This window comes from Chrysemys picta, chromosome 25 (genome assembly GCF_011386835.1).
Source record: "Chrysemys picta bellii isolate R12L10 chromosome 25, ASM1138683v2, whole genome shotgun sequence".
NCBI classification, from domain to species: Eukaryota; Metazoa; Chordata; order Testudines; family Emydidae; genus Chrysemys; species Chrysemys picta.
Genome location: NC_088815.1, coordinates 8,413,906 through 8,540,705, shown reverse-complemented (window position 1 = coordinate 8,540,705; position 126,800 = coordinate 8,413,906). Strand labels below are relative to the sequence as shown.

The following is a 126,800-nucleotide window of genomic DNA, read 5'->3' as shown; positions in this document are numbered from 1 at the left end:
AGCAAATGTGAAAAATCGGGATGGGGGTGGGGGGGGTAATAGGTAATAGGAGCCTATATAAGAAAAAGACCCCAAAAATCGGGAATGTCCCTATAAAATCGGGACATCTGGTCACCCCAGCCAGGACTCCTGGGTTCTGTTCCAGCTCTGGGGCAGAGGGTGGTCTGGTGCTCAACATGCAGCAGAAATGGAGGTGGGATCGCTCAGTGGTTTGAGCATTGGCCTGCTAAACTGAGGGTTGTGAGTTCAATCCTTGAGGGGGGCCATTCTCGGGATTGGGGGCAAAAATTAGTACTTGGTCCTGCTAGTGAAGGCAGGGGGCTGGACTTGAGGACGTCCCTTCCAGGTCTATGACATAGGTATATCTCCATATATTATTATAAATTAAAAAAGCTAACAGAATATTAGAAAACCATTAGGAAAGGGGTAGATATCATAGTGCCACTATATGAATCCATGGTACGCCCACACCTTGAATACTGCCTGCAGTTCTGGTGCCTCATCTCAAAGAAGATAAATTGGGGGGGAAAGTACAGAGATATGAGGATCAAAAATGATTAGGGGTATGGAACAGCTTTCATAGGAGAGATTAAAAAGCGTGGGAAGGGGGGAGGATATGATTGAGGTCTATGAAGGGTGTGGAATAAGGCAGTGTTATTTATCCCTTCACATAACACGGGAACCAGGGGTCATCCAATGAATGGGCAGCAGGTTTACAATGAACAGAAGGAAGAACTTCTTCACCCACCGCACAGTCAACCTGTGGAACTCATTGCCAGGGGATGTTGTGAAGGCCAAAACTGTAACTGAGTTCAAAAATGAATAACGGAAGAGGAGAAGGACCTAACGGAAGAAGAGAAGGACCTAGGGGTCCTTGTAGACCGCAGGATGACTATGAGTCGACAATGTGACGTGGCGGTGAAAAAAGCCAATGTGGTCTTGGGATGCATTAGGCGGGGTATATCTAGTAGGGATAAGGAGGTGCTGCTTCCATTATATAAGGCGCTGGTGAGACCTCATTTGGAATACTGTGTGCAGTTCTGGTCTCCCATGTTTAAAAAAGATGAACTCAAATTGGAACGGGTGCAGAGAAGGGCCACTAGGATGATCAGAGGAATGGAAAACCTGTCGTATGAAAGGAGATTAGAGGAGCTCGGGTTGTTTAGTCTGACAAAACGAAGGCTGAGGGGGGATATGATTGCTCTCTTTAAATATATCAGAGTGATAAATACCAGGGAGGGAGAGGAATTATTCCAGCTTAGTACTAATGTGGACACGAGAACGAATGGATATAAACTGGCCATGGGGAAGTTCAGGCTTGAAATTAGACGAAGGTTTCTGACCGTCAGAGGGGTGAAATATTGGAACGGCCTTCCGAGGGAAACGGTGGGGGCGAGGGACCTGTCTGGTTTTAAGATTAAGTTAGATAAGTTTATGGAGGGAATGGTTTAACGGTAAAACATATTAGCCAGGGAATACCAAGCAATGGCAGGTAAATAGTATAATGGCTAACGGGTCAGGATGGAGACTCTTACCTACATGCTCGGGGTCTTACTGATCGCCATATTTGGGGTCGGGAAGGAATTTTCCTCCAGGGTAGATTGGCAGAGGCCCTGGAGGTTTTTCGCCTTCCTCCTCAGCATGGGGCAGGGATCACTAGCAGGAGGGTTCTCTGCCAATTGAAGTCACTAAAACACAGGATTTGGGGACTTCAACAGCAGAGTCAAGGGAAGGGGTAGGGACGGTTTTGTGGCCTGCAGCATGCAGGGGGTTAGACCAGATGATCATAATGGTCCCTTCTGACCTTAAAGTCTATGAGTCTATGGATAAGTTCACGGAGGACAGGTCCATCAATGGCTATGAGCCGAGATGGTCAGTAATGCAACTCCATGCTCTGGGTGTCCCTAAACCTCTGGCTGACAGAAGATGGATCACTTGATAAATTGCCCTGTTCTATTCATTGCCTCTGAAGCACCTGGCATTGGCCATTGTCAGAAGACAGGATGGACCATTGGTCTGACCCAGTCTGGCTGTTCTTGGTCAGAGCACTGGGCTGGGAGTCAAGTCACTGGGTGACCTTGAGTTGGTTGCTTCTCTGTGCCTCGGTTTCCCTAGCTGTAAAAAGGGGATTCTAGCCACCTGAACCCATTAAAGTGCCCTGAGCTCCAGGCTGTCATTACTAGAGATCAGGGGGCTGGCTGGAGACGCTCTGACTCTTCGCTCCCCTGCTGAGTAGGTCATGCTGGTGCTGTGGCAGGAAGCTCAGTCTCTGCACAGCGCAGAGAGGTGGGGACAGAGGTTAGAAGATGCACTGTCTAAATCTCGGCCGGAGGGTCAGTCAGAGACTTAGCAACCGGTGCTGGAGACCCCCGGAGAGCCGGCTGAGTGGAGCCAGCCTCCCCCAAGCTGCAATGCGGAGGCTGGGGGAGCGTCTCCGCCTGTTGCTCTTAGCAGGTGAGTGCACGGCGCGATCAAAGCCCCTGGCATTCAGGGCTAAGCGTTGCATGATTTTGGGGAGCATGCAGGGCCCGTTTTTCAGAGATTTCCAACCCACCCAGCCAGCTGGATCCCAAATCCCCATGTGCTCTGGGGGCCAGGCCAGCTCCAGGCCCTGCCTGTCAGGTGAGGTTCGGGGATGCTCCAGCCTCATTGGCCAAGCTTGGCTTGGTACCCGTCGGGCAGTGGTACCATCTAGGCGCTCTCTAACCAGGTCTGGGTACTCTCTAGCCTCATACAACCGGGGCCCTATCATACCGGACACTGGTAACGCCCCAATCCTCTCTCCGCACCTCCTGTAGGGCTGCAGAGCGAAGGGAAGGCTGGGAGATAGGCAAGGGAGAGAGGCGTGTACTCCCCCTCCTCCCCACACTCCATCAGAGGATGCAGGGGGCCGGCGGGGGGGTGGGGGGGGCTCTGCTGCTGCAGCCTCCCCCCTTTCCGTCCCCAGCAGCAGCCGTTTTGTCTCGGCTTCTCCCTGGGGATAATTTACTGCACCCCTATCTCCCGCCCCTCCCCCGGCCTGCATAGCAACCTTTGTCCCACCGCCTCCTGTTGTGGCCCCTTTGTTCCGGCTACAATCCATCGCCCCCACGATTCTCCAGCTGGCGGAGTGAACCCCCCCCTCCCGGAAGAGGGAGGGGGTCTTGTCCCTTCCCTCCCTCTGTTAATTGAAGCTGGGTACTTTGGAGGTGTCCTAAAAGACACCCCCCTCCCATTTGTTCTAGGACTCGTGCAAAACCGATAGGGCTAAACTTCCATCGGGCTGGTGAAATCTCGGGGCCGTCCAATACTCCAATCTCCCCTGCTTGTTCCATGCCTTCGGTGCAGCCAGCATGTTATTATTCATTATGTCTATTACGGCGGGGCCTAGGGGCCAGCCGAGCTCGGGGCCCACTGTGCTGGGGTGAACAAACCCAGGGGATTAGACAGGTCCTGTCCCAAAGAGCTCACGAGTTAGGCAGGATGGACCCAAGGTGGGGGAGCATTCACCTTCCTTGGGTTTCCACATGAAACTGCTGGGGAATTTCCAACATTTTGGTACCTTCTGAAAATTAGAGGGAGTTTCTGACACTTTTTTGGGGGGCAATTTGGGAACATTTCTGCCCTTTTGCCCTCGATTCAGGGGGGGAAAAGCGTTTCCAATATTTTTCCCATCCGCTTCTTTGCCCCCTCCCAACCTATGAGATCGAAAATGTGCCGTGAAAATTGTACTCGTGACCGACCGACCTACCTGCTCGCCCCATGCGGGGAGGGCTAGCTCAGTGGTTTGAGCATTGGCCTGCTAAACCCAGGGTTGTGAGTTCAATCCTTGAGGGGGCCAGTTAGGAAACTGGGGTAAAAAAATCTGTCTGGGGATTGGTCCTACTTTGAGCAGGGGGTTGGACTCGATGAGGTCCCTTCTAACCCCTATATTTGACGATCCTGTGAATGATGTGGTGCTGGAGCGGCACCTGGCTGGACTCAATGCCCAAGCGTTGTCAACCTCGGGATTGGGGCCATGCGCTGGGCATGCTGTGGCCCTGATCAGTCATCCAGGGACTATGCATTCTAATAGTCCCAGGGGGGCTGCTCTCATGCAGAGAGTTAATTAGAATCGTTATGATGTGTATCCTCGGAGCCATAGACTAGGACCCTGTTGTGCCTGGCGCAGCAAAAACACCGAATGAAAAGTAGGGTGTGAACACCGTCTTTGCAGGATCGGGGCCTTTCTCAGCCTCCCCCGCAAGGGCAGGAGCACCCAGGGTTTTTTTCCAGAACCTCTGGTCCCCATTTTGGGTTTAATATAATTTAACCCTCCCCTCTCAACAAATTCATTTCTAACTAACCCAAACTCTGGGCTAAGCAGCCAATCCAGAGCTGGATTCAGCCCTCAGCGATGCCTGCCGAGGGCTAGCGTAACGCACCCAGCCGAGCCCGAAAGTCGTCCCCGCTCTGCTTCTGGGCGAGAGAAACGCAGGCGCTGGTTTGAGCTGCGGAGACAGGATCGAGCTTTCAAACCACTGGTGCCTGGGCAGACGCACCGGCAGGGCCTGTTCTTCAGGGGAAGGATGTTCTGACAAGGAAGGGGACCTGGGATCTGTGACCCAGGATGGCTGGTCTGGAGGTCAGTCAGGCTCAAAGCTGTTCTGACGGGGTCCCCAAGGCTGTACGTGGGATCTCAGATCTGGTGCCTTTGAGAGAAGGAGTTTGGTCCAAAGGCCGTGTCATCTGGTGGTTAGAGCAGGAGGCGAAGGGTCAGGACTACCCCTGGTTCTGGGAGTGAGTGTGGTTGGGGGGGCCTGGGAGTCAGAACTCCTGGGTTCGATACCAACTGTGTCTGCTTACGTAAGTCACTGCCTGTCTCTGTACCTGGGCTTCCCTATCTGTGAAATGAGGGCAGTAAAAGCCATCTTTGGGAGGTGCTTTGAGATCCACGGTGGGAGTGTCTCTATGCGGCTGCCCTTGGTGGAGTTTCTATCTCCTGTCTCTTCTTCCCCTCAGCCTTTCTTCTTGCCGCCAGCAAGGAAGCAGAGACCCTGCAAGTGAGGCAAGATCCTGCCCGGATCCTGGCCCCGCTGGGGGGCTTGGTGGAGCTGTCCTGCCAGATCGACGTTGCCCAGCACTGGGAGCGGCTCCGTGTGGAGTGGCAGAGGGACAGTGCCCCGAGGGCTTTCTGCCAGGTCTTGCTGAACAACACCAGCATCTCCAACTGCTGCAGGAGCATGGGGGCCTGTGATGACGCCCGCCTCAGCTTCACCGGGCACCCCCCTAACTTCACCCTGAGGATGGACAACATCCGTGAAGATGATGTGGGGTGGTACGTGTGCAAAGCCACTGTGGAGATCCCGGTGTATCTGGATGCCACGGGCAATGGGACGATGCTGAATACCTCAGGTAGGGGGCAGGGGTGCTGCCAGGGCGGGGCGGGGGACCTGTAACTCACTCCCAGTGGGGCCAGTGGGCCTGCTCCAGGGATCAGCACCAGAAAGGATCTGCCCCTAGGTAAGGGGGATGATCTGGCTCCAGATGGATGGGGCAGCATCTGAGAGCACTGCCTGCTCCCTAGGAGAAGAGGGGGGCCTGTTCTCTACAGCTCCACTTACTGGGAGAGCCCCTCCCCTCCCCCCGGCTGCACCCCGCAGCAGGTGCTGGGTGGGGGTCTCTCCATCCCCCTCCCCGGTCGGATGTTGGGTTTCTCACTTCCCATCAGGGCTGCGCTTCCGTTCTCATGTGCCACCCACGGCGCGAGCTGCCGAAACCACAGCGCAACCTGCCCGGGGCCCTGCATCCTGCAGCCCCCTCGGCTGCCTCTCTCCTCCCCACGGCAGGCTGCATGCCCACCTTATGGGCCCTGGGCCCCGCCTGCCCCCTGCGGACCCCTCTCCCCCGTGGGCTCGGCACCCTGTCTTCTTCCAGCCTCCTCCCCGGGAGCACCCTCTTCTCTGCCTTGTGGCTTTATGCACACTGCAGACTGTGTCTGCCTGCGTGTCTCCTGCAGATCCCATATGGCCACCCCCCGAGCGCCCCCCACTGCACCCAATTGGGACCTTGCTGGGAGCGGCTCCCAGTTCAGGGCTGGCTGGAACCCTGCAGACAGAATTCCCCAGCCGGGCACCCTCTGGCCAGTGAGCGAGGAACACAGATGGCCTGTGTGCTAATTGCTGGGTGGTCCCCAATGAGCTCCCTGCAGCTGGCTCGCTCGGTCCCCAGCTGCCCAGCCCTCTCAGCATCCCCTGGGGGCGGGCGGGGAAGCCAGGCCATAGAGTCTGTGTGGGCAGTGCCCCACGCTGAGCCTCGACCCTGCCCAGGCTGGGCTCTCGCAGTGCGCGGCATTGGAAAATGCTGTTGGCATGGCATTCACCACGGTAAAGGAGGTAACCTCACGGGTTGTGATGAATTTCTCTCTCGCATCACTTTGTGGCCACGGAAATATCTGATGTCGTGGCGCGTTCCCCTCCGAAGCCAGCCTGGCTAATCTAACTCACGTGCCCATCACCGTGGCGTCTAGGAGGCCTGGGCGTGGGTCGGGAGTAAGGTGGGAGGGTCTTCAAATTATTGAGGCCGAGTTGCGGACAAGACATGGAAAATCACGGAAAAGCAATCATGGGCTGTTATCAATAGCGGCCATTTGGAGAAGCCGGAGTAGACCTATTTGTTTAAGAAAAATTTGCTGGAGCGATATAAACACTCAAGTATTATGGGATGCCTGCGAATGTCTTTGCCAACCAGCCCTCACGATGCAAAAGCCAGGCGACTGAAAGTCGTAACACAACTGCTGTAGACGTGGAGTCCGGCCGCCACGGCCTTTCACACTTCACAGATGTCGCGTGTTTGTGGCGTGCGAATGGCACACCCGACAGGTGTGCAGAACCGTGCGCCGGGCAGAGAAAGCAAATTCAGATCCAAAGGGCGGGGCGGGGTGGGGGGAGGGGAGCCTCGTGTGGCGGGATCCGTGATTGCCAGGGATCGCGAATGAAATAGGGCCGTCTTCAGGAGTGCAGTGAACCCTGGCCCAGGACGCAGAGCAAGGGGGCTGGGGAAGTCGCCCAGTGACCGGTGTTTATTTCTCTCGACAGCAGCAGCAGAAGGAGGAGGGTGGCTGAGGAATCATAGCAGAGGTGAGAGGCATTAAACCCACAGGATTACACCCGCGTGGTTCCCAGGGGTCATGCCCATCCAGACTTCCCCCCACTTTGCCCCTCCGGGAGACCCGGGTCGCACCCACCCAAACCTCTCCTGCGGCCTCCAGATCTCTCCTTGCTACACTTGGACCCAGGGTCAGAGCACCTGGGCCAGGCCCTGACTGTGGCTAATAAGCCCTTGAAATTGATTCTGGAACATCACTTTTGGCCTCCAAAGCCACGAGGCCCCCGCCTAGCCCCCACTGCCCAGGCCTGGCCCAGCCCCGGGCATTCCCCATGGCAGCGAGCCATGGCATCGTCACAGGACATGGTGCCCCAGCAAGGAACCTGGAGCAGGGACTCCGGGGTGAGTCGCAGCACCAGGCCAGCGCTTCCCCTCGGACGGGGCTGCCTGTCTCCAGGTGGAGGGTGCTGCGGACGGGACAGGGTGGGGCACCCGGAGAGACTGACGGCTCTGTCCCGCTGTTTCAGATCTAGTGTTGTGGCTGGGTCTGGCTGGGGCGCTGGCCGTTACCGCGCTGCTGCTGCTGCCTGCCATGATCTGCTGCTACAAACGCAGGCGCAGAGATGCAGGTAAGAGAGCGCCCAGGGACTCCCACTGCAGCCCACGTCCCCAGGGATGGAGCAGGGACCCTGCCCTTCGCAGTGGCTAGCTGGCTGAGAGACCGCCAGCCGGGGGTGGCAAGGATCCCCCTGGGATCTGTGACCCCATGGGCCACCTCAATGAGCGACCCCCTGCCTGTGGGAGTCACCTGGGCAGAGATCCCAGCTGTTCTTCCTATACCAAGGGGGGCTGGCTGAGCAGTGCTGCCCTCCAGCGGCTGCAGACGGCGGGGACTTTGATAGAAGCCGTGTCTACATACAAGAGGGCGTGTGGTTAAAATCGCCCCTTACCCATGGCACGGCAGGGGAGTTTAAGACCCACCAGCTGGGAAGCTGCTGCGCTGGCCCCTAGCACTTGCTAGCTACAAGCTCCCTGCATCCCCACTTCTCTGAGTTGCTCCACTGGTGCAAACCAAGCAGGGGTGAGCTGGGGTCTGCACTGGGACGGCAGATTTCCAAGGGGGTACTGATGGCTGAGGGGATGCAGCTCTCCCACAAGGCAGTATCCCAGTGTGACGCCAGGGGGCGCAGCGCTGCTAGAGGTGACGTCCCGCCTGACCCCTCCTGGTTATTAAAGGCCGCAGCGGGTATTTACCAACAGGGGAAGCCGTTAGCCCTGGGTATCTTGTACGGATTCCATTCTGCTTCTTGAACCCCCTCCCCCCCCGACACACACACGCTGTCTCATCCAGACACAGGGCCCTTTTTCATTTCCTGTACCCCATGGAGCTCTCTCTCACCCTCTCAGCGCCATGCTCACAATGACTTCTCTTGATATCTGCTGGTTTTCTGCCTTGCTCACATCCACAGCTTGCCAAGCAATCCCCTCGCTCATGCGTTTGCAACCAGTCCAAGGGAAACCCCTCAGGCCACACGGCTTAGCTCCACACAGGTGTTGCCATGTGGTCGATTGCCTTGGGCGGTGGCTTCTGTTGTCTCCCACTATCTCCAGCTATCTCACGCCACAAAAGGGCTTACTTGCTCCTTTCTCTTAGGCTGAAAGAAGTATGCTTAGCACACTCAGCGGCTTTGACCAGGTCTGTGACCGTCCGTGCTTGACGGCAGCCATTAACGCTTTCCGGCATAACCTCTGTTTGAAATCCAGGGCAGGCAATCTACGTGAACGTTCTGTTCCGCAAAAAGCAAGAGGGAAAGAAAGACGATGGCCAAGCCAGGAGCGAGACGAAGCCGGGCAGCCTCTACATCCAGGAGTTCCAGAGACGGGGGCACAACTGGAAGCCTCCAGTTGCAGAACAGAGCCTTGGCCCCACGAAAGCTTCCAAAAAGGCCTCCTCCTTCAAGCAGAGGGCAACGGAAAGGCCATGAAGATCCACGCAGTGCTCGGATGCCCCCGATCAGAGCCCTGCTCACTCTGCTTCTACGGTTCTAACCCTGCCCCTCTCCACATGGACCCCGGGGCTGCCTCTCACTGGGGTTAAGTGCCGCCCATGTGCTCGGGGCTGCGCACGGCGCAGCATGAAGAGGGTCCCTGCCCTGCTCCGCTTATGATCAGAGAGACCGAAGTGGGGGGATTGGGAGGCGCTGGGGTGCCGAGAGGGAGGAATCGCAAAGAGGAGAGTGTTTGGTTTGTTTGCTATGGCCGGGGGGAAGAGGCAAGTGCATAGGGTTACCATATTTCAACAAGCAAAAAAGAGGACGGGAGGAGCCCCGCCCTAGCCCCCGCCCCTGCCCCTCCCACTTCCCGCCCCCCCAGAACCCCCAACCCTCCCCCCGTTCCTTGTCCCCTGACTGCCCCCTCCTGGGGACCCCTGCCCCTAACTGCCCCCCAGGACTCCACTCCCTATCTAAGCCTCCTTGCCTCTTGTCCCCTGACTGCCCCAACCCTTACCCACCCCCCCACCCCCCCATCCAACCACTCCCCACCCCCTGACAGCCCCCCCCAGAACTCCCAACCCATCTAAACCCCTCTGCTCCCTGTCCCCTGACTGCTCCGATCCCTCTCCCCACTCCTGCCCCCTGACAGCTCCCCCCAGAACTCCCAACCCATCTAAACCCCTCTGCTCCCTGTCCCCTGACTGCTCCGATCCCTCTCCCCACTCCTGCCCCCTGACAGCTCCCCCCCAGAACTCCCAGCCCCCTACCCCCCCCCCGGCTCCTTGTCCCCTGACTGCCCCCTCCTGGGACCCCTGCTCCTAACTGCCCTCCAGAACCCCACCCCCTACCTAAGACTCCCTGTTCCTTGTCCCCTAACTGCCCCCTCCTAAGACCCCCCCCAACTGCCCCCCAGGACCCTACCCCCTACCTGTACCCTGACTGCCCAAAACTTTCTCCACTCCCCCCAAAAAGCCCCCCCCCCGTTTCTTGACTGCCCCCTCCAGAACCTCCCTGGCACCCTTACCCTGCTGCTCAGAACAGGGTGTTGGGCTCTGTGCCAGCCGGACACATGGCTGAGCTCCCCTGCACAACACAAAACCCGGTCCTGGCCCTGCACAGTGCTGCCGGACCGGGCTGCAGGAGGAGGAGCTGCCGGCTCAGAATGCAGGGAGGAGGAAGCTGCTCCGGAGTCCAGCCCGGGACTTTCCTGCAGCCCTCCCAGCCGCCCGCTCTGCTCTGCAGGGGAGGGGGGAAATCCTGGACATTGTGAGTTATTTACAAATTCCCCCCCGGACGCTATTTTTAGCACGAAAAGGAGGACATGTCCGGGTAAATCCGGACGAATGGTAACCCTACAAGTGCAGAGTGGGGAGAGAGGCCAGGATGGGGACAGTGTCGAATCTGAATCCTCTTCTCAACGACATTCAGGTGCTTAACCTCCCCCTCACTTGGTTTCAATGGGATTTAAGGCCTTGGAGCCTAAAAATCCTACCACTCCTCCATTAAGGGAGCCCAGGGCCTTTTCCCCCATGACCTCCGGGCTATTCCATGGGAGTCACCCTGAAATGGAGGAAAAACCCTACTGGCCAGGAGGAAATCTGGGCCCCGGGGTGCAATCCTGCCTCTATGGAAGTCAATGGCAACGTGAACAGGGCCAGGACCGTGTCTGTCTGTGCCCTTTCGCGAGTGAGGTGCCAGACGCCAGGGGAAGGTCTCCGCAGCGGTGCCCGGTGGCTCTCAGCACCGGCCCTGCATCCTGCTGACATTTAAGCCAGGTGCCCCAGAAGGAATGAACAGAACAGGTAATCATCCAGTGATTCATCCCCTGTCGCCCATTCCCAGCTTCTGGCAAACAGAGGCTAGGGACGCCATCCCTGCCCACTCTGGCTAAAATCCATTGATGGACCTATCCTCCATGAATGTATCTAGTTCTTTTTTGAACACCTGTTACAGTCTTGGCCTTCACAACATCCTCTGGCAAGGAGTTCCCCAGGTCGACTGTGCGTTGGGTGAAGAAATACTTCCGTTCGTTTGTGTTAAGCCTGCTGCCTATTCATTTCATTTGGTGGCCCCTAGTTCTTGTGTTAGGAGAGGGAGTAAATAACACGTCCTTCTTTACTTTCTCTGCACCAGTCATGATTCAACAGCCACCTGCTGGCGTTGCCCAGCTGGGCTGCCGGAGGGCCCGTGTGCTGCTTCTCATTCAGCCCTGTGGCTTGGTAGGGGAGCCCTCTCGAGACGGGGACTAGCCGGGATGCCCACTGGACTGGCTGGGATTACAATATCTAGGCGGACGGGCTGCCAGATGACTTGTCCATGGCGACCGATTAAGAAAATGTAGCAAACTCTTCTCCGGACTGTTCACGTGTAAACGGCGTCGCAGTTTCAGGGTAACTGCACCTTTATTCCCTCTCGGTGCTCCCTGGAGGGCCCCCATTTAAGGTTTCTGGCTTCTAGCGATTGCCTCTTTTGGGCGTCTCTCCCCCGCCTGATGGGGATTTTCAGTCTGCACCGCTCCCTGCTGTACACTGCGATATCCCAGCGAGCCGGTCTGCCTGCAGGCCAGCGCTTGGGGTTTGCTTTCTCCCCGAGGGCTATAAACAGGGTGGCCAGCAGTTATAAGTTACCAGCCAGCTCTGAACAAGCACCTTCATTCTTAGGGCAACACCATTACAGAGTAAACCTGGAAAGACAAGTTGCTAGGCACACGCTAAGCCGTCACCCCTCAGTCTTATGGGGCCCTGGTAGGCCAAGGTCTTTCTGGAAGGGTTGGGGCCAGACGCTCCCATCCGCTGGCTGGCTCAGAAAGACGCCCTGAGGCAGTTTAAACCCAGCCTCGTTATGCCAAAGGCCCTTTCTTTGTTTGCTGATGTCTGAAAAAAACAGTTTGAATCAGTCTGTTCCAGCCTGGGGTTGGGGGCGTGTTAAGTAGACTCCGGAGGTGTTTATAATCTAAGTGATTCACCTTAATCATTCTTGTGACACAATCTGGTCTCCAAAGACCGTGCATGCAGTTGCAATATCCGTCACACACTGTATGTAATAAGCATGTAGCAAGGCAACCGTGTCTAGTGGTTAGAGCAGAGGACTTGGCTTGGAATCCTGGCTCTGCCACTAACTCACTGTGAAATCAGAGACATCACCATCCCTGTTTGTGCCTCAGTTTCCCTCTCTGTGATGTGGGCATAATTCCTACCCACTTTTCTAAAGCACTTTGAGATCTTTGGATGAAAGATGCTTTTGTAAATGCAATGGTTTTTTATTACTATTATAATTATTGTCTATATTATTTATATTTTTTTCATCTCAGTGGATTCTGTAAAATGGACTCTAAAGAAAAGCTGTCCGAATGCAACACTGTCCTTTGGCATCTGTCATGTCTTGAACTCTCTGCACACTTGCTCAGATGCAGCCGGCTTTGATGGCCTTTTCGAGTGTGCGTCTGACCTTTGTATTGTTAAAATAAAAGCAGGTGTGTTGATCAAACAAGCAAAGCTGTGTATGGTTTTAGAAGGTGGGGATTGGGTTTAAGGCTCTTTTCTGCCTCCTCTGAGATATTTAAGAGCACGTTAGATAAATGTCTATCAGGGATGGTCTAGACAGTATTTGGTCCTGCCATGAGGGCAGGGGACTGGACTCGATGACCTCTCGAGGTCCCTTCCAGCCCTACAATCTATGAATAAAGAGGACCTGAGAGTTGAGCTGGGTGACTAACGGATTTTTCAGTTCACCGGTAATTTTGGGGGGGAAAAATCTGATCAAAATGATGACAACATTTTTCATAATTTTTCAGCAAATCAAAAAGTTGAAGAAAATTTCAGGTGGTAGTGAACTGTTGTGGTAAATAAACGATTTGTTTAAAAAATTTTGCCCAACTCTTCCTGACAGGTTTATTTAAAGAGCTATTTTTTCCCCTGTTTCTTGCTTATTGAATTTTGTCCTTCCTTGTTTCCTGGGAGTCTCTCTGTAGAAAAAGGAGGCGGAGAGAAGCATAGATACCAGGGAAGTGAAATTTGACTCAATGAGGGAAGAAGTGATTTCCCCCCCCCCCCCCGCCCAGCCTGATCAAAAGTCTTTGGGTTTTGTTTGATTTTTGTTAACGTATTTTACTCAACTGCCTAACGAATAGGTGGGTGGAAAGCTCTCCGGGTTCGAGTAAATGTCCCATCTGTTCAATGACAGGCAGAGAAAGCCTTGAATACGCATCTCCAGCTCTTCCCAGGAGTCCTCCAACAAGACAAGGGAAGACCAGACTTAACATTTGTAAGGCACAAACAAGCTCAAACCCACAAAACCACATTCAAATAAAACACGTGCAGGCTTTATAAAGGGGCACGGCCCCATTTGCCCTCCGGATGCAGGAGTTGTGGGATGAGATTTAAAGGCCGTGTTACATAGGAGGTCCGACTAGATGGGCACCATGGTTCCTTCTGATCTTAAAATCGATGAGGACAGCTAAGCTTGGAGACAGAGGGGCCGGGGGGAGTAGAGTCTCTCTCTACAGTGGCTGGCTGCAAGACTGGGATTTATTCTCCGAGGGATTCTTACCTCGAACAGAGCCTTGGACCATCAGTCCAGCAACGGCTGAGTCTTAACCTGCCTGGTTTTCATCTGGCCAGCGGGGCCTAAACCCCGCGCCGGGGCAGGATCCTGGGGCACGTGGCTGCAATCGAGGCGTAACAGCATGCAAGGCGGAAGCCAACGATGGCACAAGAGCCTCAGCCCTTGAGCTCTGAACTGTCGCGATCCATTTCTTTCACGCTGCCCCCGCGCTGTCAATGTGCCGTAGGTCCCCGACGGCCCAGGGGCGCCTTGGGGGGCAGGCTGCATCCGGGCCGTGGAAGTCACGTCTGTATGGGGGATTTGCACTCCTGGCTACACGCCCAGTGCAGACGAGGCTGGGGCGGGCCACGTATTCCAGCTCATGACTGCGTGGTGCCGGGGCCTGGCGATCCCTGCTCCCCCGTCTTGTCATCTCCAGGCTCCATCCCACGCCATCCTCAGCCCAGGTGGCCGGGTGGCCAGCAGCGTCCCCAGGGCCTCAGCCCAGGCGGCTGGGTGGCCAGCAGCGTCCCCAGGGCCCTAGCCCAGGTGGCCGGGTGTCTAGCAGAGTCCCCAGGGCCTCGGCCCAGGTGGCCGGGTGTCTAGCAGCGTCCCCAGGGCCTCGGCCCAGGCGGCTGGGTGGCCAACAGCGTCCCCAGGGCCCTAGCCCAGGTGGCCGGGTGGCTAGCAGCATCCCCCAGGGCTTCAGCCCAGGCGGCTGGGTGGCCAACAGCGTCCCCAGGGCCCTAGCCCAGGTGGCCGGGTGTCTAGCAGCGTGCCCCAGGGCTTCAGCCCAGGCAGCTGGGTGGCCAACAGCGTCCCCAGGGCCGTAGCCCAGGTGGCCAGGTGTCTAGCAGCGTCCCCAGGGCCTCGGCCCAGGTGGCTGGGTGGCTAGCAGCGTCCCCAGGGCCTCGGCCCAGGTGGCTGGGTGGCTAGCAGCGTCCCCAGGGCCTCGGCCCAGGTGGCCGGGTGGCTAGCAGCGTCCCCAAGGCCTTAGCCCAGGTGGTCGGCTGTCTAGCAGCGTCCCCAAGGCCTTAGCCCAGGTGGCTGGGTGGCTAGCAGCGCCCCCGGGCCTTGCCCCAGGCGGCTGGGTGGCTAGCAGCGTCCCCAGGGCCTCGGCCCAGGCGACCGGGTGGCTAGCTGTGCCCCCAGGGTGTAAGCTGGACCTGATTCTCTCCTGAATCACTCCGGTTGCTCTCCATAGCCCGTCCCTTGGGGATCCCCTGCCCCGCCTGGCTCTGGCACAGACGCCAATAGCTAAGACAAGCAGTCCAGGGACAGGCTCTGGGCTGGAGTGCGGTGCCCTTTGCCCCGGCCCTGATGGGTCTCTGGCCACAGACCCTGGCAGCTCCATCACATGGGTGCTGATGGTGCAGTGCCTGGCTTTGCCCGGGGAGGGCGCTCTGAGCCCACAGACCACCGCCAGCACCGCATCTCGCCTGGGTGGCAGCTGTGGTGTGAGATTCCCTGCTGGGCAGGGCTGCGCTCAGCCCCTGGCTCTCTCTCTTTCTCCTTCGCTTCTCCTCCCTCCTCTCTGATCTTCCTTTCTTCCTCTTCTCCAGGGGACGAGGGTGTGATCCCCGGGACGCTGTCAGCCCAGCCGGGTCAGTCCTAGCTTCTTGGCCTGGCCCAGTCCCCCCTGCACCCCTCGGTGCCTCGCAAGCCCCCCAGCTCCATGCACTGCTGGTAGAAGAGGGAGCTGGGGGACTGCAGGGCTCCGTTTCCCTTCCACAGCCTGGGCCCCAGCCCCAGAGCGGGTGGACTCTGTGCAGAGGGGATCGGGGATGAGCTAGGCTGTTCTGGGGTGATTGCCCCCCCGTGTCTGGGTCGGCAGCTGAACAATGGGGCGTGGGGGGGGGGAGCTACAGAGGGTCAAAGACTTGGAGCGCCTTGAGACCTGCTGATGACAAGTGCAGTGTAAGACACGGGAAATCTTAGCCAGGGAGCGTGCTGTGATGAGGCACGTCTGGAGAGACATCGAGACTCCAGTCTTGGAGCGTGTGTATGTGTGAGTCTCTTTGGATGTGCACAGGGGGGTGGAGGGGGGAGCATCCCAGACTCACGTATTCGGGGAGTGGGTGCTGTTAGCGCTTAGAGCAGGGGACTGCGATTCAGGACTGCTGGGTTCTAGGTCCGTCTCTGTACAGTGTGGCCGTGGGCAAGCCAATACCCCTCTCTGTGCCTCAGTTTCCCCATTTTACTGCAGGGCCTACTTTGAGCGGTCAGGAGGCTGGCGAGCCCTTGGTGAAAGCGGCTCCAGAAAGCAGCGTGTCACTAACCACACTGAGCCCCCAGCAGCCTCCCAGTCTGCCCCACGAGCGCCACCACCAGCCCTGTGGGCCGCGGGCACAGCATTCTGGGTAATGCCATGCTAAGCCTGCCTCTGAATCCCACCCCCACCCCCAGTGCCGGCCTTGCTGAGTGCAGGGAGGGGCTGAGCTGCTGGCCACGGCGGTCGGCTGTGGCCGTCTGTGCCCCCGGCCTTGCCCATTAGAGCCTGAGCAGTGTCGTCACCAACGTGTCCAACTGAGCCCAGCAGCAGCCATGGCGCACTGGGGCACCGGCTGCAGCGCGGCAGGGCTGGGGCCAGCCTCCCTGTGGTTTGGCTGAGTTACTCATTGACCCCCCCCAAGACACAGCCCCCCGCAGGCCCTATAGTGCACGTGTGATCGCACATGCACCCCCGTATGCCACACGCACACCCCTGTATGTCACCCCTATATAGTGCACACATGCACCCCCGTATGCCACATGCACACCCCTGTATGTTACCTCCTATATAGTGCACACATGCACCCCCGTATGCCACACGCACACCCCTGTATGTTACCCCCTATATAGTGCACACATGCACCCCCGTATGCCACACGCACACCCCTGTATGTTACCCCCTATATAGTGCACACATGCACCCTTGTATGTGTCCCCCTCTCCCCCCCCCACTAACAAAGGAACTTGTGCTGGGTTCTCTTTTTCACTTCTCCCTCCTGCCCCCCCCCCCCGGCTTCTGCTCCTCCGCTCACCAGTACAGGAGTGTGTGTGTATGTGTGTGCACGCACAAAAGTGTGTCTACGCCTACGTTCAGGGTAGGCACCTGTGCATGTGTGGGGAGAGCTGAGCTTCTGTGTTTATGCAAAAGTGTGTGTGTGTGTGTGTGTGTGTAAAGGTGTGTGCCTGGGTAGGTGCGTGTGTGCAGGAGTTTGTGTGTGTGTGTATATACACCTCAGGTTGACTGTGGGCAGGTGCTCAGGAGTGGGTGCGCTGTGTGTGTCCCTAGGTAGGAATGTGCTTGTGTGTGCATGACGCAGTGTGTTTGTGAGTGTGTGTGTGTATACATCTCAGGTTGACTGTGGGCAGGTGCTCAGGGGTAGGTGCGCTGTGTGTGTCCCTAGGTAGGAATGTCCCTGTGTGTGCATGATGCAGAGTGTGTGTGTGTGTGTGTGTGTGTGTGTGAGAGAGAGAGAGAGAGAGAGATGACTGACAGAGGCACTGGGCTACCTTGTGCAATCAGTCACTCACCCCTGATCTGGCAGGGACGGCCCAGTCCACGCGAGGGCAGGCTCTGGCCCTGCCAGGTCCCCACGGGGCCCAGATGATGCTGAATTTCCAAGGAAAGCCTGTAACACTAACTCGCGGCCCAGGCCCGCCGGTGTGTGAGGTGGGTGGGGAGCTCCCTGGAGCTCCCAGGGTGCTGGTCCCCGCCACGTGCTGCATTCCCAGCCCTGGGCCAGGCAGCGGGAGCCCACAGGCCTGATTTATCTTGATTAGCAGAGCGCTTTGCGGCTCATTTTTCAAACCGGGCTGATCAATGGGGGCTGGGCGCAGCGCCTGCTAATGGCGCAGGGAGGGAGCGGGGACACAGAGCAGCTGCCGCCGTGGCTGGAGAGGAGTTTTGGGGTACGGGGGGGGTTGTTGGGTGGATGCATGTGGGGGCCCGGAGGGCTTGGCTAGTGTATGTACAGGCAGGTGCGATTTTGGCTGCGAATGAATGTCGCTTGCATACATGGGCGTGAGTCCAGGTGTGAACGGCTGTTACGTGTGCACACGGGATGTGATTCTAGGTGCGACTGAATCTTGGGTGCACACACGGCTGTAATTTAGCTGCGACTGAGTGCAGCGTATGCACGTGGGGGCGCCCAGACTTGTGGGTGCGAGCCTGGAGAAGGGGGGGTGCCTTTGTCTGGCTGTCAGGTGTGATCGTAGGCTGCATGGATCTGCTGAGAGGGGGCTGGGCGAGGCCCTGATTGCAGATGCTGCGTGCCAGGTGCGCACAGGGCATGTGGCCGCAGCCTCGCTCAGACAGACAGGCCTGTGCCGTGTGATCTGCCCCACATGAGCCACCCAGATAAGTTCTCCCCCGCCCCCCTTCTCCTCTAGGTGCTGCCTAGATTGCAGGTGCCGTGCCGGGGTGCAGGCAGGGGACGAGCACCGGCAAGAATTTCATACCGGTTTTCTGCATTGTGCCAAGCTCCCCCTCCTCTGAATCCCCCTGCCTGCCAGCGGTTCGGAGACACTAATTGGATTCCTAATGGCAGTAATTAATTGGGAAACTTCATTACAGGTTTGTGCGACAGGGAGCTGGGGGGAAGCGGCGGCGGAATGAGTGGCCCAGATGAAGCTAGGCGAGACAGTGCAGCCGGCGGGTCTGGGCCGCTATCGGACGCCACACCGCTCTCCCAGGCTCCTCAGCCAGTCGCCGCTGATAACCGGCCTTCGTCACACACCGGGTCGCTCCCTGCACTGCCAGGCCTGTCGCCGGGTTGTCTCTTTCAGAGCAGCGCTGATGGGGGAGGCCCAGCGCAGGGCTGGTCCAGCCGGCGTATTTCCCAGGGCAGCGCCCAGGTCAGGGTTCCAGCTGCGCGGAACGGCTGTCGCAAAGAGCCACATGTGGATCTCGGGGCGATCTGCTGGGCCCGACGACGGCGTGGAGCCTGGGGGGAGTTCGGCACCTCTGGAGACCAGAGCCCCAGGCATCCACGGGCCGGGCAGCCACACACAAGCACCCCAAATCAGTGGCCACTTTAGGCCAGAGTGATTTGGTTGAAGCCACGGAGCTGCAAATGGAACCCAGGAGTCCTGACTTCCACCCCTCTTGCTCGGGGTTTGCAACCTTTCGGGGCTCAGGACTCATTTTTAAACACAGATGGTCTCGGGGGGCAACCCAGAGACCCCCCCCAAGACACCCCCAGACCCGATGCCTCCCCCACAGGGGTCCAGAGGGAGCTGCTCGGAGCTAAGGTTCCAGATACTTGGGCCAGATATGAGCAACTGGGGAACCCACCCCACAAAACACAGCCCCCTCACATGGCCTATGGGGGCAGAGGGTAAAGGGTCAGGGGATTTGGGGGCTTGGAGGTGAAGTGGGGAGATCGGGGGCTTGGGGGTGTAGCGAGGAAGGATTTAGGAGTTTGGGGGGATTAGGGAAAGAATTGGGGGGCAGATGGGTGTGCATAAGCAGTGCAGGGGCTAGGGGAAGGATATGGGGGCGGAGGGGTCAATGGGAGGGGCAGCAAGATAGTTCCCCCAAAACACACAGCTGAGAGGGGAGAAAGTAAAGGGGTGGGGGCATTTGGGGTCCTGGGGATGCAATGGAAGAAAAGTTGGGGTCCAGGATGAGGGGGTGTTGCCCAGCTCTGGGTGAGGGGCACTTCGGGGGCAGGACAGGGTGGAACCTGGCTGGAGGGTACGTTACCTACAGAAAGTGACACCACCAGCACCCTCCTGGCGTCAGTCCCGGCCGGACCCCTCTCAGATGGAGGGGAACTGGGCCAAACCTGAGCAGCGCTGCATCCCAGGGCACAACCCCCAGAGCAGGGAGCCGAGCCCAGTGGCCTTTGGACGGATTCTGGGCCCTAGACCATAAACCAGCGCAGAGGCTGGAGCTGCCTCTTTGCTCCCGTGGGGCCAGTCCCAGGCTGCCCGCTGCTCCCTGAGCGCAGATCCTGGAGGATGGCAGGGCTCACTCCACGGGGCCCCGTCATGCCCGTGGGGGGAGCAGGAACTCCACTGGCGCAGATGGAGTCAACTCGCCCCCCCCCAGCAAGATCAAGCATCTTAGCCAGGCAGGCCCCCCCAGCCCAGCAACCAGCACTGGGGAGATGGGGCCGGCGGCGTGCACAGAGCCTGGCAGCTGGGGAGGGGGAAGTCCAGCGTTGGGGGCGGGGGACAGAACAGGACCCAGCTATCCAACAGCTGCCCCAGATACAATGGTCCCAGAATCCCCTCCACTCCCCACAACCCCCTGCCCCAGAAGCCTTGCAGGAGCAGACTCGACACTAGTCCCAAGTGGGGGGAAGGGCCTCCCCCTCACATCGAACCCCTCCAAGAGTCAGTGTCCTGCTGCCCGGCGGCCCCTGCCCCAGCACCTCGGAACGGCGATCAATAGCAGGAGCTGGGTAGTTTTTCATTCTGCTGCTCCGGCTCCTTCCCTGACAACTTTGATTAGACCAGCTGCTCGTTAGCGGCTTTAATCCCCGGGGGGGGGGGGGGGGGGGAGACGGGGAGAATCCTTTTGTGCAACGGAAAAAGCTCCTGTAATTTCTCCTCTGCGAAGGGGCTGCGTCTCTTTGTTACCGATCAGGGCCCAGCTGGCATCCCCGGGCACAGCCCCTCATGGCAGCTGGCGCGTGGGATGGCACCGGGGACAGGGTGTGTGTGTTGGGTGGGGGGGTGGAGAAGGGAGACTCTTCCCCCACCCCACCCCCAAGCAGGTTACACATGAGATTGCCACCCCCATGTGCATCCAGCTAATGAACTGCTGTGAATTGGGGCCGATGGGGAACCGCCTCAGGGTGCTGCATTCCAGGCCTCGCCCCCCCAAACCCCCCCGTACCCCTGTGCCAGCTGTCAGCCTCCAGCTAATTATCCTGGGCCCGGCTTGGCAGAGCCCAGCGGCTGCTCTTCCAACTCCTTTCTGCCCATGCGAGCTTTGGGCAAATATTTATTTCACCCCTCGTGGCAGCACAGACCACAGCAAGGATAAGGGCCCTACTACTACTGCTAGGCACCAAGGGAGCGTCTCCTTGCGCGCAAAGCGGGAGGCCTGGGTTTCCAGCTGGGAAGGTGGCAAGTTCTAGTCCCAGCGCCGCGGGCTGGTGCGAGCATGAGCTCCAGCCGTGAGCGCCTCTCCTGCACTGTGCTTGGCCTTCACAGCTCAGGGACGGTCTCTAGCTCATTGCGTCAAGCCAGACACCGCTGACCCCGGATCCCACTGGGAGGTGAGGTTCTGTCCCCACCCTCGAGGGGGTGCATGGGAATCAGGACTCCTGGGTTCTGTTCCCTGCTCAGCCACGCGACCTTGGGCAAATCAGTTGACCTCGGCGTGCCTCACTTTCCCCTTCTCTAAACCAAGGCGGGACACACCAAAGCAACTCGTGTGCAAAGCCAGAATCCTCCTAGCTCTGGGCGCTTTGAGATCCTGGGGGGAGACGTACTCAGGGAGAGGGGATGACGGAGCAAGGGGGTGCAGGAAAGGAAGGCCGGGGAAGCAGAGGCCAGAGCCGTGTCCCCTAGCCGGGGACCGCTAATGGTTACAGACAGCTGAGGCCCTGAGCGCCATCAATAATTCAGCCCCGGGAAGTGCCAGAGCATGTCGGCTTAATAATGAATCAGCCGGCAGGGCTCCCGCAGCCCCACAAGTGGGGCACTTACTAAAAATACCCAGCGCTCACGCTGATGCCTGCTGACTGCCTTTCAGCTCCAATTAGCCGACAAACAGCTCCCCCAGCGGGGTCCAGGGGCTGGGCGAGGGGCATTGCGGGGCTCGGTGGAGGTAATAAAGGGGAACAGGGTCTGGTGGGGCGGGGGTGTCTGGCTGCATTGCAATCGCAGGGGGGGGGCAGCTGAGAACAGGGAGGCTGATCTGATTCCATTTGTTGCCCCCAAACTGGCCTTAACTGACCCCTCTGACCTGTCACTCCACGGGCAAGGGGATGGGCCCTCTGGGGCCTGCTGCTGAAAGCCGGGACCCCCCATCTGCAAGGGCAGCAACTTGCCCTCCCTGGGGAATGTGGGGGGCTGCAGGCGGTGCCAGCTCAAACCAAACTGGGGTGAGATCACTTCAGAGTCTCCCCTCTGTGGGGTACGGTGCGCTGGACCCCGAGATACGGAGCCAGACCCGTGGCCCTGTGGCCTGGGTCCTGGACGCATGATGCCGCTGTGCGGACCCCAGAACTGCGACGCCACAGCCCAGATCGCAGCGCCACAGGCCTGGCACCCACCCACAGCCCTGATCCCAGAGTCACAGAACCACGGCGCAGTCTGGATCCCAGAGTCTTGGACCCAGACTCCCGTGTGCCCAGCCTTGCAGGCTGCCAGCTCTGGAGCGCCAGGACACCACTGCCCCATCGCGGGCTGCAGGGACACCCAGTCTCGTGTAAGGAGAGGTGCTCTGGTGAGGGGCAGCCAAGATTGGCACGATCAATTCCAAACCCTTGCAGAAGCCCGGCTGAGATCAAACCACAGCGCCCAGGCGGTCTGCCCGCCCCCTGCCACACACACCTGGGACAGCCTCCGCTGAGCCCCCCGGACACACCCCGCAGGGCATCCTGCAGATAGGATGGCAGGCAGGGGAGACAGCTGCAGTGTGAGTATCGACCCCCCCTCCCCCTTTGCCTTCTTCCTCTTCTATCTCCCGACCCTGAATGCACCAGGATCCTACCCCCACTCCCTCCATGCCGCTTGCACTGCACCCCAAGACCCCGCCAGCCCGCTGGCTTTCACCCCCCCACCCACCCACCACTTACTCCTCTTGGCCTCCCCGCCAGCTGGCCGAGGTCTCCTCTCCGCCCCCTGGCTGGACCCCGGTGCACCTCTGGCTCTGGGCAGTCTCCGCTTCCCACCACCCGTGGGGCTCTGCCTGTCTCCTTAGAGCTGAACTTCCTGGGACTGCTACAGAAGCCTGGCCAGTCTCAGCCGGGGACGGGGCGGGGGGCTTGACTGGGCCCCTCCAGGCAAATACCGTCTTGAGGGATCCTGGCTGGGCAGGCCCTGGCCTGGCTGGTCGTGCCAGTCCTGAGGGGCTGGAGTGGCTCAGCCCGGCAGACACAGTCGCCTCCCAGCAGGCGTGGGGAAGTGGGTCTCTGGGGGGGCGGGGCGGGGTGTTGGGCTGGGAGGAGGCGGGGAAGATCTGTGTGTTGGCGCACTAGGGAATGGGGGTTCCGTGTTGGGTGCTGTGCAGTTGTGGTGGGGCTGTGGACAGGGGTGGTTTTGGGCAGGGTGCTATGCATTTGTGGGGGCGGTCTGGGGGAGCACTGGGCATAGTGGGTCTGGCGGGGCTCTGGCCTGGGGGAGTTGTTGGTTGGGGCTGCGGGGGGTGTGGCGTGGCATGGGCCCGCCCCCGAGGGGAAGGGGCACGCTGGCAGCACAGGGCTGGGTGGGCCATGCCATGACCCATTGACTCTGGCTGGCCCCTTGCTCTGAGGACTGACCTCTCTGCACCACGCTCCATTGCCTCCATGGGGGCCCACAAATATGTTTGGCGCCAGGCCCACAAAAGGTTAATCCGGCCCTGCCCCCCAGTGTGTCTCGGCCTCTCCGCCACCTTCCCGGCCTGCTTTAGTTCTGTAAACGCTCAGGGCAGGAACCGCTGAGTCGGCAATCCGTGGGGATGGGAAACACTCTACACTGCAGGGAATCAAGCGCCGCACCCCTCCACCCCCAGCCCTGGTGCGGTGGGCTCCTGCGCTGACCCCCCCTCGCCCTGTGTGGATGCTTGTCTCTGGCGCACTGACAGCAGCTCTCTACGCTGCTCTGGGCCCTCTCCGTTGCAAGCATTCAAAAGAAACCCCCGTTTTCTCAGGGGGCGGGGGGGTGGGTTCAAAAGATATTTTTCTCCCAGAAATGTTCCTTTTTTGTGTGTGAAAAGGAAACAAATGGCCCTTAGAAGCTGTTATCTCGGGATGCCTGGGTAGCTGTGGTAGATACGTCTCCAGCTACCAGCACTAGAGTATCTGAGGCCCGGCGCTTCCAAGTATTTAGAGTCCTAACGTCCATTGATTTCAAGCCCTTTGGGCTCTGGGCCTGAGCGTCTCACAACCTCGGCCCCTGTCAGGCAGGGAAGATTCCCGTTTTACAGCTGGGGGACCACGGCCCAGACTGGCTAAGGGATTTGCCCAAGGAAGCCTGCCGCAGAACAAGGCCGAGAACCCACGCCCTAGCCCAGAGCCCACCGACGGGACCGTGCTGGTTTGGGCGAGACAGGGAGGGACATGAACCAAAACTATGACAATATGACGTTTGTAGCCAGCTAGAAATAAACGTTTTTTTTTGTTTTGCTGGCCAGGCCATTTTCATAACGACAACGGTTTTTAAACGGTGTCGATTTCTGGTTCAGAATGTCAGGGTTGGGCCCAAAGCCATTTTTTCTTCATGAAATAAACATCAACCCGCTCCAGCTTCGAGTGCTTTCTACCCTTAGCTCTGACTCGTCGGCAGCCCATGCTACCAGCAGGGAAACTGAGGCAGAGACAGGCCGCCGTGGCCCACAGGGTGATTCAACGGGGGCGAGATGGGAATAGAGCCCAGGTGTCTTGCCTCCCAGGGCTACGTCTCATCCTTCAGCGCAGCCACCCTCCCACCCATAATGCTCTGATGCCCCCCACCCCTTCTCTCTCGCCCCCCCTAGCCCAGGCTTCTTAAATTAGACGCTTTTTGATCCAGGACAACGTTACTAAGATGAGCCAAAGCTCTCAGCAGGGCACCTGGGCGGGGGTCTGCCTATCCCTGCCCCGCTGTTGGCTCGGGAAGAGGGTTTTGTGTGCCTGGCACGGGTTGACCGAGGCTGCTGGTGCCTCCGCTGGGGGCACGGCCCCCTGTGCCCGGCTGTGTGCCAAGCCGGGCTGGAGGCTGGCTGGCTGGGCAGCGCGGGCGCTGGGGCCTGGTTCAGTTTGGGGGACATGAGAGCTGTCCAGGAGCAGCTCCGGTACCGGAACGCGCCAGTATTCTGCGCTCCCCAGTGGTGCCCTTTGGGGAGGTGGGGGGGGCGTAAGCACGGACAGAAACCAGACGCTTTCGGCTCACAGCCGCCGGGTGACATTGTTCTGCGCCAGGCATCTTTCACCTTGAAGTGACAGGAGCTGCGATTGGCGGGCTGCCCCCGTTTCTATGGAGACAGGGGTCCTCCAGGAGCCGGGGCTGGGATGGAGCCGGGCTGAGGGGCCGGGACTGACGAGGATGGGAAATGAGAAACAGGCAGAGGCAGGCGGATGGACAGGGAGACAGACAGACAGTCAGACGCTAAGAAAAGGGGAGGCAAGAGCTTGTCGTCCCCCCCACTGCTGATGGGAGGGGCGCTGGTCGCACCCCCTCTTTGGATGCCAAAAGGGTCTATGAATTAATCAGAAATCCCCCCCCCTCGCCATGTGCAGCGCTGGATTCAAAGCAGAACATGACCCCCGCCGGGCACACGGCTGCAGGGCAGGGCAGGGGCCAGTCCCCTGGGGTATGAGCTGGCGGGCGGGGTTCACCCCAGAGCTGGGCGGAGGGACTTACATGCATCCCATGTTAGCCAGTGTTAGGGCGACCAGACAGCCAGGATGAAAAATCAGAGCCCAGTGGCACCGCCGTGCCCACGCTGATGCGTCCGTAGCCGTGTGTGTGCGTGTCCTGGAGTCAGCCTGTCACCCGCTCATACAGCGCCGTGCACTGGCCCGACAGTGGGTGGGTGCCTGTGTCCAGGTGGGGGAGAAGGGGGCTTCCCAGACCCAGCGATTGGTGAGGGTCTGCAAGGTGCAGTCACCCCAACTGGCGCGGTGGGAAGGGCCGGGGAGGACCCGCTGGCAGAGCAGAGCCCTCGGCGTCTCTCTCTGTCTGTGTCCCGGAGGCTTCCCCCAGCCCTGCTCCATCAGGCATGGCTGCCGCAGAGCCCTCAGTGCGGGGGTCTCTCCACCAGCTAAGACCTCACATCCCCCTGAGCCATGTATCGCCTCGGCCCTGACACCGCCTGCTCTGAGGGGGCTGGGCCCATTTCTGCCCACCCGCCCCCACCTGAGATCATGGCCCCTCCGCCCAGCTAATGAGGTGCCGGGCCCGGCCTGTTGCCCAGGCCCAGCGAGGGCTCTAACCCCTCCAGTGGCTGAGGGGAGTGGGCCGGGGGGCTGGGAGTGGGGTAAGGCTAAAACAGGCAGCAGCCATCTTCCCCACTAGCCCCCAGCCCCACTCCAGCTGAGGTTGGCCATTCCCCATGGAGGGCTGCTTGGAGAGCTGGGGGGACCAGCCCAGATCAGAAGTGGGCATTAACTGGCGCTTGCGGGCAGAGGGCCAGGGCTGAATGGGCCAAGAGCAGGAAGGAGACAGGTGCTGAAGGAGCTGAGAAGGGGGAGAGCTGCCCCCCTCCCATCCTGCGTGGGGGTGGCCATGTCCCAGGAGGTGGCCTTGCGGCTGCAGGTGCTAATTTAGCTCGTGTGAGGCCAGGAAACTCTCCCAGCTACCGGACCCGGGCCGGAGGGAGGAGACGCAGCAGCCCAGCAGGGGAGCCGTCTTTGGAGGAAATGAGGCTGGGAGGCCCCCTCGGGCTGACCCCCTGCTCTCTAGGAAGAGCTGTGTCCACTGGATCGAGGGGGTGGGGTGATCCAACAATGGGGTCTGGGTAGGGGAAGCTCCCTCCCTCCAAACTGAGCCCAGCTCCCCAGGGCACCTAAGGCAGTTAGGTGCAAATGGGGCTTTCGCTCTCCAGGCTCGGATCTCGGAGGCAGCCCCTCGCCTACAGGTGGCCAGGAGACCCTCTAGCCCTGGGACCAGATCTGCTCTCGCCCCTCGTCCCCTGGTGGGTAATGCAGAGCCCTGGGGCCCCGGGGGACCCCTGAGACAGACGGACGGGTGAGGGCCGAGTCTGGACTACGGCGTTTAATGGACCCCTATCTGCCAAGGCAGCACGAACAGAGCAACACAGAGCACACACGGCGCGACGGCCCCGCGCACACACGCCAGGGGAATGGCGGGGGAGGGGGCCCACCCGGCTCAGGGGGTCGGGGAGGTTGTGTGTGGGGGGAGCTGGCTCAGGCGAGATGACACCGGGGGTAGGACACCGGAGGGCAGTTACATGAACCTACCGTGTCTACATGTTATTGTGCTCAGAGCCTTCCCGGGGGTGGCGGGCGTGGCCCTCCCAGGGCAGGACGGTGGGGGACATGCTAGAAACCTCCCTCCCACAGTGGCAGCCCCCAGGGCTGCACAAAGGAAGGGGGAACCCTGGGATCAAACCTGCCTGGAGGTGGGGGGGGAGTAACTTGGGAGTGTCTCTCAGAGCCCCCCAGAGCAGGGCAGAGGAGATTTTATGGGGCAGGACACAGCAGGCCCTTGGGGCCAGCAGCATCCCAGAGTAGGAGAGACCAAGGTGGGGGCAGAGGGGAAAGGGAATCTCCCTGACAATCTCCCCGACAAACAACCCCGAAGCAGGAGCTCTCAGATGGGGCTAGAAGGGATGACCCCAGGCTAACCCCGTCCCTGTGTGGGACCTTCCAGGACAAAGGCCACCCCCCAGAGCAGGACGCAGGGGTCGGAGGGCGTCGGATGCAGCATTGCGGCCAGAGCGACTTGCCATTGCTGCTCCGGAGCAGGAGTCCCCTGTGTTGAAACGGCCGGGCACGCAGCATGCAGCCCCATTCGCCCCTGGGGGCTGGGCTGGGGCCGGACCAGCCCTTCCTCGTGGTCAGCAAGCACCCAGCGCCCCCCGGGTCAGAGGGTCTGCACGGCGACGGGGTACAGCAGCGAGAGTTGCTCGGCCCCTTTGACGGGCAGCTCCCGCACCGTGTAGTAGTGGATGACCTCGGGGATGCTCTCGAAGGGGGCGCTGTTCTGGCCCAGCACGTACTTGTTCTCCCTGGTCCTGGTGAACTTCATGTGCATGAAGCCCTGGGTGCTCCTGGGGATGGAAGCAAAGGGGAAAGAGCGTTAGCATCCCCTCGCATAGGAGCAACCCCATTGGCCCTGAGCGCTTGTCTTTGCTGCGGCCAGCCACTAGAGGGAGATATGGTCATGCAAAGCGGAGCTGCTCGGCCGTGTGTCATAGGGCCTATACTGCTAGCGGTTGCTGGGGATTCTCCCTTATCTGAAGCAGCAACAGCCGGTGGTTTTTGGAGCAGGAGGCTCTGAGTTCTAGCCCAGCTATGGTACTCAGCATGGCGACAGCCGTGCCATCACTGCTGGCCATGGGATCTGCCACACTAGCTTCCTCCTCACTGCTCAGTGGTGGAATCTGAGGCCCCAGAGAAGGGGAAGCCACTCGCTCACCATCCCAGCAAACCAGCCCCAGCAACAGACCCTGGGAGTGACGCCTGGCCTCGCTGTCTGGGGATCGGAGCAGGGTACCGCGTATCTCCAGGCCAGCGGATCCCAGTGCAGGAGTGTTGCTGGCTGTGGAATCCCTGAGCACCCTGGCAGGTTGCGTGATCCAAGCCAGCCAGGAGAGCGGCTGCTCTGCTATCTGGAGCCAGGCCCAGCCCCACCCCAGCCCCAGCCCTGTGCGGGGAGAAATATTTCAAAGCGCGCGGCGGGGGGAGCGGGGCCCTGGGCTCCTGCCGGGGATCAGAGCACGCTGCTGCGATTAACCTGATGAAATATTCATGCCGGCTGCTCCCCAGGCCGCGCGGCTCACTCTGTGCACAGACAGCCGACAAAGCGCCCGCCAGCCCGGCCCTTTGATGTGCCTGCCGGCCGCTAATAAGCAGCAGATGTTCCAGGCCGAGAGTTCACGGGGAGCTACTTGTCGGGGGGATTGCGCCCGTGTGCCGGGGAAAGGGCCTGGAGAATCCTGGGGAGAGGAGACCGGGCCTCTTGCCCCTCCCCCATCCAAGGCTCTCCAGGGATGACTTAAAAACTTACCCGCCTCAGGAGGAAAGCGTAAGGGCCTAAGCATACAGGATGCTGATTCCTAGTCCCTTGCTCTGACCACTGGGCCCCACTCCCCTCCCGGAGCTAGGAACAGGAGCCTTGTCCCAGGACAAGGGGGGACTCTGGGGTCCAGCCCTCCCCTACGCTAACCCAGCAGACCACACATTCACCCAGGAGCTGGGAACGAGAGTCTGGACTCTGGTCCTCCTGCACAAACCCACTCGCCCATCCTTAAGCAGCTCCTCTCATGGATCGGTAACTGGTTTAAAGGCAGGAAACAAAGGGTAGGAACAAATGGTCAGTTTTCAGAAGGGAAAGCGATAAACAGTGGCGTCCCCCGGGGGTCTGTACTGGGCCCAGGGCTGTTCCACTTATCCATCAATGATCTGGAAACAGGGGTGAACAGCGAGCTGGCAAAATTTGCAGATGATACAAAATGACTCAAGGTAGTTAAGGCCAAAGCAGACTGCGAAGAGCTACAAAGGGATCTCACAAAACGGGGTGACGGAGCAACAAAATGGCAGATGAAATGCAATGGTGATAACTGCAAAGTAATGCACTTTGGCAAACGTCATCCCAACTAGTCATACAAAACGACAGGGTCTAAATTAGCGGTTGCCCAGCAAGAACGCGACCTTGGAGTCACTGTGGATAGTTCTCTGAAAACATCTGCTCAACGTGCAGGTGCAGTCAAAAAAGCAAACAGAATCTTTGGACCATTAGGAAAGGGATCAATAATAAATTTATGGTACATCCACTCGTCGAATACTGCGTGCAGATGTGGTCGCCCCATCTCAAAAAAGCGATATTGGAATGGGAAAAGGTCCAGAGATGGGCAACAGAAACGATGAGGGGGGATGGAACAGCTCCTGTAGGAGGAGAGATGAAAAAGACTGGCAGTGTTCAGCTTGGAAAAGAGACCACGAAGCGGGGATATGATAGAGCAGCGGTTCTCAGCTGGGGGTCCGCGAGCCCTTTCCGTGGCTGAACCCTGGTGCCCCGAGCCCCAGCACTGAAGCCAGGAGCAGCGCGGGGCTGAAGGCAGCAGCCCGCCCCCCGCCCCAAAGCCGGGAACAGTGCGGCGCTGAAGGTGGCGCCCCCCCCAAACCTCCAAAGCCGGGAGCGAGGGGGGGCTGAAGCCGGGAGCCCCAGCGCCCCCCCTGCTGAACCTGGAAGCCGCACTGGGAGCCCCCCGTCCCGTACTCAGCCCCTAGCTACTCCCTGCCTGTGCCCTGAGCTACCCCCTACCTGCACACAGCACCTAGCTACCCAGTGCCTGCACCCTGAGCTACCCCCTGTCCACACACAGCCCCTAGCTACACCTCTCCCTGCAGCCTTAGCGGTTTTCAAACTTTTGAACTGAGTCCCCCCTTTGAGTTATATGTTTTGGTTGTGTTCCCCACAACCCAGACAGGCTGGTTGGCCTCCTGAGTGAGTCAGGGGGTGGAGGTGACATTCCCTCCCTGGACCCCACTGTGCGGAGCTGGCTCGAGCCCCGCCAGCCCTTGCCCCCCCAAATAGACATAAAAGTATGTCTATGCCCAAGGGTCCCCCCTGGCCCGGAGCCCCGAGTTCGCCCCTATGCCCGCTGGGCCCTGGTGTTTTTAGAGCATGTCGAGGGGGGCTGCAGCAAGACAAAGGTTGAGACCCCCTGTGATAGAGGTCTGTAAGATCACGAATGGTGTGGAGAAAATGACTAGGTGTGAATAAGTGTTATAGGTGTGAATAAGTGTGAATATTTGCTGCTTCACATAACACAAGAACCAGGGGTCACCCAACGAAATCAACAGGCAGCAGGTTTAAAACAAACCAAAGCCTCCAGGAGAAGGTAGCGTCCATAGGGCACCACTAGGGCTGGTTCTATAGGGCCGGAGAGCAGAAATGTGCCACTCTTAGGTGGGCTCTGGCCCTCGGGACAGTGACTGACGATGCCATGTTTTCACCCCTCAATGCCCCCGTCCTTCACCCACATCAACCCCTTGGTTCCAAGAGTCGAGATGCCCCAACACAAGGCACCATGTGTCCCAGGAGCTCTGGCTCCCGGTGCCAGGGAGTGAGGCAGGAATGTAGCGATCACAGCGCCCGCCCACCCCCACCAGCCCCCCGCGGCCTGCGATGCACCAGCGCCTGGAAGAAGTGAAGTGCTCTCCTCTGAGGTCAGTTTCTGCAGCCCCCACCTCCATCTCCTCCCAGGCCTGCAGGGCGAGAGGCAACCAGCTTCTCCCACTTCCCACCCCCCACGCTCCCCTCCCCACCACAACGCCAACAGGGCGCAGGCCATGGCACACCCGCTCCCTGCACTACCCAGGGATTCGGTGAGCTGCTTTCTCTCCCACGCATGTACCGTGGGCATGAGCTCTCACTCCAACCTCCAGAGAGAGGTGTCATGGGAGCCCTGGGAAGTGAGAGGGAGAGAAAGGGGGAGTCTAGTGGTTAGAGCAGGGGAGTGGGAATCAGGACTCCTGGGTTCTACGCTTGGACCTTGTATTATGGTCTAGCCTGGGACTTTCAAAGGAGTTTATGGGAGTTAGCTACCGACTTGCACCTAACTCTCCTGGGAGTCAGACCTCCTGGGTTCTCTACCCAACTCTGCCAATATCTCACCACTGGGGACCAGACCTTCCCCGCTCTGTGCCTCGGTTTCCCCATCTGTGCAACAGGGCTAACAGCTCCCCCTGGTGGGGGTGCCAGTTTAATTAATGACCGCCCACCTGGGAAGCTCCAGGTGGCTGGGTCATAGAGCTGCATTGCGCGAGTACCCCCCCTGCAGACAATCCCCCGGCCAGCACAGCAGCTCTCCGCAGAGGCTGGGGGGTAGAGAGAAAGCGGGCGTCTCACCTGAGCGACAGGGAGTAGTCATGGTGGCTGGTTTCGCTGTTCCGCACCAGGTAGCTGCCTTCTTTGCACAGAGTCAGCAGGGTCTCGGCGTCCGCTCTGCTGATGGAGCCGTGGTACCACCTGGGGCGGGGGGAAAGGGAGAGGGTCACACAGCAGCAGACACAGAGCTGCCAGTGCTCACAATTTCACCATCAGCCTCGCGATACCTGCTGCTTTTAGGAACGTAGAACACAGGGCTAGACGTCTTGGGGCCAGTCCCCTGCTATCCCAGGCAGCCCCATCGTATCATCCCGGCCATAAACCTAGCAAGCTCCATCTTCAAACTAGCTAGGTTGGTTTCCCCTTCTCCTATTGGGAGGCTGCTCCAGAACCTCCCTCCTCACAAACCTTCGTTTAATTGCCTGCCTTTTCTCAAATCCCCAGCTACCAGAGTCACGTGAATGCAGGAGAATCTCAGCTTTCCTTTCAAAGATTAAGTGGGCTTCTAGCTCTTCTAGTTGCAGAGAAAAGCCTGAAAACGCAACCCAAGAGCACCCTGAAAGCTCAGAACCAAGAAGGTAAATTGAAAGAACCTCCATGTTTTTAATCCCAGGATTGTTCAAGGCCATCTCATGATTTTTGGGGGCCTGACTCAGGAACTCTGAATGCTTGGGGTTGGCCACGCTGCAGGCAAGGTCCATGTTATCTTGGCAAGAGCACGACCCCTGTCCCCGTCCCACCCATAAAGCTTCTTCTCCATCCCCCTGGACCTCATGTCTTTTACACCAGTGGAGAGTGGGAGCAACACGCTACCACAACCTTTGCCCTGGTGTGAATGACCACCCAAGACACAAGGTGACTGGCGGTGGAGCCTGGGTTGCAGGACACGCAAGCCAGGCCTGTCCGCATGGGGCCCTCTGGAAAGACTTAAATACCTGCCCCCTGTGGGCCCTGACCCTGGCCCTATGTTCAGGTGTGGTAGCAGCAGTGCTTTCTGGGCACGTATCCCAGAATGCCCAGCAGTGCTCCGATCTGTGGTGCATTGTGGGGCGATTGCAAACCATCCTCTGGGAGGAGAGAGGTCAAACTCCCAGAATTCCTCCGGGAATTCCTTCCTCCTGTGACAGTTTCCGTGGCATGTGACGGTGCTAGTGACTGAAAACTCCCGAGCTCAGCGCTGTGTTCTGACCAATGACCCGTACACACGCCTTGCCCCAGTGCACCTTAGGACGAATGCTCTGGCCACAGTTGCACCCAGCGTGGCTGGCTTGGGGGGGGGTGGTGGTACACCTTCAGCTCCCGCCCTGTGTGGCCTGCCATCAGGGCACCGGAGCAGGCAGGGAACCGTAGCTCTAAAGGACGCTGGTGCCCATCCAGCTGCCCGGCTTGCCCGCCCCTGAGACTTACACCTGCTTCTCCAGTGGCAGCGAGGGGTCCACGCGCTCGGCCACGGGGGGGCTGCGCTCCGGGCTCTGCGATCGGCCGTGCTTGGGGCCTGCCGTCAGGTGCTTCGGCGGCCGACGGCGCTCTTTGTTCAGGGAGGAGGGGCGCTCCCAGTCGGGGTTCTCGAACTGCACTGCTTGGGTGGGGGGAAAAATGCGTTACACGGGGAGGGAGAGGTGGCAGGCTGCTCTTGGTCGGGCCGCGGTCTCCGCCCCAAGCTCAGCTGAGCTCCGAGTCCCCCTTGCCGGCTCCACCCTCCACTCTCTTCAGCCCGGCAGCAGCCTTGGCCCCCGCTGACGTCAGTAGCCAGGCCCCACACCTGGGTACCTGGAGGACACTGCTCCCGTCTCTAGCCAGTATCATTGGTCCAGGGCCAAAGGAGGGTGAACTCCTGCCCCACAAATGCCACCCCCCCCCATACCCAGCCTGTTGGGCAGAGCCTCAGTCAGGCCCAACCCTTCCTGAGTCAGATTCCTCTTAGCTTCAGCCCGCGTCCCCCGGTGCCCGTCTGCCCACGGTCCATCGAGCTGGGGGACGCTGAGCGCCCGGAACCCTGCTCGTTCAGAACCCAAGCAAACAACGTCAGACGCCGGAGCTCTGAATCCACTCTCTGTGCCTGATCCCAGCACCCCTCAGCCTCAGGGGAACCCCGCACCCCGTCGCCCAGTTACATTACTTTGCTCCCTGGGCCACTGAAGCCAATGGGAACACGGCAGAGGCTGCAGGCACAGGCCTGTGGCCTCTTTGCAGCAGGGGTCTGTAACCCCACGGCGCCTGTCTGGGACTGGACTAGAGCCCCTGGCCTGATGGGCCTTTAAGGTGCCATTAGTAATGCCACATCCTTTCCCTCTGACGCCATCTCCCGCTGCCGCGCCGGGGCGGGGCAGGAGGCCGGGGCGCCAGGCCGGGATCGGGGGGTTGTGCAGGGTCCCCTTGGCACTCCCTCCCTTTTCTGGCACCATCAGGGCGGCTTCCCATGCCTGGCCCGTGTTAAAAATGACATCCCGATGGCACCTTTCACCCTAGAGGATCCCAAAGCACCATGGGCCTGCAACCCCAGTGACACGCAACCCACCCGGGGCATCAGCTGGGCACACAGCCCCATGGGGGTCAGGGGGATTGCAGCCCGACCCTACTGGAAAGAGCTCTGGGGTGTTTAACGCTCAGGCAGAGCAGGGGGGATTTCAGGGCGCCAGCAGAGCCCCGTGGCTCCCTGCTCCCCTCCCCACAGAGATCGGCCCTTCCCTGGGGCGTTGCCCGCTCAGCGGAACGGGGCGGGACTCACCTGCGAAGGCCCGGGAGATGTGGTCTTTCTTCCACTCCCAGGGCTGATCGTACTCGTCCGCCGGCCGCTCGTCGTCTTGGGGCAGGCGGCTCTCGCGGGCTGGGCTGGCCGGGCCGCCCTCGGGGTCTCGCTCCTGCTCTTCATAGGGGGTGTCGTAAAGCTGCAGCCCCTGCTGGTACTGCTTCCCCCTCCGGCCCTCCCAGTCGCCTTTGCCCTGGAGATCTGGGAGTCCAGCGAAAGGGGATTCGTTGGGCAGGGCCAAGGAGCCCGGGTATAGACGTGTGCCAGGGCATTGAGGGCAGACAGCAGGAGGCCATGTGCAGATGAGGGGGAAGGGAGGGTGGCAGTAGATGTTCATATACATGGTGGGATTGGGTGCCAGGCAGCAGGTGCACAGATGCATGGGGGTGGGGGAACACTGGGTGCCTGGTGCCCATGTGCATGGGGGGATGTTGGGTGCCATATTCCCACATGCCTGGGGGGAGATTGGGTGCCAGGTGCCCATGGGCATGAGGGGAGATTGGGTGCCAGGTGCCCACATGCATGGGGGGAGATTGGGCACCAGGTGCCCACATGCATGGGGATACATTGGGTGCCAGGTGCCCATGACCATGGGGGGAGATTGGGTGCCAGGTGCCCACATGCCTGGGGGTACATTGGGTGCCAGGTGCCTAAAGGCATGGGGGGATATTGGGTGCCAGGTGCCCACAGGCATGGGGGGAGATTGGGTGCCTGGTGCCCATGGGCATGGGGGTACACTGGGTGCCCCCCACTCACCCGAGGGGCTAGCTAGCCAGGCAGCGGAGTTGATAACAGCCTTGTCCTGCCCCTTGGGCACAGGTCCCCCAGTGAGAGCGAGAGGCCCTGCCCCAGCCCCCGGGCTCAGTGGCAGCTGGGAACCTCCGTACCCAGCACCATGCAGCACAGAGCCCCCTGGAGACTGCTCGTGCCCTCGTGTCTCTCACCTGCCACCACCCGTTGGGCGTCGTAGGGCTCCATGTAGCCGTTGTTCTCCGGCACCGTCTCCTCGGCGTCCCCTGGCTGCTCCCGGCGGGCATCGAAGGGGTCGGAGTACTCGCTGTCGCCATCGCCCTGCGGGCAGGAGGCTACGCTCAGCGCAGAAAGGGCAGGGCCAGGCCCAGCGACACCCAAACGCCCCAGCTGCAGGAGCGGCCCGGGGAACCAGCCCGGGGCACTGACCAGCAGGAGTCCCTCTCCCCCAGCACACAGACTTCACTGTGTCCACCCGATGAGGAAAGGTTAAAACTGAGCAAAGAAGCCTGAGGGGGGGGGGATCTGAGAACAGTCTCCAAGTATGCGAAGGGTTATTATAAAGACTACGGTGACCAATTGTTCTCCGAGTCCACGGAAGGTAGGACAAGAAGCAGTGGTCTTAATCTGCAGCCAGGGAGATGTTAGGGAAAACTTTCTAACTCTCAGGGGAGTGAAGCTCTGGACCAGGCTGCCAAGGGAGGTTGTGGACTCCCCGTCATTTGGGGTTTTAACGAACAGGGTTATTAGGTCCTGCCTCAGTGCAGGGGGCTGGACTCGGTGACCTTCCGAGGTCACTTCCAGCCCTACCGTTCTATGATTTCCCTATGGACATGGGAGTTAAACTAGGAAGCCAGTCAGAGCCAGGTAGCAGCCCGAACCCGAGGCCACCAGCAAGCTCATCTCATCAGAGGCCAGGTGAAAAGTGCAGAGAGAAGGAGAGGAGATGTGAGCCTGGAATGCGCTGAGTCCTACTTCCTGCTTTGACACCAACTCTCTGCGTGATCTCGGGCAAGCCCCTGCCTCAGTTTCCCCATCGGTGACACGGGGCTCGTGACACCTGCCTGCCTTTCACATGCTTCCCGTGGGTTTGTTGGGGGATCTCTGCAGAGTGTGATGGAGAAGGAAGGCACTAAGACCCAGGGCCGGTGCAAGGATATTTTGCGCCCTAGGTGAAACTTCCACCTTGCACCCCCTCCACCCCCCCCCCCGCACATCGATTCATTGAGGGGTAAATCCCCACAAGTCTTTATAGACCCCAGGGGCCAGCCTGCCCAGGGGCCAGCCGTACCCAGGGGCTGCTCCCCAGACCAGGTTCCCCCTCTCCCCGCCCCCTGAACTCCCCTGGAGGGTGCACAGCGCCCCCCCTCCCCCCGCGAGCCCTCCCCACCCCACCCCGGCGGCCCCCGCCCCGAGTCCACTCACTGGCTTTGCCAGGCTTGGGCCGCTGCAGCAGCTCGGCAGGGAGGAGCCGCCTTCCGGAGGCACCAGAGAGCCAGAGCGTCGGCTTGTGGCGGTGGTGAGCCCCAGCCATGGAGGAGCCGGTGCGAGGCAGGGGGACAGCAGCCTGCTCAGGGTGTGGCCCAGTGCCCGCCCTTGCCGCCGCTACCCCTCCCGGAGCAGACTCAGGGCCCCGCGCCCTGACGGTGGCGGCTCACATGCCCGGGAACCGCGAAGCCTGAGTGCGGTGAGGGGGAAGCTGGGGGGGCGCATGGGGGCCGGTGCCCGCATGCATCTGCTGCAGCCTGCAGGAGCCCTCGGGGGGGGGTGCCGCACCGCAGCCTGGGCAGGAAGGGCGGGGGGCGCGGCTGCTCCCCGCTAGCGGCACCACCGCCTTTGCAGGGCTGCTGCCCCCCCTGCGCCGCGCCGGCTCCTCCATGGCTGGGGCTCGCCGCCCCCGCAAGCCGACACTCTGGCTCTCCAGTGCCTCCGGAAGGCGGCTCCTCCCTGCCGAGCCAGGGCACCGCTTTTTGGCGCCCCCAACCACTTGGCACCCTAGGCGACCGCCTAGTTTGCCTAGTGGTTGCACCAGCCCTGCTAAGACCCAGATCCGCCCACTGGGAGTTAGGCTCCTAAATACCACTGAAGATCTGGCCTAAGCTTTGTCACAGCCGATCCCACGTCTCTGAAGGCAGAGAGGCAGCAAGCGGGCTCAAGTGTGAGACGGGAAGTGCTACGCCCTGGGCGGAGAGGCGATGGAGAGCAAAGAAATCAGCGGGACTGCGTGGCCATGTGGCTTTGGAGCCTTTCACCTCTGGGGTTCAGGTCTGAATCCAGGCTGGGGCAGGGAGGCCTGGGAGAAGCTGCCTTCTGGTGGCTGCTCAGTGCAGGGCGTTATTTGGTCTCAGGGTCAGCTCAGAGCGGGCAGAACGCATTTAGCGCTGCCGTCGCTGCCAGCCTCAGCAGAATGGAGCCCGCTCTCCCCGCTCCGCCAAGTCACAGGGTATAGGCATGTAGACTGGACAGAGAGAGAGAGAGGGTGTGTGTGAGTGTGTGTGTGAGAGTGTGTGAGTGTGTGTGTGTGTGTGTGTGAATATGTGTGTGTGTGTGAGTGTGTGTGAGTGTGCGTGTGAGTGTGCGCATGATTGTGTGCGCGCGTGAGTGTGTGTGCGCACGTGCATGTGAGAGTGTGTGTGAGTGTGTTTGAGTGTGAGTGTGTGTGTGAATGTGTGTGTGTGAATATGCATTTGTGTGAATATGTGTATGCGTGAGCATGTGTGTGTGTGTGCGTGAGTATGTGTGTGTGCGCGCGTGTGCGTGTGTTTGTGTGTGTGAGTGTGCGTGTGAGTATGTGTGTGCGTGAGTGTGTGTGCGTGTGTGTGAGTGTGTGTGTTTGAGTGTGTGTGAATTTGTGTGTGTGAGTGAGTGTGTGTGTAGCCATGCATGTCTTGTCCTGTGCCAGCCCAGAATGCACCCGTTCTGTGGATAAAGAAAACATCGGCCCGCAGCGCTGTCAATCCCCCTCATTCCCTAGCGCTCAATTCACAGACACAAAAGGGGAGAAATAGGGTAATTGCTTCAAGAGGCAATTTCCTCGCGCCTGTCTCATTTGCCTGCAGCTCTCAAAACATTTCCTCCGCGGGCTGTTTGAGCGCGTCTAACACGCTGTCGGGGGCAGCGAGCAGGGGGACAGGTCCTGGCAGCCGGGGATCAGAGATGGGGGAGCCGTCCGATTGGCACGGCAGCACCTGCCCCTTCGCAGGGCACAGGCAGAAGCTGATACCGCTGCTCATCAGGGGAGACAGAGTAAATGGCGGCTGGGCTGGGAATTTCGGATGCAGGAGAACTGGCACCTGCAGCTACTGTGAGGAAAGGGCACGAGCCTGAACGATCACAGCACCTCCTGCTGATCTCCTCACACCAGCAGCATGAGGCCTGGGTGGGAAAAGAGGCAGGGGTACCAGGAGAGGTGCATGCACTTCCTACTGGGTCAGCGCTGCCCATGGGGCACTGAGGAGCCGTGTTTCAGCTCACACAAACCCAGTGTGCTGAGCACCTGTGCTCATTACAAACCCCAGGGAGCTCTCTGCCAGGGGCAAGGCATTAGCCCCTGTGTCCTGGTCAAATTCCAGATGGTGAAATGACTGTTTGGTTTCTTTTTTACCTCCTGCCCTGTGTTGCTGTGTGCTCTTAGAGCTGCCATGTTCCAGCCCAGAGATGGCTGCATTTCAGTGCTGGGTGAGTGAGCCCTATGCAGAGGCACTGTTAAACAGCTCTCACCGTTCACCTGAGAGGTGGCTGCATTTCAGCAGTGGATGAGTGCTCCCTGGGCAGTGTTGCTGTGCGCTGTTAAAACAGTTGCCGCGTTCCACCCCAGAGGTGGCTGCATTTCAGTGCTGAGTGAGTGTTTCCTGGATATGTAACATGCTTTGGGATGGAAGGCGCTGCCTGAATGTAAAGTGTGCGTATGCAACAACTTCACTGATAGAGTTAAAGAAAAACAACTCCCCCAGTGAGAAGTACGGCCAGCAAAGGCCAGCATCCGGCAGGGACTGTCTCTGAATTCAAGGTGACCGGTAGCAGAGAGGAACACGTGGCCCAGTTCAAAAGGGAATCAAAACAGCCCCAAGGACACTACAGACAAGGTCAAGGAATAGCTTGAGGGGGGAGGAGCAGAAATATGCTGGATATTATCACGGTAAGAACACGGGGCCTGACGTCCTCTTTCATGTACTCTGGCTTAAATCAGCAGTAATCAGAGTCACTCCAGAGTCAATGCTGGTGTAAAGGAGAGGAAGACATGGTCTAGTGATCAAAGTACAGGGACTTATGACCCCTGGCTCCTCGTCCTAGCTCAGGCCCCGCTTGTGGGCAAGTCTCAGGGTAGGTCCGCACTGCAGGCGGGGAGTGTGACCACAGCAGGCCAGGACAGGCCAGAGCTAGCTTGGATCTAGCCAGGTCAGACACCAACAGCAAAGGAACTGGCAGCGCGAGCTTCGGGGGGGGCTGTACATGCTAGCTAGATCAAATCTAGCTCAGGTATGTCCACACATGGTGCAATCACACCCCCCCAGCTGCAGCACAGACAGCGTCCGCATCTCCATCAGCAAAGTGGGGGGGCCATGACGTACCCGCCTTAGGGGGTGTCAGGCTTACCAAGGAACTATCATGTAAACATATTATTCCAGTAGCGCCTGGCGATCCCAACTGAGATCAGGGCCCCCTTGCCCTAGGCACCGCATGCTCATAAAGTGAGAGATACCCCCCCTGCACAGAAAAACTTCTGATCTAAAGAGATCGGATGGACGGGGCACCAGAGGGGAAGGGATTTGCCCGAGGTCATGTGACAGGACAGTGGCAGAACCAGGAATAGACCCCCCGGGTGCCCCAGCTCACTGCTCTCACCACTAGACCACGCTGCTGCCGAGCTAGTCTTACGGCAGATTAGCTACCGCTAACAAACGGGGGCTTTCTTCCTCTGTGTAACCCACTCAAGGGACAGTCCTCAGGCCCCCTCCCCCTGCCAGCCTTTGGCGGCTTGTTACCCAGGCTGGTTGGAATCTCATGCAGTCAAGGTCAGATCTAGGTTATTTCTGCCTGTAGAGTCGCTCACCTTCCTAACAGCTTGTGACATAACCCGCAGTGGCCCTCAAGCCCAAGCCCTCCTGCCGAAGAGCCGCGTTACAGGGTCACGGGGAGGATCCGGGTGTGGGTTAGGTGAGCTGGTAGTCTGTTGTTGATGGCCTGAATCCATAAGCCAGGTACAGCGACCTCCCAGCTCACCCCTCCACCTGATCTCGCTCAGAAATCCTCTGGCCTCTGGCACGGGGTGGCTGGAGCTTGGCCCCCGAAGCACAGTCGCTCCCAGAATTAAATGTCGCCCACTTATCGTCGCCAATGAATTAACCATCAAAGGCTGAGGCTGAAGCTAGGAATTTATGGCAGATGCTGTAATTAGGGCGAGTGGGCAGAGCGAAGGAGTGGGGAGACGTGGGTTCTAATCCCAGTTCTGCCGCTGTCACGTCCCCCCTCCCTGGGCCTCACTTCCCCCTGGGGAGAGCAGCACTGACCTCTCCCACAGCGGGGTTCATCAGTGATCGCTGGGCAGGCTGGGATGGGGCTACCGGAACACGCTGCCACTGCCAAACGCAGGCGGTGGGAATGCAGAGGGTGCATGTGGAGAGAGGTGTGAAAAATCCCCCTGGGCCATCGGCACCTCTGCCTGCCTCACGTCACTGCTAACAAGGCTGAGAGCAGGGGTGCTAAGGAGGGCGGGAACCTGCGATCCCAGCAGCAGTCGCATGGAGCTGAGCCTGCCAACCGCCTCGCGCTTCGGTCTGGATTTCACACGCTCCTCCATGAGCTCACTGATGTGCTGACAATCCCCCAGCCCATCCTACTGGCCGAGGGCTCTGCACATCCGTCCCCGCCATCTGTGACCCGGACAGAGGGGTCAGCGCTGATCTCTCCTTTGGCAGCGCTCCCAGCCTGTTGAGAACCCAGGAGTCCTGCCTCCCCACTCCCCTGCGCCACCCGCTGGAATCCCCGCTCTGTGCCCTATGTCTACCCAGCAATCACGAGACATACGCAAGCTGGTTTTGTCCACACTCGCTCACTAAATATAGAATCCTGGGTACAAGCTCACCCAGGTCCTTCGGAATGTGCTCGACCAGCTAACCTGGGTCTCTGCCCGTGCTGCCGCGGCTTCACTGCTATGCTCACTGGGGTACGCTACACGTCCCGCCGCCGCACCTCCTGACCGCAGGTACCCACAGCGTCCCCCATCCCCTTCATGTAACATTAGAGCCCACAGTTCAACGGATAATGGAAAGGATGCGTCCAGAGTCTAGTGGATGGATCAGAGGTGTCCCCGCATGGGCACGACCTGCCTGGGCAGGCGCTGACACAGCTACCCCTACGCAGCGGCAGAATAATACGTCCATGGATCCACTGCTCCAAAGAGGACCACTGAGTGCAGCCGGTTGCAACCCTATTGATCCAGGCCCGTTACAGACGTAGCCTATACGTTCCTGCCCCACTGACATGCCCAGAATGGGCCACGGAGGAGTGATTGCTGGACAACCCCAGGCATACCCTGAGCAATGCTCCAAAACTTCCCCCCTCGTCCCCCCCTGCCGCTCAGCATGCTCTCTGCACGGGCAGCTCCGGAGGACTAGCCTGGATGGAGCTGGGCTGGAGAGATGAGGCTCAGTGACTGTCAGAGGAACAATACAGAAAATGCCATTGGGGAAGTGTTATATAGCATTAATAATGAGCGGGATTCCAGGAGGACTGAGACGCCCCAGATGAGACCAGGCCTCACGGCACCTACGCGCAGCGAGCCCTGAAAAGTGTACGGTCTAACCAGACGAGACAGACCCAGGGTGCGGCAAAGGAAGGCGTTTCGGTTTAGCACCGTGTTACAGATGGAAAACCGTGACCTGAAAGAGGGGAAGGGACTTGCACAAGGTCCCACTGGGCATTGGTGGCAGAGCTGGGAATCAACTCCCGATCTCCTGGGCCCCAGTCCTCCGCTCCGGAGCTACGAAACCAGCCAGTCGGCTCTTTCCCTGATGCTGTCAGGAAGGATCATTTATTGCACGTTTCTTGCCAGAAGGTGAAACAAACCAAAAAGCGTGGCCGCCGCTTGAAATCTTTCACTGCCCGTGGAGCCCCATGATAGACGCTCCCAGGCTGTGGCCCTCTCCTCCCCTCCCTCCTTCCTTTCTCCAATTCATGGGTATATCCCACAATACTCAGCAAACTCTGCCCTGGGGAGTAATTTCACACACCGCCAAAATGCAGCCACCTCTGGGGCGCAACCAGCAGCTGTTTCGTCATAATAGCTCACCGCAAAGCACTGTAGGACGGGAAGTGAACAATGCTGAATCTAACTGCAACATCAGGGTGAATTCAGGGAAGCCCAGCGTCCTCACCAGAGTGGGCCTCTGGCTAGGCTGCCGGGCCGAACCGAATATGCCAGCTCTTACACTAAGCGTTCAAGATCATCATCCGCTGCATGGTGCACCCTACCACGGCCAGAACAGCGCTGACTCAGAGCACAGAGCGCCAGTTACTGAATCACCCATCCCACTGCATGCAGCGCCTCGGAAATCCCCAGCCAAGCAGCAACCTGACCCATCCCTGCTTAGCCTGAGAGATCTGATGTGACCGCAGGCCGAGAGGGCCAGGCCTGAGTGTGATCAGACCCCCGGAGGACACCTGCTTAGTAAATCCCCTTGCTCCTTGCACTTACCTGCTCTTGCCCGCCTTTGAGTTCCTCAGCAGCCGTCGCCAACAGAGCTTTGGACTCCACTTTGATAAGCCTGTGTTTTGGGGAGGTGTATTTCCCTTCCGCACAGCCACCAGCAGCTGCTGTATTTGGGGAGCCCGACCCCCCAGGATCCGGCTCCAGCTTATTGTCGCTGTCTTCATAGGGATCCTCAAAATCCATGCTCTTCTGCGCTCTGTAAGCCTTTAAAATCTCACTCTCCGTGTAGTCGGGCGTGGGGGGCTGAGGAGGAGACCTCCTGCTCCCAAAACTCAAGTAATCTTTCAGCCACTTGGCCATTTGTTCCAGCCTGACAACAAAACCTCGACCTCTCTGGGCAGAACAAGTGGGTTGGGAAGACTTCTCAAGCTGCCATCAGATAAGCCTTAGTGGGTCCCCATGATTTATAATCCAAATTGGGCGTCATTCATCTTCCTTTCAGGAGACCCTGCGGATCGAGAGGTCGCCAATGTTTATGTCTCAGGCTGATGTCTTATCCCAGAGCGAGCTTCTCCAGGAGTTGGAAATGAAATGTCCTCTCTCCCTTTAAAAGAAGAGGGTTTCAAAGGTGTTTAACGCCAAATGAAAAGCAACACACTCCTGTCTGGAGATCCTATAGACCCTATGAAATAAAATACTTACATCAAACCAGATCTGTGTGGGGGGGTTGGATCACGGAAGGTTTCCACAATCTATTACCAGTTCAAACGCAATGGAAAATTGAGGGGAGAAAAAGTCTTTTTTAAAAAAATGTCATCTCCCCTGCACTAAGCTTCAAAAAATAGACACACGCAGCCAAAAACCTGTCTCGAATGAAAGCTTCAGAGTGTCTTTCTAAGAGATCGGTTTTAATCCCTAAAACGGATTTGCGATACCGAGCATTTACAAAGCATTAGCGCTTTTAAAGGGGAAAGAAAGAGAGAGAGAAGAAATTTACCAGTTCATTATGGAACGATCAGATCTAAGCAACAATAGAGCATCCCGCAAAGACAATTTCCTATGGTCTGGAAAGAAACATTTAAAAAAAAAAAACCCCAAACAACCCTAGACAATGAACACCTCATCTGTTCAAACACCAGCCAGGCACATTAATGTCCATTTAAAAACTGCCTTTACAAAGTTCCTCTTAAATACATAAATATATAACCAGCGATTCTTTTAAGTCTTTGTCTATCCAGTTAGAATCCTTTAAGAGATCCGGGGAACGGAATCGCATCCCAGCTACATTTTCTTGTCAGATACGAAGCTGTGTATATATTTATTTCCCATCACCACCAGAAACTTCCTTGGTTTACTGTTAAGGCTGCTGAAGTGTCAAACCCTCATACACGCAATTCCTGGAAAAACAAGACCATCTCCAGTACACATTGGCACACTTCCATCATTCAGTTTTTATTTCTGGTGGGGAGGGAAAGACAGTGATTTATTCCAAAGCCCAAATAAACAGGGATCTTACAAAAAAAAAATAATAATCAAACCTCCTCCCTCTTAAGAGACATTCACAAAAGCAGGACTGGAAAACTTTAGCAAAAGTCTAGCTTGGAAGAGTCCAGTGACAGCTTTTTTCTTCTTTGTTAGATTTTGAGAGGGTTGTTATGATGCTTTCCTTGAGAGCTCGTCTCCTTTACAGGATCCAGGAAAGCAGCTGCAAACACAACACAACCGCAACCGTGATCTCCAACCACCACCAGTAGCTTTTTGCAAGGCAACTGCACAAAGAAAAGGGGGCGGGAGTGGGAAGAGACTTTTCAGCCTTTTGCATCCATCAGTTCTTTCCTGGTTTCAGGGACCTGCGGGCTACTTTGGGGAGGAAGGATGGAAGGAGCTGCAGCTTCAGGAAGCCGGTCATAGTTTGGATGCGGTTGTTGGGGATGATTTGGGGAAAGGCGGGAGATAAAAAAAAAAATCGGTGGCTGGAAGGTCTGGAAGCCTCTTTGCAATCGTTGCTCCTGATACGTCAAAGGGTTTTTCGCCTCCTCCTCCTGGCCCTAAGGTTTTCGCATGCACAGCTCCCTCTAGTTTGCAAAGGTTACAGAGACCTTCAGGAAGAAACGAGGCAGCAGCTGGAGGGCCAGATATAGGGTGACCAGACAGCAAGTGTGAAAAATCGGGATGGGGGTGGGGGGTAATAGGAGCCTATATAGGAAAAAACCCCAAATATCGGGACTGTTCCTATAAAATCGGGACATCTGGTCACCCTAGCCAGATACCTAGCACCCCTCATGCCCGGCGCCTAAAGAAGTGTCATCCTCTGCGACAGGAAAAGGGGGGAAGGAGGGAAAATGCCCCTTCTCCAGATCCCTGATGCTTAGGGAGCAGCGCCTTGGGAAGCATCAATAGATTCAATTCCCCCCAGAGCCTAGTGAAACTGACCAGGGAAAAGGGAGGGAGGGGTCAAAGAAGCTGAAATTGAGCAGGCAAAAGAAAGTTGCGGGTATGCACAGAGGGGAGGTTTAAATCTCTTCCTTTTTTAGCCTTCTCCAGCCCCTCTCCCCTGGTTGTCTCCGGCTAGACAGGCCGGCTGCTCCACGGCGCCCAGCCCAAGCTGAGGTGTGAAATTGCAAACGGGCTCTGCTCGCCGGAGAGAAGGTGGCTGTAAATAAAGAAGAGAGAGATGGGGAGAGAGGGAAAGTGGAGGGAGGGGGGAATTAAAGGCGAGGGCAGCTGGAGGTGGAGAGAGAGAGAAATTGAGCCGATAGGAATTAAGGAAAAACAAACACAACAATGAGGCTGGCTGGAGGGATTAGATCGAGTCTGTTAAAGTGGCAGCTGTTTGCTCCCCGGTGGGTGGGGAGGGGACAAACATCTGCAGCTCTGACTGGCCAGGGTTATTCTGGGTGGGCAGATGAACTACCCTGCAAGCCAAATTTCACCTGGGGGGCCCCCTTCAATTTTCTTACTGGATGTGTCTCAGTCACAGCAGCAGGGGGAAATCGAGGCTGGGTGGCTGGAGCACTGGGGAGCTAGGCATGCTGGGTTCTAATCCTGCCACTGACCTGCTGTGCGTTCTTGGGCAAGTCATTTACCCTTCTGCTAGTTAGTCTCTTGGGCAGGGACTGTCTCTCGCTACGTCTCTGTACAGCTCCAAGCACAATGAGGCCATGATCTCAGAGCAGGCCTACGCTGCAATGGAAGGTGTGCCACACAGGCATACCCAAATTAGCTTTAATCTAGTTACCAAGGCTACGAATAGCAGTGAAGGCGCGGTGGGCCAGGCTCGCAATGCAAACACATACATAGCCCGGAGCGGGAGGGAATTCGTACAGCTGATGCTGTCCTCACTGCTGTTTTCAGCCACGCCAGCTAGACAAAAGCTAATGCGGGTTTGCCTACCCAAGCTCAATCCCCTCCCCCAATTGCAGTTCAGTTGGAGTGTAGACACACCCTCAGCTGGGACTCCTAGGTGCTACTGTAATAAAAATACATTCACAAGAACTGATATAGCTTTAAAAATATCCTTGGGGCTACATGGATGTGTGTGTGTCTGTATGCTGCAAGCCCTGGAAAACTGGGCTCACAGGTGTGGTGTATGGAAAACTATTAACATGGGAGAGCTATCAATTTAAATGCTCAGGGGTTTCTTGGTCCTGCAGGCAGGAGCCTCTGTAGGAAAGCATGAACACAGCAGTCAGTTTGCAGCCAGGGAGCCTAGAGTAACAAGGTGCGGTGAGTTGTACCTCTGGGAGCAGCCTGTTTTGTCTCTCTCTGCTTTTATCATTCTGAATTCTATGAAACAAAGCAGTGCTACGTTGCAACCTTCCAGCGAGACTATTTTATGTTTTCATCTCACTTCTCTATTTGTATGTTCTGAAACATAACAACAGGCTCTTACTTTGAGCTGGTTGGAAAACGTTGAAGAAAGCTGGACGATTGGACATTTGAAACACCACCTCATTTCTCAATTAGCTCTGCTCCTAATTAAGGCTCAGGCCTGCCAGTTCTTCCGTGCCGGACTGATACCAGTGGGTTTCGACGGACATAGATCTACTTGCAGGATTGGGGGGGGGGGTCTTACCTGATGTCCTTTGAGGTTAAGAGGGCAAGCGCACAAGACCCCTCAAGAGTTACTAGCATTCAATGTGCTGCATGTCAGGTAGGCACGGCTCCTGCAGCCATGGTCCTGAAGTACCTGCCCAATGCAAGACTGCTCTGTATGGAAACAAGGGTCCATCTGCCCAGAGCAGGAGCAGGGCCCTATTGCTAGTTCCTCAAAGTTATTTAGCTGCCTAACTCCCACTGGTTGTTAGTGCTCTGTGGTTGCTTTGTTTCTTTATGAGGTATAACAACCAGGGGGGAGGGATAGCTTGGTGCTTTGCGCATTGGCCTGCTAAGTCCAGGGTTGTGAGTTCAATCCTTGAGGGGGCCACTTAGGGATTTGGGGCAAAATCAGTACTTGGTCCTGCTAGTGAAGGCAGGGGGCTGGACTCAATTCAATGACCTTTCAAGGTCCCTTCCAGTTCTAGGAGATAGGATATCTCCATTAATTTATTTTTTACCTAACACTATACAGTCAAATCTTGTCTACTGTTTTTCCTGGAGGACTTTAGGGAAACTGGAAAACTAGCAGGATTACATCACCACATAGCAACCAAGGAAGTGAAACTTGAGCCATGGAGGGAGGGTTTTTTTTAAGTCAGACTGTTCAAAGATCTGGGTTTGTTTGTTTTTGTTCACATTGATTTAACACAAAGGTCTGACAAACACTCAGGAGAAAAGCTGTCTTTAAAGATTCTTCCCCACTTCAGTTAAGGGCTGAGACCCTTCTCTTTCCAGTTCTCTTGTCTTTCAAGGAGACACCCAGCAAAAAAACAGGGAAGACCAGATTTAATCTTTCTGCTTTTTCTAAGGTTAAAAAGGCCCCTCATTTTTTCTTTTTTTGGAGAAGGAAATGAAATCTTTCAAGTCTTCTTCATTCATCATCAAGCGGCCAAAAAGGGCACAGTCTCATTGTTTTTCCTTTAAAGCAGAGACTACGTCCTTTCAACCTGAGCTCTGAACTCTGCCGCTGCTTCCCTTTGAATGTTCTGCCTTTGGTACACTGTAGTCCTGACCTCAATGTAGCTTTTTGTACTTGGTATTCATAAAAACGGTACCGTTCTTTGCCACCTCCTGGGACACTAATCTATTCCTCTGTTTCAGAACAAAGAATCCTTCCCCCACCTCCCCCCCCGCGCCGCTCCCCAATCAGCAATTGAGAAGTAGCCTAAATGTGTTTCTAGGGGGAATAAGCGTAAGAGCCAGTTAATTGTCCTGTTTAATGTGCTCGGCTGAAAAATATTCTGGCTAGCAGAACAGTTGTTGACAGATCTCATCAAATATAAATACCAGAGCCCTATATAAATACCCTGCATCTGAAGTATTAATGTTTGAAGAGGCTGCTAATTATAATTCATGTGCCAGGAATGGTAATTGTTCTAGTAACAGAAGAATCGAGAGGAAAAATCTGATTTAGCCTTTTGTCTCCTTTAAATGCAGGGGGTTAACATTTCTTCTGGCTCGTTCCCCCAAGCGAGCGCACGCGCCCAAACTAATCTGGGTGCGTTAAATCCATGCTGAAATAGGTCCCCGTTTGCCGTTTTTAAATGAGGGTTAATTAGTGAAATCCTGCTCATTAATTAGGGCTGGGTGCCTTGAACTGGAAATAAAAGGGGGCCTGATCCCACATCTGGGCAAGTCACTAGCCAGACAGACATTGAGTTCAGGGAGCTTCGGCTCAACCCCATAGGCCAGCCAACCACTGCAAACCCCCCTACGGTGCAGGCAGGCAAAGCTGCTAATGGCACACCTGGGGCTCACCCCTGTTTGGCACCAGGCTAACCCTGTAACGACCCAGGGGGGCTTGTAGAGTCTCCGTTGAAGTGCGTGCTGTCATGGCTTCACTGCTTCAATACCCGAGCTAGCGTGGTATGTCTACACAAGCTGCAAACACACCCCATGGCTGCTGTGCAGACCTCCCTGAAAGCAGCGGGGCTGCTGAAGCACAGGGCTTTGAAACTCAGAATCTGGCAAGAATAGGCTGAAAAATCCAGGACCAGTGCCTGGAAATCCAGCTAGACACGCCACCTACGCTGGACCGTTTAAGCAGGGCCTAAGTGGTGAAAAATCAACTGGTGTTTCAGCCCGCATCTGCCTTGGGATCCTTCGCGAAGAAAGAGAAGTGAACTCCCTGAGGGATGAACTGATTGAGTCTGGCACATGCTGCCCCTCGGCTGGGGTACCGGGCAGGATTTGGAAAGAGTCAGGTCTGGAACTGACCTCGCCACGATGGTGAATTCTCCCCCAGCCCTTATTAGGTGAAACACCCCAATAGAACCCCATCACCGCCGTGGGGGTGGGGAGGAAAATGGAGACGGTGGAACGGTCTCGCCAAGGATACAGCGGATGCCGCATCGATTGAGTCATTCTAAGCTGGACAAAGTGCCGGAGATCGCACTCAAGGGAAAAACCCGGCTGCAGCGAGGGCTGGATCAGACACAGCCTAATAGGGATCTTTCATCTCTCTCCGATTGCTAGAATGCTGTGAAAATGCTCCCCCAAAGAGGAAGAGTGGGACAGTTCCCCTGTCCGCCCCCCCAAACAGACCCAACTGTCCCCCCTGCAAACTGCCCCCTGCCCCCAAAAGCATCATCGGTACTCGCACTTCCCATTTGCTTCCCCCAGTGCCGCTGGAGGACAGCAACAGCGGAGATCAATCGCTGCTCTGGGTAATGAAAGGAGATGAAGAAGCAAACAGCTCTGACACCTCCAATTTATTACCCCGGGCCGAGCCATTTTTAACAGGAGTAATGTGATTGTGCTGGCAAAATCAAAAGCCTCCAGATGGGTTTATTACACGGCGCACTAAGCCAGCGGGAGCTGCTAACCTGGTGGAGGCTGAGTGGGGCTGGGAAGGAAATAGGATGGAGCAAGGTTCCCCCAGGCACAGCAGTAATGAAGAGTGCCTTGGGGGGAAAGAGAGATGCCACGAACACGTACACAGGATCAGCTCAGCCAGAGATTCTTCATGAGCAGGGGGAACGCTGGTCCTGCTGCACGCCCGCCTCCCATGGCAATGAATGGCAGCTCTGCAGGCTGGGGGGGGAGGGGGGTAGAGGGGAGTTGTGACCCCGCTTTGCAGATCCAGGCAGCGAGAACACTCCGTGCTGCTCACTTGCATGTCGTGCATGTGGACAGTAACCACAGGGGCTCGGTTTGTATCTCGATAAAGCGATCCCTAGGCAGGGCCAACGCCACATTTCACTGTATAGATTTGAAGGCCAGAAGAGACCATCATGAGCATGTAGGGTGAGTCCCTGCCTAACGTGCAGGCACCAAGAGCCGTGGGGCAATGACCTTCAGGAACCCGGTTAAAGGGCCATCCTCCACATTACCAGTCAGAACCCTGAGACTACAGGAGCTGGACCAACCCTGCACTGGCCAAGGGCTGAACAAAATCCTTTAACCGCTCCTTGCCCTGCCGTTGTGTAAATCCAGTCTGCCCAGAACCGCCCTCCAATGACTGTGTGACAGGGAGGCATCGGGTGACCGACGTTACTACTCTGCAGAATCAAGCCCTAAATTGCAACTTTAAGGGCTAGCCCGTGCAGTGCCGCATGGCAGACTACGGCGGTGTGAATTGAGGGGCGCTCGAATGTATTGCACGCGCCCTAAGAGCCCTGCATAGACCCTGCTGGCGCGAACTAAAAGGGATCTCGCTCGCGCGGATGCTGTCCTGTTTCAAACAGCTCTATGTTCACGGGCAGTAGGTACCTGTTAGTTCACGGCAGCAGCGGCAGTTCGAGCACTCTACAGTTCATACCCCTGTAGCCTGCACTGTGGCATGGTGCAGAAAAGGCCAAAGGTCCAGATCCTCAAAGATATTTAAGGCTCCTACCTTCCATTGATTTCAGTCCCTTTGAGGATGGCCATAAATAACTTGCACTGGGTCTCCCATTTGTTCCAATAAACACTTGTTACAGTCACCTAATGCTGTTTCTTTTCCCTAGCACCTTCCATCCAACGTTCTCTACGAACACACATTAGCCAAGCGTCATAAGCACTCTGCCTGGCAGGTCAGAGTGGCCTTTAACAGACAGGGAAATTGAGGCACAAGGAGGGCAAGCGGCTTGCCTACAGCCAGTGGCAGAGGCAGGGATAGAACCCCCTGGTCCCAGGCCCGTACCTTACCACAAGCCATACTCCCTGCCATCTTTGCCACTGTCTCCCTCTTGTCAAACGGCTGGGAGACTCTCCCGACAGCGCTACGCAGCTGGGAGAGCCGGGGAAACGCAAGCCAGCTCCGATAAGGTTTGACAAGCGCTGCCTGAAGAGGATGATAACGATCAAGGAGGACAGAGGGTGAAGAATGGAACAATTGGGGAGGCAATGAGGCAGAGATGGATCATACCCCGGACCTAGGGTGACCAGACAGCAAATGTGAAAAATTGGGACAGGGGGTGGGGGGTAATAGGAGCCTATATAAGAAAAAGATCCCAAAATGGGGACTGTCCCTATAAAATCGGGACATCTGGTCACCCTACCTGCACCAGGCTGGGAATGGAAAGCCCCCTAGGATCATGTGATCAGATGGGGGGGGGGGGTGGGTGGGTGGGTGGGTGGGTGTGTGTGTGTGTCTCTCTCTCTCTCTCTCTCTCTCTCTCTCTCTCTCTCTCTCCCCATGGCAGAGCAGATGACCCCGCGGAGCAAGGAGCGGTGAAGGCACGTGGGAAAGATTCACTAAAGGCAAAGATCCGTAGCAGGCAGGCAGGCTCATTGGAGGGGAGGGCTCCGAGGTGCCCCACTGAAAACGGGGCTAGCAGGCTCTTCTGTTTACCTGGAATGAACTGAAGTCTCTCAACTCCAGGCAGGCACATGGAGCATCCCGGTTACACTAGAAGCTGAAGAAATGAGGACCCGTCTCTCTCTAGTGCATGGCAGCAAGATGGATGGGCTTGCGGAGAAGGCATCACCATGGGACTCTGGAGAACTGGGTTCAACCCCCTTTTTGCTGCACACTGCCTGGGTTACCTCAGGAAGAAAGTTGTGTGAGCCCTGGGCTACCCTCCCACCTGTGAATGAGGCAATAGCAGCCTTCTCCCCCACTCTTTGGGGCAGGGACAGCCCTGCTGTAGGGGTACATACAGCCCCAGGCACAATGGGACCCTGATCTGGCTTGGGGCCTCTAGGTGCTGTTGTGATACAAATAAAGGTGAGTTGCAGGGGCTAGCCCTGGGATGTGGGGCGGGAGGGGGAGGAGCCTGGCACATGGGAAATGAGAGGTTACCCCAATCTTTTCCAAGTGTCACCCGGCAGCTGTTGCCACGTGCGCTCAATGCCACGGCCCAGTTCTAACCGGCCGCCGAGTGGGACCCGATCACAGAAATGCTGGTGTCATTCTGACGACAGCAAGCCGTCCCTGCCAAAGGCCACGGTGCTCCTCCAGCAGCGGCAACGTGGCACGTGCCTCCTGCCAGTCTTCCCCGTTGTCATCACAAAGGAAAAGCGACCGAGGCCCAGGAGAAACGGGATTCCAATGAGACAGAGTAATTCCACTGATCGCCGTGGGTAAACCAGAGCCGCAGGGCTGCTACGCGCATGGAGCCAGCCGGTCTGGCGGACGCAGACTGGCACTGCTACGGCAGCAAGGCTGTCTGCACCTTCCTCGGCTCCCCCAGGGGCATTTGCTCACCCTTTTTAGATTAATCTAATTACAAGAGTTCTGAAGCCCATTAATGTTTCTCAGTGGAGTGAGCATCTCCTGGCTGCCGGCTCCTTTCTGGGGCCTGGCTGGGTGCACCCCCAACCACACCACGGCAGGAGCAGCTTGGCTGTTTTTAAGGAGGCCAGCCCCCTTCCCCAGCCAGCCCCCACTCCCAGAAAGGAGGCAGGGGAGAGCGAGACCAAGCAGCAGCCCTAGATGACAGCACAGCGCTTGATTCCTCTCCCTGCGGCTGTTGGTTTAACCTTTGTAAGCCTGGCAGGAATTCAGAGCACTGCTCCAGCGCACAGCTCGCCCCTCCTTAAGCCTGACAGTGATCAGACAAGGCCCTGTTGTGACTGTCCCCCGGAAGCCTTTGCAAGGGCAGTCTCTGGCTCGGCCCACCCCTCAATCAAAGCCTCTGGCAGACGCTCACACTTGCATCCTCCCAGCGCTCTTTGCAGGAGCTGGGCAGCTTCACCCTCCCTCCAGTGACAAGGGGGGGACACTCAAGGCTGCATTTGCCCCTTGTGGTCACTCTCCACTATCTGCTCCTGAGCGTTCGGGTAAAAAAGCGGATGGAGTCAGGACTGCCCTACTGGGTGTGGGGGCCCAGGCCGGAGTTAGGAATGACTTGAGACAAAGAGGTATCGGTCAGTTGTTTGATCTTGTCTTGTCTGACTCACCCAGTTAGAAGGCCACAGGGAGACAGAATGGGACAGGGAGAGAGGTCTAGAAACCCCCCACTAATACTCAAAGCAAGGAGCACAGCATGTCATGGGAAACTGGAGAACCCAGGGAAAGTACATTACACAGATCTAGAGAAGGACTTGGGGGGGGACAGAGACCGCAGGGAAGTTTGGGTTTTTTCCCTGACTTTGCTGAGAGACCTTAAGGGGCTTCAGGACTCGTGGGGGGGAGTTCACCTTCCACTGCAGCATCGGGGGCATGGGTCACTTGCAGGTTTAAACTAGTATAAATGGTGGATTCTCTGTAACGTGAAGTCTTTACATCGTGATTTGAGGACTTCAGTAACTCAGCCAGACATTAGGGGTCTATTACAGGAGCAGGAGGGGGTGAGGTTCGGTGGCCTGCGATGGGCAGGAGATCAGACTAGATGACCAGGATGGTCCCTTATGATCTTAAAGTCTATGAGCTAAGGACACAATAGCATGAAGCGAGCACACGGTTGCTGAACTCAGCTGAATGCCCTGCGTATTCTGTGGGCACAGGTTTGATCCAGGACTTTAAATCTTTTCCATCCCTGACTCCAGCAAGTCAATTAATTAATCCACCCACAACATATTCCTGTAGACCTCTTGAGCAGGTGATTTAGTGACTTGCTTCTCAACTAAAAAGGTCACACACTGAGCCAGCCAGGGAACCCAGGAGTCCTGACTCCCAATCTCCTACTCTAACCACTAGGCAACGCCATCTGAAGACCCCTTTATAAAGAATGACAGGGGAAGGGAGAAATGCTCTTCAGAATCCTTTATTACATCTGAAGTTAAACGGTGTTAAAAATTCCATGATCCTCATGGAAAACGAGAGGCATCAGCGCTGCCTCTCACTTTAGCACAGGCTAAATGTAGCCATGTTGAGGAGGACACAAGAGAAGAGCAAAACAAGTTACACATTAAATCGCAGCCCCATGCCAAGAATTCAGACACGGGAAGAGTTAACAGAGGGGCCTGGAGACAGACTGGGCTTTACAGGAATTCCAGGAGACTGCTGCGCGGTGAGGGAGATGCTGGTATATAGAACCACACACTTCATTACCCTCCACTTAGCTGCTGATGACAAGGCTTTCGATAAAGACAGCATGATGGATTCCAGCCGCAGTAGGTGACCTGCTGCTCTCAGCCCCTTCCGACATGCCTTGGGGCTCTGCTCCCGCTATCGCCACTTTCTACTCCCCAATCTCCCCAAACACATGGTCGGGAACCTTTCTCCGAAGAGGCTGGAAAGAGGAAGCGTGTCTCATCTAATAGAGATTCTTCCCCTGGGCAGCTCTGGTTTGCTGGTGCCACCATCACTCACGACAGGCTGACAGGAGCCCAGATTGATGGATGTTTAATGGGAAGAGATGCCTGCAGGCAATCTGGTTGCATTGGAAGCAGTACTCCTGTATCCCAGTTTGAAGGAATGCTGCAACATGACGGTACATTAAGGGTTTCCAGGAAGGGAGAGCAGCTCCGATTACACATGACTGGCCATGTGTGCAGACGGCCTGGGAATCCCACTGGGATCTTCTATGCACAAGGACGCCAGCTCTCTGGCAGGATTTGGTTGTTAGGACAGCAGCTGCCTGGTGGTGGGGTGAAGAGAGGACACTCTGCCCTATTGCCAACCCCTGGCCTCGCTCTACTCCAGCAGGGTAAGGAAGTGGAGTGAGAGCTCTCAGCAGAGACCCACCAACTCAGTCACTGGTACTGTCTTCGCTGTCTGAATACGCCCCCAACAGGCTGAGGGAAGAGCCCTGCGCTGCTGATGGGGGCTGGGTCACAGCAGGTAGTGAGGAGCTCCAACTTGCAGCATCTAGAAGCCAAACAGAGCAGGTTCAATCATTCACACCCCACACCCACGCCTGGAGAACAGAGAGCTGCACCTTATGGACGCCTGAGGAAACCAGGAGTTGGAGCACTCCTGCTGCTGCCTGGATGGGCACTGCCATGTTCTGGGCACCCACCGCAACCCCAGGCATTAGGACATGGAGTAAAACTGTTTCCTTGGCACCCTGCCTGAATCTCAATGAGGATTAAAAGGTTTGACGTTGAGACGGTCGCATTTCTATGGAGGCTCACCTCCTGCCCCCTGGTGGTAACATAAGAGAATGGAAGCGTCTGAGATACTTAAGCATAGGAGGCTTCCACCTAACTAGAAGAGGGTGAGGTGAGTCAACCCTCAGTCTAACACCGATGCTGTCTGTGAGGTGGCCTCCAGTGTGTGAAACTGTCTTTTGTGTAGAAGCTCTCAAGCTGGAAAGGGGGGCGGAGGGACTGGTGTGTGGATCACATAGGGAAAACATCATTCAACTGGGCCATTCATGAAACACCAGGTTTGGATCAGCAGCCAACGTAATCTTACATAGCACCTGTCATTCAAAAAGATTAACAAACTACCCAGAGGGCTGGGATCATTTCGCCCGCCATCAAAATGCAGCCACCTCTGCGATGGAACACAGCCGCTGTTCAACAGAACAAAGCAATCCCACGCAACGGTTTAGGACAGGGAGGAAAGAATGTTGTGTGCAACTGAGAGTGCAGGGGAGTTTGGGAAGGCAGAATAGCATAACCCAAATATCATATGCATCCGAAGAAGTGGGCTGTAGCCCACAAAATAAATGTGTTAGTCTCTAAGGTGCCACAAGTACTCCTGTTCTTTTTCCAAATATCACAGCATACAACAACCTCCCTGTACAGGAAAAGCAGATTTAACCAACTTAAAATGAAGACGGAAGATGGCTTCTGATCAGCTGCCTGTTGTTCATGTTACTGTAGCAAACAGCTGTGCCAACTGCCCCAACCTCACTGTATGTTTTGGAACAGCACAGTAAATTCAAACCCCATGCCTGGTCTCGCATTACCGTCTGTATTACTGTAGCGCGTAGGAGCCCGAGCTATGGGCCACAACTCCTTTGGGTTAGGCGTTATACAGACACAGAACAAACAGAGGAGCTCAATAATTTTATGAGCAATAATATCAATATATTTACCATGGTACTTCTACAGACTGGCACCATCATTGTATCCAAGCACCAAAATGTTAATATAGAAGTTGAGACACTGGCAATCGGCTCTCATGCTTCAGGGCACAAACTCTTTGCCAGAGTGGTCAGGAAGGAATTTTACTTCCCCATAACAATGCACTATGTGGGAGGCAGGAGAGAGGAGACGGCTTCCTCTCTGAAACACTGGGCATTGGCCCTACTGGAAATCCCAACGCCAGACTTGATGCCATTCTGACAAAGTTCTATTGGGTCATGAATTACTAAACTGCAACATATCATCGAAGACAACACAGACACACGAGATTAAACTGCTTGATGTCACCATCCTGTTAGAGACCACCTTGGTGGCCTGGAGTTAAGTGGCTAATCAGATCCTACGTTGCCGTGCAGGTGAGACTGAACCAAAGTTACCTGAGCTTTGTTGTGTAGTTTGCTTCCCCACACCGTTAGCTGTGGTGGAGCCTGGGGTCTGTTTCTTCACAGTGACCAGGCCTGCCAGCTGGGACTTGCTGTTCAGTTTGCCCACACTCCTCTCCCAGCTTTCAGTCTTTAGCTTCTTACTCTGGGGCTCAGTATCCTACAGAAGGGAGCACAGATATTAACGTTCTCTGTCCTTGGAGCAGCTAGCGGGGGAAGAAAGACTATGCAAAATACTATACATCATCATAAAAATCAAGGGTGGTTTGGAGCTGCACACACAGAGGTATCATGTCACAGAGCAGCAAGGAGAAAGCCCCTCTCTGGATAGCTAAAGGGTGTGAAGAAAGGGTTTGGCTAGGATGGGATAGAGCATTGTTAGGTGCAGAACGACGAAATCAGTACAGGAAGATTCAGGCTGAGTACCAGGGACAGCTTGCCGTCACAGAGATCGAGAAGGCTGTGGAAGAGCCTCCCCAAGGGCTGATGCCCCGTTGCTTGGGTCATCCACCGCAAGCCTGGAAGAGACACTGGTCAGCGGGCATAGTTGTCCGTTGGCAGAGGGGTGATCCAGATGTGTGCAACAGGACTTTCCAGTATCCAGCTTCTGTGACCTCACGTGTTGGCTGCTGGACCAACCACTGGCTTCGACACACTAGTGACTAGATGGCTCAGGACTAGTACTGGGACAGGGAACATTTCACAGTTCAACTCCAGCCTGGCTTGGGAGTCACTTGAAAGCTTTCAGCAGCCTGCACGGTTTGACGGTCTCAGCGGACAGGGATTGACATCAAAAAGCGACATCTGCAATTGGCGCTAACTGGCCTGTTTGCTGAATCCTCTGTGGAGATTATACCAAGGATTGAGCTCCCTCCGCCTCAGAGCAATAGGCTGAGATCACGCAGGGGAGTGCCCTGCTGTGTATAAACACAGGGCTTCAGTCTTCAGGGCTGTCCAACTGGCATCTTCCACCACTTGCATTGATGTGATTTAGGATTAAACCATTACAATCCTTTCAAGTACAAGCGGAGAACAGGGAGCAAAGCCGGCAGCAACGTGCTGACCACTGAACCATCATCAGGCATGACAGTAGGTGTGGGGGCTCTTAGCCGCAGCTCACCCCCATGGAGATGAGCCCCTCTGTTGGTTGATACAGGCTGAAGTTTACTTCGACCAAAACCTCTCATTTCTTTCTTTCAGTTTAATATACAATGAGCCACATTTTCTAAACTAGGCATGAAAAAAGAGGCAATTGTGCCTCAAAGTCTCCAAAACAGGGGACTTCTCATGAGGTGTGGTTTGCTGGGTTTTAGTTTGTCCCCTTGTGGAAAAATCTCCCATCTCGGAGAGCCATGCTGCTGGAAAAGCCCCTACCCCCCAGGATTTACCTCCTGCAAGATGTCGGTAGGTTTCGTTTTCGGTCCTGATCTTGAGGGCACTTGGGTAGCTTCCTCATCAGAGTCAGAGTCTTCCAGGAATCGCCTGCTCTGGGCTTGTTCCAGCATAGCTCTGCAAATCAAAGGAATCCCCCAGAGAGGTGTAACAGAGTGACTTGATTACAGTCTATATTTGCCCAGATGGGCAACAAATATTTGATAAAAGGCTCTTCAATCTAGCAGACGAAGGTAGAACACAATCTAAGGGCTGGAACTTGAAACTAAAATTCAGACTGGAAGTAAGGTGTTAAATTTTTAATTGAGAGAATAATTAACCATTGGAACTATTTACCAAGGGTCAGTGGTGGATTCTCCATCACTGGTAACTTTTAAATCAAAACTGGATGATTTTTCTAAAATATCTGCTCCAGGAACTATTCTGGGGCAGTTCTCTGGCCGATATTATGCAGGAGGTCAGACTAGGGCAGAGGTGAGCAAACTACGGCCCGTCAGGACCTTGGATCCGGCCTGTGGGATTGCCATCGTGGCACAGTGGGGCTAAGGCAGGCTCCCTGCCTGCCCTGGCCCCGTGCCGCTCCCGGAAGTGGCTAGCACCACGTCCCTGCAGCCCAGCCTTGAGACCCATGCCGCACCCCGCACCCCTCCTGCACCCCAACCCCTTACCCTTAGCCCCTTCCTGCACACTGCACTCCCTCCTGCACCCCAACCCCCTGCCCCAGCCCCACATTCCATGGCCCTGCATGCAATTTCCCCACCCAGATGTGACCCTCGGGCTAGGCAATGGTCTTCACTATGGGGAGATTGCTGCTGCAATCGATGCAGCAGGGGTCGATTTAGCAGGTCTAGTGAAGACCCACTAAAATCGATGGCAGACTGCTCTCCGGTGGACCCCAGTACTCCAGCTCTTCCAGAAGCATAAGGGAAGTCGACTGGAGAGTTATTCACGTAGCTGGAGTAGCATAACTTAGGTGAATTTACCCTGGTAGTGAAGACAAGCCCTAGATGATCTCTGTGGACTTTTGGCCTTGGAGTCAAAAACCATCCACCTTCATGAGACCTGCAGAGAACCGGTGTTGTCCTGCACACACTGTAGTTCTGATATGTTACAACTGAGCTGGGACAGGCACTCTGCCAGAATTCAACAGCTCCACAATGCTGCCAGACAGCATCTTCCCTTCCCAGTGTTAGCTGTTACAGCTTGGCAGGCCTGGAATCCGTGCAGCACTCCAAGTCTCCTTTTTAGGTGCAGTTCAGTGCTGCTGAAAGGTCTTTCATTTAGCCCCAGAATAATACCATAGACACTGTGGTAGGGGTTCTCCCCACACCCTGACACAAAGGTACTCTAGCCCTACACCCTGGAAGAGGCCTCCTCTCAAGGAGAGTTCAGTCTCAGAGGCCAGCTCAGTCTCTGATCTCTTTGCCGAAAATGCCAACTGGGACCGTGATTTTTGGCATGCAAACACCTCCCCGTGGAGGAACAGGTCACTTATATTTCCCTTACCTCTTTCAGTATTAGGGCCACCACTCCTCATGTGTGTCCTTTACCTGTATGTCTAGATAGATCGGACATCAGCCATCCTACTAGATCTCCTCACATCCCAATCCACACTACAGCCCTACCATGCACAAATCCCACCACCGCAGATCGCAAACGTTACCCTCCTTTGGATCTCTGGCACTGTCCCTCCCATTAAAATACTGTGGGGGGTGTTAAGACGACTGCCCAGCCCACAGGGGGCAGCCTGGAAAGTGTCACATATCCAGGCGTGACCAGAACTCAAACATGAGCAACGTTTCCAGCTGACTCACTTCATCTCCGTCTCATCCTCCTCTAGCTCCCTTCGTTTCCGCTCTTCCTCATAGTCCTTATACTGCTTCAGCATGGATTCGAAGTCCACATTTGCCTGACGCTGGTTCAGCTCCTTCAGCTCTTGCAGGTTCTCCAGAACCTCCATCTCCAGCTTGGAGTCCTTCGTCCGGTTCTCCAAAACCTAGCGGGGAAAGCGGGAAAGCCCTTGAAGTACTGGGTAAGCCACACCGACAACTCAGGAACTGTATTATAGAATTATAGACTATCAGGTTGGAAGGGACCTCAGGAGATCATCTAGTCCAACCCCCTGCTCAAAGCAGGACCAATCCCCAACTAAACCATCCCAGCCAGGGCTTTGTCAAGCCTGACCTTAAAAACCTCTAAGGAAGGAGATTCCACCACCTCCCTAGGTAACCCATTCCAGTGCTTCACCGCCCTCCTAGTGAAAAGTTTTTCCTAATATCCAACCTAAACCTTCCCCACTGCAACTTGAGACCATTGCTCCTTGTTCTGTCATCTGCTACCACTGAAAACAGTCTAGATCCATCCTCTTTGGAACCCCCCTTCAGGTAGTTGAAAGCAGCTATCAAATCCCCCCTCATTCTTCTCTTCTGCAGACTAAATAATCCCATTAGCTTCCATTACTAGTATGGCAATTCTAAGGTGCCTGCTGCCATGGTACCTAAGTGACAGAGTTTAGCATGAGTACTAGACGTGCAATAGCATGAGTATAGGGAGCCTCGTTTTCAGATCTTAAGAAGTACAATTAAAGATTGTGGTAAACTCTCTTTACTCATTCCAGGATAAGACAGAACCTACTGCCAGCAGGGACCTCAGTTATCACCTCTGCCTAGGCCAGTTCCAAAGTTGCAGAACTGGGGCAGTAGCTTCCTTCAATGCACTGAAGCACAAGTGGCCTGAGGCCTGCAAATCTCAGTCCAATATTTAGGACTTAGGGGGCGCATTCAGATACCTTCATGGGATTGTTCAGCTCTTCCTCCTCTCGTTCCTTCTGCACCCTCTTCTCCTCTTCCTCCAACAGCTTCTCAGCTTGGAAGTTCCGAGTGGCGCCATGTTCCATGGTGTAGTCTGTGTTCTCCGGATCCGTCTGAGGAAGACAGGGGCAATGCAAGGGAATTATTGTGAACATGCCACAGGCTGCTATTGCTCCAGTCATTGTCAATCTATTCGGTGCTGGTAATGAACAGCCAGTATGATTTTCAAAGCAACACATAAAACGACACAAAGCACTTCAACCTTGTTTTATTCACATCACCTGCCAAAAGAATGATTATTTATGCCCTAGAAACACCCATGGTACTCAGACATTTGAGCCGCAATAGTGCCCTACTCAGACTGTAGATGAGACACTTTACTGTTTGTTAAAAAGGGAATACAGATGAAGTAGTTAGGATGCAAAATTTGACCTCTGGTTATCTTAAAATAGTAAGTTTCAGAGTAGCAGCCGTGTTAGTCTGTATCCGCAAAAAGAAGAACAGGAGGACTTGTGGCACCTTAGAGACTAACAAATTTATTAGAGCATAAGCTTTCGTGGACTACAGCCCACTTCTTCGGATGCATATAGAATGGAACATATATATGTTCCATTCTATATGCATCCGAAGAAGTGGGCTGTAGTCCACGAAAGCTTATGCTCTAATAAATTTGTTAGTCTCTAAGGTGCCACAAGTCCTCCTGTTCTTCTTTTTAAAATAGTAGCATTTGTTGGGAACCGTCTAGGACTGGAATGGAGATCTCCTGACACTCACTGCCCTGATCTACACCAGGCTGCCAGAGCCCAGCTACAGAACTCTCAAAATCTTCACCTTGAATGTGATTTCTGCCAGGCAGCGGGTGCACTTGATGTAGAAGCGAAAGATGGGAAGCCCCAGGTACATTTCATTCTGAACAGTCTCTTTGCGGGCATTAAACTTCTTGCCTTTATAGATGTACTCACCACAAGTCTTGCACCTACATGAAGCAAAGAGAACGTGAATTAGGTCCACAATGTAATAAAAGCCTAGAGAAAGACAGAAGTCTAACTGACATACAAAGGGGCGGAGCCTAGTTTTAATGGGCATTGTAATTTAAGAATCGCATTCCCATCTGAACATTTGGTACCTATTGTTATACACAACCTCTAAGATGACCAGAATAGAAAGACATTAGCTACATTGCTATTTTTCCCATTTAATCTTTGATCAGTGTCACTTCTGCCGATTGACAGTTGCCTCCCTCCGACATACTGCTCCGGAGTGGGGCGTTCGCCTGCACACTCTGCACATTTAGGTACTTATATGGTCTTCGTCACTGTAGAATCCGAGGACCTCACGATCATTAATGGATATTATTATATAATTATTAGTGGACAGATATCGTCCCCCATTAGTTAAAAAACAAACACAGGGCATTTAGGCATAGGGTTGATTGGGTAACTTGCCCAAGCTCACACCACAAGTCTGTAGCCAAGGCAGGAATTGAACCCAGGTCGCCAGAGTCACAGCCACTAGACCATTCTTTCCACCCCCCTGGTTTCTATGAGGTTTTCACAGCAACAGTAGAGGCTGAATCTAAAGAGGCAGGTGTGTCCACCACAAGCAAAAGACCGGGTGGAGTTGAGCCTGGTCATGCTGTCCTCAGGCCTGCCTGAAAGCCCCTTATGAATACAGCAGGGGAACATTTGGTCAGCCCTGGCATTTAAGCATCAGGTGATACGTGCATACATAGTAGTTTGGGAGTGTCTCAATTAAGCCATTCTAGAGGGGATTCTGCTATTTAGTTCATAGCTATACAAAACCGACCTGCCCCCCAAAAGGTTACGTCCGTTGTAAATATTGTGGTGCACACATTAACTTGCTAAAAAAAAAAAACAGCCAAAGTCTCACAATCACTCCTCATTACCAAAATCCAGTCAGTACGTTCAGCAAATAGCTAGATTCACCCTCCATCCCATGGTCAGCTCGACGGAAACACAGTAAAGAATCAAGAGGAGGGATATCCTATGAAACCTGCCAATCTCTTGTGACAGAACAGTGTTCCCATAGGTTCTCCGGTACACATACTGCCAGCACCATCTCTCTCACCTCATGTTGAACGGGGCCATCAACCGCACAACATACTGCCGGTCCTTTGGGAGCTTGAGCTTCGGGATTTTAGACGGATCGAAATCCGGCGGGTAGTATTTCTAGAAGAACAAAGCAGAAAGGCATCAGCAGGGAGGCTGGGGGGTGAGGGTGTGAAATGGGGGGTGAGGGAAGAGGGTATCACCCATTGCGCCAGCACTTTGGGATCCACCGAGGATCGGAGCAGGGCGTCAATGTCAGGGCTCCCCACACTCACACCAGAAGCTACCGACACCCAAAGCTTATAAGGCCTCTCAGCAGAACAGACATAGTTGCCACCTCTCCCCTCCCCCGCTACGGGGCCCCCAGCTCTCCCCCTCCTCCCCTCCCCCACTACGGGGCCCCCAGCTCTCCCCCTCCTCCGCTACAGGGCCCCCGGTCCCTTCCCTCACTACAGGGCCCCAGGGCCCCCACTCCTCCCCCAGCCCACTACCAGTCCCCTCCCCCGCTACGGGGCCCCCAGCTCTCCCCCTCCTCCAGCCCACTACCAGTCCCCCGGTCCCCTCCCCCACTACGGGGCCCCGTCTCCGGGGCCCCTCCCCCCGTCTCCGCGCCGCGCCGCAGGCTGCCCCCTACTCACATTCAAAACCTTCCTCTCCGACATTTTGCCCCCTGCCTGTGCCCAGCCCGAGTCCGCCCCGCGCTAACTCTCCGCCCACCACAGCGCCACGGGCACTTCCTGGAGCCAGCGCCCGCCCCTCCCATTGGCCTGAAATAAGGTAACGCCGAGCTCTCTTGTTGTCTATTGGCTCGTCCTGCCGCCCATCACGCTCAGACCCCGCCCACTGGCTCGTGTGCTGCAGCTAAAGAGGCCCGTCTAGGCGTAAACCCCAGACGAGAAAGGTTCCGGGAGGAGCCTAGCCTAGCCTTGCCTTACCTGCTACAGGGCTAGATCAGCATTAGAGGCTCTGTGGGGTTCAGTGCATCGGCCGGGCCTAGGGGCTGCTCTCCCCTCCTGTGTAGTGTACAGAGAAACCAGGCAGCAAGCCGCCCACTCCTGAGTTTGCCCATTGCACGGGGACGTGCAGGGTTTATAGTGCAATGCCACGCGGGTCTCGCATTCGGCACCGCAGGGGCAAGAAGGCCCAGAAACACCGCCAGAGCTCTCGCTGCCCCTGGAAAGAGCATGTTCCAGCAACGCTCGAGTTTCATACACACGCTCTTCCGCCATTAGCGGGAAGGGTTGCCAAGCCTCCCCGTTTCGCCAGGAGTCTCCCGGAATCGGGCTCTTTCTCCTGGAGGCTACTGAAGCCAAACCGGAAGATTTTAGGCCACTAAATGTCTGGTGGTGCAGTGGGGCTAAGGCAGGCTCCCTGCCTGCCCTGGCCCCGCGCCACTCCTGAAAGCAGCCGGCATCTCCCTGCGGCCCCTAGGGGGGAGGTCAGGGGGTCTCTGTGTGCTGCCCCCAGCACCGAATCCGCAGCTCCCATCGGCCAGGAACTGTGGCCAATGGGAGCTATGGGGTGTGTGTGGCTGAGGGCATGGACAGCGTGGAGCCCCCCCCCCGCCAGGAGCCACAGGGATGTTCTGGTCACTTCCGGGAGAGGTGCAGGGCCAAGGCCGGCAGGGATCCTGCCTTAGCCCCACTGCCCAGGAGCTGCCCGAGATGAGCGCCACCCGACCAGAGCCCTCACCCCCTCCTGCACCCCAACCCCCTGCCCAGCCTGCTGAAAATGAGCGAGGGTGGAGAAGAACGAGCAACAGAGGGAGGGGGGATGGAGTGAGCAGGGATGGGTCCTCGGAGAAGGGGCGGGGCAGGGGGTGGGGCGGGGTGTTTGGTTTTCTGCAATGGGAAAGTTGGCAACCATAGTAAGGATATTTACTTTGTATATTTACATGTTATGTTGACAATTTGTGCTCCTCATGGTTATAAAGCTTTAACTTTTTGAATCTCAAAGTCTAGTGTTTCCCATAACCGTGAAAATTTAAATAGATAAAAACTGGGAAAAAATGCTTAAAAATAAGCAGTAATATTATCCATCCAAATCATAACAAAATAAAAACCGAATGCTGCCAAACCTACGTATAACACAGGCCATAAGGCATCCCTGAATTAATTCCCGTTTGAACTGACACACATCTGTTAGCGCAAACGTCCAATCTAGATTTAAAAATCAAATTTAATCTTACTAGGACATAAGAAAGTCCTTATAAAATATACTAGAGCAACAGGCCAAAACGCTGCCCTCACACTAAGCTGTAGTTTCAAATGGATATGGTATTCTTACTTCTCCCTATCCTACACTCTTGTGTCAAACAACCACCAGGCTCCACCCCAGAGGTGGCTGCATTCAGCAATCCTCAAGTTGAGTATTTTAAGGCCTGATCCTGCAGACATTCCCTGCCAGGCACAGCGCTGTCTAATGTGACGAATGTACTTCATAGGATCATTCATGATACTAAGCAATCCTGTGCTCAGTAGCAAAAGCATTGGCAGGATCAAGCCCATAAACTGAGATGCTGCAGAACACTCATGTACTTACCTTTATACGCACGAGTAGCCCCACTGGTGGCTTACTAAGTAGGTGTGTAAGTCTTTGCAGGGTTAGGGGCTTAGATTGTAAAACACTTTAAGGAGTGGACACTTTGCAACGAAAGATGCTATTTAAAAGTAAGATATTTTTCTCTTCTTTGTTTGAACAGCCTCTGTCTCTTGGCAAAAATCTAATAAAATAGATGATGAATAGAAATGTGATAAACCTAAATCCCCGAAGCCGAAAGGTACATCAGCCAGACCATCGCTTAATATAATTGCCATTTATTTCTTTTATCCATTCGCTTTTTGATTTCTCTACGGTACACATTCTGCACTGAAGAGCACGTTCTCGGAGAGAATGCCCGAGCATTTTGACTTCTTTGGCTAAAAAATGCGTATTTTCTTTGAGTATTTTGGTTATTCTAAATATGTTTAACCTGATTACAAGATGCCTTATCGATAGGAAAACCAGACATATAAGCTATGCCTGTGGACATGGGATACTCCTATCCCTGTGACATCACACACATGTCAATCGGTTACAAGGTCAGCTGCTGCTCATTATAAATTCGCTGCAAAGCCAGATAATACTTGCACAGTTCCAAGGCACTGACAGATGGGAGATGAGAAGCTGGTGGCACAACACCATGATTTGGTCCACAGGGCCTCCCGTGCTGTATCCTCTTTAGGAGTAGGATGGTGGGTCTGGCACCGAGGACAGGGATACAGGGAGAGGAGGGCATCCATCATGCGGGAGGAAGACAGGAAGGGAACTGGCTGGAGAAGGGGCAGGAAACCAGAAGACACTGGGCACTGGGAAGAGGGTCTGCCGGCGCGGGTGGGAAACCAGGCTCAGGAAGAGGACAAAAGGGGCGTTTGAAGTGAACTGGCCACAGCCAGCCTTGAGGGAGGGGCCCGGGGAAGGAGTGGCACCTCCTGCTGCCAGCTTGGCTTTGACTCAGTAGCTGAACCATGCTTTGTCCAAAGAGCAGGATTTGGGCTGGAATGTAGCCCCGTCTCTCTTGGGAACCATGGTCTGAGTTGGGAGGGTTCACTGACACACACAGCCACCCTGGGGACCTCCCGAGCTGAAAGCAGAAACGCTGCTCCGGAGATGGGACTGCACCAGACTCATGTCCTCGGTGAACCGGCCCAGAGGGGGCCTCGTCCCACACGCCTACCAGTGGGGCACGTACTTCCTCTGCTCCAAGGAAACTCGTCCCCAGCGTCTGAGGCCCACAGCAGGTTGAATCCCGCAGTGGGTTACACGGGGCAGCAACAACAACAAAGCCCCAGCAGCCAGGTTGGCAAGAAGTGGGTGCTGTTACCCACGGCGGACTGGGGGCGAGGAGAAGGACAGAGGGGTTTTGAGAGCCCAGCAGCAGAAAGGAGAATCTCAGCATAGGGACCCTCTCCCATCTCAACCCAGCTCCTGGGTTTTCTGTCAGGTGAATTACAGCCACTTGAGTGGAAGGTGAAGGCGAAAGCAAGTCAAATCTTGACCCCACTGGGAGGCAAGTGCGAGAGCTTCTGGCCGCACCAGACAACCCCGCTCACGGCTGCGTCCAGGGGGTGCCAGATACCAGCGGGCTCCAGGTGCTGTAGTCGCCGTAGTCCGTGAAGTCCTTGGCTGCCACTTGCACGTGGTAAACGGCTCTGGGGCGGATCCCAGTCAGGATGAAGGAGGTCTGCTCGTACGGCCCGATCTGGGGGGCAACACATGCGGCGGAGGTGGGGTTAGGCCGGGAACATGCCCCGCGGGAACCCTGCAGGGCCACACGCAAGGGGAGGTTGCCTAGCAGACTGGGAGGCAGGAAACAGAGCTTCTATACCAGGCTTTGCCTTGGACTCGCCCCGTGAGCTTGGGCAAAGCTAAGGTACAGAAGAGGCGGCACCGTGCTCAGCGCTGTACGAGACGCTGCGCAGAAAGACGGAGGAGGAGGAGCAGCTTAGAGCACCAGAGGAATTCCCTGAGTGGATCAGATCCGGGGCCCAACTAGCCCAGCCTCCCGCCTCAGACAGTGGGCAGCGCTCGCTGCTTCAGAAGAACGTGTAAGAATCTGCCCCCAGGAGGAACAGAGCCAAGGGATAGAGAATTGAGGGGATGGGGATCCCCCCACCTCCCCATTAATCAGCTCTGCGGCTCTTCAGCACGCTCAGAAAAGCAAAGCAGCGACTCTCTGCCCTCGCTCAGACCCTGCAGTCCCGGTGTGGGCAGCGGGCAGGACGTGATTGGCGCCATTTCTATGCCAAAGCAGATAACGGCCTTCACCCAGACGGGTCCCGCCTGGACCGACGGGCCTGGGAGGGCAAACGGGGCCTTCTCCAGTGGGTTGAGTGCACCGGCTGCCCTCAACGCCGTCCGCGAAGCAAAGCGAACCGACAGCAACCCGCGAACTGCTGGAGCCGAGAGCGCCGGGGCGTCGTGGGCACTCACCGTTCGGTTGCTGTTGGCTCCCTCCCTCGCGTAGCGGATGAGGTACTTGAGTGGGAAGTACTGTGGGAAGGGCCAGGAACTGGGCGGCTGCCACTCCAGGAGCAGCTTCTTGCGCTCCCCAGGGATGGGGGAGACCTTCAGGTCTTCCGGGGGATCCGGCCGGACTAACAAAACACACAGAACAATCACCCCAAATCCATGTCCATCTGGCAGCCCGAGTCCTTCCGCACCAGCGGCGGGTGCAGTCTTGTTGCTTTGCCCAGCAGCGCCAGCTGGGGAGCCCAGCACGATGAGTGTCCCAGGGCTGTGCTCTTTGATACCCACCAGGGCTCCTGCTGGGGCCCATGAGATCCCAACGTCCTCATGGTAAGGTCCAGCCAGCCAGAACTGGCTCTGTCGTGGCACCGTATGGCAGGGGCAGGGGCGGTTTCCCAGGCACAGCTGCCCACTAGAGAGTCTCACCCCAGAGCTAGAGGGAACACTTCTCAGCATGGGCCTGCGGTGCCAAGCTTTGGGAAGTGGCGCCTGCCCATCGCACAATGGGCTGAGACCCACCGGCTCATTGCACAAAGGCCTCCAAGCTGCCAGCAGACCCGGGGGACTTTCCATCCCAGGTGAGCTGCGTGACCCAGCAAGGACCCGGCCCGTTTTGGCTGGGATACCCCACGGACCCCAAGGGGGGATGGGTCTGTCCCGCAGGTCTCCTTTGAGATTCCCAGTCTCCGTCCCCAATCCAGCCAGTCCCGCTGGTATCTGAAACGCGATGGTCAGATTGACTGAAATATCTTCTCTGGTGCCCCACACTCCACTAGGTAACCCGCCTCCCCAACCCCATTACCCCGGTCACCAAGTGCAGGGAAAGCACCACCGTGGAGGTGGCATAGAACCCAGGAGTCCTGACTCCCACTCCCGCTGCTCTAACCAAGAGAGGTTAAGTGACGTGCTCAAGGTCGTGCAGCAAATCACTGGTAGTTCTGAGAATAGAACCCAGGAGTCCTGACCCCCAGTGCCCTGCTTTAAGCGTGGTGCCATGCACCCTTATGCCCTGGAGCCCCTGCCCCCCAAGCCCCCAGAGATCCCTGCCCTCCCCTCCCCATGGCGGCCTATCCCGAGGGGCTGTGAACTCTTACTGATCTGCTCCACAATGAAGGGGAAGAGGTTCATCGTCGCGCCCAGCGGGTTCACGGCCGTCACGTTCAGCACGTAGGGGGTGATGGAAAACATCTGGATGTCGCTGATGGAGCAGCTACTGGCCCCGGCCCCCGGCTGGACACACTCGTTCTCCTGGGCCCCCATGCCATGCCTGCAGTAGGGGAGGACGCAGCTCTCTGTCCAATGGGCTCCTGGTGCTCATAGAGGGTCACATACCCCGTGGGCTTTGTGCTACCACGGCTTACCAGGGCGAGCTGGGAGGCTGGGCTCGCCTCTCACCCAGCAGACGAGTGATGCCCCAAGAGTCGGCTGATTGCACCTGGGGACTAAACTTGGGGACCACCTAGAGGTCAGGTCCTTTCTCCCTCCCTCTCCCCCTTGTCCCCAGCTGGCCCCTGGAGGATTTTACCTGTACGTGGTGATGAAATACGTCTCCAGGCGCGGTTCAGACGCCAGCTTCCAAGTACAGTCGACGGTCTGGGGGTAACTGACAGCCCAGCACTCAACGGCAGGCTTCTCGGGGGGCGCTGCGGGAGGGGGAGGGACGGACAGTCACCCAGACATTGCAGGGGAAGCCGGACTACATCCAGGGCAGCGCAACCCTGGAGCAGCACACGTCACCCACCCCACTCAGCCTGGCGCTCTGTCCCTGGGGGGACCCCACTGATCAGCCTGCCCCAGCCTTTGCTAACAGAAGCGGCTCTTTTAGCTCAGGCAGCAGAGGCATCTGCATTGAGAGCCTGAGGTCCCAGGTTCGATCCCCCACTCCTGACAGTCTGTGACACAGCAGCTGTGGGTGCAGGGGCAGAATGAGAGAAACCCGCACACACACACAAAGGAACAACGCACTCACAGCCCACCCGCAGCCGAATCCTGCGCAGGGTCTTCCCAGTGCCGGGGTGGTGGCAGCTGTATTCCCCCTCGTGGGCCGGGCTGACGTTCTGCAGCAAGAGCTGGTCCTTGTCTCCTCCCACTGCGGCCTCGGAGGTGGCCACCTTGGTGCCATTCACTCTCCATTCCACCCTCCCGCCGGGAGCGTCGCAGCGTAGAAGCAGGTCGGTGCCGAGCGCGCCATGCTGGACGTGGCAGAGGCCTACAACGCAACGGGGAGCTGTCACAGGGTGCCCGGCATGGTACCCGGCACTCGGGCAGGCAGTGGGTGCTGCTTTAGGGCGGGAGTTAGTGAGGAGCTCAAATCCCATTACCATTTAGGGGAATTCAGAAGGGAGCAGGAGATCATCTGGTCTGATCTGCTGGGTATCACAGGCCGGAGAATTTAACCCAATTACCCCCAGCGTGAGCCCGGTATTTGTTTGGACAAAGCGTCTCTTCCAGACAGGCCACCAGAGTTGATCTGAAGGCATCTAGAGAGGCAGAATCCACCACTTCCCTCCGGAGCGTCCCGTTGGTTAATCCCCCTCTCTGTTCCAGCTGGGGTCCTAGTTCTCATTAGAACATGGCTGGCTTCTGCTCCCAGCCGCCGGGTCTTGTCCTGCTTTTCGCCGCTAGGTTAACTGGCCAAACTCCCTCAGCAGCTTTTGAAAACCGTGACCCAGGGGCCAGGACACCAAACTAGGGAGCCAGGACTCCTGGGTTCTCTTCTTGACTCTGCCACTGACCTCATAGGAAATGACTGGCCCAGGAGTGGGACATTCCCAGCACAGGGAAGTTCCCAAGGCAGGGGGTTCTGCCCGGGGTAATCCTGGCTACATGGGGCCGCGACTCACCAGCTTGCAAAGTAATGTGACCCCTCCAAAGGAGGCAGCCTTCCCTCCTCCCCGCCCTGCTCATTGTTAACCTAACGTGCCCAGCATCAGCTCCACGCGGGATGTTATCCCCTTGCTAGGATTAACCTGCAGGGGCTGCCCACCCGCCCGCATCAGGCACAAGCCGATCACCAGCCGGGGTCAGGAGAAATCCCCCCACCCAATAATCTAGTACCACTAGGGTGACCAGATCTCCTGATTTTATAGGGACAGGCCCGATTTTTGGGTCTTTTTCTTATATGGGCTCCTATTACCCCCCACCCCCGTCCCAATTTTCCACACTTGCTGTCTGGTCACCCTAAGTACCACCCTCTGCTGCATGCGTCATTGGCTGGGGTCCGAGTCAGGCTACTGGGCGAGATGGCGCATCGGAGTGCAAGGGACCATCTGCTCGGCATCTCCTGGCGCCACGGAGCAAACCCCACCGCCAAGGGGCTAGGGGCCACTGGGAAACAGCCCTTCCTTCTCGTACCCTCCTCTCCATCGCGCCCAGCCGTGCTGCTGCAGGGGGAGGACCAGGCCGGCAGGACCAAGGCGACGATCACCATCCACTTCATTTCCCAGCGGGCGCCGGTCGGCAGCACAGGCGCCTGGAGAAAAAGCCGTCAGGAGCGGAGCAAGATCAGGGTCTGAAAGTGGGTGTGGCTGGGAACAGACAACGCCTTCCCGAGAGGTGCTCGACCCTGGGGGGTTGGGACAAGAGATTGATGTCATTTATGGAGGGGGTTCGGACTGCATGAAGGCAGCATCGGCCAGTGGTTAGAAGAAAGGGCCTGGGACCCAGATTCTATGCCCAGCAACTGGGCAAGTCCCTTCCCCTTTCCGTTCCTCAGTTTCCCCTTCCCCTTTGTCTATTTAGGCTGTGAACTCCTCAGGGCAGGGCCCCTCTCTCTCACTGGGTGTCTCTCTGGGTTGGGCCTTCTGCTTGCTACCAGCGTACGGCTAAACAACAATCCTGCGGTGGGGAAAAGCACCCTGCCAGCCAAGCGCAGCAGATCTGATGCTGGGGCTCAGGCCCCATCTCGAATCCTGCGCCTGGCACCTGGAAGAGCAAATGGCACGTGCTGGCGGTTGTGCTCCAGGGGAGGGAATCCATCCCCAGGGCCACCCCACCCAGCTTCCATAAGAACATAAGAACGGCCATACTGGGTCAGACCAAAGGTCCATCCAGCCCAGTACTCTGTCTACCGACAGTGACCAGTGCCCCAGAGGGAGTGAATCTAACAGGTAATGATCAAGTGATCTCTCTCCTGCCATCCATCTCCACCCTCTGACAAACAGAGTCTAGGGACACCCTTCCTTACCCATCCTGGCTAATAGCCATTAATGGACTTAACCTCCATGAATTTATCCAGTTCTCTTTTAAACCCTGTTATAGTCCTAGCCTTCACAACCTCCTCAGGCAAGGAGTTCCACAAGTTGACTGTGCGCTGTGTGAAGAACTTCCTTTTATTTGTTTTAAACCTGCTGCCCATTAATTTCATTTGGTGGCGCCTAGTTCTTATATTATGGGAACAAGTAAATCACGTTTCCTTATTTACTTTCTCCACACCACTCATGATTTTATATACCTCTATCATATCCCCCCTTAGTCTCCTCTTTTCCAAGCTGAAAAGTCCTAGCCTCTTTAATCTCTCCTCATATGGGACCGGTTCCAACCCCCTAATCATTTCTCTGAAACTTTTCTAATGCCAGTATATCTTTTTTGAGATGAGGAGACCACATCTGTACGCAGTATTCAAGATGTGAGTGTACCATGGATTTATATTTAAGGGCAATAAGATATTCTCCATCTTATCTCTATCTCTTTTTTAATTATTCCTAACATTCTGTTAGCTTTTTTGACGGCCGCTGCACACTGCGCGGACGTCTTCAGAGAACTATCCACGATGACTCCAAGATCTCTTTCCTGATTAGTTGTAGCTAAATTAGCCCCCATCATATTGTATGTATAGTTGGGGTTATTTTTTTCAATATGCATTACTTTACATTTATCCACATTAAATTTCATTTGCCATTTTGTTGTCCAATCACTTCGTTTTGTGAGATCTTTTTGAAGTTCTTCACAGTTTGCTTTTTTCTTAACTATTTTGAGCAGTTTAGTATCATCTGCAAACTTTGCCACCTCACTGTTTACCCCTTTCTCCAGATCATTTATGAATAAGTTGAATAAGATTGGTCCTAGGACTGAACCTTGGGAACACCACTAGTTATCCCTCTCCATTCTGAAAAATTTACCATTTATTCCTACCCTTTGTTCCCTGTCTTTTAATCAGTTCTCAATCCATGAAAGGATCTTCCCTCTTATCCCATGACAACTTAATTTATGTAAGAACCTTTGGTGAGGTTTCAGAGTAGCAGCCGTGTTAGTCTGTATCCGCAAAAAGAACAGGAGTACTTGTGGCACCTTAGAGACTAACAAATTTATTAGAGCATAAGCTTTCGTGGGCTACAGCCCACTTCTTCGGATGGATTCTTCCACTCTGTATGCATCCGAAGAAGTGGGCTGTAGTCCACGAAAGTTTATGCTCTAATAAATTTGTTAGTCTCTAAGGTGCCACAAGTACTCCTTCCCTTTGGTGAGGGACCTTGTCAAAGGCTTTCTGGAAATCTAAGTACACTATGTCCACTAGATCCCCCTTGTCCACATGTTTGTTGATCCCTTCAAAGAACTCTAATAGATTAATAAGACACGATTTCCCTTTACAGAAACCATGTTGACTTTTGCCCAACAATTTATGTTCTTCTATGTGTCTGACAATTTTATTCTTTACTATTATTTCAACTAATTTCCCCGGTACTGACGTTAGACTTACCGGTCTGTAATTGCCGGGCTCACCTCTAGAGCCCTTTTTAAATATCGGCATTACATGAGCTATCTTCCAGTCATTGGGTACAGAAGCTGATTTAAAGGACAGGTGACAAATCATAGTTAATAGTTCCGCAATTTCACATTTGAGTTCTTCAGAACTCTTGGGTGAATGCCATCTGGTCCTGGTGACTTGTTACTGTTAAGTTTATCAATTAATTCCAAAACCTCTTCTAGTGACACTTCAATCTGTGACAATTCCTCAGATTTGTCACCTACAAAGGATGGCTCAGGTTTGGGAATCTCCCTAACATCCTCAGCCGTGAAGACTGAAGCAAGGAATTCATTTAGTTTCTCCGCAATGACTTTATCGTCTTTAAGCGCTCCTTTTGTATCTCGATCGTCCAGGGGCCCCACTGGTTGTTTAGCAGGCTTCCTGCTTCTGATGCACTTAAAAAACATGTTGTTATTACCTTTTGAGTTTTTGGCTAGCCGTTCTTCAAACTCCTCTTTGGCTTTTCTTATTACATTTTTACACTGAATTTGGCAGTGTTTATGCTCCTTTCTATTTACCTCACTAGGATTTGACTTCCACTTTTTAAAAGATGCCTTTTTCTCTCTCTCACAGCTTCTTTTGCGCGGTTGTTAAGCCACGGTGGCTCTTTTTTAGTTCTTTTACTGTGTTTTTTAATTTGGGGTATACATTGAAGTTGGGCCTTTATTATGGTGTCTTTGAAAAGTGTCCATGCAGCTTGCAGGGATTTCACTTTAGTCACTGTCCCTTTTCATTTCTGTTGAACTAACCCCCTCATTTTTGCATAGTTCCGAAATTAAATGCCACAGTGTTGGGCTGTTGAGGTGTTCTTCCCACCACAGGGATGTGAAATGTTGTTATATTATGGTCTATTTCCCAACTATTTCCAAGCGGTCCTGTTCTAGTTACCTCTTGGACCAGATCCTGCGCTCCACTCTCCCATGCCTCTCCCGTTGTGGGTTCCTGTACCAGCTGCTCCAAGAAGCAGTCATTTAAAGTGTCGAGACATTTTGTCTCTGCATTTTGTCTGAGGTCACATATACCCAGTCGATATGGGGATAATTGAAATCCCCCACTATTATTGAGTTCTTTATTTTGATAGCCTCTCTAATCTCCCTTAGCATTTCATTGTCACTATCACTGTCCTGGTCAGGTGGTCGATAATAGAGCCCACTGTTATGAGTTCAGTCCTTGAGGGGGCCACTTAGGGATCTGGGGCAAAATCAGTACTTGGTCCTGCTAGTGAAGGCAGGGGGCTGGACTCGATGACCTTTCAAGGTCCCTTCCAGTTCTAGGAGATGGATATCTCCATTATAAAATAAATAAAATAAAAAATTACTATCCATAGAGATTCTGTGGAACATATGGATTCATTTAAGATTTTTACTTCATTTGATTCTACATTTTCTTTCACGTATAGTGCCACTCTCCTCCCCCTCCCCCCGCCCCCGCACAACCTGTTCTGTCCTTCTGATATATTTTGTACCCCGGAATGATTGTGTCCCATTGATTGTCCTCATTCCACCAGGTTTCTGTGATGCCAATATCCTCCTTTAACACGAGGCACTCTAGTTCACCCATCTTATTATTTAGACTTCTAGCATTTGTGTACAAGCACTTTAAAAACTTGTCACTGTTTATTTGTCTGCCCTTTTCCGATGTGTCAGATTCTTTTTTTTTTATGTGAATGTTTCTCATCTGATCTGGCCCATACTTTATCCTCTTCCGTCCTCCTGACCAAAACCTAGAGAATCTATCAATAGACTCTCATAGAATATCAGGGTTGGAAGGGATCTCTGGAGGTCATCTAGTCCAACCCCCTGCTCAAAGCAGGACCAATCCCCAACTAAATCCCCAAATGGCTCCCTCAAGGATTGAACTCACAACGCTGGGTTTAGCAGGCCAATGCTCAAACCACTGAGCTATCTCTCCCCCCCTTCTCCTCTAAGAGAAGTCTCTGTCTGATCCACATGCTCCTCTGCAGCAATCAACTTTCCTCCATCTCCTAGTTTAAAAACTGCTCTGCGACCTTTTTAATGTTAAGTGCCAGCAGTCTGGATCCCCTTTGGTTTAGGTGGAGCCCATCCTTCCCGTATAGGCTCCCCCCATCCCAAAAGTTTCCCCAGTTCCTAATAAATCGAAACCCCTCCTCTCTACACCATCGACTCATCCACGCATTGAGTCTCTGAAGCTCTGCCTGCCTACCTGGTCCTGCGCGTGGAACTGGGAGCATTTCTGAGAATACCACCAGAGATGTCCTGGATTTCAGTCTCTTTCCTAGCAGCCTAAATTTGGCCTCCAGGACGTCTCTCCTACCCTTCCTTATGTCACTGGTACCACGACCACCGGCTTCTCCCCAGCACTACACATAAGTCTATCCAGGCGCCTCGAGAGATCCGCAACCTTCGCACCAGGCAGGCAAGTCACCATACGGTTCTCCCGGTCATCGCAAACCCAGCTATCTATGTTTCTAATGATTGAATCTCCCATTACTAACCCCTGCCTTTTCCTAATGACTGGAGTTCCCTCCCCCGGAGAGGTAACCTCAGTGCGAAAGGAGACCCCCAACATCAACTGGAAGTAGGGTCCCAACTAGGGGAAGGTTTCCCTCTGCTCCCGTTGACCGCTCCCCTTCCCTGAGCCTTTCATCCTCTTGAACAGCGCTGGGGCTGTCCGACCGGAAGTGGGTCAAATCTAGTGTGTCCCGGAAAGCCTCTTCAACATACCTCTCTGCCTCCCTTAGCTCCTGCAGTTCCGCCACCCTGGCCTCCAAAGCCCGGACGCGGTCTCTGAGGGCCAGGAGCTCCTTGCACCAAATGCACACATACGCCACCCGCCCACAGGGCAGGTAATCAGCCGTGTGACACTGAGCGCAATAAACAGGAGAGCCTGGTGTTTCTCCCACTGGGTCGGGCCCCAGCGCCTTCACAGGAAGCTGCTGAATTTGTGCGAGCCCCATGCTCAGTGACAGCTGCTTTGCTGGCCGAGTGGGTCCCCAACCGGCCTCCCCCAGGGTGAAGCGGGTGTGTCCTGCAGCAAGCCCCTCGGCCCAGCTGGGCATTCCCCCACCCGAGGGCCCTGCAGCGTCTCCTGGGAAAGAAGAGAGACAGGTTGGGCTGGGGGGAAACTACCGGGGGTAGAAACCAAGCTGGGGGTAGAGTCAGGAGTGCAGGGCAGGTGTCTCAGCTGGGGTTTCCCAGGCTGGGTGAGTGGTTGGGGCTCTGTGGCCGAGAGGTGCCCCTGCCGTGAATGCTGCTGTTTGGCAGACGTATGAAAACCCCGCCGCTCTCTGCTAGGGGCCAGGCTCAGGACACACCAGGGCAGCCACGGGGTGGTTGGCTTGTTTTACCGGCAGCCCAGCGAGGCAGGGACAGAAAAGGGGATTTTTTTGGCTGACACCGTCTTCTCATGGCGAAACCACGCTTGGAGGCAGCCTGACCTACTGGTTAGAGCACTGGCCCCGGGGAGACCTGAGCTCCATTCCTAGCTCTGACCCTGACCGTGGGCAAGTCACAGCCCCGCTCTGTGCCTCAGTTTCCCCATCTGTACACTAGGGGTGATGACAGTGACCACTGAGCTTTGAGCTCTACTGCTGGGACGTGCTAGATAAGAGCTAGGGCTTAGCATTAATGTTCCCCCGTGGCCCCAGAGCTCTGTGGTTTGGCGGGGTGAATTCAGAGCTAGGGGCTCTGGTGGACAATCCTGTCTTGCTGCTAGGCAGGTCCCATGTGGACAGCAGCTTCCGGGCCAGCCGTTCTGTTCTCTTGTTCAGGCTCCACAGCCCCTTCGCTCCTGGACAGCCCTGCCGCCCAGCCCAAGCTCTGCCAAGGTACTTACCCCCGTGGTGAACCCACATATCTCCCCCTCCATCAGGAATCTGAGCAGGTAGGGTTACAGATCAGGGGCCCAAGCACTGGGTAAGTGAAGGGACACAGAAGGGGTCTGTAGTGGAGCTAGGAATTGAACCTAGATCTTCCCAAGACCCCGTCCCATGCCCTGGCCACTAGACCGTGAGCTTCCTACCCCAGTTAGGAGGGCAAGTGGCTGGGGGAATTTTGTCCTGCCTGGCACTGAGCTGAGGACCCAGCCCGCAGCCATGAGATCGTAGCGGTTTTCGGTCAGTGCCAGATCCAAACAGCTGGTAACCTAGATTCTTACCTAGACATTCAGCAGGGGGGTGGGGGGGGGATCTCTCACTGGTCACCGCCCCCTGGCAACTCCAACACTGTGCTCGAGCGTTGACAGCGGCTTTGATGCCAGGAGGGTGAGTTACCCACCCTCTCCCAGGCGCAGAGGAGGGCGTGAAAGGCAGCGAATGTCAGGGCTGCTTCACCCCAACCGCACGAGCATCAAACAGCCCCACCTGCCCTCAAAGCCCAGAGGAATCCAGAGACTCACCTGACGCGCGCAGCTCGGCGTCCTGATGCCACTCCGAACCGGAGGCAACTACTGTAGGAGCCTCGGCTCGGGAAGCAAAATCCCCGTCTGACCTCAGCCCGGCTGCTGCTCACTTCCTCGCACACAACGCGCTCAGGAAATTCACGAGCCTTTCCCACCGAGGTTCCCGGAGACAACTCGGAACAAACCACAAAGCCCACAAGTCCCCGCCCTGGGCAAGGCGGGGTCCCTGGAGTGGCGTCTGGAGGGACAGAGGGAATTGGTGTCTGGGGTGCATGTGCCCAGGTCTCTCTCGGAGATGAGGGGGCAGCTGGGGGGGGGGCGTGTTTAGCTGGTCTGGGCCCAGCTGCAGCAGGGCAAAGTGCTTTTGAAACAAGGGTTTAAGAAAAAGGCAGCGACTGGATTATTTGGGGTTTGATCCTGCCCCTCAGAAGCCAGTGGGAATTATTGCTCTCTCAGAAGTGGGAGCGGGGGCAGACTCCTAGTTTGCACCGGAACGTGGGGTTCGTGAGTCCAGCCCCCCGGCATGTGCAAAGCTGTCCTCGGGGCGGACACAGACTGGGCCCCAGGGGCCTGGATGTGTCTCGGGACAGCGCAGCCACTTTCATCCAATAGGATTTTTGCTAAACTTTCATTTTTTTAACTAAGTTTTTGACTCCCAGGTGTGTCTGGGGGAACCCCCTTCCCTGGTGACCCCCCCCTCCCAAAATGGCTAGTCCTGGCGGAAACCATGAGCCACAAAAATCCCCTTCTGCTCCCGAGTTCTCGCCCGACCAGCTCTCCTCTCTCATAGCCTGTCCCCGCAGTCCCCCCTGCTGACAGCACGAGGCTCCCCCACCTCCACTGGGTCAGTCCCCAGCTGAGAGCTCCCTTGGGGGAGAATGGGGCCCGATCCCCCGCTGGGATGACATCATCGGGATCAAGCCAAACCTTTCCCAAATGTTGCCATTTCGTGGGGTGCTGTTAACGACGTTTCCCAGCCGGCCGAATGGAAAAGGAGCATTTTGCCTCTGGAACGCTGGGCTATGGAGCTGGCCTTGGCCACAAACGGAATGAGTTTGGCAGGGTCTCAGCCTAGGCCCCGTGAAACGAGCCAGCGAGCGATGGTTAACAGTCCAGCAGCACCGGCTGAGTCTGCTTGGTGGGGGCCCAGAGAGTGGCAGAGGAGGGTTGGGGCTGCGGGGCAGGACTGAGGGGCACTGACAGAGCTGGGGTGATGGGGCGGGGGGGAGGTCTGCAGGCTGATGTGCGTTGGCAGTTAGTGGCGTGGGACGGCTACGCAGGAGGCCAGGACTGGAACAACAAGTGGGGTGGGAGCTGCTGTCCTGGGGGGAGAGTCCTGGACTGGAATAGCCCCAAACGGCAGCCCCCTGCTATTCCAACCCTCGGCTCCCCCCATACCCAGCTCTGCCAGCGCCCCTCAGTCCTGACCTGGAGCTCCCCTCCCCCCGCTTTTCCAATGGTCAGCTCCAGCTATAACACTGTCAGTGCACCTCTGCCCTGGCCTGCAGCCCCCTGGGGAGGTCCAGACAGGCCCACGTCAGGAGGGGCTCCAGCCTGGACTAGCAGGTGCTGCGAGGCAGGAGGAGGGCAGCAGTGGGACATTCAGCCCAACATCTGCCCGCGTCACCCTGGCACCAGCTCCCGCATGTACGACGCCCCCCCCACCTCCCGGCACGTGTCCCTTCCCCACGCAGGAAAGCCAGCGAGCCTCCGCTGAGTGAGTATAAACTGTTTATTGCTGTGGATTCTCTGCGGAGAGACGCAGACAGGAGCTGGTGAGTTACCGCAGCCTCTCCCCTTCTGCCCGCGGAGCGAGGACGGGCCCCTCGCCCGGTTCCCCCGGCCCGTCTCGGAGGCTGCTGAGGTGAAAGCACCGATAGAAAGGTCAGTGTGAGCAGGGCCTGGACCTGCCACGAGGCACCTTCCAGCCACCTGCCCACGGGCACCTCCCACCACAGGCTGCCCAGGAACGGGAGCAAAGGCGCCGCCCCCGGGGTCACCCGTGTGCCTTGATCTCGGTGAGGAAGCGTGTGCGCAGGGCCTCGCCCCGCCGCTGGACGCTGGAGTCCAGCCGGTTCCGCGTGCGAGTCCCCGGCTCGGAACCAGGAACCGGGCTCCCTCGCCCCGGGGCGCTCATCTGCCTTGTTCCTGCAGCCGCTGCATCATCAGGATCTGGTACAAGAGCCTCTGCACGTCTTCGTCCATGTGGCCCTGCAAAGGAGATGGAGGCGGGGAAGTCAGCGGCTGCCCTGACTCCCACCCTCCGCCAGCCCCACTGGCTAAGGCAGGGCAGGACTGGGCCGACTCCAGTGGCAGCCAGCTCTGTAGGCGCCTGGCAACAGAGACGCTCTCGAGCCGAGCAGAGCCCAGACCCCTGCACCTAAGCCACGGAGACTGCCCTGCTCGTTTATACCCATGTGCAAATACCCCCCCACTTCCAGTGACACAGCCACATGCAAACACCCACCCACACCCACTTACATTGACATGCACCCATGTGCAAACACACACCCACGTATACTGACACACACGTGTGCAAACACCCACACTGATTCAGAAACACGGACGGATACATGGACGGATACACACAGAATAGCAAACGCACATGCCCAATCACCGCGAGATACGGCGCCCCCAGCCCAGCCCTGCCCCCCGTGCACTGACCTGAATCGCGCAGAGCAGGTGGCTCCGGTAGAGCGAGACGACCTTGTGGTGGTGCGTCTCCGTCTCCTGCAACCAAGGCAAGGGGGGGGGGGGGGGAGTCACACTACAGTCCCAATGGGACCCGGCCACTCTCCGCTCACGGCCCCTCTGACCAGCGCCCCCCTGCCAGACACGGCACCGAGCTGGGGCCCGGAATCGGATCCTGCTCTGGCTTGCACACCGGACACAGCCAAGGGGAACTGGTGTCACTCCCCTTTGGTACCCAGCTAAAGCAACTCCCTCAGTGCAGTATAAAGATGCGGCTGTTTTAGCGCAGGGGTTACCGCTGGACCTCTGCTGTGACCAGGGACGGAAGGGCAGAAGGCATCGGGCCAAGACACACTGGCCCAGATCCTTAATGGTATTTAGGAGCCTAGCTCCCATGGGAGTTAGAAGCCTATTATACCTTTGTGGGGCTGGGCCCCTGAATCAGCATGGTCCACGCAGACCTCGGAGCCAGCGACTCTGCGGCTTCCACCTGCCCAGACGGTGGCCCCAGGTCCCGAGCTGCACGTCAGTTTCCAGACGCAGCCGAGGTCAGCGCTTAGCCCCTGCTGTCCCCGAGCCCAACAGGGAACGAACACCACAAAGCCCAGGGACCCGCTCTGTGGCGGGCTCTGCTCCTCCCCTCTCCCAGGGCCAGCTGGTCCCGGATACCCACAGCCAGCTGCTGTTCCAAGGCCTTTATCGTGCCCTGCAGCTTCACCACCTCCTGCGGGTTCTGCTGCTTCTGCGGGGCCGCCTTGGGCAGGGCCCCCCCGGGCAGGGCCCCCCCCTGGCCGGAGAGCTCAGACAGGCTGTTCAAGGCCTCCTTCAGCTTGAAGACTTCCTTAGACAGCTCGGTGATCTGCAAAGGCGAAGGGATCGGCCGGTCACAAAGGGTTGGCTGAGTTCACCAGGGCGGGTTAGAGTCTAGGGCAAAGTCTCGCATGATTACAGGACCCGCAGCACAAGGGATTCCAAAGCCCAATTCCCCTGCGTCACCCTCCCGGCCAGCCCTCCCCGGAGCCAGACCTGCTCGTTAACCCTTTGGTTGCTGCTGCTTCCTCCTTTGGGGGCACCCGCATTCCACTGGGGCATCGGCCTTTTGGGCAGCAGAAGGGCATGATCTGCTCTGGGTGGCAGATAAACAGCTAAAGAGCCAGGGGCGCCCACGTCTGTTGCTGGCCAGCCAGCTCCCGTCCCTACTAGAGCCGGGGGGGAGGTGGGCTGGTCTCTTTTGCCACAAACGAGTTCTTTTCTTGGAGGTTTTTCGCTCCGTGACCAAAGATGGTGAAGAAAAATTCTGTTTCGTTTCCCTGGGGGAACCTCCCCCTCTCACTTTCTCGCCCTTTTGCCTAGCAGAAAGACGTGCCAGGCAGCGGCGTTCCCACTTCGAAAGAAACGTACATTCGGGGAGTGCTGCATGGCCCCAGACCCACCTCTCACCCTCCTCACGTGGCTCTATCGCGGGCAGGGATCTGGGATCCCCAGACCCAAATTTTCACCCCTACCCATGGCTCTCTTGTGGGCAGGGCTATGGGGTCCCCAGTCCCACATCGAACCTGGCTCTCGCGGGGGCGAGGTGATGGGGAAGCCCAGACCCACCTTCCGGTCCTTCTCCTTGACCAGCTTGGCCGAGTCCTCGATGTGGCCGTGCAGCTCCTGGATCCGGCCCGACTCGGCCCGTAGGCTCTGCAGCTGCTTCTCGGCGGCGGCCAGCTGGGCCTCGGCCGCGTGCTTCTCGCTCTTCATGAAGAGGGCCTCGCGCTGCACCTGGAACACCTCCGTGCAGGTCTTCTCGTGCTTGCGCTCCAGGTCGCTCAGCTTCAGGGTCAGCGTGCTCACCTCCACCTGCAGGCTGCACCGCAGCTGCTCGTGCTCCTCCCTGGGGACCGTGCCCTCCCGCGTGCTCGCCAGCTCGCCCTGCAGCCGCACGGCCTCCTGGGCTTTGGCGGCCAGCTCCAGTTCCAGCTCCCGGGCTCTGGCCTTCAGCTCCCGGACGCTGCCCACCAGGGCCTCCTTAGCTCGGGCGTGCTCGGCCGGCGGGACCCACTCCCGCCTGTACCGCTCCGCCGCCTGCTGCAGCTCCCTCGCCTCCCGCTGGGCGGCGCCGTGGCTCTCCTCCAGCTCCAGACGCTTCTTGTTGGACTCGGCCAACAACCGGCCCAGCTCCCCCGCCATCTCCTCCTGCTCCTGCCTGGAGATGCTCTCGGAAGCCAGCTGCTCCTTCAGGGCGCTCAGCTCCTCCTCCTTCTTGCCCTGATCCTCTCGGAGCCGGGCCTGCGCCTCCTCGTGCTGCCCCCTCAGCTCGTCTAGCTGCTCGCGGAGCTGCCGGTTCTCCTCCTCCAGCCTCTGGCTGTCTGAGAGGTGTCCCATCGCTCGCTGCAGCTCCCCGGCTCCCTCCTCCACCCTCCTCCTCAGCTGCTCCGCGTCTGCCTCCGCTTGGCGGCACCTCTCCAGCAGCTCGGCCTTCTCCGCGGCGGCTTCGCCCAAGGAGACGCTGAGGGCCGCCCTCGTCTCCTCGGCGGAGCGGCCTCGACCGGCTGCTGCTTCCTGGGCGTCCAGGCGCCCCTCCAGGTCCTTCACCCTCTGGTCTCTCTCCTGCAGGGCCTCCTGGGCTTTCTGCAGAGCTGCCCTCACCGTCTCCAGCTCGCTCCCGGAGCTCTCCGCCGTCTCCGGCTCCTCCACGGACAGGATACCCAGCTGGATCTGCTCCCGCAGGAGCCGCACCTCGGCCACGGCCGCCTCGTGCTTCTCCCGCGTCTCAGCCAGCATTTTGGTCAGCTCTTCCACAGCCACATCTCCAGCCCCTCCTTCCCGGCTGCTTCCTTCTGCCGGCACCCCGGCCTGGCCCGGCTCCTGGCCTTTCCCCTCGGGCTCAGCTGGGGCGTTACTCCTCTGCAGCGCCTCCTCTAGGGCCTGGATCTGCACCTCGTATTCAGCCTTCAGCTGCTTGTAAGCCTCCACCGGGACTAGCTCGCAGGAGGGACCGTGGGGCCCGCTGCCTTCCAGGGCCTGCAGGGCAGCCTGGGCCTCGGCGTGCTGCTCCCTGAGCCGGTCGAACTCCGACTTGAGGGAGTCGTAGAGGACGATGGGGACGAAGTCTTCGGCCGGGCCCATGTCACTCTCGTCTTTCTCGTAATTCTCCAGGATCTGCCAAGGGCGGGGGGGGATAAAACCATGAGACTTTCTCACTGGGATCCCGAGACCCAGCTACGCAGGGGGATTACAGCAGCACAACAACGGTGTCTGCCGTATGGAGCGGCCCAGAGCTCCTGAGGTGCTTCCCAGGGCCTGATCTCTCCTTCCATCAATTACACCAGTCCAGGTCCGCTGATGTGGGCGGAGTTACCCGATTTACACCAGCGTGGGAGGAGACTCAGGCCCTGTAGTTTAACTGCACAGAGGGCTACGATACAGCGACAGAGTTAGACAGCAGGGCCTTGGAGCCGAGCGGGTAAGTACAAGGCAAAGGAGCAAAGATTAGGCTACAAAGGTCGGGGGCAGACGGGAGAGAAGAGAAGAGGCTGGAAGACGACTTCAGAAGGCATCCCCAGCAAATTCGAGCTGGGCCCTACAGTGAAGCAGGGAGCCTGCAGGGCCATTTGAAGGGGATAGCGGGGGCGGCGGCATGGTCTGATGTCTCTGCACACACAGTAAGGCAGGTGGCGGCTTCCTGCACCTCCCTGAGTCTGGAGAGACCATGGAGAAGGGAAGAGCCATTGTGTGGTCAGGGAACCACAGGGTCTGGAGGGCTCCCACCGAGATGGAGCAGGGGCAGCGGCACAGGGGTGACAGCAGGATCGCGTGCAGGGGAGGAGAACTCAGTATGAAGGACGGTGCCAAGGTTACAGACAGAGATGGGGGCAGGCCGAGGTGTTTGCCGTGTGCTAGGGGTCAGAAACCTGCCAGCCGCATCCGTCACAAGGCAGCAGCCGCTGGCTCACCCAGCCCCCAGGCCCGTTGGGTCCCAGCCCTGAACCGGCACACTAAGGAGATGCTGGCCCTGGGAGGGGGACCAGAGAGGGCCTCCAGGGGATGCTAGCAGGGGAAACCCGAAGCGCGCAGCTGGCTGAAGGGGGGGGGGAGCCGGTACCTGTATCTTCTCCAGCAGCTCCTGGTTTTGCATGGTGAGCGACTGCACCTGGCCCTGCAGCGTGGCCAGCAGCTCCTCCGTGGACAGACTCAGGGTCTTCTTGGACAGCAGCAGCTCTGCCCCTGAGAGAGCAGCAGAACCCCCGTCCCCACAAAGACCCATCACTAACTAACCCTGGTCCTTGACCCGAACAGCCCCACCCCTACCCTGAGAGCTGCCCCCCTGCCACCACCTGCTTCCTGCAAAACCTTCCCAGGCATTTTCCAGCACAAGCCCGATCCTGCCAAGGGCCCTCCTCTCCCATGGGAGCCGCTCACGGACCGCACCCCGGCCCAGGGCGGTGCTCCACCCCGCGGCGAGGGCTGGGCCTGGTGCACTGGTGGAGGGGCCTGCTACGGGCTTGGCGAATACAGCCCCGTCTTTCAGCCCAGGCAGCAGGAGCTCGTGCTTAAAGATTTGCAGAGCCCAGGGTCAGTGCCCGCTCTGCAGGGCAGGCTCCGCCCCTCGCAGGGCCGTGCCCTCGGTGCAGAGAAGCAGGCAGGGCGCGATGACCAACCTGGGAATTCCAGCAGGTCCCCCTCTTCGTCCTGCAGCGTGTCGATGTCGTAGCTGGTGTTCTCCTTCTCGTTCTGGGGCACAGACAGGCAGGGAGTCAGGGACCCCCCCCTGAGATCACAGCTCCCCCCCTCGCCCCATTCCCTGTGCTCTCCCACGGCGCCAGTCACTGAGACAGGCAGCAGCTGATGCTAACCATGATAGTGCACTGTCCCTACCACAGCTGAGCCAGCCTCAGGGAAAGTCCCACAATTCACTGGCCTCCTGCATGACTCAGTAAGACCTAGAGCTCCGTGTCCCCTGCTCTCCTACCTCCAGCAAGGACAGGCGGCTCCGGAGCACTTCAACCTCCTTCCCCAAATGCTCCTTTTCCCCCTCGCTGTCCGCCAGTTGCTGCTGGAGTTCCTTTATCTGGATCAGAGAATTAGACGCATAATTAGATCCGGACACTCGCGCCGATTCCCGTCCGTACCTTCCGAACTAGGTGGGGTGGATCTTTTACGAGGCCACAGAGCCGGACCAGGGCCCAGCAAGGATCCATCTAGTCTGGTATCCTGTTCCAATGGTGGCAGATCCCAGACGCTTTGGAGGACAGATATCCCTAACCTGGCACTCGCATCCCAAAATTTCCTCCTGACCCCCAGCTGATGACCAGTTTATGCCCTGAAGCATCCGCATGCAGCCATTTTCCCTTCCCATCCCAGAGACCATCCGGAGCTCTCCGAGTCCAGTCTCCGGAGACATAACACCTGGCCTACCTGCTTCTCCATGGAGCGTAGGGAGTCCTCCTCCAACTCCAGCCGCTAGTGGGAACACAAGGAGAGTCCAAGACGGTTAAGACACTGTGCAGCCTGGTCCTCCCCATGGTCATGCATCAGCAGGTCTGATCGTGGGCTCAGAGCTGCAGAATGGGCAGCCAGGCTTTCCCAGCCACGAGGTGTCCCCTCTCAATTACCTCCCCACCCACCTTGCCGGTGCAAGACCCTCTGGCAATAGCCCAGGTGAGGCCACAAGCAGCTCCCTTCCTTCCCATCCTCCTTTCGCCAACCCGCCCAGAAACCCGGCTGGGCTGAGCCTGGCCCTCGCGGGGCGGGGGAATCGCATCCGTACCTCCCGCTTCTGCTTCTCCTGCTGCTGCTCCAAACCCTTGATCTTCTGCAGGAACCGAGCCCGTTCCTGCCTCAGCCGGACGATCTCCTCGTAGGCCTCCCTGTCCTCCTGTGGGGAATCCCAGAGGCGGGGCGGTCAGGGGAGAGCAGCGGGTACCCAGCCCGCCCCATCCCGCTCTCCCTGCCAGGGGATCCTCACCGTGTCAGCTGGGGCAGGGCGAGCCCTGGCAGGCTTGGTGGTGACTATCCGGCTGCTCCGCTGTGTGGAAGGGGAGCTGTGCTCCGGAGAGTGTGGGGTGTGCTTGAAAACAGTAACAGTCGTCACACAGAGAGAACGAGGCTTAGCCAGTAAGCCCCCCCCCAGCTCTCTTCCCGCAGAAGTCCCATTATGCCTTCCACCTCCCGCCCCAAATGGGCTGAATGGCTTCACACACCCGTGCGGGGATCGTTTCACCCGATACCCGGATGCAGCCACTTCTAGGGGGCAGCGGGGCAGCTGTTTCACACCCCACGTTGGTTATGGAAATGAAAGCAGAGTCTCGGACCCAACTGCAACCACAAGGGGGATTTCAGGGAGCGGGCTGGCCCTGCCGGCTGGAGCTTGGCCAGGACACTGGGACCGCCGCGTGATCGGAGCACTGCGCTGGGACTCAGGAGCCGTGTTCTGCCCCGATCTGCTGGGTGACCTTGGGCAAATTGTGCCTCAGTTTCCCCCGTAAAACAGGATGACGATACCGCTGACCTCTTTTGGAGATCTACACCCAAGTTTTGGGGGGCGGCACTTCCAGCAGCACGGGGCCTCCTAATGAGACACAGACTCAGAGAAGAGCACCTCCTACTGCCTCACCATCTCCCATCCAGCCACTGACCAGGCCGGCCCCTGCTTAGCTTAAGAGACATGGCAGGGTCCCACCGCTCAGTGGCCAGGCAGCTGCAGCCAAAGAGGGGCTAAGACAGCGCTGGGAAATCCAGAGGAGGGGCGGGGGCTGGAGTGCTTGTTCTCCAGCAGAACCCCGTTATCAGAAACGCACTGAGTGGTGTACCCCGCCCTTGCCTGTGGACACCACGCCCACCACCGGGAAGGGGCACTTACCCAGTCAACAGCATACGAGGAAACCCTCTTTGCAGACAAGCGACCAGACCAGGGCAAGAGAAATTAACTAGACTCCCCCATCCCCAGCTGAGATCTACCCATGGCCTGCCAGTGCCAGTCTGCTGCTGGACCATGCCCATTTGTCAGAGCCAGGGGCACAAGCCTCACTGGCTGCCTGTCTCCCTCAACTGCCGAGGGACACAAGTTGATCATGCCTAGGAAAGACCTGGGGGAAGAGCTCAGTGCATTAGCAAGGTCCCACGGGACAGGTAAACGCCTTAGGGCTGCACAGGGAAAGGATGGTACAATGATTAGGGCATTCGTCTAAGGCTTGGACGGCCCGGCTTCAATTCCCTTCTCTGCCACAGACTTCCTGGGTGACCCTGGGCACGTCACCCAGGCCCAGATCCTCAAAGGTATGTTGGTGACTCGTTCCCATGGAAATCAACGATTTGACCTTGAGGGACCCGGGCCTCAGTCTCCCCATCTGTAAAACGGGGCCCACAGCACGGCAGTGTCGTGAGGATAAACACGTTAAGGATTGTGAGGCTCCCAGATGCAAGGGGGGTGGTGGCCAGATAAGCACTTTAGCGGCTCTATGGTCAAATCCCTTTATGTAGGTCCCCTCCCTCGCCATCTCAGCTGCGCCCCCGCCCCCCTCGCTACATCCTGGGCGTGCACAAACGCTGCGACCAGCTTGGTTACTAGAGGGTGTGTCACCGCCACTGGGGAGGCTGCCTTGACCATCAAACACCACAGCCCTCGCCCGTCACAGGCTCAGGGATGCTCTCCTGCGGCTGCCTGCTGGGGTGTGGGGAGGGGAGGGGCGGGGGAGGCAGAGCCGGTGGCCCCCTCACCTGGCTGGAGGTGCTGGGGGGCGGCGGAGGGGCTTTCCTCTTTCTTGGGGTGCCGTTCCTCTCGCTGGGCAGAGACTGGCTCGGTGACGCTGTCTGCGGAGACACCGATGGGAGAGGGCTCCAGGCTCTCCCAGCAAAACCCGATGGGGGGCAGCAAGCTCAGAAGAGCATCCCTAGGGGCTCCTAATCCCTCCCCACCACCCCGGTCCTCGAAAAGCCTCATGTTCCAGGAGGGCTTCGTGGGGCCTCTGGTCTCCCATGAGCCCGGAGAGCCCTACTCCTGCCCTGGGAGGTGGCCAAGCCGGGTCAGGCCGGCCCAGTTCGGTGGAAGCCCCTGAGCGGTTGGACCGCGGGGCTCTCTGCTGGGCCAGGCCCCCTGCGTCTTTACCTGCGACGTTCGCTCAGCCGACTCCTCTTCTGTGGGAGGCAGAGGGGAGGAAACAGAAACCAGCAGGAGGTTAGAGGGGGCCGGGGGCACTGGCCACCCGTGGCCTGGTCCCCTCAGCTCGAGGGGAAGCAGACGGACACACAGACAGACCCCTCCCGGGGGCTCTGGGCTCCATGGTGCCATGCAAGCCTGGGACCCAACTCCCACCCCTCATCAGACGCTGCCCGTCACTCTCCAGCACCCCCCTCTGGCCAGGCCAGGGAGAGGCACTTCCCATCCAGAGTTTGAGCGGCTGGGCGAGTAAAAGGAGGGGTGCCCCAGAGACCACCCACACACATGCTCCCTGAGCCCACCCAGCGGAGTCAGGCCAGTCACCCCACCTGCAAAGCAGGGACGTTACCCGCCTCCCCCTGGGCAGGGGTGAGACGCTGCCGCACGGCGCTCTGAGACCTCGGGAAGGACGGGGTTTGGCCCGGGCACCTTACCGCTGGCCCAGGAGTGGCGCTGGGAGGCATCCTGCAGGTAGTGCTGGATCAAGGCGTTCCCCGTGGCCAGGCCGTAGCGCGCTGCGTCCTGGCCCCTGGCGTCCACCAGGCCGACCCGCGCCCCGGCATGGATGAGAACTTCCACCGTCTCCACGCTGCCGTTCTCGCAGGCCAGCATCAGGGCTGTTCTACAGCGGGGCGGGGAGAGAGATGGCCCCACTCACCCTCCGGAGCCAGCGGCATGAGGACGGTGAACTGGATGGGAACCCACATCTCTGCTGGGGCCAACTCTCCTAGCCTCTCTCTCCCGCTGCTCCTGGCCACTCTCCTCTCTCCGCCCTGAGGACAGGACTGCCCAGGTTTGCAATCAGACCCGGGGCAGCCAGGATATCCCGCAGCGACAGGCCGGGAGCGAGAACCCCGGCCAGACTCCAGCAGACACTGCACGGGGAAACCCCATCTCAAGGCGGGGAGCTCACCTGCTCCATCACCTGCCCACACGGGGCAAAGGCGGGATCTGCGCAGGCCGTTTAGGTTACGGCTTTGTAAGAATCTTCCTCGCAGATCCACTTCCACACAGATCCAGCCAGCGCCTCCCTGACTCACTCCGACCCCCTCGCGTCAAGACAGATCCAGGCCCTGAGCAGCTCCCCCAGAGGTGGCCAGCTGGAGACCTCTGGCCCCTAGTCGGATCCAGGCTCTCAGTCCTGCCCACTGGTAGGACTCACTTCTCCGCCATGAGTCTCCTCACCCTCGCACTTTAACCCTCTCCTCTCCAGCCCCCCTTCCTTCCAGGGCCCTTCAGAGCTCACCTGCCTTGCTGGTCTCTGCTGTTCACAGCAGCTCCGCGATGCAGCAGGTACCGGCACAGCTCCGAGTGGCTCATCTTAGCTGCCAGGATCAGAGGGGTGGAGCCATCCTAAAGCAGGGGCATGGAGAAGGAAAGTCAGTGGGGGAAAGGGGGGAAAGGATCAGCAGCGGGTAGCCTGGCTCTGATACAGCCCTCTTCGCTGTCTGGTACCCGCCTCCTGGGAGCGTCCTCCCATCTGTCCAGCGCCAGACCCCACTGCAGACGAACGAGCCCATGGAGCACACCCTGTCCCATCACCAGGCAGGCGGTCAGGGATGGACACCAATCCTTCCCTTAATCATCATGACACCTGGCTTTTCTATAGCGCTTTCCAGCAGGAGAACTCAAAGCATTTCACAATCTTTAACCAGCCCACCCGTGAGGCAGGGCAAGGCTATTATCCCACTGGCCAGAGGGGGAGGCACAGGAAGTCTAAATGACTTGCCCAAGGTCACACGGGAGGTCTGTTGCAGAGCAGGGAACTGAGCTCAGGTCTCCCAACTCCTAGGCGAGTGCCCTAACCACTAGGCTGTCCTTCCTGAGGCGGGACGAGATATTATTTTGTAAGGTGAACACCATGTGCAAAGAAAGCAAACTAAACAGAGATGTAAAACCCAGCGCATCTGGTGAAAACCCAGCTCCACGAGCGGCATAAGCCACGTCTGCGGGAGAAGTTCTCCCACCAACATAGCGCTGTGCACATGAACGCTCATGGTGGTATAACTTATGTCACTCGGGGTGTGGAATATTCACACCCCTGAGCGACATAGATTTTGCCGAGGCCGTTGTGTAGATATAGCCTTAGATGCAAGATTCCTCTTCGCTTCATGTCCTTTAACACCAGGCATTATTCTGTCTATCTCGGGTACTTACACAGCAACATCCATTAGGAGCTGAAGGTAAAATGGGTATATCTGTTATTGCTGTGTTCTGTTTAGCTGCTGCTGCGTTCCACCCAAGAAGTGGCTGCATTTCAGGGGTGGGTGAGGTGATCTCTGCACATCTGGGTCTCTGCTACATTACACCACCTTTCCAATGGAGAGTAAGGGGCACCTAGGCTTGTGGTGACTCTCTGTGCAGTGGAAATCAAACCCCTGAAGGTCAACAAAGCATAAACCTGATGGAAAGAACCACCTACCTTGTCCTTGGTATTCAAGGAGGCCTTGAAATCGCAGAGAATCTCGGAGCATGAGATGCAGCCGCTGACAGCTAGAGAGGAAGAGAGAGGGTGTGAACCCCTGCTCACTGCCCCTCCACCCCCCTCCCCATTCCCCCATACCAGGATCTGGCCCAGAAATGGCAAATCCCAAGGTACTACACTGGAGAGAGCATACTCTTCTGTCTAGGGAGACTGGATCCACATGGCCCCATCACCATGGAATCTGGGCACATTCCCGGCCCTCACTCCCCTGTGCATTCACCCTTCTGCACAGCCACCTGCCTTTGAAATCCTCACTATAAGTCAAGTCACCGGCGGGCGGTTTACCCAGCTGATTTGACACCCGCGTTTAAGATGGGGGAAGGGGAAGATGCAAGTGGGACGGAGGGTCCTCGGCTGACCTGCATGGTGGAGCGCTGTCCAGCCGTTGCTGTCGGCTCCATCAACCGGGCAAGATGCCTAATGGGCAGAGAAGATAGTGAGTGAAGAACAGGGGACAACCACCTTCCCAGTGGTGTGGGAGTTAAAAAAAGAGAAGAAGAAGAAGAAGTGGGTAATTTGTCAGAGAGACCCATGGGTAGGTACTACTCTGTGTCACCAATTCTTGTCAGGCCTGACATATTCACTACACCTAACACACTGTTGTCATGATATACACCCAAAAGGTTGCCTGTAATAAGAACGGCCAGACTGGGTCAGACCAAAGGTCCATCTAACCCAGTCTCCTGTCTTCCGACAGTGGCCAATGCCAGGTGCCCCAGAGGGAATGAACAGAACAGGGAATCACCAAGTGACCCATCCCCTGTCGCCCATTCCCAACTTCTGGCAAACAATACATCAATGGAAAACTAATAACTCACTGATCATTAATATTCTTGTGTGATGTATGTACGGGGTGCGAACAAAGAGTTATCTGTACTAGAATATTGTGCTTAAAATGTGTCGGGCAAGCAATCCATCAGACCAGTCTGCCTGAGATAAAGGAATGTGTATTTGCTTGTCTGACCAGCCTGGTTGTCAGGCAGAGACAATGAAGGTACGATTACATAACAGATAAACCAAGCCACCAACCTAGCAAGTGGAGGAGATAGCTTCCAGGACAAAGACAAGGGGTCTGAACCTCAAATGATAAGCAGTTGACTCAGCGGTTTACATTACTGTATTATCAAAGTGTCGCAGGTACGGTCTTTTATGAAAGCCTGTGACAGGAGAGAGAACCTTGGTCTGGGCTTAGTTGTCAAAGAATACATTGCAAAGGTTTCCTGGATTATAAAGAGAAAGGGGAGAGAACCCCGTAGTGGTCCATCACTTGGGAGATTCAAGGGGGCAGATCTCTTGAAATCACAGAAGGTTGAGTCCTTCAACCAAGAGGGCTGAAGTTTCTGGGAACTAAATTTAGGTGAGAAACCTACTTGGGCCAAGACTGTAACTTTCTCAAATCAAGTTTTAGTCTTAGAGGCATCTTTTTACTTCTGCTTTGTTTGTACGCCGTTCTGTCTTTATTCCTTACATTTGGGATCACTCAAGCCTCTGACTTTTTGTTTAATAACCTTGTTTTACTTTTTCTATAAACCAATGCAGTGCTGTGATTGAAATCAGCGTGTTTGTCAAACCCCAATTAAATGAATGAGCTGCCGTATATTGACTCTTCAGAGGGGACCCAAGTTAATAATTTCTCTGTGTTCCAGGAGAGGGCTAGATGCTGTAGAGGCAGGCGGTTTTGGGGAAATTCAGGACTGGGGTCATTCTGCAAACAGTACCGGGGAGATGGAAGCCGGGGTGTGACCCGCATGCTTGTCTGCTGGCCGTGAGCCACAACCGCACAGGATTCCAGTCACCCAAAACGTCACAGGTAAACTCACCTGAACTAAAAACCACATTCCCCACATGAGAAGTGGATAAACTCCCTTTTTTACCCTTGACTACACTACCGCACCTTATTCACAGCACCAAGGCACTGCTGCTCTGCAGTGACACCTTCAGCAAATCCTGGCTACCTCAGCAAGGCACAATCTGACGTCACCCACAAAAGGAAGGGTAACTGGCCAGGATCAAGGTCCCCTTTTCCATGCAGGTGCCCACCCTGTAATGCGAAGCAGCGAAGTTCTGCTGTGTCCAGTCACACAGTCAGTAGGGAAGGCAGAAGAGAAAGGCTGAGGGGTGGGATGTATTGACCTAAACTCTATCTTGCTGACTTATTCATGTAATAGCCTCTGGAGGAGACCAAACAGCTCAGGGGGTCATTCATGGACTGGACAGAGCTGGTCAGAAAATGGGATTTTCCCCCAGGGAAAATTTTGATTTTTTTCACCAAAAATTTGCACACTGAAAGATTTTGGCTGAAAATTTTAAATGTCTCAAATGCTGCCATTGTGCCTCGTGGGAGTTGTAGTTTGGGTGCCCCAGGCTCACATTCTCTTCTATAGGCAGGGCTGCCTGGTCGGACTACAACTCCCATGATGCACCATGGTCTCCCTTCTTAGCGAGGGGAGGCAGGTCAATCATGGGAGTTCCCGGCCATAGTGCATCAAGGGAGACATAGTCTGGCCAAGGAGCTCAGCCTAGAGAGGAAAACAGGGACATGGCAACTGAACTACAACTCCCATGAGGCACTATGGCAGCATATCCCAATCAAAATATTTTGGTTTTTGAGGGATTCCGTTTTTTTAAACACAAAAAACCCAAACAAACAAGTTTTTCCCCGGAAAGCAGACACTTTTCACAAAACACTTGGTCAACATCCCAATTTTCCATTGAAAAACAGTTTAGACGGCAAACGTTTGACCAGCCCTAATATGGAGATTTCACACCTAGATGGCAATTCTAACCCTGCCTAGGTTGTTCCCTAGACTGAAAGGTCACACGGACAATTTCCCTGCATGGCCAGGAGCTTCCGCAGGAGGTGAACCCTATGAGGGCTGCTAGATTCCCCACAAGCTCCCCGTACCCTGATGTCCAGCCCTCGGTGCTTCAACACCAACAATGGACACATCCCTCCCTATCGAACTCCAGGTTCCCACTGCTCCTGCTTGACTGCCTTACCTGCAACAGTTTGCTCACGCACTGTGGGTGGCCGTGTTTCGCGGCCAGGTGGAGCGCATTGTACCCTGGAAAGAGACAGACTGGCAGGTCAAGAGGTAATCATAATGATGGCGACACTTTATACGTGCACCCAGGGAGATCAAAACAAATCGTCAGCATCAAACAATTTCTTCTCAACCCCCGCCCCCCCCACCCCGAGACAGGTAATCGACATCCGTGGATCACGTCACCCACCACCAAATTGCAGCCACCTCTGGGGCAGGACGCAGCAGCTGGTTAATGGTTCACAGCAGCGCTACGGGGTGGCTTAAGAAATGGGGACTCCTCTAGCCAATAAGAACTGCACAAGAAAGGCAGGGAGATAATACAATTTGCCAGGCTGGACTCTGACTAGGAATCCAGGGTTAACTCTCCTAGCGTGACGAAAAGCACCATGGAATCAGGTCTGGAATCATTGTACGTAGTCAGGAGCCAAACAATAGGAAATCCAGCAGCACGACGCCCCCTAGCACCCTCCCGGGGCACTACTTTATTATCAGCTTGGGAGAAAAAGAACATCGCTCACTGAATCACCAACACCCCTTTCCTGCAACACCTCAGTGACCCACGTAGAGCATCTGCCATCCAAAGAGCAAACTGGCCAGCCCTTGCTTAGCTTGTGAGATGCAACAAAAGCCCGCACAAAGCAGGCTGCAGGATCTCATTGAAACAATTCCTATGGTGTACATTTTAAAATATCGAGACCATTTTTATTTGGAGTCTAAAGCATGCAGAGGAGACGCCCATACCCCTCCTAAGAGCACCATAGAACACTCTAGCATGTGGAAGCTGTTGGGGCCGGACATGCCTTTTACACACACTACCAGAACCAGGGCCGGCAATTAGCAAGCGCGTGATGATTCTTATCCACCTGGGACACAGTCCATTCCGGTTAGAACTGCGGTGGAATGCAGGGTCCCCAGGCTCTGACAGACACAAGATTTCTCACTGCCCCTTTCATAGGGTGACCAGAGGTCCCGATTTTATAGGGACAGTCCTGATATTTGGGGCTTTTTCTTATATAGGCTCCTATTACCCCCCACCCCCTGTCCTGATTTTTCACACTTGCTGTCCGGTCTCCCTTCCCTTTCGCCTGTGCTCCGCTCAAGCCTGCAGGGGAGTTTTTAAAGTAAAACTGCTGAGCGGTTTTGACACCTTCTTTCCAAGGACCTCCAAGCTTACTCAGCGGCTGAGTCAGAGATTACAGGGATTTGGAGAGATCCGTCCCTTTTAGCCCAGGGGAGGGCTGGCAAACGACCAGGAGAACAATGAAGATTGGACTACAGGATCCCAGAGGAGCCTGCCACCCCTCGGAAAGGGGAAGCTTGGCAGCTCCACAGGAATGGGGTTGATCCTATGGCTGGGAAACACAGAAAAGAGACAGGGCACAGATCCATTAGGTCCCATTTAACTCCTACCCCCCTTGGACAGTACAGGAGAATGTTTTCTACTGCTCTGTCCAGTTCGAAATGGCCCAAGTCAACGTCCGCACTGTCACGTCACATCAGGGCGAAGTCAGCGCGCGCTGCCTACCCGAGCTGTCTATGGTCATGGCGTCCGCTCCGTGAGCGAGCATCACTTCCAGGCAGTCCACGTTCCCTCTCATTGCAGCCAGGTGGAACCTGTGGCACAGCCGGGAAGTTCCCGTCACCATTCATACTCCAGAGACCCCTCCCGCCACTACCCACACGCTGGCTCTGCTTAAAAGGCCAGAGTCCAAGAAGTTTCTGTATTTACTAAAAAAAACCAACTCGTGACTAATCTGTTCCCTTGCCAATCTTTTCCCCTCTGGTTTGTTTTTGTAGGGTTGCTGATCAACTCTTGGCCACACCCACTGGTGTGTTACCATAGGGCCGCTTGTGACTAGGGGGACTGTGAGAAGCAAAGCGTGTGAGAGAGCAGCCTTGGGGTTGCTCTCACATATGCCACAGCCCAGGCAAGGCCCCATGCTATGGGGAGTGCAACGGTGCCTTAAAGCTATCACCCCAAACTCAGAGATGGGGGCAACCGAGACTCTGGCCCAGTCTTTTTAGCAGGGGAAGTGACTCACGCGGATTTGCCCTCCGAGTCCAGTTTGGTGGGGACCAGGCCCTTGCGGAGAAGTAGAGATGTCACCTTCTCGGGGTCGTTGTAGTCCACGGCCTGTAGGAGCTTCTCATCATTCTTACCCCAGTCATGGCTCTGAAACCCAAACAGGGGCAAAATCAGGGACTTTGGAGCCCTACCACAGCCTGCCGGAAGGGGAGGGGGAAAAGGATACATCCAACAAGTTGGGATGCTAGCCTGGGACCTAGGAGCTCCGGGTTCAATTCCCTGCTCTGCCACAGATTCCGTGTGACCTTGGGCAAGTCACTTAGGCCTAGATCCTGCTGTTGATGACCGCTTTTGAAAAACGGCTTTCCTTCTTTGACGCGGTGCTCACAAGCCAGTCCCTCCAGCCTCTCTGCGGGTTTGCTGCTCTTCTCTGAACTCCCTGCGGTTTGGCTGGCAACGGGGTTCCAGGGAATCCCAGCTGACATCACGCTTTGATCTCCGTGCCTGCCAGAGACGTTTTCTTTTTGTCTTGTAATCAGCTTTGCATTGGACTTTTCTGTAAAACGTTGAGAATCCACTGGTCTGCGTTGCAAGCTGCCAACACCTGGGAACCAAGCGAACTGAGCTCCACCGAGAAAACTCACAGCAGAATTTGTGGGAACACGTCACTTTCCATCTCCCTCCCATGCCACCAGATTAAAGAACCCCTCTCGTGGGTTTCATCCCTTGCTTGTCTCCCTGCAGCCAAGATGCAGCCACAGTTCCCCATTAAGGTCCTGATCCCGCAAAGACTTACATAGGTGCTTAGATTTGCACACCACAGTGCATGCAGCACGCAGCTAAGCATGGGAACAAACTTTTGCATACTTGGGGCCTAATCACCATCACCCCATCGGGGCAGCGGGGTTCCACATTGGCTCTCCCCGGGTACCGAAGTGCCGGGGTGCAGGTTTAATTCAATGACACCAAGCACGGGTGGAGGGAAAGCACTGACGCTCCTAATTAAATCCAGAGGGTGGCTGCCTATAAAGGACAATTCTGCTGCGGTAAAAATGGGAGTCACCTTTTGAGAGCGGAGAATGTCATCGATTCCTGCAGGCTGGTTCCTAAACCACTCCTAATCCTTGGCCCATACAACTACTAGCCACCTTTGATGGTCCAGCCCTCAGCACCCCGGGCCGCACTAACAACACCAAGCTGGATGGGCGCTGAGCCCTGCAATTCATCCTGAAATCAACAGAACCTGCAGGCACCCAGCTCGTCTCCGGAGCACATCCCACTAGGAACAGCTGCCTTGTTCTTCCAGATCTCATTGACGTGAGCTCACGCTGGTGCCAGGAGCCTAGAGTAACCCATGGACAGGGAGGTGGGGGCAGGGCATGGGGGTGGGGGATCAGCCTCCCGGGGATGAGGAAATTGATAGGTAGACTAGGGCAGGGGGTGCATGGAAAACCCGGAAGGGGGAGGGGTGTGTGTGCAGGGGCAGCCAGGAGGGGGATGGGGAGAGAGGTGAACATGGTGCAGCACAGGGAGAGGGAGGGGAGGAGGCACCACCTGGAGAGGGGGGGCAGGAGGGACATGCACAGCTTAGGCAGCTGGGGTGCAAGTGCCAGGGAGGGCAAATGCACCCCAGAACTGGGGGGACAGGGGCATGTGCTCCCTGCAGAGGTAGAGGGTGGGGTCAAGGGGTGCATGGGCAGCCCGGGGGACAGGGGGTGCATGGGCAGCCTGGCTGGGGGGCAGGGAGGGCATGTGCAGCCTGGGGGGGATCCAGAGGGCAGGGGGTGCATGGGCAGCCTGGGGGGGAACTGGGGGGGCGAGGGTGCATGGGCAGCCAGGGAGGGGAGCTGGGGGTCGAGGGGTGCATGGGCAGCTCGGGGGAGCCGGGGGCAGGGGGTGCATGGGCAGCCAGGGGGCAGGGGGTGCATGGGCAGATAAGGGGGTGAGCTGGGGGCAGGGGATGCATGGGGAGCCGGGGGACAGGGGGTGCATGGGGAGCCGGGGGGGAAGCCGGGGGGGGGAGCCGGGGGGTGCACGGGCAGCCCGGGGGGGAGCCGGGGGGCAAGGGGTGCATGGGGAGCCGGGGGGGGAGCCGGGGGACGGGGGGTGCACGGGCAGCCCGGGGGGGAGCCGGGGGGGCAGGGGGTGCATGGGGAGCCGGGGGGGGGAGCCGGGGGGCAGGGGGTGCATTGGCAGCCGGGGGGCAGGGGGTGCATTGGCAGCCGGGGGGCGAGCCGGGGGGCAGGGGGGTGCATGGGCAGCCGGGGGGCAGGGGGTGCATGGGCAGCCAGGGGGGGGAGCCGGGGGGCAGGGGGGTGCATGGGCAGCCGGGGGGCGAGCCGGGGGGGCAGGGGGTGCATTGGCAAGCCCCGGGGGGAGCTGGGCCGGTCCCCGCGCCGCAGATGCCCAGCGGGAGCAGGCGGCGGCCGGGCCGGGCCGGGGAAGGTCGGGCGGGACGTACCGCGAAGGAGGCGGCCGCGCAGAGGCAGATCTGCTTCATGGTGCCCAGCAGCGGGCGGGCCGCCATCCACCCGCCCGGATCCCGCCGCCGCCCGCCCCTCTGAGCCGGGCTCCCGCGGCAGCTTCAGTCACAGCGGCGGATCCGCCTCCCTCCCTCGGCCGGCGGCTGGGGAGCCCGGGCGGCGCCTGCCCCCTGCCTGCGGAGAGAGCCGGGCAGAGCCGCCACGGGCGGGGGGGGAGCCCCCCATACCGATCCCCCCCCAGGGCCAGGAAACGAAGAACCCACCGCCCCAATCCGGGGAGCAGAGACTCTTTCCTCCTCTCCCCACCCCCAAGCCAGGGGATCAGGGACCCCAGGCAGGAAGGACCCCCCCAAAACCAAAGCCAGGGCAGCAGAGACACCCCCCCAAGCCAGGGGATCAGGGACCCCAGGCAGGAAGGACCCCCCCAAACCAAAGCCAGGGCAGCAGAGGCACCCCTCCCCCAAGGATTCCCACCCCAAATCAAGGGGACAGTGACCCCAGGCCATAGGGATGCCCACCCCCAATATTGTTTTACGAACAACATCGGCCTGTGACCCTGTTGAGGACACTGGCGTCCCTGTTTCCATGTGGCTCTGAATACGCTGAAGCAGTTTGGATGCCTACTTTGGAGTAAAGTATCAGGGGGTAGCCGTGTTAGTCTGTATCCACAAAAACAACAAGAAGTCCGGTGCCACCTTAAAGACTAACAGATTTATTTGGGCATAAGCTTTCGTGGGTAAAAAACCCACTTCGTCAGATGCAACTTTGAATGATACTTTGGAGTGATCAGAGTCATGGGGCCAGGAATCACGGGCTGAGGCTGGAAAAATCCCCCTAAATCATGCTGTGACAGGACGCACTGGGACTTCCAGGATCCCGGTGAGCAAAGGGTTAAGCTCAGCTTGGCCTTGCTCAGATGCCCAGGGGAAGGACCCTACATTAGTTGCTAGGAAGGAGTTGGGGGGAGAATGTCTGTGGGAAGGGAAGACTGTCCAGAGGCATGGGGCACGCTGAATGTTACCCTTTGAGGAGAGGACCTGTTGTTTCCTGCTGAGGCATCCCACCAGTTAATAGGTTTATAGGACAATGTTCTACACTAACACGATGTGATCACTACACCTAGCACTTTGTACGCTTGTGATCCATAGAGCTACAAAGGGGATAAGTATCATTATTCCCCTTACATCGACTGGGGAAACTGAGGCATGGAATTGCTAAGTGACTTTTCTGGAGGCAGACAGGGAGTCAAGGAGAGGGCTGAGACTAACATCCCAGGCACATGCATACTGCTTCCACTGTGCTGCTCCGCTTGGAAACTTTAAATTAAAAAAAAAAAAAGTACCAACACAAACCTATTTATGTGGCATGTGGACACAGTATCCGGTTCCTCAGATGAGAGCTCTGTGTCTGGTAGGTATGAAATCTGCAGCCCTGGCACCCAGATGGCAAAGTTAGAGAACTCTCTCTCTGCCTTCTAACTGGAGGTTGTGCTTTTGTTCCGAGCTCCATTTCTCTGCACATATGGGGGATCCACAGACTGTCTCCTCCAGAGCTTCCCATCAGCTCGGCCTCTGCCTTCATCTTACAGCTGGGAGGGGAAGCTCTGTGTTATCCACACTGCATGCACAAAGCTAAAGCTGGCACTCTGGATGCCTCCTTTGTTGCTAAATAATTGAAGAGTGTTGATTTTCTGTCTCCTAGGCTTAATTCCGCCCCAGTGGAAACCTGACTCGCTTGGCTCTGCAGATCTGGAAACCTGAGTGAGAAACCTCTCCTATACCATGGCAAGCCGGCGACCCTGTTCTGTCGGACTAGTCCCCCCAGCAGCAGCTGGAGAGCTCTCTGTGCCAGGTGGAGAGCAGACATCACTGCAGGTCTGGCGGATCAGTGAGTGCGCGTTGGTATCCGTGATCCTTGAGCATGCACCTTCTTTGTGTGAATGCAGTACAAAATCCCCAGACCTGCAGCTGGCTCTGCCAAGCACAAGGATCTGTCTATGCGGAGTTGGCTGTAGAATTGTGGCCTAAAATTCCACCTTGGCTCCCCACCTCTACCTTGTTTCTGCCCTTTACTTTCCTTCATAGATCTCAGGGTTGGAAGGGATTTCAGGAGGTCATTTAGTCCAACCCCATACTCAAAGCAGGACTGATCCCCAGACAGATTTTTGCCCCCGATCCCTAAATGGCCCCCTCAAGGATTGAGCTCATAACCCTGGGTTTAGCAGGCCAATGCTCAAACCACTGAACTCTCTGTCCCCTTCAGCATCTTCTTCATGCAGATGGGGCCCAGAGCTCTTCCCAAACTGACTGTATGAAACACACTCTTTGTGACTCCTCGGTGATGGACCGGGAGTGGATAATGCTGCATCCAGTTGAAACGGCCGGGGGGGAACTTAGGTTGCTAGAATTTAAATGACCCAAGCTGTCATTTGGCCGTGGGTGGCAATACCCTCCCTCTTGCAAAAATGTCTTTCATGATCACAAGCAGTCAGGGTTTCTGTTCATTTCTCATTGGAGAAACAGCACCTCCAGCAACACAGTGTCCACTAGCATCATCCTGGGGCATCAGTCTGGCAGTGCCACAAAGGAGAGCGCCCCCTACTGAATCACCAGCCCCCCTTCAGCAATACTCACTTCAGTCTTCTTAAACTTGGCCTTCAGGCTTTTCATGCTGGCTTGAGTTCTCACGCTCTGTCTCTGTTTCAGGGGAAGTCTCTGAACAAGGAACATAATGATGTTTTAAGGTATGAGTGAAGCCTGGTCTCTCTATCGCAGGGGTTCTCAAACTGGGGGTCGTGACCCTTCAGGGGGTCACGAGGTTATTACATGGGGGGGTCGCGAGCTGTCGGCCTCCACCCCAAACCCCGCTTTGCCGCCAGCATTTATAATGGTGTTAAATATATAAAGTGTTTTTAATTTATAAGGGGGGTCACATTCAGAGGCTTTCTGTGTGAAAGGGGTCACCAGTACAAAAGTTTGAGGACCCCTGCTCTATCAGAAGCTAAACGCCGGGTGTAAATTCAAACATTCCCACTTCTCCCCACATCCCAGTGAGGCAATCAAAACTCTTTCAGTGTTTAAAGGTGGAGCTGCCTCCCGTCATGATACATGACACCGGACCAAGCCACTCAATAGACTGCTGTGTACGAGCAGTGGGAAGACATGGTGTAGCACAGAACGGTGCTCGGCTTCATCCAAAAATTCAGACTCATGCAACCTTTCTTTACTGACTTGTCACCAAAATGAGCCAAACCTTAGGGCAGTGGTTCTCCACCTATTTACCACTGTGGGGAGCATATGCAGCTCTCTGTCTTATGTGGGCCACATCCACACAACATATATACTCCCTGTATGGCCCTGAGGATGTCACATGGGCCGCAAGTGGCCGCAGGTTGAGAACCACTGGCTTAGGGGGTGCCAGATGCTGATTTCAAATGCACACGTCCCTTCTCTTCCATTTGTTTGCTCCTACCAGCATCAACTGCCTCGGAACACTTGACGTTTGATTTCTCGCTTGTACTTGGCCGGCATAGGGACCTGCCAGCTTGTCACTCTGTGCTCTGCCACTGAGATGCATCAAGTCATGTGATCTTTCCATCAAGGTACCATTAGCCTGTATGCTGTGTTAGAAATGGGGTGTCTCGTCCTCTGGGCATATCATGTCAGGATGCACGCCACACCGTGTCCTGTTACCCTAGCCTCTGCCTAGTTCCCTGCACACTATATTACGTGTACTTCTAGTGCACCTGAGGCTCTCAAAGCATTTTAGAGCCAATAAATGAAGCCTCAGAACACTTGTTAGAGTTAGATGTTCTTATTTCCATGTTACCGGTGGGGAAACTGAGAGACGAAGCTAAGAGTTGCCCAAGAGTGACTGGCAAATTGGTGGTAGAGCTGGGAACAGAAACCCTGAGCCCTGATTCTGAGTTCTCTGCTCTAATCACTAGATAGCACTCTCTCCCTCCTCACCCCACACTGGATTGTTAAATTTGCCTGGGCCGTGCCTTCTGCGGTGCCGAGGCAACCTGCCAGGAGAGGAGCTGACTCAATGCAGCATGGCATATTGGTATTGCCTTGTAAACATCAAGATCGCTCTCTTTCATAGGGGAACGTGCCTCCTTGCTAATCTCGCTATTCTCAGCAGCTTTGTAGGGTCCCCTTCAGGACATGTCTACTGCCATGGGAACATGCCTCTCTACGGAGTGATTTATATGGCTTAATATATTCGACCGAACACTTACTGAGCTCCAGCAGCAGAGAGTCCCTCGTTTCTGATCTTAAATATGTGAAACCTGCATTGGAAGGGCTCGGCAGAATGGGGTGGCTATTCACTCAGCCCTGGGGCCTTTCCATCACCCCTCCCAAACCCCTTCCCTACCTTGCTGATAGTCCTGAGCGCGGCAGGGCGGGCTCCTTCTCCCTCTCGCTCTGTTCTGCACCCAGGGCAGAAGAACCTGAGAAGTGTCTCCTTACTTCAGTCTCATTGAAGGAATCTCACGTATCAGAGGTGGCGCAGCCGGAGCTAGCTGGTGTCGCCACCAATGAGGACAGGCAAGGGGTGGGACTTAGCTGCAGTGGGAATTAAGTTACTCACCTGCTACAGGTACAGTTACCTCTCCAAAGCAGGATGTTGCTCAGTACTGGGTGGTGGTGACAGCACTTGACTGAACACCTTTCTGTGCATAGGGGCGGCCTAGCCCAGTTACGAGTACTCAGCAGCTCTCGACTCGTGACCAGGCCTTATACATCTGCCTGGCTGCTTCGTTTCACTTTCTGCTAGCTCCCAACAACCAGGCTACATAGTCTCTGTACCTTTAAGGACCTGGAAGGCAGCAGCAAAAGGAAATGGTTCACCTGCACCAGGATCTCGTTCATTTAGGCCCAACTCGGAAGTTAGGAGCCTACGTACCTTTGAGGATCTGGGCCTTATTTCTTTAGGCCGTGATGCTGCAAGCTTAGGGTTACCATATTTCAGCAAGCAAAAAAGAGGACGGGAGGAGCCCCGCCCTAGCTCCTCCCACTTCCCGCCCCCCCAGAACCCCCAACCCTCCCCCTGTTCCTTGTCCCCTGACTGCCCCCTCCTGGGACCCCTGCCCCTAACTGCCCCCCAGGACTCCACTCCCTATCTAAGCCTCCCTGCCTCTTGTCCCCTGACTGCCCCAACCCTTATCCACACCCCCACCCCCAGACAGACCCCTGGGACTCCCACGCCCCATCCAACCACTCCCCAACCCCTGACAGCCCCCCCAGAACTCCCAACCCATCTAAACCCCTCTGCTCCCTGTCCCCTGACTGCTCCGATCCCTCTCCGCACTCCTGCCCCCTGACAGCCCCCCCCAGAACTCGCAACCCATCTAAACCCCTCTGCTCCCTGTCCCCTGACTGCTCCGATCCCTCTCCCCACTCCTGCCCCCTGACAGCTCCCCCCCAGAACTCCTAGCCCCCCACCCCCCCGCTCCTTGTCCCCTGACTGCCCCCTCCTGGGACCCCTGCTCCTAACTGCCCTCCAGAACCCCACCCCCTACCTAAGACTCCCTGTTCCTTGTCCCCTAACTGCCCCCTCCTAAGACCCCCCCCAACTGCCCCCCAGGACCCTACCCCCTACTTGTACCCTGACTGCCCAAAACTTTCTCCACTCCCCCCAAAAAGCCCCCCCCCCGTTTCTTGACTGCCCCCTCCAGAACCTCCCTGCCCCTTCTCCTGCCCCTGGCCCCCTTACCCTTCTGCTCAGAACAGGGTGTTGGGCTCTGTGCGAGCCGAGCCGGACACGTGGCTGCGCTCCCCAGCACAACAAAACCCGGTCCCTGGCCCTGCACAGTGCTGCTGGACCGGGCTGCAGGGGAGAGCTGCCGGCTCAGAATGCAGGGCGGATCCGGCTCCTCTACAGCTGCTCCGGAGTCCAGCCCGGGACTTTCCTGCAGCCCTCCCAGCCGCTCGCTCTGCTCTGCCGGGGGAGGGGGGAAATCCCGGACATTGTGAGTGCTTTACAAATTCCCCCCGGACGCTATTTTTAGCACAAAAAGGAGGACATGTCCGGGTAAATCCGGACGAATGGTAACCCTATGCAAGCTACTTCCTGTGGGTGGATCCCAGCACTTACATGGAGCCCCACTGAAATCCATCGGCCAGGTTCTGTGCGATCACAGACGCCCATCCATGTGGAGCAGCTTGGTGGATCACGGCCTTCGTTTGTTGCGTGAAATGTTCCCCTTCGGCGTGAGTTCCAAAGGCTCGGCTCCACAAAGGTAGTTAGGGTCGGAACTTCGATTGCTTTCAATGGATATTAGGAACCTAAATACCTTTGCGACTCTGGGCCAAAATGTTTAACCATTTTATTAAATGATGTGTTTCCTTTTTCATAGCGCCTTTCAACTCAGGCTCTCCGAGGGCTGAGTCTGCCTCACACAACCCCACTGTGAGGTGGATATTATTTTCCCCAAAAATTTACAGATGGAGTAACTGAGTCACAGAGCAGTGACGTGACTTACCCAGGATCACTGCATGAAGCAGTAGCAGAGTGAGGAATAAAAATTAAGTATCCTGACCCCCCCCCACCCGACCCAGTCCCATAATCACTAGATAATGCTATGGCCCTGCTTCTGTGCAGATGGACCCCCTACGCCTAACACAGAGTTTCTTGCAGGATCGGGACCTGTGTTTTCTAATCATTTATTTATTTTCCTATAACAACCATAGCATGGTGGGCATGTTGTATATGGACAAGGAGGTACATTCCCTGCCAAAAAAAGGTACAGTCAAAATGTCTCTTGGAAAATATGACGGGCAAAACACACAAGAACCCAGACTTTATTATAGTGAGGGACTTGCGTGTGGGCTTGCATTTTCCTTGGGAGATGTCTAGAAATAGCCTGAGAAGGCCAACACTAAAAACCGGCTTTGTCCTCACCATATGGTTAATAGGAGAGAGCATGAGGGCCACATTTTAGGATGCCAGAAGATACATTTTAGGACTTTGTAGCTACATTCTCGGCATTCCACGGACCCCCTTAAAAATGAAGCCAACGCTGGTGAATTTATTGCATATCTTGTGATATTTAGGGTATTTCTTAAAGCCCCAGCCCCCGGAGGCAAGTTTATGTGAGAATCTTTGATTGCATGTGGTTTTTTTTTTAAAGTTCTAGCCCTCACAGTTATGGAGGAAAACTAGAAAATATGTCAAAACCCTAGGGTTGCCAACTTTCTACTCACACAAAACCAAACACCCTTGCCCTGCCCCCTACCCCGCCCCTCCTCCGAGGCTCTGCCACGCCCCTTCTCCAAGGCCCCACCCTCACTCGCTCAGGGGGCTGGGTGCAGGAGGTGGCGAGGGCTGGGGGTGCAGGCTCAGGTATGGGGCCGGAAATGAGTGTTTTGGGGTGCAGGAGGGGGCTCCAGGCTGGGACTGAGGGGTTTGGAGGATGGGAGGGGGATCAGGGCTGGGGCAAGGGGTTGGGGCGCAGGAAGGGGTCAGGGGTGCAGGCTCCATGTGTGGCGCTTACCTCAAGCAGCTCCCAGAAGCAGTGGCATGTCCCCCCTCTGGCTCCTACGTGGAGGAGTGGCCAGGCAGCTCTGCGCTCTGCCCCGTCCACAAGCCCTGCCCCGCAGCGCCCATTGGCCATGATTCCTGGCCAATGCGAGCTGTGGAGCCAGCGCTTGGGGTGGGGGTAGCGTGCAGAGCCCCCTGGCTGCCCCTACATGTAGGATCCGGAGGGGGGAAATGCTGCTGCTTCCAGTGGAAAACCGGACACGTGACAACCCCCCCCCCCCCCCGGGTTCACAAAACAAAGTGCAAAGCAAAATAATCCAAAATCTATTATTTAAAAACCCTCAAAACCACAATTTTTCAGCCAATCTCAGCATTTGTGAGGCCCGACTTGTGATTTTTCAACCCTGGGGGAGGGCGGTGGTGTTCAGGGGAGGGTGTGTTCCCTAGGGCCTGTCCTTTCCCCATAGCCCCCGGATAGGGTGACCAGACAGCAAGTGTAAAAAACTGGGACGGGGTGGGGGGTAATAGGAGCCTATATAAAAAAAAGCCCCAAATATCAGGACTGTCCCTATAAAATCGGGACATCTGGACACCCCACCCCCAGAGCCAGGTGCGCAGAGCCAGCAGGCACAGCCCACTCCCCCACGCTCCATGCCTGAGCTCTGCCCAGCTACTGGGGGGGACAATTATTGCCAGGATCCAACATGGCGCCGGGCGGCGCTGTCCTCAGAGCTCTGCGCATGCGGCTTGACAGGCGGTGGCTTCAGTCTGCCCTGCCCAGCCGCTTCCGCCCTCCCCCTCCCCTAGAGGAATTGACAACAAGGAAAACTTTATTGGTAGCTGGACCGGGGCCGGCGGGACCATGTCGGTGAACTACGCGGCCGGGCTCTCCCCCTACTCGGACAAGGGCAAGTGCGGCCTCCCCGAGGTGAGAGCGAAGGAGCAGCCCCCCCGCGCCGGGCCCTTCACTCCCCTGGCCCCCCACTGCCCCCCGGGGGTCCCCTCGCCCAGCATCGGGGGCCCTGCGCTCCCCTCCCCCCCGGGGGACCCTCCGCTCCCCCCTAACGGGGTCCTGTGCGCCCCTCACCCCCCCGGGGGGCGCTTCCCCTCACCCCCCCAACGGGGACCTGCGCTCCCCTCCGCTCCCCACCCGGGGGCGCTCCCCCCAATCCCCCCCAACGGGGCCCCGCGCTCCCCTCCCCCCCCCCGGGGACCCTCCGCTCCCCCCCCAACGGGGTCCTGTGTTCCCCTCACCCCCCGGGGACCCTCCGCTCCCCCCCCAACGGGGTCCTGTGCGCCCCTCCCCCCCAACGGGGCCCCGCGCTCCCCTCCCCCCCGGGGGCGCTTCTCCTCCCCTCCGCTCCCCCCCTGGGGCCCCTCCGCACCCCCCACGGGGTCCTGTGCTCCCCTCACCCCCCCGGGGGCGCTTCTCCTCCCCTCCCCAACGGGGCCCTGAGCTCCCCTCCGCTCCCCCCCCCCGGGGGCGCTCCCCTCCCCCCCAACAGGGTCCTGTGCTCTCCTCACCCCACCCGGGGACCCTCCGCTCCCCCCCCCAACGGGGCCCTGCGCGCCCCTCCCTCAACCTTCTCTGGGGTGACCAGCTATCCTGATTTTATAGGGACAGTCCCGATATTTGGGTCTTTTTCTTACATAGGCTGCTATTAACCCCGCACCCCCGTCCTGATTTTTCACATTTGCTGTCTGGTCACCCTTCCCCCCAAGGGGGCCCTGCGTTTCCCTCCTTCCCCCCCAATGGGGCCCTGCACTTCCCTTACCCCCCCCCCCCCCGGGGTGCTTTCCCTCACCTCGCTGACTCCTCACCTCACTGAAGCAGATTTGAGGTTTAAATCTGAACATCCTGAGGTCACTTAGTTGCCGTCTCCCCATGCCAGGCCATGAGGTTTGGCAGCCAGCGCTGGTTTATCTCCATGCCGTGCTAATACACTTTTTTCCCCCTTCAGTCAATTTATAATCTTGTACTCGGCGTGCTGTGCAGTTTAGCGGGGTGGCCTGGGTGCAGTGGCTTATCCACCTTCCTGTGTGCTGGTGTGGCAGGGACGCTTCTCTCTGGCTCTCCGTTTCCATTTTTCTTTCCCCTCAGATTTTTGACCCGCCGGAGGAGCTGGAGAGGAAAGTGCGGGCGTTAGCAGACTTGATAAGGGGTTCTTCCAATGTAGTGTTTCACACCGGAGCTGGGATCAGTACGGCTTCCGGAATCCCTGACTTCAGGTAAGGGCACTTCCTGAAGAAATCTGTAATCACTGAGCAGTGTGGGCTAGTGGTCAGAGCGACGTGCTGCGTTAGAACTTGGGGGCTCTATTCCTGGCTTGGTCACTGACTCACCATAGGCAAGTCACTTTGCCGTTCAGTGCCTCAGTTTCCCCACCTGTGAAAATGTGTCTGGCTTACAGGAGTTTGGCAAAAGGTTAATGTTTATAAAGTGCTTGGAGATGCTTGGCGGACAGATGCTGTCGGCGTGCAAGTGTTATTTTACTGGGTTAGTGATGGTATTTCTGGTATTTATAGTGACAATATTTCATTAATGAGAAACTAATAGTTGTCTTATGGCTCCATCCCTGATACTTGGCCAGTTAGCCTGTGTGTTAAGTGCTGTAGGGAAAATAGTCCATTTCTTTAGTGCCTTGTAGCTGTTACTTTTGGAAAACTCCCTTTTTTCTGACCCTCTGATAAATGGAGGTGAGAGGTTTCCTCTCCTTTCTGTCTATAGTCTCTGCTCGAGTTCGCTCCCAAAGTCAAACGCTTGCTATTCAGTGGCCAAAGTGGGCTCTGATGAGACACTAAAGTCAGTGAGATGATTCTCCGAGGCTAACGCCCACACCTAACTTTCATCAACCCAAGCAGTGACAGTACTTGGTATCTGGTGTCCTCTTTGTATAGCTTATTTGTGCGTGCTGGTTAACAGTGTAACCATAGGGGAAAAAGGGAAAAAATGAGGAAGCTAGTTGAATGGAAATGTAAAGGTGAAATGCCTTCAAACTGCATGGAGAATATTTGAAAACACCATAATAGAGGCGCAAATTAATGCATAACCCAAATGGAAAAAAAACAAACACCGAGGACTAAAAAAATACCACCGTGGCTAAACAGCAGAGTAAAAGAGGCAGTTAGAATGCAAACAGGCATCCTTTCAGAATTGGAAGTCAAACCCTACTGAGGAAAACAGAAAGGAGCATAAACTCTGGCAAGTCATGTGTAAACGTATAATTAGGCAGGCCAAGAAAGAATTTGAAAAGCAATTAGCAAAAGACACAAAAACTAACAGCAATTTTTTTTTTTTAATACATCAGAAGCAGTGGGGCCATTGGGCGATGGAGGTGCTAAAGGAGCACTCAAGGAAGACAAGGTTGCTACGGAGACGCTAAATGAAGTTTTTGCATCGGTTTTCACTGCAGAGGATGAGGGGGAGATCCCCACACCCAAACTATTCTTTTTTTGGCAACATATCTGAGGAACTGTCCCAAACTGAGGTGTCAGTAGAGGAGGTTTTGGAACAAATTGATAAATTTAAATAGTAATAAGACACTAGGACTAGATGGGATTCACCCGAGAGTTCTGAAGGAACTCAGATATGAAATTGCAGAACTACTAATGTGCTATGTGACCTATCGCTTAAATCAGCCGCTGTGTCACATGACTGGAGGGTAGTTAATGTAATGCTAATTTTTAAAACAGGCTCCAGAAGTGATCCTTGCAATTACAGGCTGGTAAGCCTAACTTCAGTACTAGCTAAATTGGTTGACGTTATTATAAAGAGCAGAATTATCGGATACCTAGATGAACACGATATGTTGGGGAAGAATCAACATTGCTTTTATAAAGGGAAATCATGCCTCACAAGGCTTTTAGAATTCTTTGTGGGTGTCAACCATGTGGACGAAGGCGATCCAGTCGATATAGTGTCCTTGGACTTTCAGAAAACCTTTGACATGGTCCTTCACCAAAGGCTCTTAAGCAAAATAGGCATTCATGAGATAAAAGGGAAGGTCCTCTCTTGGATCAGTAACTGATTAAAAGATAGGATACAAAAGGTAGGAATAAATTTTCTGTTTTCACAGTGGAGAGAGCTAAATAGGGATCTGTACTGGGGACCTGTGCTGTTCAACATATTCATAAATGATCTAGAAAAAAGGGTAAACACCTAGGTTGCAAAATTTGCAGTTGATACAAAATTTCTCAAGATAGTCAAGTCCAAAGCTGACTGCAAAGAATTAAAAAAGGGATCTCACAAAACTGGCTGCCTGGGTGACAAAATGGCCAATGAAATGCAGTGGTGATAAATGCAAAGTAATGCACACTGAAAACATAATCCCAAATATATATACGTAATGATGGGGTCTAAATTAACTGTTACTGCTCAAAAATGAGATCTTAGCGTCGTCATGGGTAGTTCCCTCCAAACATCTGCTCAGTGTGCTGTGGCAGTCAAAAAAGTAATAGAATGTTAGGAACCATTAGGAAAGAGATAGATAGGACAGAAAATATCATAATGTTACTATATAAGACCATGGTACACTCGCACCTAGAATACTGGTTCTGGTTGCCCCATCTGGAAAAAAAAAAAATTGAGAAAGGACAGAGAAGGGCAACAAAAATAATTAGGGGTATGGAACAGCTTCCGTATGAGGAGAGATTAAAAATGACTAAGGGGGGGTATGATAGAGATCTATAAAAATCATGAAAGCTGTGGAGAAAGTGAATAGGGAAGTGTTAGTTACCCCTTCACATAACACAAGAACTAGGGGTCACCCAATGAAATGATTAGGCAGCAGGTTTAAAACAAACAAAAGGAAGTACTTCTTTATACCATACACAGTCAACCTGTGGAACTCCTTGCTGGGGATGTTGTGAAGACCACAAGTGTAACTGGGTTAAAAAAAGAACTAAAGTTCATAGAGGGTAGGTCAGTCAATGGCTATTAGCCAAAGGTGGTCAGAGACGCAACCCCATGCTCCAGGAATCCCTAAACGTCCAACTGCCAGAAGGTGGGAGTGGACAGACATGGGATGGATCACTCGAAATTGCCCTGTTGCGTGTGTTCCCTCAGACATACCGAACGCTGATCCCTGTGAGACACCGTGTACTGGACTAGATGGACTATCTATAAGTCAGGGCTTTGAGTCAGTTACGTTTAGCACTCTTGAGTCCGTTTTCCAGGCCCACCTGTTCCCCTTAAACAGCAGGTGGCGCTGTTTCTCTGCAGACCTGTCTGAGCCGCCCCGGAAGCAGGGTATGCGCATTGGCTCCCTGGGCAGTGCAATTCCTGTTATGCTTTTGGCTGCAAACTTTGGTTTTTGGCAAAGTCAAATGTCCCACCGTGCTTGTTCCTGGCTGGTTAACTTTCACTTTCAGTAGTTGTGGCGTCCGTCAGCCTGTCTTGATATTGAGGGGATTCCGAAGGGGGTTCCTCTGGAACATCCTACTAAGTGGTGTAATGTAATGGTGCCCAGAATCTCCTTGGTGGCTTCTCTGGACTGCAGACTTGTGCTCTTACTAGGAGGTAGGAGAGTATTACTATCCATGTTCAAATATGGGGAAACTGAGGCACAGAAGTGCCTTGACCTGCCCACGGTCACACGGTAGGTAGCACAGTCTAGAACACACATTGGCCTGCGTTCCATTTGAAGGGTGTAAAGGTTGAAGGGGGGCGGCGAGTGTTTTAAGGGGATGTAGCCAGGATACAAGCGGGCTCAGAATCAGGAAGCATTTGATAATGGAAAGATCTCCGACTGAGGACTCGTCCCTCGGGGGAAGTAATGGACGTGCCGTTGCTCAATTCATTTAAGATTGGGCAAAGCACTGGAGATGATTCCCTACAATATAATCCTGCCCCGGAACTGGCCTAATAGGTCTCTTGATTTCTGATTTGTGTCCAACTAACCACATGGTGCCCCCGACACACGCACGTTCCCCAATGAGTGATTCTGAGATACTCTTGAGGTTGAATTGAGAGGCCACTTCAAGGATAAGTGTATGTTACACAGTAGTAAATGAGGGGCAATTTCTGCACCAGCAGAGTCCTAGCAGGAAAATGAGGAAAGTGGAGGAAAGATGAAGTGCATGGGATGGAGCTACTTTCTTACAGCCTCTTGTTGGCTGAACCTCTGGCTGCAATCGACAGTCTCCTCAGCATGCAAGTTACATGTGAACTCCATGTGGTGTGCCTCATGCCACCACTGAGCAAGCCTCTGGATTTGGCCAAAATGAGACGGCTGTGGACTCTGCCGTTGGCTTCCCTTCCCATCTAGGCATCCCTCCTTCCTCATTTGCAGAGATTGTGCCCTTACTGATCGGTCAGGCAGTGCTTCCTGCCCCAGCTGCTCCTAATTAAGCCTAATGCCATTGCAACTCTATCATGCCCTGTGGTCTGCAGGCAGCTTTGAGCGCTGCACTGCAGGTTTTAGGCCCATTGAGCCTTGCCGTCCATTGGATGCTCGCCTTCCAGGACTGCCCGCTCTTCATGCCTGTACTTTCAGTATTGAATTTGATTTGGGTCAGTGCTGAAGTTCTCATTCTCATTTCCATCTTGCTAGTTATTTTTTAATGTTAACATGTTGCCCACAGTAGCATTGAATTAAGCACCAAGGTTACAGCTGTAGGGCCCAGACGTGTTCTCGTAACATCAAGGACAGGAATGCCATGGTAACAGGTCACCTTCCTTTAGCAACTCACTTTGGCTCTCTCCCCCTTAAGTAGAGCTAGCGTGGTGTCTGTGGACTGCTGCTTAACGCCTGCTACCTCCAGTTATAACTTGACTTCTTTCCCTTCCTCCCCCCAACAGGGGGCCCAATGGCGTATGGACTATGGAGGAGAGGGGATTGTCCCCCAAGTTTGACACTACCTTTGAGAACGCGAGGCCTTCCAAGACCCACATGGCGCTGCTGGAGCTGCAGAGAGTCGGCATCTTGAAGTTCCTGGTCAGCCAAAACGTGGATGGCCTGCATGTGCGTTCTGGATTCCCACGGTACTGCACCTCTTTATCCATCTACCCAGCAGAGCCCAGATGCCTGTAACAGGCATCAAAGCTGCCGTGTTGTTGCTTTTTATCAAGTGCAGCTTTGCAGGATTGTGTGTGTGGATGCTGCACAGATCTCTGCTAATGCTTGTAACAAAATAGATATTAACACTTCAGTGCTCTCCCAAGATGAAAGCAATGCCTGGGCCCAAACCCCTTCAGCTTTAGAAGCAACATGGCTTCTTAATCATGTTTGTGCTAAAACAGCTGTTAGTCCCACTTCTATAGTGAGTGTGTGGTTGGGGGGAACTATGGGATGCATTTGGAGAAAATAAGCTGAATTGGATCTAAGACTGGGACTAGGACAGAGGCAGATATAACAGCATCAGCACTATCTAAAGCTCTTGTGGTGGTACCATGGACCAAGCTAAACGCAATTTTTCCTGTGTTGCTATTTCTAAAGGGGGTGGCTTATTTTGTTTAAGGGCAATGACCCATATAGTTCCAGGACTACTTCCCAAAGCTGTGCTGGAACTCACTACAAATGGATCTGAATGCCCTCCAAGATCTAGCACCCACTCTATTAAAGGGCAGACATTGGCTTATATAAAGCGGCCGGTATTGATTGCCATGGGAAGCATCATGATTGACTGTGTCTGTAAGGACTGAACTTGTGGACAGGTTACATCAATCCACTCTGCCATCGCCTTCCTCTTATGGGGGCTGTCATCTTAGCCCGCTAGTTTTACTCTGTGTGTGTCTGTAGGACCCTTTCGTGTGAAAATGGGAAAACTTCCATTTGGTCACAAGCTGATCTAAACTGTTGTAATATTTACAGAGCACTTTTAGCGCGCAAGGTGCTGCACAGAAACATTGTCTCTGTAGGGAGGTGTCTCGGGATAGAGAGGGAATGAAAGTCTGTTCAACGGATGGCTGCATAGCCTGCCTTACAAGAGCCGAATTTGTGTGCACATCGGAACAAAGTGCAACCACCCCTTAGAGACAGGCGTGGCCTGCAAGTCTACAGATCCCAGCATGTGGCGTTCAGGATGGAACACTGCATGCTGGGATTTGTAGTCTCTGTGGACTGCATCTCTGTTCAAAAGGAGGATCACTGAGGGCTGCGTTGTAACATTCCTTAGACTGCGTGTTGGCTACCACACCTCTTCAGCTGGCATGTCTGTGCTTCTGATTAGAGCAAGGTCAGCTTCCCTTTACTGTTACGGTGCTGACACAGATAACGCAATGCTTGTGACAAGTGCTGGATTGTTCGGCTTGGAGACTGAAGTGCCCTCTTGCAGGTCAGATCCCACAACCTTCCCCCAGGCCATCCGGTCCATGCACCTCAGTGCTAATCTAGAGGGACCCACTGGACAAAGGGGAATTTGGTCTCTGTAACCTATTCAGGCCTTGGCTTCTTTATGAAAGCTGCCAACAAGGGTGCAGTTTGTGGCCTATTGTTGACACCTGTCCCCTGGAACTGGACTAAGAACATGAAGCACCCTTTCACTGCTCTGTGCAAGTACAGCTTCTCATGTGATTCATCTCCAAGTAGTGCAGGTTGCAGGAGTGTTTGTTTTAGGTAAACTGGGTTTCGTCAGGCAAGGTTAATAAACTCCATCCCTACCCTATCTCTTCAGTGAGAAAACCTTTACTCGCGCCTGACTGGGCCTGAAGTGCCTTTAAATTATGCTTCGCCGCATAGATCTGTAACGCTTTAGAAGGGGCACAAGGGGGAGATAGTCCTGGGTTTCAGGTTAATCTTCGTTTTAGCAGCGCTGTGGTTTACTTGATTTGTTTGCTTCTCTTCCTGCATCCTTGTTATACTAAAGTCCAAAACAAGCACGGCATTGTGCCCCCACCTGCGAGCTGTGCACTTGATTGACGTGTGGATGCAGGCTCGCCAATCCCCACGTGTATGGCGGTAGAAACCAAGCTGCACTTAGTCAGGTAAAGACAGCTTCAAAGACATCCTCAAAGGAACCTGCCTTTCCATTAGCTCGGTCTGGAAAAGGCAGCTTCTTCCTTCGACGGAAACTTTAATCTACAATAAAAATACCCCAGACAGAACATTTCTAGCACTTCAAACAAATGGGCTATTTTCCTTGTGTGCTGGAGTGCTTGAATCAGGCTGGTAGGTGAGAATGCAATTTTAATTCGAGAAAGAAAATATAAAGGAAGAGATAAGGAGGGTGTGTGAATGGGAACTTGCTTCCTTCGAGAAGGTGCATCTTACGAACAGCATGACATGGTGTTAGCTAAGGAACAAATTTAATAGCTGTCTGGCTCGAGGAGATATTTGCTTGTATTCTTGTCCCATGAGGAAGCTCAGAGCTTAATTCTTTTTCTTAGCAATACAAACGGCCCTTTGCCAAAGTCAGACAGGAGTGATTAGCAAAAACACTGTTCTCCACAAATCGGATTCATTTTCTTTTGAATGTGGGGGAGCCAACTTCACACCTCAAGAACGTTCTAATGAGAGCTGTGACTATGGGCTATCCCAGGGGGTCTCAAACTTCACTGCACCGCAACCCACTTCTGACAACAAAAATTACTACACGACCCCAGGAGCGGGGACTGAAGCCTGAACCCATTCAAGGCCCGCTGCCCTGGGCAGACCAGGGGGAGGGGGACAAAGCCAAAGCCCGATCCCCCCCTGCCCCAGGCAGAGAGGGCCAAAGCCCAAGGACTTCAGACCCAGGCAGGCAGCCTGTAACCTGAGCACCACCACCCAGGGCTGAAGCCCTCAGGCTCCAACTTCGGCCCCGGGCGGTGGGATTCGGGCTTCAGCAAGTCTAACACCAGCTGTGGTGACCCCATTAAAATGGGGTCGCGGCCCAGAGTTTGAGAACCACTGGGCTGTCCCATTTGGTCCCTCTGGTCTCTCTCTTTTTTATTTTATTTTTTTTATTTCTCTGGCCTGGTATGTACACACACTTGCAGCAGTTAAATTGAAAGGGTGGGTTTTTTTTTTGTGACTGGCTTCGTTTAACTGGTGCAGTTTCTGTGGGTGGGCAAGGCCGGTGTGTCACTCTCAAGTACTGACGTGAACACATGTTTTTTTTGTATGAGCAATACTAGACTCTCATTTCAATCTATGAATGAAAATTATAACAATTCTAAAATGGTAAAAAGGAAGTGATTGAAACAATACGAAAGCAACCGAACTGCCTAAAAAAGCCCAGAGCAGAAGGGGAATACGTTAAACCACAGGTTTCAGAGTAGCAGCCGTGTTAGTCTGTATCCGCAAAAAGAACAGGAGTACTTGTGGCACCTGAGAGACTAACAAATTTATTTGAGCATAAGCTTTCATGGGCTACAGCCCACTTCTTCGGATGCATAGAATGGAACACACAGAAAGAAGATATTTATACGTATAGAGAACATGAAAAGGTGGGAGTAGCCATACCAACTGTAAGAGGCCAATCAATTGAGATGAGCTATCAGCAGCAGGAGAGAGAAAAAAACCTTTGAAGTGGTAATCGAGATGACCCATAGAAGGTGTGAGGAGAATTTAACATGGGGAAATAGATTCAATTAGTGTAATGACCCAACCATTCTCAGTCTCTGTCCAAACCCAAGTTAATTGTATCTAATTTGCATATTAATTCAAGTTCAGCAGTCTCTCTTTGGAATCTTTTCAGAGTAGCAGCCGTGTTAGTCTGTATCCGCAAAAAGAAGAACAGGAGGACTTGTGGCACCTTAGAGACTAACAAATTTATTAGAGCATAAGCTTTATAAAAGCTTTTATACGAAAGCTTATGCTCTAATAAATTTGTTAGTCTCTAAGGTGCCACAAGTCCTCCTGTTCTTCTTTGGAATCTGTTTTTGAATGTTTTTTGTTGCAAAATTGCCACCTTCAAGTCTGTCACTGAGTGGTTAGAGAGGTTGAAGTGTTCTCCCACTGGTTTTTGAATGTTATGATTCCTGATGTCAGATTTGTGTCCATTTATTCTTTTGCGTAGAGACTGTCCGGTTTGGCCAATGTACATGGCAGAGGGGCATTGCTGGCACATGATGGCATATATCACATTGGTAGATGTGCAAGTGAACGAGCCCCTAATGGCGTGGCTGATGTGATTAGGTCCTATGATGGTGTCACTTGAATAGATATGTGGACAGAGTTGGCATCGGGCTTTGTTGCAAGGATAGGTTCCTGGGTTAGTGTTTATGTTGTATGGTGTGCGATTACTGGTGAGTATTTGCTTCAGGTTGGGGGCTGTCTGTAAGCGAGGACTGGTCTGTCTCCCAAGATCTGTGAGAGTGAGGGATCATCTTTCAGGATAGGTTGTAGATCTGGTTATTGAGGGGTGTGTGGCTAGAGGGTGGTGTTAACTGTCTTTGCATGTTAGGGAAATGTGTGAACTTGTGAACTGTTAGGGCTTGGTTTGCTAGAATCTAGATTACACGGGCAACCTTTCAGAAGTGCTGTGCCGAGTCTTCATTTATTCATTCTAATTTAAGGTTTCGCGTGCCAGTCATACATTTTAATGTTTTTAGAAGGTCTCTTTCTACAAGTCTATAATATAGAAGTAAACTATTGTTGTATGTAAAGCAAATAAGGTTTTTAAAATGTTTAAGAAGCTGCTTCTTTTAAAATTTAAATTAAAATGCAGAGCCCCCCGGACCGGTGGCCAGACCCGGGCAGTGTGAGTGCCTCTGAAAATCAGCTCACGTGCCACCTTCGGCACGCGTGTCATAGGTTGCCTACCCCAACATGGACACAACCAATGGTGTGGTCCTGTACAAAGCTAGTAGGCTCAACTTATTTTTAAGCTTCAGTATTGAATTTGGAAGGTGGCAGAATCTCATCCTAGCTAAAGTAAATGTCAAAGCTACTGATCAATATGGCAAATGCTCGCTAATTGCCAAATATCAATGTGTGAATTTCTGACAAAAAATGGGTAGATTGAAGGAAGTGGAAGTAGAAAACAAGTGTCTGGAGTAGTGAAAATACACAATTCTGTCTAACTGACAGTATTCACACTGCCTAGCGATGATAAGTAGAAAGCATCCACGCTCCTCTTGGAGTGCAGGAAATCTGTTTTTTCCTTCAAGATCAAAGGTTATTGAATGAAATTTTGCTCATTGAAGCGGAAAAGCAAAATGTTGAGTTTGAGCCTGCACGCGAGATGCTTTTCTGGTCCCAGTGCTGGGCTTTCCATCCGTTTAATTCAGGAGCAATCTCTGTTCATCAACGCCAGAAATGGCAAAGATCGAACAGTAGCTATGCCGTGAAAACAACTGAAAGGCAAAGACTTGACTTGACAAAGGTTGCAGCCTTCTCTTAGTCTAATTTCACCATGTAGCAAAAACCGAGCAATTTGAAGGAAGTATTGAAGCGGTTTGCCCTGGATATTTTCCAGACAGACTTAAATGCGCAGGCTCACAGTTAAATATTGTAAGTGAAGAAACAAGAAAAATTACAGGAAGAACCACAAGAATTAACGTTGCCATTTAATGCAAGATGGTTGGTTTAATATGAGAAATGACCTGAACATATATGGATGCATCCATATATTCTACTTAATATTCCTGCCTTTGATATGGGAACCACTCCTCCTCCTCAAAAGAATATTGTTTCCAAGGGTACGTCTATACTTACCGCCGGGTCCGGCGGTAAGCAATCGATCTTCTGTGATCGATTTATCGTGTCTTGTCTAGACGCGATCAATCGATCCCTGATCGATCCCGAAGTGCTCGCTGTCGACGCCGGTACTCCTGCTCTGCGAGAGGAGTACGCGGAGTCGGCGGGGGAGCCTGCCTGCCGCGTGTGGACCCGCGGTAAGTTCGAACTAAGGTACTTCGGCTTCAGCTACGTTATTCACGTAGCTGAAGTTGCGTATCTTAGTTGGAAGTGGGGGGTTAGTGTGGACCAGGCCCAAGTTGCTGAAGATATTATCCAAGAATACAGAGAAAAGTATGACAAAGGCCTTTGCCTTGTCCAGACAATGATAATTACGTGGGGAAAAGGTGATATCTCTGGAGCAGTCATCCTAAACTACTTCTACATGGGGGTTGAGCGGTGTAACAGCTTGACTATACCCCCTCAGGGTAGTAGAAACTAGGAGTCAGTCAACACCTGTTTTCTGGGATTTCTAGAGTGGAAGAAGAGTAAGCCCTTAAAGAAACAGTAGCTTGGGTTTTCCCCAAGTATTAACTATTCCTCTGGGACCATCCTCCTCTCTCCCATCTCCTGCACTTCGTCCACTCTAAAAATCCCAGGAACCTTAAAGGGACACATCACAAAACAGGTGTTGACTAACCTCCTTGTCCCTACTACCCTTAAGAGGATTGTCCCCCTGTTACAAGCTCCTGTAAACTTCACTACGGCCCTGATTCAGCAAAGCACTTAAGCCCATTGAAGTCAACGTGACTTAAGCATACACTTAAGTGCTTTGTTGAACCGGAGCCTAACTGCGTACGTTGTGCTTGCAGAAGAATTATTGAAATATTACAGTCAGCCTTGTGGTTGCTGTCCCAGCTTCCAGCGGCTGACTGCCGAACTCAGGGAGGCTGCGTCGTCACATCGGCATCCGGCAAGCAGATGTTGAAAGTTGTACTGAGCACAAGGGGAACTTTGATCAGAACAAATCATGCACTTTCCACAACAAAGGACTTTACAAAGAGGCACTGATCTTACAGAAGCAGTTGAAGGTGGTTTCCGAGGTACTTGACAGATCAGGTTGACGCTACCGTCGCAGTCTCAGTGCAAATCTCTTGATGTCATTAACACCAAAGAAGTGGAACCCTGCAAGGACGAAATAATAATCATTTTAAAAAATCAGAGAAGCTGTGGACCCATTTCATTAGTGATCTCAAATAAAAATCTCCGGTCGGATCCAGAACGGGGAAGAAATCAGAAATGTGATTGGTATATGCCAGGGCTCCGGAGCCGCATGCGGCTCTTCAGAAGTTAATATGCATCTCCGGGGCTGGAGCTACAGGCGCCAACTTTCCAGAGTGCCGGGGGGTGCTCACTGCTCAGCCCCTGCCCCCACTCCACCCCTTCCCGCCCCCTCCCCTGAGCCTGCCGTGCCCTCACTCCTCCCGCCTTCCCTCCAGAGCCTCCTGCATGTCACGAAACAGCTGATCAGGAGGTGCGGGGAGGGAGAGGGAGGGGCTGATCGGGGCGGGCGGGAGGCACTAGGAGCAGGGTGGGGGAACTGATGGGGGGCTGCTGACGTATTACTGCGGCTCTTTGGCAATGTACAGTGGTAAATTCTGGCTCCTTCTCAGGCTCAGGTTGGCCCCTCCTTGTGCATGCAATCTGAAACTCCTCCTTCCTTCTCCTCTAGCATTTCACAGTGAAAATTGTACCGCTGGTGTGGGGTGTGACGCTGTGCCACAGGTTGTTACATTGAAATGGTGGCCATGTAATCATGGAAAACAGTACAGTTCAATTCTAGATGTTGTCTTTTGAAGGCCCGCTTTTAGCCTTAGTCAAGCATGTCTTGGTGCATTTGGGTTGGTTTGGGTGAAACATCATCCTGGGCTAGGTGCTGAAAGAGCAAGCAGGTGGGTAAACGTGCATCATCTGTATCGGAGGCCACGTACCAAAGGGCAGCAGGCCCAACTACTTAGATGCGGGATGGTTTTGTGCAGTGGCTCCCTGACGTCACTGGTTCATGTGCCACCTTCTCAAAAAACGGTGAAGTGAATGGCTGGAATGTCAAGCCCAGGTACCATGCGTGGGACGTGTACCACCGCTTGAGAGCCCCCGCCTAGTGGATAGGACACTGCCCTGGAAGGCAGGAAACCGGGGTTGTATTACTGGCTCTGCTAGTTGCCTACTGTGATCTTGGGGAAGTCACTTCCCCTCTCATCGCCTGTTTCCCCCTCTCATCCCTTGTCTATTTGGATGGTAAATGCTTGGGGCATGGGCTCTCTCACTAGATGCATGCACAGAGCACCCTGATTTTGGTTGGGGCTGCTATTAGTTGTATTACGGTAGCCGCTAGAGTGGGAACTCGGTGGTGGTGGTGGTGAACTTACAGAATTGCTGGCTTTTCCTCTGAACCTACTTAGATTGTGACTCCTTAGGGCCAGGACAGTCTCTCTCTGTTCCCTTTGTGCACCACCTAGCACAGTGGGGGCCTGATCTAGGACTGGGGCTCCTACATGCTACCACAATACAAAAACCTACAAAAAAAGACACATTGTTCTTTATTAGGAGTCAATACGCTAACAAAGGGAATCCCATCAGCTGCGTTGGATTAGGCTTGTGGGTTTATTTGGTTTTGGGGAGCTGTGGGAAACTGACAGCAACGCTGAGGGTGCCAGTAGGAGATGGCTCACCTTTAGGGAGACTCAACCTATGGCGAGGCCATCACAGAAACCTTCGGGCCCCATGGCCCGATCCCTGCCAGCACAGGAGTGTTTCATCCAGAACAACCCCTTTCATCCGAGCTAGACGTCGTCAAAACCTTAACTAGAGACCGTGTGGGCCTGATGCAGCCACAACCGCTGTAAATAAGAATCTCTTTAGCAGCCTGAGTCACCAAGGGGCAGCGTTGCCTCCGGGTTTCCGTTAATCTTTGCCGTTTCTTCTGCAGGGACAAGCTGTCCGAGCTGCACGGGAACATGTTTGTGGAGGAATGTGTGAAATGCGGCAAGTATGTCATCCCTGCCGGGCAAGGCACGCTCGTTTGTAAAAAGGCAGCGTGAGTGAATCTCTCCACTGCCATGCTGCTGAGAGGCATCGTGCCCCTTGGGTGTGTCTCCGGGGTACAGATGGTCCCTGCAGTTCTGGATTCCGTTATCTAACTGTTGGTTCTAGCGTGAGTCAAGTTTGATCACCACGTGAGCTTCTGGCAGATAAGCCCATGATGCAGAGAGCTCAGGGCATGCGATATGAGCAAATCCGTTCCATACAAATCCTGAATAAACACTTACATCTTGCCACTTAGTGTGAGACCATTAACTCGTGCCCCCATAGAAGATCCTCACAGCTCCTGTAATCTGTTCATCATATTGGTCATGCCTCAGTTTAAATATCAGTGGTCTCTCCACGTCGCAAGGTTTTGTACGTGTTTGCCAAATAAGAATGAGAAGTCACAGTGGTCTGGATTTTGCCTTTTGCTTCTAGGAAATATAAATCCTAAATTCTGAAGTTATTGCTCTAAACTCCTTGAGAGGGAGATTGCCACGGGTAGAAATATGGTGTAGGGACAAACTGATCCCTGGTGTAACTGTTTACTTCACTAGTTACGCTGGGGATGGATCTGGCCAATAATGTTCGTCTCCAGTTTCTCTTGGCACCAAAGGGGCATGATTCTCAGTATATTTATGCCTGTATATTTTAGGGCAGTATATTTATGCCTGTATCTGTCATTTTCACTCCATGCAGCTGAAGAAGTGGGTTTTTTACCCAGGCAAGCTTATGCCCAAATAAATCTGTTAGTCTTTAAGGTGCCACCGGACTCCTCGTTTTTATGATTCTCAATGTGTTTTCTGCCTTTATATCTTCCACTCAGTCGCATGGTCTAGAACAGGGATCGGCAACCTTTGGCATGCGGCCCATATGGGAAATCCGCTGGCGGGCCGGGACCGTTTGTTTACCTGCAGCGTCCGCAGGTTTGGCCGATCGCAGTTCCCAATGGCCGCGGTTCGCCGTTCCAGGGCAACGGGGGCTGTGGGAAGCGGCGGCCAGCACATCCCTCAGCTCATGCCGCTTCCCGGAGCCCCCATTGGCCTGGAACGGTGAACCGCAGCTGCGATCGGCCAAACCTGCGGACGCTGCAGCTAAACTAACCATCCCGGCCCGCCAGTGGATTTCCCTGATGGGCTGCGTGCCAAAAGTTGCCGATCCCTGGTCTAGAACCTGGCTGGTGCATTCTAGCGTCTTTCTTATCTACGCACTTGCATGCTAATTGCTGTGAACAGACTTGGTTTTTGTCTCCACGCTGAATCGCCTCCTTTCTCATTGCATATGAAGGCAGTACGTGCGGGACGTTGTCGTGGGCAGCATGGGCCTCAAGCCGACAGGCAGGCTGTGCGATGTCTCCAAAGCAAGAGGGCTTCGTGCCTGCCGGTATGTATCCTGTAATGACAGCCTTGGGGGAAGGGAAGGGCAGAATTGCGTCCTGCAGAAATGTACCAATTATGAAATTTCTGGACTCCACCATTTCCTGGTTGTGTGTGTCTTTGGTTTTTACCACATGGCGCAGTCCGAGCGTACCTGGAGGGCTCCTCTAAGTACTCAAGGAAGAGCCAACGGCTCACGTTTGCGTCTCTGTGTTAGGAGTGGGTGAGCTCCTACACTCAAACCCTCTCAGGTCAGGTTCAGTCTGTTAAACTCTCTCCTGTGAGAAGCAGAGACTGTGCAGGAGATCTTCAAAGGTACAAATGGGAGCTCGGCACCCGATTCACATCATCTGTCAATGGGAGTTGGGTTCCTAGGTGCCCTTTGAAAATCTCCCCCTTCTGTTGCTCCCCGAATACTGGCTACATGCGGGTCCATTTGGCTGGAGTGCGCTGCACTGTGTGATTGTTGTGTTGTGAGGGGCATTCTCTCTCCTGTAGCAGTATATTTGATTCCACTCTGTCTTGTTGCTGCTGGCATTAGTTATATTTAACGAGGAGCTTTGTTTTTAATTGTTCAGCTTTAAGGGGGAGATTCTTTGCAATGTGATTTTCATCGTAACCTGGGCTCATGGCTGGGAAGGTGGCTCTGTGAAATTGGCATCCACTCTGCTCTGTGTGCATTTCACATGCACTTGCTATCTTCAGTGACGCAGTTCTTACTGCTGCTCCTTCCTGTTAACTGAATGTAGGTCTGGGCAAGAGAGCATGGGCCTGATTCTCCACATGCACTATTTTTTTTTAAATATAAATGGAGATATCCTATCTCCTAGAACTGGAAGGGACCTTGAAAGGTCATCGAGTCCAGCCCCATGCCTTCACTAGCAGGACCAAGTACTGATTTTGCCCCAGATCCCTACGTGGCCCTCTCAAGGATTGAACTCGCAGCCCTGGGTTTAGCAGGCCAACGCTCAAACCACTGAGCTATTCCGCCGCCCGCCCGTCTGCCTCCTAGGGTCATTTACACCAGTGCAAACTGGGTGTCGGATACCACCGTTTTGACTTAGCTCTTTGCACCAGTATGGGCTGGTTTAAGTGACTGCACATTGTCCAGAGCAACAGAAAGTCAGTCTCATGGCCTCCATTCCAGCTCACCCATCATCACAGAATTGTTAACAAAGCTCCGTTGCAGAGCCGCATTCTGACCTCTGGGCTTCACAGGTGTAACTGAGGGCAGAATCTGCCCCACAGAAACTTGTTTGCTGAACTCAGCTTGACTCTCAGATCCCCTGCTGAACTTATGCAGGCAGGAGTTAGAAAATCCATCTTTCACATGGAGCTAATTGGATATGGAACTCAAGAGCCAGTAAATCTGAACTGGCCCAGTGTTGTTTGATCAGTCTCTCCTCTGCAGTTGGCCTTGTCTGAGAGCAAAGCTAACCCTGTTTCCTGTTGGATTTTTCTTTTTCCAGAGGAAAGTTAATAGACACCATTTTAGACTGGGAAGATTCTCTGCCTGATCGGGACCTCAGCCTAGCAGACGACGCCTGCAGGTATTGCTTTCCACAGCACTGTGTCCTGGCCCCCTTTTGTTTAACACCTGGTACTTCAGTAAAACCACCTGAGAACTGGTTCAGCATGAAAGCTGTTGCTATGAGACCTCCCCGAGCTTCTTGCCGTCTGCTGGGATGAATTAGGCTGTTCAGATACTTGGAACCTGACCTGCCATTCCCAGTTCACTGCCCTTTTGTTCCAGGATTTTAACCCTGTCTAATCCTTAAGGATGATTGTAGCTGGCCAGAGTTCTAAATTGCAATGGAAGCGTGTTACTATTGGATTCCAGGGGTCAAAGAAGAATAAAGTGTATTGAGCGCATCCCCTAAGCAGATCCCCTTTTCCTCTGGAGACAGAGATTGTACCTGGCCTGTCATCAAAAGGCTTTGCAGATAGCGGGGTAAATGCAACATTCAGAAACCAACCGCTTTTGCGAGTGAGCTGGTGGTTGGATGATCCCAGGTGCTTGTGGTATTCCCCAAGAGGGAAGGATATTTCCTGGGTCTCGTTCCTTATTATTGATCAAGCATCTTAAGAGGACGTAGCAATGTACATTAAGTGACTAGTGCCAGGTGAATAAGTCCCTGCCTCACAGATCTTACAGTATAAAGGGACAGTACGTGGGAGGAAATGAAAGGACATTTAATTGTTGCTGCTGGGGCTGGGTGGATGAGACTTTCCAAAGCCTGGTTCGTTGTTATTATTTATACTGGCGTAGTGACCAGGATCCCGTTGTGTCCTCAAACTTTTGTACTGGTGACCCCTTTCACACAGCCTCTGAGTGCGACCCGCCTTTAAATTAAAAACACTTTTTTATATATTTAACACCATTATAAAAGCTGGAGGCAAAGCGGGGTTTGGGGTGGAGGCCAACAGCTCGCGACCCCCCATGTAATAACCTCGCGACCCCCCTGAGGGGTCACGACCCCCAGTTTGAGAACCCCCGTGCTAGACGCTGTACAAACACAGAAGAGAGAGAGTCCCTGCCCAGTCTGAAGTAAAGTCTGTTGCGCATCGTTTCAAATGAGGTTTTGTTCCCTGATTTCACAGGTTCCAATTCTGAACCGAAGTTGAGATGCAGTTTATGATGACACTTGTACCGTAGGGCTCGTCAGAGGGGCAGTAAGACGTGGCGGGAGTCTGGCCTACCGTCTTCTTAGAGAAGGGGACTTCAGTCATTGAGACTGGCTCTGTTCCCTTCCAAGAGTTCTCGCTGGTTTTTTTTTTTCCGCCTGCAGGAAAGCTGACCTGTCAGTCACTCTGGGGACCTCTCTTCAGATCAAACCCAGTGGCAATCTCCCGCTGCTCACTAAAAGGAAAGGAGGGAAGCTGGTCATAGTAAATCTGCAAGCAACGAAGCACGTGAGTTCAAATGCGTTGACTGGCGCCTTGAGCTCAGAGCTGCCCAACTATAATCTGACAGGCCTTGGTTTTATTCCAGCACTTGCGGGTGCTTGATTGAATCCTGCAAAAGTGGGTCAGTCCAGGAGCCAGGCGGCCCGCTTACAGTGCCAGCTAGAAGAAATCAACCTAGTTTAGTAAGTAAACATGCTGGGTCCCCATCGCTAAAGGCCTTAGATCTTTGATTAAAAATAAACCTTCCGGTGGGATCAAAACCCCTCACGTATCCCCAGGTGAATTGGAATCCTGAGTGTTAATTAACCCCCCCGAGTTAAGTCCTTGCTGCGAGACTATAGACTTTGACCAGTTTTATTTATGTTCCGACCTCCCTCGAATACCCTCATTAGAATCCTGTTACATAACCAAGGCAGTTTGTTTCTAAGACCCTCAAAGTGTATCAAGGTTAGAGGTGGGGGGAAAAACCATTCGGGTCATCTAGGCCCCGTCCCAGGCAGTGCAGGTGTCTTCCCTACAGAACTCTTTCTGTAGTGATTCAAACAGTCTATTTCGACATGTTTCCCACCTCAGAGCCCCCTGTCCCCCCTCCCCAAAATAATATAGAGGCCCGTAGTGCTGCTGTTCACTTCCCTCCTGACCAGAGACATGAGGATGTTTGTTACAGTGGCCTGCCTGAACACCACCGTGTGTTAATGGGGTTACTCTGTTGTTGGGCCTCCCCCAGGCTGTGTAGCTTCTGGACCTTGTCACATCCTGGCTGAAGGGCTCTGCATTTCTAGCTGTGTTGGGGGTGATTCTCAGCACTTCCCAGGGGTGTATTCCTGAAATCCACACAGACACCTGTCTC

At 55.3% G+C, this 126,800-nt stretch overlaps 6 protein-coding genes across 17 annotated transcripts in view; 2 read left to right on the top strand and 4 right to left on the bottom strand.

Moving 5' to 3' along the window:
- The first annotated feature begins 2,011 nt into the window (after nucleotides 1–2,011).
- On the top strand, nucleotides 2,012–9,356 carry TMIGD2 (transmembrane and immunoglobulin domain containing 2). Its single transcript, XM_065578102.1, has 5 exons — nucleotides 2,012–2,454; nucleotides 4,981–5,373; nucleotides 7,056–7,097; nucleotides 7,593–7,694; nucleotides 8,830–9,356. Exons 1-5 carry the CDS (start codon nucleotides 2,307–2,309, stop codon nucleotides 9,048–9,050), a joined length of 906 nt encoding a protein of 301 aa, XP_065434174.1. The 5' UTR covers nucleotides 2,012–2,306; the 3' UTR covers nucleotides 9,051–9,356.
- A 17,073-nt stretch (nucleotides 9,357–26,429) lies between these two features.
- Nucleotides 26,430–53,466, bottom strand: SHD (Src homology 2 domain containing transforming protein D). Of its 9 annotated transcripts, none has more exons than XM_065578482.1 (8): nucleotides 51,270–53,466; nucleotides 43,100–44,166; nucleotides 42,443–43,001; nucleotides 34,941–35,067; nucleotides 33,976–34,197; nucleotides 32,655–32,826; nucleotides 31,269–31,388; nucleotides 27,477–29,299 (listed from the first exon to the last, which is right to left on the bottom strand). In XM_065578482.1, exons 3-8 carry the CDS (start codon nucleotides 42,755–42,757, stop codon nucleotides 29,104–29,106), a joined length of 1,152 nt encoding a protein of 383 aa, XP_065434554.1. In that variant the 5' UTR covers nucleotides 42,758–43,001; nucleotides 43,100–44,166; nucleotides 51,270–53,466; the 3' UTR covers nucleotides 27,477–29,103. The 9 variants fall into 9 exon arrangements, with proteins under 9 accessions (XP_023961535.2, XP_008167071.2, XP_065434554.1 ...); XM_065578481.1 differs by having other exon boundaries at nucleotides 51,720–53,466; XM_065578483.1 differs by having other exon boundaries at nucleotides 43,100–43,149; nucleotides 51,720–53,466.
- Nucleotides 53,467–53,609: 143 nt separating this feature from the next.
- Nucleotides 53,610–63,316, bottom strand: YJU2 (YJU2 splicing factor homolog). The gene is made up of 8 exons (XM_008168850.4): nucleotides 63,190–63,316; nucleotides 62,571–62,671; nucleotides 61,314–61,458; nucleotides 60,461–60,595; nucleotides 59,487–59,668; nucleotides 57,669–57,789; nucleotides 56,275–56,440; nucleotides 53,610–54,671 (listed from the first exon to the last, which is right to left on the bottom strand). Exons 1-8 carry the CDS (start codon nucleotides 63,211–63,213, stop codon nucleotides 54,553–54,555), a joined length of 993 nt encoding a protein of 330 aa, XP_008167072.2. The 5' UTR covers nucleotides 63,214–63,316; the 3' UTR covers nucleotides 53,610–54,552.
- Nucleotides 63,317–65,354: 2,038 nt separating this feature from the next.
- On the bottom strand, nucleotides 65,355–77,822 carry EBI3 (Epstein-Barr virus induced 3). Of its 2 annotated transcripts, none has more exons than XM_042841481.2 (7): nucleotides 77,682–77,822; nucleotides 70,913–71,123; nucleotides 69,528–69,767; nucleotides 69,084–69,201; nucleotides 68,653–68,825; nucleotides 67,523–67,686; nucleotides 65,355–66,791 (listed from the first exon to the last, which is right to left on the bottom strand). In XM_042841481.2, the coding sequence occupies exons 2-7, from the start codon at nucleotides 70,995–70,997 to the stop codon at nucleotides 66,639–66,641; spliced, it is 933 nt and encodes a 310-aa protein (XP_042697415.1). In that variant the 5' UTR covers nucleotides 70,998–71,123; nucleotides 77,682–77,822; the 3' UTR covers nucleotides 65,355–66,638. The 2 variants fall into 2 exon arrangements, with proteins under 2 accessions (XP_042697415.1, XP_005281258.1); XM_005281201.4 differs by having other exon boundaries at nucleotides 70,913–71,030; nucleotides 77,682–77,819.
- A 1,576-nt stretch (nucleotides 77,823–79,398) lies between these two features.
- Nucleotides 79,399–98,755, bottom strand: ANKRD24 (ankyrin repeat domain 24). The gene is made up of 20 exons (XM_065578211.1): nucleotides 98,538–98,755; nucleotides 96,093–96,223; nucleotides 95,576–95,664; nucleotides 94,004–94,068; nucleotides 91,363–91,420; nucleotides 90,941–91,011; nucleotides 89,765–89,871; nucleotides 88,953–89,140; nucleotides 88,468–88,496; nucleotides 88,080–88,172; nucleotides 86,329–86,430; nucleotides 86,131–86,238; nucleotides 85,779–85,823; nucleotides 85,333–85,431; nucleotides 85,022–85,094; nucleotides 84,466–84,587; nucleotides 81,975–83,522; nucleotides 81,049–81,234; nucleotides 80,349–80,414; nucleotides 79,399–79,895 (listed from the first exon to the last, which is right to left on the bottom strand). The coding sequence occupies exons 1-20, from the start codon at nucleotides 98,601–98,603 to the stop codon at nucleotides 79,818–79,820; spliced, it is 3,324 nt and encodes a 1,107-aa protein (XP_065434283.1). The 5' UTR covers nucleotides 98,604–98,755; the 3' UTR covers nucleotides 79,399–79,817.
- An 8,057-nt stretch (nucleotides 98,756–106,812) lies between these two features.
- SIRT6 (sirtuin 6) overlaps nucleotides 106,813–126,800 on the top strand; it is a 21,230-nt gene continuing 1,242 nt past the window's right edge. The window contains exons 1-7 of one of the 3 annotated variants that reach the window (XM_065578710.1): nucleotides 106,813–106,972; nucleotides 108,146–108,273; nucleotides 112,844–113,026; nucleotides 121,573–121,632; nucleotides 122,955–123,050; nucleotides 124,513–124,593; nucleotides 125,833–125,956. In XM_065578710.1, the coding sequence (XP_065434782.1) occupies nucleotides 106,907–106,972; nucleotides 108,146–108,273; nucleotides 112,844–113,026; nucleotides 121,573–121,632; nucleotides 122,955–123,050; nucleotides 124,513–124,593; nucleotides 125,833–125,956 (738 nt within the window). In that variant the 5' untranslated portion in view covers nucleotides 106,813–106,906. Of the gene's footprint in view, nucleotides 106,973–108,145; nucleotides 108,274–109,352; nucleotides 109,409–112,843; nucleotides 113,027–121,572; nucleotides 121,633–122,954; nucleotides 123,051–124,512; nucleotides 124,594–125,832; nucleotides 125,957–126,800 lie in introns of those variants that run through there. The other 2 variants (XM_065578712.1, XM_065578711.1) reach the window with 2 other exon arrangements.

Excerpts from the sequence above, each read along its gene's own strand:
- TMIGD2 (XM_065578102.1), top strand. The coding sequence starts at position 2,307 with ATGCACTGTCTAAATCTCGGCCGGAGGGTCAGTCAGAGACTTAGCAAC. Across the intron at positions 2,455-4,980 it reads CCGCCTGTTGCTCTTAGCAG|CCTTTCTTCTTGCCGCCAGC; the intron begins GTGAGTGCACGG and ends TCTTCCCCTCAG. Across the intron at positions 7,098-7,592 it reads GCTGAGGAATCATAGCAGAG|ATCTAGTGTTGTGGCTGGGT; the intron begins GTGAGAGGCATT and ends CCGCTGTTTCAG.
- YJU2 (XM_008168850.4), bottom strand. The coding sequence starts at position 63,213 with ATGTCGGAGAGGAAGGTTTTGAAT. Across the intron at positions 59,669-60,460 it reads AGCTGAACAATCCCATGAAG|GTTTTGGAGAACCGGACGAA; the intron begins GTATCTGAATGC and ends TTTCCCCGCTAG. Across the intron at positions 57,790-59,486 it reads GAGGATGAGACGGAGATGAA|AGCTATGCTGGAACAAGCCC; the intron begins GTGAGTCAGCTG and ends TTTGATTTGCAG.
- SHD (XM_065578482.1), bottom strand. The coding sequence starts at position 42,757 with ATGGCCAAGTGGCTGAAAGATTACTTGAGTTTTGGGAGCAGGAGGTCT. Across the intron at positions 31,389-32,654 it reads CTGCCACTGGAGAAGCAGGT|GTGGTACCACGGCTCCATCA; the intron begins GTAAGTCTCAGG and ends CCCCCGCCCCAG. Across the intron at positions 29,300-31,268 it reads GACTACTCCCTGTCGCTCAG|GAGCTGTTCCATCCCCCCTC; the intron begins GTGAGACGCCCG and ends CTCCTCCTACAG.
- EBI3 (XM_042841481.2), bottom strand. The coding sequence starts at position 70,997 with ATGAAGTGGATGGTGATCGTCGCCTTGGTCCTGCCGGCCTGGTCCTCC. Across the intron at positions 69,202-69,527 it reads GATTCGGCTGCGGGTGGGCT|CGCCCCCCGAGAAGCCTGCC; the intron begins GTGAGTGCGTTG and ends CCCCTCCCGCAG. Across the intron at positions 68,826-69,083 it reads TATTTCATCACCACGTACAG|GCATGGCATGGGGGCCCAGG; the intron begins GTAAAATCCTCC and ends CCCCTACTGCAG.
- ANKRD24 (XM_065578211.1), bottom strand. The coding sequence starts at position 98,603 with ATGGCGGCCCGCCCGCTGCTGGGCACCATGAAGCAGATCTGCCTCTGC. Across the intron at positions 95,665-96,092 it reads GACTCGGAGGGCAAATCCGC|GTTCCACCTGGCTGCAATGA; the intron begins GTGAGTCACTTC and ends GCTGTGCCACAG. Across the intron at positions 86,431-88,079 it reads CCCCCAGCACCTCCAGCCAG|CACACCCCACACTCTCCGGA; the intron begins GTGAGGGGGCCA and ends ACTGTTTTCAAG.